The sequence below is a fragment of the Cervus canadensis genome, chromosome 21 (assembly GCF_019320065.1).
Source record: "Cervus canadensis isolate Bull #8, Minnesota chromosome 21, ASM1932006v1, whole genome shotgun sequence".
Classification (NCBI taxonomy): Eukaryota; Metazoa; Chordata; class Mammalia; order Artiodactyla; family Cervidae; genus Cervus; species Cervus canadensis.
In genome coordinates, this window is record NC_057406.1 from 14425006 (window position 1) to 14569184 (window position 144179).

At 46.4% G+C, this 144179-nt stretch overlaps 1 long non-coding RNA gene and 1 other non-coding gene across 2 annotated transcripts; one reads left to right on the forward strand and one right to left on the reverse strand.

Annotated features, from left to right (window-relative positions):
- Positions 1 to 7504: 7504 nt before the first annotated feature.
- LOC122423624 lies at positions 7505 to 95831 on the forward strand. Its single transcript, XR_006264193.1, has 3 exons — positions 7505 to 7575; positions 12908 to 12990; positions 95672 to 95831. It is a non-coding gene; the product is annotated as an uncharacterized LOC122423624 (long non-coding RNA).
- Positions 95832 to 134667: 38836 nt separating this feature from the next.
- TRNAG-CCC lies at positions 134668 to 134740 on the reverse strand. Its single transcript has one exon. It is a non-coding gene; the product is annotated as a tRNA-Gly (tRNA).
- Positions 134741 to 144179: the final 9439 nt, after the last annotated feature.

The window sequence follows — 144179 nt, forward strand, 5'->3', positions numbered from 1 at the left end:
AGAAAAAAGAACGGTGATTGCCAGGGACTGGGGACTGGGGGGAAAGAGCGTTGTTGTTTAATGGGTAGAGACTTTCATTTTGCAAGATGGAAAGAGTTCTGAAAACTGATTGCACAATATGGATTGAATGTATGTAACAGTACTGCCCAGCAAGGTGGTTAACAGGTTAAAAATAAAAACAGTGGTAGCTCTGATGGAGATAAGAACTATAGACTTACTCCGTAGGGGACATCAGTTTAGGATATGTTCCCGGGAGTAGAAGGTAGAAAAGACAGGAGGTTCCTAGGCTCTGAGGGCAGTCAGATGAGGCTCCACGGGATGGGAGAGCAGATACTCCTTGTCAGTCTCACTGGCTTCACTATCCAGCCTGCGGCATTCACATCCTTGGAGGGGGCTTAAGACGACTGGACTTCCACGTGAGTGGTAGAAGTGCGGTCCTGGAGACAAGGGTATGAGTGAGATGAAGCTTGGAGAGAATAGCCCTTAATCTCTCTTAACCTGACTTAGCATTTGAAGAGCATGGATCTTATTTTTCTAGCTTGAGCTAGTAGAGGACAGGCATTGAGCTTCATGTCTCCCTATACTTCTTTTAGCCCTTTTATTCTGACTAGGGCATTTTGATAGGCTGCCAACACTGAGTTCAAGCATACAGTGGGCTTTGGGCTTTACAGTCTAGAAGCTCTTGCATGTGTGTTAAGTCATAAGTTGTCTGACTCTTTTGCCACCCCATAGATTATAGCCTGACAGGTTCCTCTGTCCATGGGATTCTCCAGGCAATAATACCGGAGTGAGTTGCCATGTCCTCCTCCAGTGGATTTTCCAGACCCAGGGATTGAACCCACATCTCTCATGTCTCCTGCATTGGCAGGTGGATTCTTTACCACTAGCACCACCTTCTAAGCCCAGAAGCCCCTTAGACAACATCTTAGCCCTGATTTCCTAGAGAGAAGAGCCTGAATCAAAAATAAATCAAGCTAATCTAATTGGGAGGCATGAATGACAGAAAGGGTTGTAAGACAGCGAGGGAAGTCAGAGAAAACGTGAGGGTGTGGTATCATGCTGGCTATGACCGGGTACCCAGAACAGTCCATCCAGAAGAAGGAAGGAGGGAAAGGCATTCACCAGCTCCTGGGTCCCATTGGTCAAAGGTTCACCCGATGTGCTTTAGCTCCCTTGAGCTTTCAGGTTGACTCTGGGTGGTTACCTGTCAGATTCTTCCTGTTTCAATGGGAAACCCTAAGGTGGGAGCAGAGAAGACAGAACAGGGGCGTGAGGTCAGGGCTCTTCCGTTGTGTTTGCAGGGAATCAGCTACATTTTCAGCAGAAGAGGCAGACAAGGGATAGGGACACAGGTGAGACTGGGAGGATCTGGGTGGCTCTACAAATAAAAGTGACTGATTCTATAGAGGAAAACTGAGACGTTCCACTGTGACATCTCTTTCTTGTTTTTTTTTTTTTTAATGTAACCCTATCGCCTTCCCTGATGGCTCAGTGGGTAAAGAATCTGCCTGCAATGCACGAGACGTGGGTTTGATTCCTGGGTTGGGAAGATCTCCTGGAGGAAGGCACGGCAACTTACTCCAGTATACTTGCCTAGAGAATCCCATGGACTGAGGAGCCTGGCGGGCTATAGTCCATGGGGTCACAAAGAGTTGGACGTGACTGAGCACATGTGTAGGCAACACTACTATATCAGAATACATAAACTGTATTCTGCAACTCAGCTGCCCCTACTTTTTTAATAATTAAATTTTTTTCATTTATTTTATTTCTGGTTGTGTTGGGTCTTCATTGCTGCATGCAGGCTTTCTCTGGTTAATTGGGTAACTGGGGGCTACTCTCTAGTTGCGGTGCTCAGGCTTCTAATTGCAGTGACTTCTTTTGTTGCAGAGCATGGGTTCTAAATCACAGGCTTAGAACTTGTAGCACATGGGTTTAGTTCCTCTGCGGCATGTGGGATCTTCCTGGACTAGGGATCAAACCTGTGTCTTCTGCACTGGAAGGCAGATTCTTAACCACTGAGGCACCAGGGAAGCCCTGTCCCTACTTAAAAAAAAAAAAACAAAAACTTCTTAATTATCTTTTGTTGTTGTTGAGTTGCCTAGTCGGTCCAACTCTTTGCGACCCCATGGACTGCAGCACGCCGGGCTTCCCTGTCCTTCACCATTTCCCAAGCTTTGCCCAAGTTCATGTTCATTGCATTGGTGATGCTATCCATCTATCTCATCCTCTGATGCCCTCTTCTCCTTCTGCCCTCGATCTTTCCCAGCATCAGAGATTTTCCCAATGAGTCACCTGTTTGCATCAAAGGACCAAAATACTGAAACTTCAGCTTCAGTATCAGTCGTTCCAGTGAATACTCAGGGTTGATCTCCCTTAAGAATGACTGGTTGGATCTCCTTGCTGTCCAAGGGACTTTCAGGAGTCTTCTCCAGCACCACAGTTCGAAGGCATCAATTCTTTGGCTTTCTGCCTTCTTTATGGTCCAACTCTCGCAACTGTGTGTGACCATTGGGAAGACTGTAGCCTTGACTATACAGACCTAATTATCTTTATTTAAGAGTTTTTCCTCTGTCTCCTAGAGCCGTCAAGTGTTTATGATATCCCTACATTACCTACCTTCTAACTCTAACTTTGTTGTGAATCCTCCATCCAGTTGAGTAGAGTCTGGATTGGAAATGCTCTGAATCTTTGTTTCTAAGGTAAACCTATGTTCTCACAACCTTTTCCTGATACTTGCTCCACTGTGAGCCTCCTGTCACTGGATTTGGGCTCCAGAATTCCCTGTGTCTGTTATGGGTGAACCCAATAAAAGACCACCTCTGCTATTGTTTATTCTCTGTTCTGCTTGAATTTGAGCTGTTTTCAGAGTTTCCACTCTCTAATAGATTGGTTTTAGGAAATTTTGTTTTCCAATTCTTAAGATGTTTGGAGAGTTTGCTCTTCAAACACCCCTGGCAACCTAGCTTTTCCCCTGATGGTTCAAGCATGTCAGTCCTACTTTCTTACACACTTAACCACCCTTCCAATGGTTGTCCTTGATAACTATTTCTCTTTTATCATGTTTCTTTCCTAGCACATGGGTGACCCCAAAGATGGTAGGAGCTGTTGGCATTGCTTAGTCACTATTTCTTATTTGCAGTATTCAGAGGACCTATACCCAGTTGCTCATGTGTTTTGAGCATTTTCCAGAGGACTGAACTGGGAATCATGCCTAGGTCAATCAAAAGTGTTCAAGAATGTATACATGTGTAAGTGGGTGGTGCATCTGTATATGTCTGAGTGTTGTAGTGCCTGCCTGGATGCCAAAACTATGTGCAAATGGTTCTGGGATTATCAATTTAGCCTGAAAATGAAGACTGTCTAACCCTGGGTTCCATTTATTTAGTACAGTCATCTCTCAGTACATTCAGGGGGCTAGTTGCAGGACCCCCACAGATCCCAAAGTCCATGGATGCTCAAGTCCGAGTGTAAAATGGCTTAGTATTTGTATATAACAGATGCACATCCTCCTGTGCACCTTAAATCATCTCTAGATTTCTTATAGTAACTAACACAATGCTAATATAGTGTAAATGTTATGTGAATAGTTGCCAGTGCATGACACAATCAAGTTTTGCTTTTTGGAACTTTCTGGAGTTTTTAAAAAATGTTTTTTTATCTGCGGTTGGCTGAATCCATGAATGTGGATTGGACATGGAAGCCTGACTATAATTGCGATACTGTTGTTTAGTCGCTCAGTCCTGTCTGACTCTTTGCAATCCCGTGGACTGTATCCTGCCAGGCTCCTCCGTCCATGGGGATTCTCCAGGCAAGAATACTGGAGTGAGTTTCCATGCCTTCCTCCAGGGGATCTTCCCGACCCAGGGATCAAACCTGCATCCATGTGGAAGCTGGAGCTGAAATACCAGTCCCACCCCCCAGCCAAAGTGAAATGAATTAAGCCACTTCTCTCTGCTGCTCTGTGCCCAGCACTGGCTCCACCTCCCATCTGGACAGTGTCCATCTCCCCGCTGGCCAGAGCAGGAGAGTTCTTCCAGCTTATAAGGATCAAGAGAGCCTAGGGTAGGACATTAAATTTCCAGACTGAGGCCTCTGGAATCTCCCCTGCAGCCCATTCTCTGAATAGAACCATTTCATTGGCAGGAGACAAGAGAGCAGCCAGGGGTTACTGGCTGGAAGCCTCTTGGTGATGCCAAAGGTCCCAAGCTTCAGAGGAGTTTCTGACAGTGTTCTAAGAGTCCACTCCTGCCATCTCTGAAATCTGGGACTCGGAAGGGGTCCCCAGGGTCATCTGCCCCCTCATTCCTCCTCCAACCTGCCTCAGAGGGACATTAGTTATTTAGTGTTAGATGCTCAGTAGTGTCCCACTCTTGGCGACCCCATGGACTGTAGCTGGCCAGGTTCCTTGTCCATGGAATTCTCCAGGCGAGAATACTGGAGTGGGTAGCCATTTCCTCCTCCAGGGGGTCTTCCTGACCCAGAACCTGGGTCTCCTGCATTCCAGGCAGATTCTTTACCATCTTAACCACCAGGGATGTCAGATGGCTGAGTGTCTCTTATTCCCCTTGATATTCTGAGAAGATATTCTAAACTTCTCCCCTAATCCATTTTTGGCCTTTTCCATTAGGCAATTCTTTTTCATGTCAAACTGGCTTTTAGCAGTCACATGATTTTAAAGCATGTGGTTGCATTCATGCAACCTATCAGAGACAAGATCAGGAAAGCTTCCAGGAAGATACATTTCCTCCTGCCCCATTTAGCAGGGCTATTCTGGTCTGGGAGTAGGGGGAGGCGAGGATTCTATCATTGAACCACCAATGTCTTGAAGGCTATTCTAGTCTGAGCTGGTAATTGCAAAGCAATGAACTCTGAAAGTAAATAGCCAGAGTCCTCATTCAATGGAAATGTTTTTCCTTTAAGTTTACTCCAAAAACCACTACAATACTGTAAAGTAATTAGCCTCCAATTAAAATAAATAAATGGATTGAAAACAATTACTCCTCAAGGGCTTCCCTGGCAGCTCAGATGGTAAAGATGCAATGTAGGAAACCTGGGTTTGATCCCTGGATTAGGAAGATCCCTGGAGGAAGTCATGGTAACCCATTTCCGTATTCTTGCCTAGAGAATTCCATGGACAGAGGAGCCTGGTGGGCTCTAGTCCTTGGGGTCGCAAAGACTCAGACATGACTGAAGAGACTCAGCACACACATGCATGACCAAGTAGGTGCTTCCCCAATGGCTCATGGGGGAAAATCCACCTGCAATGCAGGAGACAGAGGAGACGTGTGTTCAGTTCCTGGGTGGGGAAGATCCCCTGGAGAAGGAAATGACAACCCACTCCAGAGAATTCTTACCCAGAGAATCCTATTGACAGAGGAGCCTGGTGGGCTATAATCCAAAGGGTCTCAAAGAATCGGACACGACTGAGCAACTGAGCATGCACATACATGACCAAGCTTGCCTCCCAAGCATAATGACCAGTCAAGTGAGACTTGGCTCCAAACCCCATGGGTCTGAGCCTTTTTCCCATCACAATAGGATTAGAATGTGCTTAGCTTCTGTTACCACTATTGGAACCAGATTTGCTTTCTCACCACTGAATCCCTTTTAAGAATGGCCAAGGGCCTGTGGGATTTATCATTTATCACTTCTTTCAAGGGTTTTGACTCTGATCTGGGGATAATTCGGTGTGTTTGAAAGAGGAATAAGCCTTTTGTCTAATCCAGGGAACAAAGTACGGAATCCAGCAGCCGGAAGTCCAGGGTTTATTTTTCTTAGGCAAACCCGTGAATTTATCATCACTTCAAGGGAGGAACAAAGACGGGGATTCAGGAAGCTGGTTCCAGCTGTCAGCCACTCATTTTTAAGAATTAAAAAAGAAGAACAAACGACCACCAGGCTGATGAAGTCCTGGTGAGCCAGATCCTGTCCCAGCAGACAAGAGGAGACAGGCGTCCCTCATCTTGGGCTGGTGTTGTGAGTTTCCTGCCCGGGTCCCAGCTCCCAGAACCATGGCCTGGACTGGACCTCCTACCTTAATGAGCTCTTGATGTTCTGCAAGGACTTAATATAGCACCAGAAAGGGAGGACAGGCTGTCAGACATCTGATTGCCCTTCTGAGGAGGTTTGAGGAGCTTAAGACGAATCAATGAAAAATATGTGCATTTCAGCTCCATTCAGAAGCCGTGTGGATTTACCCCCAGTCAAAAAAACTATGGGCTTTTCTTGAACTTTAACGGGTAGATGGCAGTATCTGAAGTTGAGCTCTAGCCAGGATGATATTTTATCATTTCCATGATTACTGATTTTCATAAATGTAATGTCCCCTATGTGTTTCTGGCTTATGCTAATGACATAATGTGCCAAAGTGCTATGCATTTTAACCCATTGTTTCAAATGCTGCTGCTGCTGCTAAGTCGCTTCAGTCGTGTGCAACTCTGTGCGACCCCATAGACGGCAGCCCACCAGGCTCCTCCGTCCCTGGGATTCTCCAGGCAAGAACACTAGAGTGGGTTGCCATTGCCTTCTCCCATTGTTTCAAATATTATTGGTTTAAAATACCTATTCTAGGGCTCCCCAGGTGGCGAAATGTAAAAGAATTCACCTGTCAATGCAGGAGACACAAGAGACATGGGTTCAATCCCTGGGAAGATCCCTTGGAGGGAGAAAATGACAACCCACTCCAGTATTCTTGCCTACAGAATCCCATGGACAGAGGAGCCTGGCGGGCTACAGTTCATGGGGTCTCAAAAGAGTCTGATATGACTAAAGTGACTAAACACAGACACATATATAGAGCAACCCCTGAAGAAGTTATTAACTTGGCAGCTTCCAGGCAGGCAGGGAAAATCCTTAAGAATCTTTGAGTCTATCAAGAAAGCTTCTTGGAGTACCATTGCATTACACACCTCAGGGACATCATGCAGATAGAATGAAGTGAAGTTGTGCAACATGGTGGCCTTGGCCTCCCAGTATGTGTGGGACTTCAAAAGCCACTTGAGCAATGGAAGAGAGAGAGAAAAAAAAGATGGAAAGAAAGCGAGATCATCTGGGGTATGTATACTTGTGCAGGTAACTCACAAATGAATGAGGCAGGGTTGTCTATTGATAAAGGAAAAAGTACCTTGTCTCAACTCACTTTGGTCAGAACTTTTGCAGAGTTCCAGGACCAGATTTCTGTGAAACTGTTTCAGTCTGCAACTAGGACCAAAGAGGAGAAGGTGGAGAAACGGGAACTGCTTTCCTCGGAGTAACAGAGGCCAAAAGTATGACTCAACAACGTGATCAAACCCAGGAAAGGTCATTTTCCAGACTCTGGTGACCAGCTGTCCTTTAACTCCCATGACTGCAAAACAAGGTTTTAACTCATGGCAATTTGTGACTCATTTTAGAAAGCTGTTCTGCCTGGTTGACCCCATACCAGTGTATTTATACCCAAGTTAGCTCCTTAAAAGGATTGGAGGAGGCAGCATTTGAATTTTTTCAACAAGCATGCAGCTAAAGAACACTGAATCCAGACTACCAGATTGCTGACCATAGACTTGTTGAAGAGGAAGGAGCTTTGGGTAGCAGGTATGTCCTATCTATCCACTGTATAGATGCAAACTCAGAGCTTAAGAGGTAAAATAACCACACTGAAATCACGTAATGAATTGGCTTTACTCTATTTTCTTCCCAGAGAGAAAGCCCAAATCATTCCAGGATTCTCTATTTGATATCCATGAACCCCTAAGAGGTCCCCAAATCCCCTTGAATGTGTGTATAAAATTTCACATGTCTCTGAAAGTCTGCTACTAAGTGGTTTAGACCAGGGCATCTGTACTGGGTATTAACATATCCCAACGCCTCCATACTGGTTCCAAATCCTACTAATGCCCCACAATCCCAGCTGTTCTCTAGCTGGCCTCTCTCTAGGAACCCTCCAGATGTCCGCGTAATGTGGCAAAAAGTTAGTGTCTGGCTCCACCGGGGCCCTTTAGGACCCTTCCCTCTGCGAAGTGGGACCTTGCTCCATGTTTAGCATTTTAAAAAATGACCATGGTGTGTGCGCGCATGTGTGTGCTCCCATGTATGCACTTTTCTGCAATGAGGCCATGTAGAAGCTTCAGTTAGTTTTCTCAAGAGGTCTTTGAACCCCCAAAGATGGGGACCCATGGTGCCAAGACTACAATTTCATTATGACTCTGGCTCTGTTCCCAGTGCCTCATAGCAGACTCAGGTCTTTGAATTTGCATGTAGCATGCCTTGCCAAAGTTTCCAAAAAGGGTCCGGCATGTCAAGAGTTCAAAAATAGTATGTACACAAGTCGCTATTCCTGTGGTCTTCTCCCGCTGGGACTGATGGGGAAGTGTAAGGAGTCCTGGGTTACCAGTGAAATGTATTTGATCATATTTTTTTCCAGTAAACATTTATTTGCAGCTGAGAGAAGCCCTTTTCGGCTATAGCAAGACCATGTGCCTGTCCGGGACATGGACATGGACAGGGTATCATAACAAATACCCTGCATCAGGCATCTGCATCAGATGCCTGTCTCCTATTTGGAGAAACATCAGTGCAATCAGGAGCCCAGTTGAACACAATTAAATATATATTTAGCACATTTGGGGGGTGTCAGAATGGAGAGGCTTGAAGAATCAATAGTCATAGATATGTTTTATTCTCCTGCTGTGTCAAGTCTTTGGTTAGACTCTAAGAATGAGCTCTGGAATCAGAACTGAACAGATTTAAAATGCATCTGGGCTGAATTCCTTATTTAAGAACAGGGAAACTGCGTAGGTTTCCCTGGTGACTCAGACAGTAAAGAATCTGCCTGCGATGCAGGAGACACAGGTTCGATCCCTGGGTCAGGAAGATCCTCTAGAGAAGGAAATGGCAACCCACTCTAGTATTCTTGCCTGGAGAATTCCATGGACAGAGGAGACTGACGGACTTCAGTCCATGGGGTTGCAGAGTAGGACACGACTGAGCAATGAACACATGCAGACTGTCTAGTGTTCTTTGTCTGGAATTTTGGGACATTAAAGAGACTTAGAGGTGAGTTCCCTGGAGGTCCAGTGGTTAGGACTTGGTGCTTTTGCTTCCGAAGGCCCAGGGTTCAATCCCTGGTCAGGGAACTAAGATCCTGCAAGCTGAGTGGCATGGTCAAATAAAAAAGAGAGAGTGAGAGAGAATTAGAGGTTATTTGGTCCCAACTTCTCCTTACATAGATGAGAAAACATATTTGCCAAGGCAAGCATGGCATATCGGCTGAAAAATCAAAGAAAGAATTGAAGCTTAGTTCTTTTGATTCTCTGAGTAGTTCTCTTTGTCACACCCTAATGGGATCTTGTCCTGCTTGGGGGGTAATGGGGCCAGAAATTGGAGAGCCATGGACACCCAGAGATGAGGGCAGAGAAAGGACTGAAAACAGTACATTTCCTTGATCCGTCTCAAAGTTTTGCCCAAGACTGGTCCCATCTGAGTCCCAACCCAATGGATAACAGACTTGGGTAGACACCTGAGTTTCAGTGAATCCCAGTGCTATTCTCAATCCTAAGCTAATACTTACTTACCTCTCAAGTTGTCATAATAGGGAATGGAATTCTTTGTAAAGCATCTCCCCTTATGCCTGGTATGGAGTATGGATGCAGCTAACCTCTGTCCCCATGATCTTGCATATTCCCTTTCCTCTTTTTTTTTTTTTATTTTTTTAATATTAGTTCCTTGACTGGGGATGGAACCCATGCCTCCTGCATTGGGAGTGCAGAGTCTTAACCACTGGGCCACCAGGGAAGCCCCTCCCTTCCCTCTTGATGTGTCAAAGTTAAGTCTATTTCTTCAACAAATAAAAGCAGAGGAGTACACTTTAGCAAGGACATCCCTAGAAAATTGGAATTGTTGGCTTTGAACTCAGTAAAGGTTTGCAAAAAATGTTGTCATCGTTAAACTTCCCAAAGTAAAATCCTAGGAAGAGAAGCTTTTTGAAGTCACTTTATCATCTCCCATCAAAACGTATTTCCTTTTCATTTACAAACTTCATTTCTAGGAAAGTATCCTGAGGAAATAGGGCCTCCCCAGTGGCTCAGCAGGTAAAGAATCCGCCTGTAACGCAGGAGACCCAGGACATACGAGTTCGATCCCTGGGTCAGGAAGATCCCCTGGAGGAGAAAATGGCAACCCCCTCCAGTATTCTAGTCTGGGAAATCCCATGGATAGAGAAGCCAGGCAGGCTAAACACAGCCCATGGGGTCACAAAGAGTCAGACATAGCTGAGCACAAGCCCGGATGGATCCTGAGGAGATAACCATTGTTGTTTATGAAAGAAAACCAAAACCATCCAGCAATTGGACTGGCACCAATTTCACAACAGATTGGTGACGTCAAATACGGTGACCCATATAGAACAATACTGCACAGCCTCTTCAAACTGGGTTATTGAGAAATGTTTATAGATAAGTTGCAATGATTAAAAGAATGGATGCTATAGAACAGTATATGTTGTATGATGCCAAAAAATATTTTATCTATACTTGCAAATGACATCTATGCATAGATTGAAGTCACAAAGAAGACAAGCCACATCATCAACAGCAAACTGTCTTGGGTTCTGTGGATTGTAGGTGATCAGCTGTCCCCCGTGTGCTGTTAGATGTGCGGCAGAGGCCAGGCTCTGGTTAGTCACAGTATGTCATTTTATTCATAAGTATATTAAAAAGCAGAGACATCACTTTGCCAACAAAAGTCCGTATAGTCAAAGTTATGATTTTTTTCCAGCAGTCACGTACAGATGTGAGTGTTGGAGCATAAAGAAGGCTGAGTGCTAAAGAATTGCTGCTTTCAAAGTGTGGTGCTGGAGAAGACTCTTGAGAGTCCCTTGGACAGCAAGGAGATCAAACCAGTTAGTTCCAGAGGAAATCAACCCTGAATATTCATCAGAAGGACTGATGCTGAAGCTGAAGCTCCAATACTTTGGCCTGCTATGTGAAAAGCCAATTCATTGGAAAAGACACTGATGCTGGGAAAAATTGAGGGCAAGAGAAGGGTGACAGAGGATGAGGTGCTTAGATAGCATCACTGACTCAATGGACATGAGCTTGAACAAACTCTGGGAGATAGTGAAGGACAGGGAAGCCTGGCATGCTGCAGTCCATGGGGTCACAAAGCTTAGCGACTGAACAGCAACAGCATCACAGGACAATGACATTTCCTAGCCTCCTTGCTTATAGGTTAGCCATGAGAGTAACTCTGGACAATGGAATGTAGGAAAAATGATGTAGACCTGTCTTTTTTTTTTTTAATTAATTAATTTATTTATTTTTGTCATACATTGATATGAATCAGCCATAAATTAGAAAACCCCACCCCACCCAACCCAGTTCGTTGGCTGGTCGATGATGCAACAGGTCCAGCTAAACACTCAGGGGCCCTGGGGACAGCATTCCCTCAAGATGGGAGCATCCTGGATCCCTGAGTCACTGCCTGAAGGGGAGTCACCAAAGAAAGCCATCCACCAGGAACGTCTTTGTTCAACTTGGTGTGAAGTTGAAAAAATGAGAAATACATTTTTTACTCTGTTAATCCACTGTGATTTTGAGGTTGTTACAGGAGCTAATGACAATTACCCTGACTTAGCACATGTTTTTTCACTTTTCTACATTAAATATATGTCTTTTGAAATTAGCAAACAAGCTATTAAAAGAATGTAACTGCCCATCCCTCTCTTTGTGCATGACACCTGCTGCTTTAAAGCATTCAGGAAAATCTGCATTTTTTTGTTTTTTTAATATTGGCTGTGCTGGGTCTTCGTTGTGGCATGTAGGCTTTTCATTGTGGTGCGTGTGGGGGCTTCTTCTTTAGTTACAGTGCACAGACTTCTCCAGTTGTGGAGCACAGGCTCCAGAGCATGCAAGCTCAGTAGTTGTGGTGCAATTGGGCTTAGTTGCCCTTCAACATGTGGAATCTTAGTTTCTTGACCAGGGGTCGAACCTGTGTCCCCTTCATTGGAAGGCCAATTCTTAACCACAGGATCACCAGGAAAGTCCCAAGATCTGCCTCTTTGGAAGGGATAAACAACTTCCCACCCTCTCATGCCCCACTCAAATACACTGCCCTGGAAATATTTTGGCAAATTGGTCATTCTTTTGCATTTTACAGTTATACCTTATTTGAAGACTTAAACTGTTTTTACCAGAAACTTGGGTGAAGGACAGGACTGCAAAGCCCCTGACAGCCTATTCAAGGAAATCAGACACTGGCTTGGGTCCTGTGTTTGGCCTGGGGCCCAGCATATGGTTTTGGAAAAGAGGTATTTGCTGTGGCTGGTTCTCAATCAGCAGTTCATTCAAGCTTTGTGAGTCACTCGATGTGAACATGAAAGTGGCCACTATGGAACAACTGGGCCAGTAAGAGGTGAGGCTGGGGTGGGAGGCAGGTGGCCCTCACCTGTGCTTGGCCTGCCTGTCCTCCAGGAAGAGTCACAGTCTCCAGGCTCTTCCTTTGCTATTTGCAATGCACACACCTGAGAATGGACTTGGGTTCATTGAGACCGAAGTCTTCTTTCAGAGTCAGGGCAGGATGCTGGCTGCTCCATTCATGCCCTGGAGTCAGTATAGGTCCCACCTCTCAGATGGACATTGTCACTTGAGGACCCCGGTCTCCTTGACTCCCCACCCCTTTGCTTCACCCTTCTGCCTTCAAGGGTCCCAGAGGCCATGCCAAATCTGGTTGATCCTGCCTTTCTCTCTCTCTCTCAACCTCTCTCTCTTCTTTCTATATGCACACATAGACACACACAGACACACAGACACACACACAGAGTTTAAGCCTCCACTTAAGATCACCAGTCCACCAGAACAAGTTCTTATTTTAAGTGTACACTTGCTACTCCCTCTGTTTCTTGTAACTGTACCTGTGGCTGCTTTTTCAGAAATTCTGCCTGTGTTCATGACCAAGTGACTTCAAAGATGCTGAGGAGTTTGGCGACAAGTCCTTTTGTGTGGCTTCCACCAGGTAAGATTTTATCTGAAGAGACTTTTCACCAAAGACTCCCATTCAAAGGGGCAGAAGAGAGCCTGTGTGGTGTAGAATCTGAGTTTGGATGGATGAGAGATGGAAAAGTGCTCATGTGTCTGAGCAGTGAGTTCCTTGGTGAGCCATGTTGGCTACTAGGCTCTGCTCTTGGGAACAGGGAGATCCCTTCTCTTCCATGGACCCATCTTAGGAAGTTAATGGGAAAGGCATCCCTTTGGGGGGTCCACACCAGTTCAGCAGCCTCTTTCTAGGTGGTGCTAGTCACTCAAGGGTTTCCTTTTGGACTTAGAAAGCTCAGCTGTTTGTTGGTGGGCTGTCATCAGAGCTGAGTCTTTCCAGGTCTTGAATCGGCTTCCTTTCTTCTTCATCCTCTTCATTCTCAGCAGGTAGTCACCACCCAATGGCAAAGACAACTCCAAACCTCTCCAGGGACTCTGGTCCTCAGCTTTCATGACCCAAGGGAAGATTGTTCCCTGCTCTTTTTCCAAAGTCTACCCACCTGACCACAGAGAAGGTTCTGATTGTCCCTCTTTGGGTTACGTGCCCATTTCTGGGAGTTCACTCTGGCCCACGAGCTGAAGTATTGCAACAGGCAGGTCTGGGTCACCACGCACCCCTTTGGCAGAGAGCAGGATGGGTTTCCCAAGTGGCTTAGTAGTAGTAAGTAAGGAACCCTCCTGCCAGTGTAGGAGACACAGGTTTGATCCCTGGATTGGGAAGATCCCCTGGAGAAGGGAATGGCTACCCGCTCCAGTATTCTTGCCTGGGAAATCCTAGGACAAAGCAGCCTGGTGGGCTTGTCCATGGGGTTGCAAAGAGTTGGACCCGTCTTAATGACTTAACAACAACAACAACAAAGGATGGGTGGATGGGTGTTGGGCCACCCTACCTGAACCACTTATAATAGATTCTCACAGAAAAGAAGGTTTCTGTCACAGGAGAGCAATGAAAGAGTTCTGGGAAGGCAACCACAATACTCACATTTTGTGTGTTAAACACAAGTAAACGTTGTGGACGTGGACGTTTCAGAAAATTCTGTGACATGTGGGATTGCCATTTGAGTTACAAATCTATGGAAAATACTTATTATTTTTATGAAACTACTCTTTCAAATGCTGTAGGTCTTAATCTCACTTTCTTCTTTGTTTCTCCCCTTAGCAAAAATTCCACAGATGTTTGTATTCAGGCTTAAATTTCATTCATTCTGATGTGCTCCGTCATGCCGCCTGGGAATGAGACTCTCTTTCTTATGTGCTTTTCTGTGATTTGGCAAAATCTAGGAATAAGTGTCTTGCTTTTCTCTTTCTTGCTATGGGAGAGTTGAAAGAAGTAGCCTTTGTCCAAAAAATTACTTTTTCTCTTTTATTTTTAAAAAGGACATAAAAGAACATCAACTTGGCCCAAGAATCCAGAGTCATCTCTATTCCCTTTTCTTATTGCTTTCTTTCTCTCTCTCATATTTCCAAATCTAATTGTTTTCTGGTGCCATTTTCAACTAATTCCTCCTGTTTTCTTCCTGGCTTCAGAGAAGACCAAAGCCTAGGTCAAGGGCAAGTAAAATCAGGGCTCTCCACTCACATCCTCATCCTCCCAACATCAAGACCCTCTTTATTCTCTGTACAGTTGACTCAGGGCCCTGGTAGGACTGTTCTCAGGTGGAACTGCCACCTACGGAATGCCCAACTTCATGGGCATCATAAGAATGCATGTGTAAGCTAGAATATAGTGCATGTATGTGTGTGTGGTGGGGGGAATCAATTCTGTTGGGAAAAGAGAATAAAACTAGAAAACGCCAGGACACTCCATCTGTGCCTTGCACAGTGACCCCAAAGAAATGCCACAAACTACCAGCAACGAGTTTATCCCCAAGGCTCCTGGTTTTCTGCTCCACTAGTCCTTGGGAACACCTAATTTTGGCAAATTTTTCACTTCTTTATGATCAGAGATTCTAGACCAATGCTTGCTTAATTACTACCCATTTAGAGTACTAAGTATCCCACAAATGGCCTCACTGAAGCCTTTTAAGCATCTAATGGATTACATATTACCTTCATTTTATCAGAATGTAGAATAAGGCTTAAAAGAAGTTGTGTTACTTAAGCTCATACATCTAGTACATTGCAAAACTAGGTTTATTCCACTAGAGAGATAGGCAGAGACAGAAATACAGAGAGACTGGAAGAAATTGCTTCACACAGTTGTGGGGTCGGCAAGTTTGAAATTTCACTTTTGATTTTATGGCCTTCAGCTGATTGTAAATATTCATCACATCGATAAGATACCTTCATGGCAACATCTACTGTTTGACCAAACAGTTGAGCAACACAGCCCAGCCAAGTTGACCCATAAAATCACACACTTCTTCCCATCACACACTTCTCCCTCAGAGGGGATGTGCCCTAGGTAGCATAGTTACAAAGTGCATGCATATTATTTAGCCTGCTTTGAATTTAAAAGATGAAAAATCAGCTTTAAGGTGAGTTAAACCTCTGAAATGTTGACTTTTTGTTACTATGGCATAGCTTATTCTATACTGTGCAACTTAGATTCTCTTGGTTACAAGTAACAGAATACTTACACTATTTAAAAAAACCTGAAAGTCCACATGAGGCATCAATGATGATTTCAAGGACCTAGGTTTTCTCTTACTTCCGGCAGAGCGGTGTAGTAACTACTGAGAAACTGTTCATACTGTCAGTTTTGTGTGCTTCTCTTTGTGGGTATGAGGTGGCTGACAGCGGCAATCAGCAGTGTGGGCAGAAAAATATTCTCTGCAGACTGACTTAATCATTCTCAAGCTTGAGTACATATCACAATCACCCAGGGGTATTTGGAAACATGACCAATGCCCAAGCCGTAGCTCGGAGTGATTAAATCAGAATCTCTGGGGGATGGGAACAAGCATCGCCAAGCTTCCCAGGTGAGTCTGATGAATGGCCAGTAGTGAGAACCACAGGCCTAAACAGACCAGTCAGAACCTCCCTCTGGAACCTCGCTGAGAAGGTAAAGGGGAAACAACAAAGAGTCAATATATAGGAAACAGAGTATCTCTCTCTCTACTGTAAGTTTGAGGTTAAAATTGCAATGCTCCTGGCAGAGAACACTTGGTGATTTAAATATTTGTGCTGGACCAGGAGCGGTGGGATGGGGTGGGAGTGGGGTGAGGTTGAAGAGAGAGGGGATATGTGTACTTAAAGTTGATTCACTTTGTTCAGCAGCAGAAACGAGCAGAGCATTGTAAAGAACGATGTGTCTGTCTGACTGTATGGGTTTCATCTTCTTGAAAGCATGACCATACCATTCAGCTATATACCCCCAACTCCTATTAAGTGTCTGGAACATAATTAATGCTTAAATATTTTCTTGAATGAATGAATAGCAGCAAGTTGATCAGCCATTCAACTATGTGTATATAAATTCCGTGTTGGCAAAATAACCTGATGAATGTTTTATAGTCTGGAAAAAAATCATTTTTTTAACTTCAAAAATCACTTGTTTCCCAATCTAAGAATCTCATACTGTCGGGATGCTCCACTTTTTACTCAGGGCATCCTGGGAAACCTTGTAACAAAATGCATTAATATAAAGCATACCCCACTTTTCCCGTCTGAAAAATGTTGCAATTTAGGAGATTACATTCCCAACTAAATACTGGGCTTTAGATCAGAGCTAATGATTGACCACATGTCTTATAAGACATCATACAATAACAGCAAATGAATAGAATGATTGGAAACAGCAAAGGTATGTTTTCAATTGTATTGAATGGGTTTAAACTACGCTACAAAGAGTCACGCTTTTATAAAGGGTATGGTCATTTTATTTACTTTATTGGAACTCAGGGAACTTGTTTGAAGATGGTTGACAATGGTCCAGCGCGATACATCTAAAGTGTTTTGGCTGATGGCTTTTATTCCCCGTATATTTTTGTTTGAAGTGAGCAGATGCATTCAAAACTCTTCCACTGATTCTATAGCTGCTTCAAGCTTTGAAAAGGTTTTCAATGTGTGAACTTGCTACTGCTGAAGTTGCTGGTAATGATGATGGTGGTGATGGTAAAGATTTCTATTCTCACTGAAAATAACTTTCAAAACTAGAGGGGTGGGCTGAGGGGAGGGGAGGGAGGCTCAAGAGGGAGGGAATATATGCATAATTATGACTGACTCGAGTTGTCATATGGCAGAATCCAACACAACATCGTAAAGCAATTTTCCTCCAATTAAAAAAAAAAAAAGACACAAAAAACTAAGGATTAACTAACTCCCTCCCTGCCACTCTCTCTGACCTCGAGGGGGTGGCATGCCCCTGACTGCTATTGTGACACTGAAATTCCTTTGGGAACAATTACAGGTCATTTGCAGAGATTTTCAAAGAGGAACTTCAAAAAACACTCCCTGAGAGTTGTCAGGACCCACGCAGGCTGCCAGCCAGGTCTGATCGCCCATGACAACCTTCCTTTAGGTATGGACATTAGACAACTCTTTTTCCTCAAGGAAAAGCATTTTATTTTAAATATAGCAGTGTGTGCATGTCAATCACAACTCCCAAGGATATTGAGTAGTTTTGAATGGGTGGACCAGAGCATTCTTAGGGTGTACGGAAAGATTACTGAGGGTAGAAGAATGAGAAAGTGGGATTGTCCATTACTCATTCCCTTTTTATAGCTCCATAATCAAAATTTACATGCTTCAATATTCAGACAGGTCAGTGATACACTCCCCTTTCCCGTCTCTCTGTCCCTAGACACAGAAAATACAGGAAGTACTCAGCATCGATCCATCGATCCAACAGCTAATGAGTTATTGGCTTAGCCTGTTCCTTATACTTCTGTTAAAAAATTCAATTGAGTATATTTTAAAGATCTCATTGGCTTTATTCAACAATTCATTAATCAGATAGCATCCAATCAAGCAGATAAAAGGAGCTCCAAGAAAATGAAAGATGTTTATGGGCAGAAATAAGTAGGAACGAGGGTATTCGAGGCAAAACAGTAGGTTGGTCATTGCAAGGTTTCTTTCCTTGAGCGGATGCGAGGAGTCAGTCCAACAGATTATCTAGTAACACTGATCAGGGCTTCCCTGGTGGCTCAGTGGTAAAGAGTCCACCTGCCAAAGCAGGAATCACAGTTTCGATCCCTGGGTGGGGAAGATCCCCTGGAGGAGGAAATGGCAACCCACTCCAGTATTCTTGCCTGGAGCATCCCATGGACAGAGGATCCTGGCCAGCTACAGTCCATGGGGTCACAAAAGAGTTGGACACGACTGAACGACTAAACAACAACCAGCCTATATAATAACTGAACAAGAATGATTACAACTCACTTTTCAGATGAGGGACTGCAGAGGTTATAGGCCCTGTCTGGCATCATATGAATAAAAAATAGATCTTCTGAGAAAAATTCCTTCCTTTTCTACCACCCCACCACATCCTTCATGCAACACTATATCCCTACTATACTTCAAAGTACCTCTTGAAAAATCAAAGTTAATTCAATTAAGTTCAAGACAATTTTAGAGTGAAGGACATTTTGTTTGACTATGGCAATAATTTGCAAATGGATATTTAGTTGTGGTTTGTAGGTTAACTCTTCTTTTAATCGTATTACTCAATTGATCTTTAAAATTATTGCTGGGGTAAAATATAGTAGTATCCATTTTCTGAAGAAAGAAAAGAAGCTAGCGTTTATTAAATACCTGCAATGTGGCAGGTCTTTTTAGCCTATCTATTTCATTTAACCTTCAAAATAACCTTGTGAGGTAGCTTCCAAGCCTTCATTTTACTGTTGATAAATAATATACATTATCAGTATCATTTATTGACCACTCATATGTCATCTGATGTATTCATTATAACAATCTTATCAGGTTGGTTGCATAAGTAAAAATTAAACCATAGGAGCATTAAAACACATTCCAAAGGTCATAGCATTAAGATTTGAACTTATGTTCAAAGATCATATTCTTAACAACTTTTGGTGGTTCAGAGTAGCCAAGACTATTGTTTGTTGGTCAAAATGATGGTGTCCATCATGTGTGGGACTTTGTACTCAGGATGGGGAAGAGTGAAAAATCTCTGGTCCTGGGTGTCTTACTGTCTAATAGTGACACAGGGTCCAGGGGACAGGTGCCAGTCGAGTCTGGAGATCAGGGACAAGGAGATCTTGCCAATGGCTGGGAGTGTAAGAAGAAACTCTTTCCCATGGACATAGTGGAGCCAGGATAAGAAGTCGTGAAGGTGAGCATCCTGTTCACCCACAACCCCCTAATTTATCTCCACTCTTCCAATCAGGGTAAACTTGCCATTTTGAAGAAAAGAAAAAATAAATAAAAAGAGTTTCTCCTCCAGCATCTGTATAACTTGTTCCAAAATGAACTCTTGTCAAGGCTTTGAGAAGTTAAAGATGATGACATGTATGACAACCCAAAGGGCTTTTCAGCTACACTTGGAGCTGAGTCAGGAAATCAACCCTGAATATTCATTGGAAGGTCTGATGCTGAAACTGAAGATACAATACTTTGGCCACCTGATGCGAAGAAGAGCCAACTCATTGGAAAGATTGAAGGCAAAAGGAGAAGAGGGTGCAGAGAATGAGATGGTTGGATGGCATCACCATCTCAATGGACATGAATCTGAGCAAACTCTGGGAGATAGTGAAGGACAAGGAAGCCTGGTGTGCTGCAGTCCATGGGGTTGGAAAGAGTCAGACACAATTTAGTAACTGAACAAGGCTCATTAGAGCAAGAGGCAATAGAAACATGTGATGCTCCTTCACCTCTCTCCTGCATCCTTGCCCACGAGAATGACCTTATTGGAATGGACAGGATGGGAGGACGTGGAAGCTTCAGGAGATGTGAGGATCCAAACAGGATGGGAGGTGGGGTGGACCTCAACCTCCAAGTCAATATTGATTGACTTGGTTGTCAAAAGTGAAAGAAGGTGGAGGCCTGGAAGTCAGAGCAGATTCCAGAGGGGTTTTTTTTAAGATAGTCTGTGAATTTCAGGAAGGGAGTGACCTGATAACTTAGGAACCATCTGAGTGCATAAAGATGGACTGTGGAGTATGTCCAATGAGAAGCATTTCTTGCTGGGAAGTCAGGCAAATGAGATACAAATAGAATGCTTGGATTTCAGGCATTCATCTGTCAAATTTGCAGATGCTGCAAGAAGAAATTAGAATTTCTCTGTGAAAACAGACTACTTTGTAGTCTGATAAGGTCTGAAAGTCTAAAATTCTAGTATGTATGGTTAGATGACAATCCCAAGATTAGTGGTTTGTAGAAAACACTGATGTACAAAATAACTACTGTAGATGCTATTGTTTTTTCAGGCCATGACAGAGTATGGTATTGGGCTTCCCCGGTAGCTCAGCTGGTAAAGAATCTACCTGCAATGCAGGTGGATTGATTCCTGGGTTGGGAAGCTCCCCTGGAGAAGAGATAGTTTACCCACTCCAGTTTTCTCAAGCTTCCCTGGTGGCTCAGATGATAAAGAATCTGCCTGCAGTGTGGGAGACCTGGGTTTGGTCCCTGGGTTGGGAAGATCCCCTGGAGGAGGGCACGGCCACCTGCTCCAGTATTCTTGCCTGGGAAATCCCATGGACAGAGGAGCCTGGCTGGCTACAGTCCATGGGGTCACAAACAGCTGGACACGACTAGGCAACTAAGCATAGCCCAGCATAAAGTATGGTATTATGCCATAAGACAGAAAACACCACAAATGAACGACTTTTTGAGCACTGACACCTTCTATCCATGTATCTTAACCTTTTTCTTTACAAAAATCAAAATATAATCCCTCACAACCCATCTTCACCCTGTGCTTCCTTCCTCTGCTAAACCATGGTAAGCCTTTCTTTTTCTTTTTTAATGCATGATTACTCACCATTGCATTATCTTAGGCACAAGCACCCACACACTCCCCAAACTGGAGTTGCATTATGTATTCCGTCGTGCGTGTGTGTGTATGTGTGTGTATGCGTGTGTGCTTCTCTTGTGTGACTTTAAAAAAAATTTTTTTTAATTAATTTATTTTTATTTGGAGTATGATTGCTTTACAATATTGTGTAGGTTTCTGCTATGCATCAATGAGTTTTCCAATTGTTGATAAAGGAAGAAAAGTCTCGCCTTCTCATCACTCCTCAAGGCTTCTCTTTCCAGGTAGGCACGGGTAGGGTTTGACCAGAGGGACCCTTAAACTGTTGACCACTGTTCCCCTTTTGGCAGTGGAATGTTTTCTGTTGCCCAAACTTTCTTCACTGGCCCACACACGACAAAGTCTTGCATCAGGCTGAGAAGATTTTTTTCTCCAGTGGTAGACGATAGCAGTCTTGTTTGTAAATGTGGGTTTTCAAGCTTTATGGGGGAAATAATTTTTAATTTTTGTTTTTGTTTGGAATTGAGCAAATTTCCACCTCTCTTATGAGAGCTTACATAAACAAGTGGGACTGGAGGATGGTTTTTCTTTTTCAAACACAAGGGAAAGTACACCATTTGCCTCTTCTTCCAAGAATGACCACGAGTTTTCTCATGAAAAACCACAAATAAACTGTTTCCCACTCAAGAATGTACCTATGACCAGGAATGGATCGAGAACAACTTCTTACTGGATCAGTTATTTCGAAACCATAAACAACAGTTTAATCAATCATCCTCAAGCTTACAGTTCACCAGAGGTAGGGGACTTTTAAATTGGTATGTGCTCAGTTGCTAAGTCATGTCTGACTGTTTGCAATCCCATGGACTGTAGCTCGCCAGGCTCCTCTGTCCATGGGATTTCCCAGGCAAGAATACTGGAGTGGGTTGCCGTTTCCTCCTCTATTAAATTGATATAGACTATCTTATTTACAAAGAAGAAATAGAGACACAGACATAGAGAACAAATGAATGAACACCAAGGGAGGAAAGGGGAGTGGGATGAATTGGGAGATTGGGATTGATATATATATATACACTGTTGGTACTGTGTATAAAATAGATTGCTAGTGAGAACCTGCTGTGTAGCTCAGGGAACCTTATTCCGTGCTCTGTGGTGATCTAAATGGGAAGGAAATCCAAAAAAGAGGGGATATATGTACACATATAGCTGATTCACTTTGCTGCACAGAAGAAGTTAACACATTATAAAGCAACTATCCTCTCCTTTTAAAAATAAATAAGCCACAGAAACCAACACAAAACCCCCAAACCATAGCCACTGGTTCCCAAGGAAGAGGGGAATAATTAAGGGCACATGCCGCTGCTGCGAAGTCACGTCAGCCGTGTCCAACTCTGTGTGATCCCATAGACGGCAGCCCACCAGGCTCCCGTCCCTGGGATTCTCCAGGCAAGAATACTGGAGTGGGCTGCCATTTCTTTCTCCAGTGCATGAAAGTGAAAAGTGAAAGTGAAGTCGCTCAGTTGTGTCTGACTCTTCGAGACCCCATGGACTGTAGCCTACCAGGCTCCTCTGTCCTTGGAATTTTCCAGGCAAGAGTACTGGAGTGGGGTGCCATTGCCTTCTGCATAAGTGCAGATAGGCCAGAGCAAAACAAAGAAAAAGGTGTTTTCATCTCCTTTGGAAATTATACTTTTTACTGTTTAGCAAAGAAATTGAATTGCACCTGTCTTATAGTATGCCTGTTACATCCTTCTTTCACTGGACTGGTTTATATTTTTAGCTTACTTCTTCTTCCTCTCCTTTCTACCTTTTAAACAAATTTTATTAGGCCTCTAAAATTTTTATATAACCACTATTCCCAAAGCTTCGTCAGACAAACACTTCGAGTAGTTTTTAAAGTTTACAGAAATAGGGGTTTTGTTTCTGTTCAATTAAACATTTCAACATAAAATATCTCAGACTTTAGTAAGGTTTAGAGAATAGCATAAACATTCAGATACTTGGCACCTAGCTTTATAAAATCTTAACATTTAACCTTTCTTTTCAGATTTTTTTTTTTCAAGAGAGACAAGCAACTTCTAATTCTGAAAACTGGTCGTTAGAAGGACATAATTAAGTGGGATTTCTGTGTTAACTGTATTTCAGGACCACTAAACAGCCCCTGAAAATGAAAGAAAGTGTTTTATTTTGGTTTGGTTTACAAAGTAATTCAGTCTAATAAAGTGAAAGAAATGATGGAACTGGAAAATCAACATTTTGTAAAGTCTAATGAAATCAGCAATCCAGGCAACGGTCATCAAAGAAAGAAAGTAACACATGAAAGACTGATCAGGAACTCTGCAGTGGAGGGATTACTTTCCACCATCATTGTCACCATTATCAACTTCACCATCACTGAATCATGACTCATTTCCTGTGATAGTGCAATGAAATTATTCAACGTAACTTAAGAAGCTTTCTTGCTAAAAATAATTCAGTTGAACTTGAATTTAACCAAAACTTTAGAGAAAACTTCCATGTATGGATGATATAGGGGAGAAAGACTCAATTTAAATGGCACCAGAAGACAACAAACACTAATCTAGAATGTGGGATAGTCTAAAAGGCTGGTTCCAAAATTTTAACAACAACAAAAAAAGCATGAAAAAGGTGGGTTTTGGAGGGGGAGAGGAAAAGAGACTGCTCTTGATTTAAGGCAATTTTTCCCTGGGAGCTCAGATGGTAAAGAATCTGCCTGCTAGGCAGGAGATCCGGGTTCAGTCCCTGGATCAAGAAGATCTCCTGGAGAAGGAAATGGCAACCCATTCCAGTATTCTTGCCTGGAGAATTCCAGGGACAGAGGGGCCTGTGGGCTACAGTCCATGGGGTTTCAAAGAGTTCAGCACAACTGAGCAACTAACACACAACACACAAAACAAGTGCAATGCGTGATCCTCGTTGGGGTCCTGATTTGTACAGCTAGTGTATAAAGCAATGACAGACCTAGAGACTATGTTGAAAAGCAGAGACATTACTTGCCAACAAAGGTCGGTATAGTCAGGGCTGTGGTCTTCCCAGTGGTCACGTATGGTTGTGAGAGCTGGACTGTAAAGAAGTCAGAACACCGAAGAATTGATGCCTTTGAACTATGGTGCTGGAGAAGACTCCTGAAAGTCTCTTGGGCAGCAAGGAGATGGAACTAGTCAATTTTAAGGGAGATCAACCCTGAATATTCACTGGAAGTACTGATGCTGAAACAGAAGCTCCAGTATTTTGATCATCTGATGCGAACAGATGACTCATTGGAAAAATCCCTGATGCTGGGAAAGATGGAGGGCAAAAGGAGAAGAGGGCGTCAGAGGATGAGATGGCTGGACGGCATCACTGATGCAATGAACATGAACTTGGGCTAACTCCGAGAGACAGTGACAGACAGGGAGGCCTGGTATGCCCCAGTGCATGGGGGTTGCAAAGAGTCAGACATGACTGGGCGACTGAACAACAGCAAAGTGTAGAAAGGGGGCTTTCCCGACGGCTCAGCAGGTGAAAATCCACCTGCACTGCAGAAGACACAGGAGATGTGGGTTAGATCCCTGGGAAGGGAAGATTCCCTGGAGGAGGACGTGGCAACCCACTCTAGTATTCTTCACTGAAAAACCCCATGGACAGAGGCGCCTGGCAGGCTACAGTTTATGGGGTCACAAAGGAGTTGGACACAACTTAGTGACTAAGCAAGCAAATCACGGAAATCTGATATAAATGACACATCTTAGATGATAACGTTTTAGATCATTTTGTTAGATTTGATAATAGCATCAGGCTTATAAAAGGAAGCATTCAGTGTTAGAGATGATTATTGAGTTAAGGCATTTGCTCTAAAACAGCAGCAGCAACACTCACAGATTCATCTGAGGTCCCTGAGTGAACTCTCCTATGATCTCACGTTTTTCTTTCCCTCATTATCTGAATCCAATCTTTACTATTTCCACTCATACTCGTTTCTGTTACTTCATGAAGATGTATCCGTCAGTGATCCACAGTATTTGTTTTCATTTCTTTGAAACTTTCGCAAACAGTATTCTTCCTCATGTATTATTCCATAATTTATTTTTATATAACATTACCATTATGAGATATGTATTCCAAATATGTAGATGTGGCCATTCATTTCATTGCCTTATTATTTTCCATTATAAAAATATTCCACAATTTATTTAAGGACTCAACTGTTGACTGATACTAGGCTGTTTTCAATTTGCCACAATCACTAGCAAGGCAGCAGTCAGCATTCTTGTATATGCCCCATTGTTCACATTAGCTAGAATCTTCCTGGAAATAGATTTGATAAGTTGAAAGGCATCTGTGTTTTCACCTTTACCAGAAACCAATAGGTTATTCTTGAAAGATGTAACAATTTATATGTCCAACACAGCTTGTAAAAACCTGTGAAACTTAACATGTTTGCCAGCACTTGGGATGATCAGGTATTGGTAGAAAAACTTCAAATCACAATTGTTTGGAGATTTTCTCACATAGAGAGAGTGTGTGTGTGTGTGTGTTCTCTGTCACTCAGTTGTGTCCAACTCTTCACGACCCTGTGGACTGTAGTCCACCAGGTTCCTCTGTCCATGAGATTCTCCAGGCAAGAATACTGGAGTGGGTTTCTATTTCCTCCTCCAGGGGATCTTCCTCACCTGGGATCAAACTCGCATTTCCCATGTCTCCTGCAATGGCAGGCTTGCCATGTCCTTATCCAATCTCACATAGAAACTTAGGCTTTCAAATGCAATTCTCCAAAGGGAAGCATGTTGAAGACTGGAAGAAAAATACAAATTTATAAAACAAAATAAACCAACCAAGCCGAACATATCCTAACTCCCGTGCCTCGTGGCATCGTTGGACCATAGAGTCATCTTAATCCCAGCACCTTTTCAGTTCCTTAGCCTACACTGAAATCAGGCTGCAGCCAGGACCTAAAGAGCCCTTAGAGGCAGCGAGCCGGTGACCCAGGAGGGAAGCGCAGAGGTCATGGAGAGGCATGCGGACCTGGTGGCACATGTCAAGAAAGGCGTAGCTGCCCAGCTTATAAACCCTCTGCTGGTCTCTCTTCACAGCCTGGAGGAGAGAAAGCCTGGGGTAGATGCAGGTGTGACTGCTGCCTTCTGGGGTATGATTAACTATCAACCTAAGCTGCTCCGTGCTTGACAAGGCGGGCCTAGACTCATCTTATGGAGCAACAAAGGAAGCAATGAAAAGCAAACAGCTTAGGGCCCTTATTTTGAAAAAACAAATCATGAAACAGTGTTGATGTACAAAGTACAAAGAATAATACAAGTATCCACGATTGAAATGAATAAATGAAATGTTATCAACATCGTTGAAAACACCCACAATGCCTTTATCTTGAATATGGTGTTGATAATTCCCATGCATGTCATTTTATCCCTCCTTACAGGCATATGCTTCTCAGACACATAAAACAGATGTGTACACATTAAATAAACCACCGTTTACTCTGCAAATTATGCTCCAACTTGCTTTTCTCTGAACATTGTTTGTGAAAATTATCCATACCTCTAATTCTAGCTCATTCATTTTTGCTGCTGTGTAAAATTTTACTGCATGGTTATATCACAATCTAGGTGGTGCAGCGGTAAAGAATCCACCTGCCAATGCAGGAAACACAAGATATGTGGCTTCGATCTCTGGCTTGGGAAGATCCCCTGGAGTAGGAAATGGCACCCCCCTCCAGTATTCTTGTCTGGAAAATTCTGTGGACAGAGGAGCCAGGCGGATTACAGTCCATGGGGTCACAAAGAGCTGGACACAGCTGAGCAACTGTGCACACATATCACAATTTATAATTTCCTTACACATTCACTAGTTAAAGGGCATTAAGAGTGTTCTGTTTTTTGCTGTGATGATGCTGTACATGTCTTCTCATGCATGTGTACCAGTGTTTACCCTGGGGTGTAAACCTAGGAGTGGCCTTTCTGTGTGTTAGGGTATGAGAATCTTCAGCTTTCCCAAACTGCTCTTTGAATTGGTTTTCCCAACGTGCTCCCAGCAAAGTATATGACTTATAGTTGTTCTACATCTTAGCCAACACTTGGTGCTGTCCAATTTAAATTTTTCTCCCCAGTTTACTGGGCATGAGGTGGCCTTAAGTATTATTTCCAGTTTACATGTCTCAATTATTAGCAGAAATTCATGCTACTGGTTACTTGGAGTACTTGTTAAGCATCTTGCCCACTATATTTCTCTTGGATTCTCTTTTTGGAGTACATGGGTGTGAGTATGTGTGTAATTTGCAGGAATTCCTTACAACTGTGGGAAAACAAGCTCTATTCAGCCCGGAAATTGTCTGAATCTTTGCTAAGGCTGAGGAGGCTATAAATAATCTCACTTTTGTTTCTCTCCCAGCCCACCATGAAGGAAAAAAAAAGAAAGGCAGAAAGCATTTCAAAGCAGATTGTGAAGCAGTAAGAAATAGTGAGGGTGGGACGTCCCTCTTGGTCCAGTGGTAAAGAAACTGCCTGCAATGCAGGAGACACAGGTTCGATCCTGGATCGGGAAGATCCCCTGGAGAAGGGAATGGCAACCCGCTCCAGTATTCTTGCCTGGAGAATCTCATGGACAGGGGAGCCTGGCGGGCTATAGTCCACAGAGTCGCAAAGAGTCGGACATGACTGAGCAACTAACATAACATATATACTCTGTGCCAGGAATTTAGCTAGGGGATAAAGATGTGCTTTGGGGATAAAGATGGATATAAGACATACCTCTATTCTCAAGATATTTCTAATCTATTCTGTACCTTTAGTTCCTAAGGCCTCTTAAAAAGTCTAAGAATCAATATCACCCAGGTTTTAGAACCTAGATCTGCATTTTCTCTCCAGATAAGATGACTGCCATCCCGAAGAGGAATAAGAGACACTTTCTGAATCATTTCTAATTTGAGGATCGTGGGATTTAGTTGGCAAAGACAAGCTCTGAGAAGGGATAAAGCATCTAGACAGGACCAGATGTCCAAATATAAAGGAGTCACCTAGGGTCAGAGAACATGTCTCAGGAGAAAGGAAGGGGAGTAAAGGGGTGGAAAATCATCTCTTCTCAACTGGGAAGTGTGTGTACAGGGCAGAGTAGGTGAAATGGAATGTGAGCCCCAGGGATCAAAGTTCTGCCGGTGTCACCTTCCCTGCAGCAAGGGGTCACCGAGGCTGGGGGCAGTCCAGACACGTCCCTGAGAAGGAAAATGAATCAACGTGAGAAGTGCCAGGATGCTGTCCTCTGTGATGGATGCAGGCTTTGCACGCATCATGAACAAGCACGCCACAAAGGGCACAGAGACCAGGAGTCTGCAACTGAAGCAGATCTCTAAAAGCTCTTGTACAGCCAGGGTGCATCTCAGGAGCAAGAAGTGAGAACAAAAGGGGCAGCAAGCAGCCTCTGGTCACAGCCAGGGAAGTCGAAGACATTCTGTGCCTTTCTTCAGGATGGTTCAAGTGCTTCCTGCTTGGGGATGCAGAGGAGTCAGGGGTTGGCATCAGGCTTCCATGAATACGGAGCTCTGGAAATTTAGCTGCAGCTGGGAGAAGATGTCCAAGGCACAGACTAAGCAGCAGCACTGGGGTTGAGTGCAGTGGGAATCCAGGACTTAGACTCTCTTCCCAGAGGGAAGTGAGTGATGCAGGGTGGCCAAGAGGGTAGAGTAAGTAGCGCTGGCTGAACACATGGACTCAGTAGACTATAGTCAATGTGATGAGATTCCAAGAACCCAAGGAAGTTTTTATGCCTCAAATAATATCTCCCTTCCCTCAACTAGAACCTGGCATTCCTTTAAAGACTTTAATCCATAATTCAAGCCAAGCTTTATCATTAAAGTATCCCTGGGAGAGTTAAATTCATATAGGGCTAAACTATTTTTTTTTATTTTTTGGCCATGCCACGCAGCTTGCAGGATCTGAGTTTCCAGATCAGGGATGGAACAGTGAAAACGCTGGCAGTGAAAGCAGTGAGTCCTAACCACTGAACCACCGGGGCATTTTCAATTTTTCTTAGAGTAGTTTTGGAGGAAGGTACAAGAGTCTGGTGAAAGGGGAGAAGTTCACATAAAAATGGAGACAGCTAGGAAGGCAGTTTCCGCTGTTCTTGGTGGCCAGCCTGATGTTGTGGCCCATGAGGGCTGCCAAATTTGGCAAAATCCAGGACAGAGGCACCAAGAACCTCAGTTTGGTTGATCTGAAATTCACATTTAACAGAGGGTCATGTGTTTCATCCACAACCCTGGCCAGTGGGGTGAGGGTGGTGGTTTTCTCTTACGGCCCCCCTCACACCCTGCCAGTGTACATGCCTTATAGATTCTTGGAGCCTGCCTTTGCCTGGATGAGGACAGCAGGGGAGGGGGTATAGTGTGGAGAAACCAGAACCATCACACGCGGTGGGGAAGGTACGTTGTTGAGGCGTAGAAACGTCAATCCCCCCCAGGACCCAGACTATATCCCTTCTTTCCGCATCCTCGGTGACAGCAGAATGAACAGGGGTGGGTGGGAGGGAGAGGAGGCCACAGGCAAATGCCCAGCTGCAGGAGAACTGGAGGATTCTGCTCTGAGCCGAGTGCTTCCACCTTCTCTCTTCAAAAGCATTGCACAGATGAACACATCTGGTCTTGTCCGAGGAGCGGCCCAGACCCACAGCAGAGCTTCTCACACCTCTGAGCTGCTCAGATCCAGACATCCTGCTCAACTTACTTCAAAGACGAGTAGAAAAATCCATCCAAGGTCAAATCACTTGTTTTTCCAGAACAGCCTCTGATGCAACGGAGGACAGAGCCCAGCTTCTCCCTTCCCAGGCCTGGGGGGAAGGCTTCCCCTTGCTTCCCTGCCCTGTTCCCAGATCCAGCCAGGCTCCTGGAAAGTGGATGGACCGCTCATCCCTCAACTTCTCATTTCACCTGTCACAACAGGGAGACGAACGGGGCTGAGAGGGGTCCCCCAAGGAGCTCCTGTATGTGGGGCCAAGCCCAGGCCTTGCACAAACAGATTGCACCCTGGGCTTTGGATTTCAGGATGGGAAGATTACCAAGGATCTGCGACCAGGCAGCCTCCAGACTCTCCCTTCCCTTCTCTGGCTGCTCATCTTCAGAATCAAGTGGCTGCATCTCCTAGGATGCTTGGGCTGCTCTTGACTTACCTTTTGGAACCAGTGGGCAGCGAGAGAGGGGCCGCTGCGGACAGAATTGCTACTGAATTGGCATTGCACTTGGGGCTCGATCCACAGAGCCATCAGAGACCGCTCCCCTCTGCTAACTCCAGAGATGGCACGCAGAAGAATGCCACCTCCTTTTACTGCTCTCTTTCTCCCATGCTCTCTTCTTTTCATCCCACATGAATAATAGTGCATCACAGAATTTCAGGACTGGACTATGCTACGGAAGCCTTTAGACAACCGACTGCCCTCGTGTTACACAGGAGAAAACAGTCACGGCCAGGGTCACCGTGGCTCGCCCAAGGCCATACACTGGGAAGTTTCTGGATTGGTAACCGGGCACTTCTCACCTTTTGTCTCCTTTTCTCAATTCCAGGGGTTCCCAACTTCCACCATTTTTGTTGTGGCTGCAAACACCTGTGCTATCACATAATGCTTTCTCTCTAGCCAGATCCATTTTGTTCTGAAGGGTAATGAGTTTAAAAGGAAGCTTTATCACTGATGCCAATGGAAAAGCAACATCATTTGCTTTAAATATTGGAGACCAAATGGCAAATGCTGGGAAACTAACCAGATACTGTGCTCTGTGAGACTCTCATTCCAAGACCTAGTTATTTGGGGTTAAAATGGGAGCTAAGGGTTTGAGAGGAGTTCAGGTGAGCCTAGCACCTGGCTGAGACATTCTCCTTGAAGGGAAGATGAAAGCTGGATGGGGGGCAACCTTCCTGAGGACCACCCAGGCCTCTCCACACACCAGCGGTGTGTTCCTCCAACCCCTGCACTGTGTGTTCCCCACTTGAAGCCCCTGTGCTGGGTGGAACCAATTTCAGAAACGAGAGGGCTCTTGCCTGGCTGTCTTCCCTCCTCCGCCGGCTGGGGCTCCACAGATGCAGAAGTTGTTGTTGTTTAGTCACTAAGTTGTGTCTGACTCTCTCCGACCGCATGGACTATAGCCCACCAGGCTCCTCTGTCCATGGGATTCTCCAAGCAAGAATACTGCAGTGGGTCGCCATTTCCTTCTCCATGGGATCTTCCCGATCCAGGGATCAAACCCGCATCTCCTGGCTTGGTAGGCAGATTCTTTACAGCTGAGTCACCAGAGAAGACTAAGATGCAGAAGACAGATGCAATATTCCTTGCACTTTTCAGAAAGTATGGACAGTGGTCCCTGTAGAGGAAGAGATTTTTTATTACTACTAGTTTCATTGGAGTATAGTTACTTTACAACGTTGTGTTCATGTCTATTGTACAGCAAAGTGAATAAGTTATACGTGTACATGTATCTCCTCTTTTCTCGATTTCCTTGCCATTCACATCACCACAGAGCATTGAGAAGAGTTCCCTGTGCTACACAGTAGGTCCTTGTGGCTTATCTATTTTATCTATAGTGATGTGTATATGTTAATCCCAAACTCCTAGTTTATCTCCCCACCAATCCATCCCCTTCCGTAACCCCAAGTTTGTTCTCTGTGTCTGGCAAATGATTATTAATCCCCTGCTGTTACTGAGCCAGGGGTGGGGTCACAGAAATAAATAATTCATCACAAGACACCTTGTCAGCACTTAGGGGAGCTTTGTGTAGCGGAGACAAATGTCATTCATAGAAAAAGCTAACAAGGACATACATGCTGCATACGCACGGATGGCTAGTCTGCTGAATGTTCTGGAAGCCTGGAGGAGGGACTGAGACCGAGGGCCCAAAGGGGACCAGGGGAAGCTGAGTGGAGGAGGTGGGATTTTTTGCTGGGCTTCCTTCTATTGTCCTCTGGTCCTCTTCCAAGATGGACACAAAGTCTGCACTGGCGGAGGCTGGGGGTTGGCTCTCACCCCTGGGCGTGGGATGCACAGGCATTCCGGAAGCCTGTGGAGGTGGGAGGCTGACCAGGTGGACAGCGCCCCCGCGGCTGCCCCTGAGATCCTCGAAGACAGATTTACCAGTTGCCAAATTCTCCTTGTAGCCCACTCTCCTCCGCGGGGCGCTGTCCCGCAGTTCTGAGGACTGGCGGCGGGAGGCGAGGACTCAGAAGGGACTGTAGGATACCAGGGGCACATCCCCACCTCCCAGTCTCTGAGCCCAGCTTCTACATCTGCCTCCGCAGCGCTGCCGACACCGGGGTGGTTTTCATTCCCGGAAGAGCGCTCCGCTGGTCTCGTGTCTGCGGCCCCTGCCAGGCTGGCTGAGAATCAGCCGTGGGTACCAGCTCCACCACTGAACCCCGACTTCCCCCTCAGCATCCTTCTCTAGCTTTTTATGAAGATCTCCATCCCAGACAGGGAAGGAAAATGAGAGCAGGAGGCAAGAGGAGGGAGGGGGAGATATAGAGACAGAGATGGACAGAAGGAGGATAGAAAATAGTAGTAAAGTGATGGTGTGATTGTGGAGACGGAAAGTGGAAAGTCAGAGGAAGGGCAGGCAGGTTAGTGTGCTAAATGTCAAGGGAGTCCCAAGATGGTCACTTTCACCTCCAAGTCTTTCAGAGAGGCTGCGGCTGCCCTCTTCAAGCTTGATGCCATCCATCCTGATCAATAAACGTTAACCAAGGAAACGTCTCTGTGCCCAGCACTGTGTCTGGGAAACGCAGGAGGCAGAGTGCCTCTGGGCTGAGACAGGCATTGCTGCCATTGTTCAGTCGCTCAGTTGTGTCCAACTCTTTGCGACCCCATGGACTGCAGCACATCAGACATCCCTGTCCTTCGCTATCTCCCAGAGTTCGCTGAGATTCCTGTCCATTGAGTCGGTGGTGCTATCTAACCATCTCATCCTCTGCCGCCCTCTTCTCCTTTTGCCTTCAATCTTTCCCAACATCATAGGGTCTTTTCCTATGAATTAGCTTTGCACATCAAATGGCCAAAAATATTGGAACTTCAGCTTCAACATCAGTCCTTCCAATGAATATTCAGGATTGATTTCCTTTAGGATTGACTGATTTGATCTCCCTGCTGTCCAAGGGACTCTCAAGAGTCTTCTCCAGCACCACAATTTGAAAGCATCAGTTCCTTGGTGCTCAGCCTTCTTTATGGTCCAGCTCTCACACCCATACATGACTACTGGAAAAACCAAAGCTTTAATTATACGGGCTTTTGTTGGCAAACTCATTTCTTTGCTTTTTAACATGCTGTCTAGATTTGTCATAGCTTGCATAAACTCACAGAAATTCACATGAACTCCTTCTTTTAGGAAAAGAATGTAAAAATCAGACATACAGAACAAAGAAAAAATAGTATTTATTTAGAATGAGAAAAGAAATCACAACAAATTGTTTATTAAAAAAACTGGCATCTATAATAAACCTTCTGAAATCCAGAAATTAACAGTATTTTTATTAGCATTTTCCTCTATGTTCTCCTCTGTCATATCTTCATATGGTTACAATTTTGTGAAATCATTTTCTGTGGAGAGAAATGAAAGAGAATTCAGTCTTCCTCCAGTATGGTTGACTGAAATAAAAAACAAAACAAAAACAAAAACAGCTTTAATGTGCATTCAATCTCAGACCTCGCTTAGCTCCGCCTCTCACATCTCTGAAACTTCAATGTCAAGCCCTCAGTTTCCACTCGAGTCTCTGTCCTTCTGCCCACTTTACAAGCCACAGAGGCGAGTGAGACAGAAGGGTACTCTCAGGATCCAACAGGGGCATCACTCTTACATGAACATGACTTTTTTCCTTGCCCACCTTGAGTGGCTCTGAAGATAGGAGAAAGGGCAGGATCACCCTTGCACTCCTACGTGAGCCCCAGTGAAAGGAGGTGCAACTGGAGTCTGCGATCCCAAGCGAAGGAAGGGTGGGTGCTAATGAATCCCTGATTTTTCTGCTGTCTTCATCCCTTCGGCACATGTTTGTTAATTATGAAATAGTCCTGGAACCCCTATTCCATGCCAGGCACTGTGCTTGGCTGTGGGAAACAGAAGACAACACAGGAAAGACCCTCCGTCCTAGGGGTCCCCATTTTGCTCTCTATGGGTCAGATGATGGGTGCATGATGGTTTTGTCCCCCAAGCACCTCAATAGCTAGGTCCTTGCAGTCACTACCACCCTGGCCAGTGGACATGGTGGGGGGACCTTCCTTCTGTCCTTATTACGCTCCCTGCCTTTCCCCCCACCCCACCCCATAGCTCCAGTGCCCCACAGAGCAAATGGAAAAAATGCCAGGATATTTGGCCAAGTTTTCTTTCCCAGAATGAGCAGTCACCCACTGCTACAATCATTCTAATTTGGGGATCTCACATAGGTGGATCTTTTCTATTTAATATTGGGGAAATGGCACAAATTTGTATGTACCAAAGCCTAGAAAAATGAAAGTGATAGATTGAACAGTAAGCTAAATGAATCCTAGCCTGTATGATAGAGGATGGAAAATTTGGGTTCCACAAATCCTCACTCCATCGTGTTAGACTTAAGTTGGTATCACAATGTAAACGTCAACAGAAGTTTGCTTAATTCAGCATCTGTGAGTGCCCAGTCACTGGATTGTGTCAGACCCTCTGCAGCCGCATGGATTTTCACCATTAGCGCCACCTGAAAGTGAAGGTAGAAGCATTAGTCGCTCACCACTGAGTGACTGAGCACACGTATTTATTGATTCACGAGTGTTTTCCCACTTCTACCCAGCCTTCCCAACATTAACATTTTGCATAACTATGTACTGTGCTAAGTCGCTTCAGTTGGGTCTGACTCTTTGCAACCCCATGGACTGTAGCCCACCAAGCACCTCTGTCCGTGGGATTTCCCAGGCAAGAATACTGGAGTGGGTTGCCATTCCCTTCTCCATGGGATCTTCCCGACCCAGAGACCGAACCTTCATCTCCTGCATTGCAGGCAGACTCTTTATCATCTGACCACCAGGAAAGCCCTTACACAACTATAGTACAAATATCAAAACTAGGTGCCTAACACTGGTATGATCCATAGAACTTATTTGAATTTTATCAGCCAAACATATATTCATTTGGGTATATGTGTATCATTGTATGCCATTTGATCATCTTAAGCTCAGATAACTGTCATCACAGTCCAGGTATAAAACTGTGCCATCACCACAAGGCTCTCTTGAACTCTCCCTTTGCACCCACCCCCCATCCCTAACCCTTTGAAACCATTCATCTGCTGTTCATCTGTATAATTTAATTTCAGGAGTGTTGTAGAAATGGAATCATGCAATATTTACATGCTTGAGACTGCCTTTTTCCACTCAGCAAAATTTTCTTAACATCTACCCAAGTTGTTGCATGTATCAATTGTTGGTTCTTCTTCTTCTTCTTTTTTTTTTTTTTTGCTGAGTAGTATTCCACAGCATGGTTCTTCCACAGTTTGTTTAATCATTCACTCATTTACCCACTGGAGTATATCTAGGTAGTCTTTGGGTCCGCTACAAATAAAGCTGCTATAAATCATCTGTGTGGACTTCCCACGTGGCACTAGTAGTAAAGAACCCATCTACCAATGCAGGAGACGTGAGAGACTCAGGTTTGATCCCTGGGTCTGGAAGATCCCCTGGAAGAGGGCATGGCAATTCACTCCAGTATTCTTGCCTGCAGAATCCCATGGAGAGAGGAGCCTGGTGGGCTATAGTCCATAGGGTCACAAACAGGCAGACCTGACTGAAGTGACTTCACACACACACACACACACACTCACAATCATTTGTGTATGAGTTTCTGCATGAACATAAGTTTTTAATTTTGGGGGGATAAATGCCTGAGAGGACAATATCTGGGTGTTATGGTAAGTCCATTTCTAGTTTTCAGGTGAACTGGGAAGGCCCTATTTGAGAGGGACAATGATGCCAGAACAGCTCTGGACATCCGAGGCGGAGGCTGGGGGCAGAGCAGCCCTGGTGATGACAGGCATTTCCTACCAGGTGGCTGGTGCCAAAGAGGGCCCCGAGCTCACTGGGAAGGTGGGGCAGAGAAGCAGCTCAGCAGAGTTGCCCCATCCAGCCCCCAAGTATGGGGGTGAGTAATAGCATGAGCCTTAGAGCTTAGACATCCTGAGAACTGGGAGCTTCCCGGCTCTGTGCTTGAAGCACCACCATAGGTGAGCAGGACCTTGGATAATATGGCCTGAAGGTGTCATCACACACATCGCCACTGCCAATCCTATTGTTCAGAGCTTCAGAGAGACTCTCCCCTGGTCCTTAGAGGCCAGAGGATCTCAATCTTCTCTCGAAGCTTTGTCTTCTCTCTTGTGCCCTGGCTCCCTGTGTGTACCCCAGGGATCAATGCTATCAACTTTCAAGCTGCTCTTGTATCTACTTAATTCATGGATCCAACAAATGTCACACAGGCTCTACAGCGTGCCAGCCACTGTGCAAGGTCTGAAGGTTGGCAAGATGAATAAGACATGCCCGTGCTCAGTCTTTTGAGAGATATCAGTAGGTACACTGATTTGCAGATCATGAAAATATTGTTGGTAATTTCTGTTTCTTTCACTCACATATTCTCAGAGTAACATGTGGCAAAATGTTAGGACTTGAAAATATTTGATGAATGAATGCGTGCATGCTAAGTCACTCAGTCATGTCCAACTCTGAGTGACCCCATGGATTGTAGCCCTCCAGGCTCCTCTGTCCATGGCGATTCTCCAGGCAAGAATACTGGAATGGGTTGCCATGCCATCCTTCAGGGAATCTTCCCAACCCAGGGACTGAACCCAGGTTTTTTACATTAGCACCACCTGGGAAGCCCTGATGAATGAATACTTCAATGAATAAGCATTTAAAGGGTAGAAATATGTGCTCTACATATGCTCTAATATGTGGTCTACAGATCATTGAGGTATTCTGTTTTTTTAAGTTTTATTTTAAGGGACTTCCCTGGTGATCCAGTGGCTAGGTCTCCGTGCTCCCATTGCTGGGGACCTGGGTTCAATCCCTGATCGGGAAACTAGATTGCACATGCTGCAACTAAGAGTTCACATGCTGTAACTAAGACCTGGCTTAGCCAAATAAATAAGCAAATATTAATTAATTAATTAATTAAGTTTTATTTTGCAATATCTATATGTTGTAAAATGTACTGGTTTTTAGTATACAATTCAATACTTTTTAGTATATTCACAAAGTTGTGTAGCCATCACCACCATCCAATTTTAACACATTTCCATCACTCCCAAAAGAGACCTCTTGCTCATTTGCAGGCAACCCCAGTTTCCCAGTCTTCACAGCCCCCAGTCCTAGGTAACTGCTAATTTACTTCCTATGTCTATAGAGTTGCCCATCCTGGATATTTCATCCAAATGGAACCATGCAATGTGTAATGTTTGTGTCTGACATTTTTCACTGAGCTTTAATGCTTTTGAAGTTCATCTATGTTGTCAGATGGGTCAATACTTTATTCCTTTTAATTGCAGAGTGATAGCCCACTGTGTGTATAGACCACGCTTTGTTCATCAGCTGATACACATTGGAGTTGCTTCTACGCTTTGGCTATTCTGACGGGCTGGGCACATTTGTGTACAGTCTCTGTGTGGAAGTTTGCTTTCATTCCTCTTGGGTAGGCTGGCATTGCTTGGTCATACGGAATCTTTGTGAGCAAAGCTTTAAGGAGGCATCTATAGGATGGAGACAAAGCTCAGGTAGAGGCAGCCAGGGTCTATCTGAGGCACAGAAGCAGATGCTCAAGTGTGGCTCTCTGGCCCCTTCCTAAAGGAAGCAAAGCCTAGGGTTCTTGCCTTTTTTCCAGAATTTTCCTTAACCTCCATTTTTCACTTCAGTTAATTTTTCTTTTCAAGGCATATCTTGGCTTTTCTTTTTTTTTTTATAGAATCAGAGTGGTGGAGGATTTTTCCATACTTCTCTGTGCTTAAAAGAAAAAATTGGCTGTACCATGGGGCATGTGAGATCATATTTCCCTCACCAAGGATGGAACTCGAGTCCCCTGCATTGGCAGCATGGAGTCTTAGCCACTGGACCACCAGGGAAGTCCCCTCCTTTTCTATTCTTAGAATAATATTACTGTGTTTCTTTAATACTAATGGAATATATGTTTATTGTAGAAATATTAGGTTCCACAATATAGCTTTTAAGCAGAAAAGTAAGATGATCTAAAATATCACTGCCCAGATATAATAACAATTAATATTTTGGTGCATATATCCTTTCATAGATAGATCTATATAGATCACTCCCTACACAGATACATATAAATAGATAATGTTATCAATGTATAGATTTATGTTGCATATGCTATTTTGACATCTAGTTTTTCACCTCATATATCCTAGTTTTGTCTTTATATATTTTTATATATAACAATTGTATTATTTTCCTCAGTCACAGTGAGATTTAATTTAACTAAATCCTTATCATTGAGTGTGCAATTTGTTCCAAAAATTCTTTGCAGTTAAAGAATATTGTAGTGAATTCAACACAATTAATTCTATACATATTAATAAGTTTTTTTAATAGGATGTATGAAAATGTTACCTGAAAGAGTGCTTTGAGGCCTTTGGTTGATATTGACAGTTGCTCCCAGAATGTTTAATCCACCAGTCAAATATGAGAGAGTTTAGCCCCTCCATTTCCATTAAAAACTGTCACCATGAAAAACAAACCCAACATTCACCAATAGGCAGAAAATGGCATCTTTTGAAGTGTTCAATAACTAATGAGGCTGACAACTTTTCACATATTCACAGGCTATTTAAATTTCCTCTCTGGAGCCCTCGCCCTTTCTATGGAAGCATCACAGGTCTTCCTTCCCACAGCCCCGCCTGCCCCTTGCCCAGCAGACATACTCAGAAGTCGTTCCCCTCCCTTACACCTTGGGCAGCAAGTGAAGGGGTGCCAGGTGGCCCTTGCTCCACCTGCCGCCACAGTAAGACCCCTGAAGCCCACTCCCATAGCGTAGGAAGTATCTCCCGCTGCCCACTGGCTGGCTGGTACCCAGCAAGGCCGACTCCACTGACATCTAACCCACAAAGCAGTGGGATCGAGTTTTACGACAGGATGAAAGGGCAGGCTTCTGGAACCCCATGTTTTGGCATCAGTATCCTTTATCGGAAGGGCTAGGCTGTGGGCGGTGGGGCCCAGCTGTTCTTCTTTCCCCTTGGAGTCAGAGCAAAGGAAGTGAGATCAAATGATAACAGAAGGGGTGCCAGTTAGACAAAAGGAGAGACTGATTGCCAAGGAAGTCTGCTGCAGAGTGATGCACCTAAGGAAATGTTTGATGAGGGCGAGTTATCTGTGGGTTAATTGGATTCCTGCCTGGTGGTAGAGGATGGGCCTGAGCCTGAGCCTAAGGTGATAAGCTCTGGCTTAGCTCATGACCACCCCAGCTTCCTGCATGCCGGCCGCCACCTGCCAGCCTGTGCATCTTTCTTGGGACATTGAATGTAGAGTTGTAGCCTCGTTGGGTCTCTCCAGCCCATCTTAGAATAAACAATATATTTGGAGGTTTAGGCTTCTAGAATCTAAGAAACTGAACCAAAGGGGAGATATAGCATTAAAGGCAAACGCTTCATCAGATTCTGGGCTTAGGTGCTTTAAAAGTGATCTAAAAACCTTTAATGGATGTTCCAGGTGGCTCAGTGGTAAAGAATCTGCCTGCGGATGCAGGAGACACAGGAGATATGAGTTCAATCCCTGGGTTGGGAAGGTCCCCTGGAGGGGAAATGACAACACACTCCAGTATTTTTGCCTGAAAAATCCTATGGACAAAGGATAGGCCACAGTCCATGCGGTCTCAAAGACTGAGGGACTGAACACGCACATAAAATCCTTAATAGCAGATGCGGAAACTGAGGCAGAGAGACAACTAGCCAAGGTTACATGTTAACTGGCAGAGCTGGACTCATAGCCAGACATGTTTTGGCCTCAATATTCACTTCTGTTGAGCTGTATTACTGTGGAAGTAAACTTACTGCTGGAAGTGAAGGTATGTGAGTATGCATGCATGCATGCTAAGTCACTTCAGTCATGTCCGACTCTATGCAACCTCATGGACTGTAGCCCGCCAGCCTCCTCTGTCCATGGGATTATCCTGACAAGAATGCTGGAGTAGGTAGCATATCCCTTCTCCAGTGGAGCTTCCCGACTCAGGGATGGAACCCATATCTCTGAGTCTCCTGCACTGGCAGGCAAGTTCTTTACAACTAGTGCCACCTAGGAAACCCATTTAAAAGCATAAGCTCCATTTACACTGGACAGCTAGGAGACACCCACCTTGATCATCTCAGTCTTCCTAGTGCCTAAGTATATTTCTGATCCAGGTGGGGCAGGCCTGGCACGGGTCTCCTGAAGTTGGACATCTCCCCGGTCCCCTGGACTTTTGGTTTCTCAGTCCTGACTACTTTCTTTGTGTATTCTTTTACTCACATTAACATGATGACAGGTACTGTGCGAGGATGGGAAACACAGATGGGGCATAAATGACCGGAAGTCTAACTCCAACTCTACCGCTCACTAGCTGTGTGACTTGGGGCTGGTTAGTAAATATCTCTGGCCTCTATTTCTTCATCTGTAAAATAGGGACAAAAATAGTATCTCTCTTCTGTATGGGAAAGGGGGTGTGAACCTAGATATTCTCAATCTAGTGCTAGGAAGAAAAAAATAGCATCTTTCCTACACCATGGGTATAAATATCAAGTAATTAATCGATTTAAGTATTTAGAATAGGACTTGAAATAATAAGTATAAAGTAATACTAGCTTTCATTATTTAGGTGGAAATCAAGACTTGTATGTCTGGGCTTCCCAGTTGGTGCTAGTGGTAAAGAACCCACCTCCCAGTGCTGGAGATGCTAGAGACAAGGGTTCAATCCCTGGTTCGGCAGGATCCCCTGAAGGAGGGCATGGCAACCCACTCCAGTGTTCTTGCCTGGAGAATCCCATGGATAGAGGAGCCTGGAAGGTACCATCCATAGGATGGCAAAGAGTCAGACGCAACTGAAGTGACTTAACACGCACTTATGTAAGACCTGTATAAATGGGAAAAAACAAGAGTATACCTCAATTTGTCCTCCTCCCCTCCCTGTCCTCTTTCCTCCCTTCATCCATCCCTCCCTCCCCACTTCCTTCCTTCCTTTTTTTTTCTTTTTCCCCTCAATAAACATTTATTGAAAGCTCAGTACATGCCAGACTCTATGGTAGGCATTGCAATACACCCACCGACTTCATTATATTCTAACCCTGGTGACATCTGTTCTTTCCTGCTGGAGACAGACAGGACTAGTGGACCAGCATGAATCCCTAGCAGCTCTCTACTAAAATCTGAAGGCATTAAGAGAGAGGAATTAACTGGAATGCCATAAATATAAGGAATCTGAGGCACTATCTAATCTGAGCATCTTACGTCCTCACAGGTAAGGAAACTCAGCTGTTTCCTGAAGTCAGATGATGGCTGACTTCAGGGTGCCATGTAGCCAGTTAACCTGAGACTCAGGAATCAACCTGCAGTTCCAGGTACTTCATCATCTCTTTCAATAGATGCTCCTGCTTTTTCTGATCGATACCTGGACTGATGTCACGGGGAGTGAGGCTTTGATGGGCTACCAGTCTGTGTTTGCTCCATCACATGCCAGCCTTGTTTCTGCTCAGTCTTTCTTCCCTTCTCACAAACTGTGCTCACTAATCACATCACCCTGGTGGGGGACGGGGGAGTCTCATACCCAGGACCCACAAAACCCAACCCCCAGCCACCATGCCTGGCTTTCAGGTGTCCCCATGGCCTTGGAGATCCTGCTTTGCCTGGGAGTGGAGACCTCTGTCAAGTGGCCCCATGTGTCCTCTGAGATGCCGGGCACGTGGGGCTATTGAGAAAGGCAGGTCTCCTACCTTGGTCCACCCACTTGCCATGTACTTTCTCCAGGCTCCTCACTCTCCGGGGTCTGCTGACTCACAGACACACCCAGAGTCATTCTCCCGGAAACCTTTCCCAGCTCCGATGTTTGTTAGCTGAGTGACTTCAGCAGTCTGGGCCTCGCTGGGGCTTCGTGCTCATTTGCCATCACTGGTAGATGTGTCCCCATCACTCCCAGTTTTTGGACAATGAATGGCCTATATGGGAATATAATCTTAAAAAAAGACTGGCGATATATATATATAACTTATTCACTTTGTTGTACTGCAGAAGCTAATACAACCATGTAAATCAACTATATTGCAATCAGATTTTTTTTTTTGGAAAAAGGAAATAACACACAGGGGGAAGCTAATGCTAAGGTAAACAGACGGCTATGAAAGACCATGGAAGCACCAAGTCCCCAGGGCACGTCCTTAGGTGTTCTGCAGGAATAGCCCATGTCCACGTGGGGCTGAGAGAAACAGGGACTGTGAGGCCAGGGAGGGGGAGGTTGAGCACACGCAGCCCCTTCGGATCTCTATTTCATAAACAAAACCAGATCCCTTGGGGACCGCCTCTTTGCTTGAGTGGATTTGGTCCAGCAGGGAATCTGGTGGTTTTCTTGATGATGTCCTGCTCCGGCCACTGGCTCTCCTGGGGGTCCAGAGTTTCAATCCCCATGCACCCTCCAGAAACCTGACGGCTGACCCTGACCTCGAGGGGGACTGTGTTGGGCAGCACTTGGAAGCCTCGTGTTCTCCGGTGGTTCAGGGGAACCAGCAGGTAGATGAAAGAGGAGCGTTTTGTTGTTCACTTGCTCAGTCGTGCCTACTCTTTGGGACCGCATGGACTCCAGCACACCAGGCTTCCCTGTCCTTCACTATCTCCTGGAGTTTGCTCAAACTCATCCATGGAGTCAGCGATGTCATCCAACCATCTTATCCTCTGTCGTCCCCTTCTCCTCCTGCCCTCAATTCTTTGCCAGCGTCAGTGTCTTTTCCAATGAGTCAGCCCTTCACATCAGGTGGCCAAAGTATTGGAGCTTCAGCTTCAGCCATCAGTCCTTCCAGTGAATATTCAGGGTTGATTTCCTTTAGGATGGAGTGGTTTAATCTCCCTGCAGTCCAAGGGACTCTCAAGAATCTCCTCCAGCACCACAATTCAAAGGCATCAATTCTTTGGCGCTCAGCCTTCTTTACGGTCTTCAAGAGCTTTTTACTTGAGTACAGTTTAGAACTTTATTCTCCTATGAGTTTTTGCTTCTGTTCCTTTCTTCTTTGGCTTCAGGTTGCAATAAAACACAAGATTAGCTGGGATGAGTACCAGACTGGCTGTAAGTTCAGTGGGAACCGGAGATGGTAATTTAGAGCCAAGACGGAGAGGCGATGCATTAGAAAAAGGCATCTGCTGGCCTTGCAGGCTGGCTCCTCACTCATCTGAACTGGTCTTACCTCCATCTCTCCCTGCACCTCCTGCATCAGTGATGAAGGATGCATCTCCCCTAAGGATGCTGTGGTCCACAGGACAGGACTCAGTTCATTGCTCTTCCCAAGCCACCCATCAAAGCCATCATGGCTGTACCCCAACTGAACCTTTTCCAGGGACCCAGGAAAGGACTCCAAGGGTGATCTGTATTGAGAAGGGCTTGACTTCACCTATGAACACCTGCTCTCACCTCAGAGGGCAGGTCTTGGCTTCCTGAGAACCTACAGAAGCTATGGGAAGATCTCATTGAAATGGGGCTGGGAAAAATGACAGAAGGACAGTGGGTTTCCCAAAGGATGAGAGGAGAGGGGAATACTGGAGATTTAGTAGCTGTTCAATGTCCTCCCTTCCAGCTCTCATCCTTCCTCACAACTGTGAAGGATCAGTATCATTATCCTCATTTTACCGATGAAGAAACTGAGGCTCAGAGAAGTCAATGGACCTGCCCAGGACCTCACAGCTGTCAGTGGCAGAGTTTTGCCTCCAGGACTGTCTGTGGCCAAAGCATCTCTTCTTTCTGCTGTCCTGGGAGAAGGGCAGGCAGGGGTCCAGGGCTCACAGCTATCCTGGTGCTGTATATGGTACCCCAAGGTGACACCCCAACATATGCGGTGGGGCTCGGGTTGTCACCCCAAGGACTCAAGGAATGGTCTTCAAGCAAAGCCAGAGTCACACTAAGATTCTGAACCCTTTGCCCTCAAGGAAAGCACAGAATCCCAATGGCTTTTCGGAGGAGAATTCTCATAATAATGATGAAAAGATCAATACAAATGAAAACTGAAAGCCCAAAGGAAATAATGTGGAAATGATGGTTGAGAAAATGGACTTGGTGCCGATACATAGCCTGTGAGCTTTCGAAGGGCCGTTGGAGCAGAGCAAACGATTCGTGGTGTCCATCAGAAGCAAGTCAAGAGTGTGAAATGCCACTTCAGGGTGGTGGGGTGGGGAAGGGGGGCACTTCTCCTGTCCTGAAAGGCCTGGGAAGTTAAATAGTTCAGTTTCAGGGAATGCAGTGAATAGTTCTGTTCCAGGGAATCTAGCTGGAGGCAATGAATGTATTAAGAGATGACTTCTTTTCAAGCCTCAAGCCTGGAGTTGTGGAATTCTGAGAAGCACATTCGAGAGCAGATGGGGGCCGGGGGAAGATGGAATTAGCTGCCCGGTTCGTATGGAATGAAGTTGCTGTGTGTCCATCTAATGACATCAGGTGCCCAGACATGACAGCAATAAACGGAGAGGGGTATTTATGTAAACAAAAGGCATATAAATAGAAGGGAGAGAGTAAACTAAATATAAACTGTCAGTTCAAAGTCACAGGGAGAACAGCCAGTGCTATTTTCAGCGGAGGGGTGTGTAAGTGCACGCAGGGCGCTATTTATAGACCGAAGGTGGTATGTAAACTCTGACAGTGGCCAGCTGCTTTCGATGGTGGGCTGCCCAACTCAAGCCCAAGCAGCCTATTGTTTGCACATCCCCACAGGGAAGAAAGCAAGAGAGAAAGAAAGAAAGAAGACTGCTTTTCCTCTCCTGCACACACGCCTATCTGTAGCATCCCATCCTCATGTCTCTGCCGCCTTCTGCCCCATCACCTCCTGCATCCCGTGCATTCTTTAAGGCTCATTCCAGGACATCTTCAGGACCCAATGACCACCTTGGTTTTCTCTGCTCTTTAAGACAATGGACACACACACACTCTACATATTTCTCTTTGGCCACTTTCTTGTCTATCTGACTTCGCTGTGGGTATGCCGAGAGCAAGGTTGGATGTGTGTTAGTAACCTAAGTACATAGTAGGTGCTCCAATTTGACTTGTCCACTCAATCACTGACCCAAAGGATATGCGAACTTGAATTCACATGCAGGAAAGGGATTTGTCAGGCGCAGGGAGATGGAGCTGAGCCTGAGGTCTTGCTCAGAGGCAGGGGGATGACTGCAATCACCTGAAATCCCAACCGGCCCTCTCAGGACATTGCCCCTCTTTCAGGGAAAGTCTGTCTCAGTAATGATGGGAGCATGAAACAGGCCCGTGGTTCTCTGCTTCTGGGTCATTCCACATAGGGCATCCTTTTCTAGTTATCCCCAGAATGCTGAGCTGTGCGTTTGCTCCCATGAGAATTAAAGACAAGGAGGAAATTGCAGCTCTTTGGGGTCTTTGTTGTGTGTGTGTTTCCCAGAAGAGGGCAGCATCTCCCTAAGGTTTCTCTCCTCGGGTGGTCCAGCCCCTTCCAGTGATCTTAGAAGAAAGAGTGGATACAGTGGCGGCAGATAATTGTCTGGGTCCCTCCATTCAGATTCATGGAGGCAGCGGGATAGACATGGTATGTAAAGAGCCGTGTGTGTGTTGTGGGGGGGGGTGTTTGGGGGGAAGCTGGCTTGCTCACTAGAGAACAAGCTTTTCAGAACGTCACTTGTCCACAGTGCCCTGAGAACATGGTCCCATCAGAAGTCATCAGAGGGCGTTTGGAGACCTGGCAGACCCTGGGGGTGCTGGGTGAGAGTTCAAGGTTTCGGGGAAAGGGCAGTGTGGCTGAAACATTCTGCCAAGCTGTCCTCACCTGTTTGCACACCAGTAGAGCACACGCTTGCTTCTGAGGCAGAGCCTTGGCGGGCAGGAAGGTGACTCAATCTCTAAGTCTGAGAAAGCTAGTTAGAGCTAGGTTGAGCCCTGGGCTCTGCCAATATCTGGCCACTGCCCTTCCCCCCAGTTGGATGTTCAGAGTTAGTGTCGGAAGGTCATTCCCACCAACACCCGGTTCTCACCAATTAGAGCGCTTGTAGGGTCTCAGGCCATGGGCTTGTCTTCATTTTTCAGTGAAACAATCTGGAAGGCAGATGGGTGAGACCTCACCGGTGGAAATCGATGCTTGTGGACAGTTGCCTGATGCTCTGGGTCAGGTGGTGCGGGAGTCAGCGAGGCAGAGGAGGCCAGGAAGGGACCCCAGGGCAGGTTCCTGGGACTGTCTTCCTCTGCCTCACTCTTTTTCTAAAGTGAAAGTAAAAGTCAAAGTGTTAGTCGCTCAGTCGTGTCCAACTCTATGCAACCCCATGGACTTAGCCTACCAGGCTCCTCTGTCCATGGGATTCTCCGGGCAAGAATACTGGAGTGGGTAGCCATTCCCTTCTTCAAGGGATCTTTCTGACCCAGGGATCAAACCCCTATCTCCTGTATTGGGAGGCGGATTCGTTACCACCAAGCCACCAGGGAAGTCCCATTCTTTCTCTAACTCTCTCCTGAATGTCATTGGCTGCAGGTGGTATGTTTGCTGGAAACGAAAGAGCAGGCAGATAAAAGGGCCTTTCAATCTTGGGCTCTGTTTTTACTTTTTTTTTTGATGTGGACCATTTTTAGTGTGTTAGTCACTCAGTCTTGTCTAACTCTTTGGCACCCAGTGGACTGTAGCCCACCAGGTTCCTCTGTCCATAGGATTTTCCAGGCAAGAATACTGAAGTGGGTTGCCATTTCCTTCTCCAGGGGTTCTTCCCGATCCAGGGGTCGAAACCAGGCCTCCCTCATTGCAGGCAGATCCTTTACCGTCGTTACGATACTGTTTCTGTTTTATGAGGCGCATGGGATCTTAGTTCCCCCACCAGGCATCAAACTCGCATCCTCTGCATGGAGAGTAAAATCTTAACCAGTGGACCACCAGGGAAGGCCCCAGACTCTGTTGTTCTTACCCAAAGAATCTGAAGTTAGTGGAGGGAGAGGCGTCAGGCAGGTGTGAGGGTGGAGAAGGGCTGGGTGACATGATCCCTTGCGACTAATGACTCCAGCCAGTGACAGCCTCTCAAAGGAACCCAGATTCCTTAACGCTGCTCCTCCTCCCAGGGAGTTGGGGGCCGGTGTAAGACAGCCTTCAGGGTGGGAAGCGTCATTCTCCCTTGGTGAAGCCCCGCCTTTGCTTCAGCATGAGGCCAGCCTTACCGCGCGACTCCCGGGTAACACATCTGCCTGGTGTGCTGGGCAAGTGGACGATGGCAGACCTGTGCTGCCCTTCCTGCCTTGGCACCTTCTGGTGGCCTCCGTGAGTGCTGGGTGATCCACGCAGTCGCTTTCGAAGCTCACAAGGCTAGCCTGTGCAGCCAGACTGCGGCCTGATGTACATTCGCCTTCTCTGGCTCTTTCCATCGGCATTCACTCTGTCCTTCCTGGTCTTCGTGGTTTGTCAGCCCTTTAACATTGCTTTAGCTCCGCTGGTGTGTGTGTGTGAGTGTGTGTGTGTGTGTGTGTGTGCGCGCGCGCGCGCGGATGAATTATGACAGTGCAGAGCCTCTCAGCTTCTGGCACGCTGGAACCGTTCCCCGAATGTGGCTCCATTTCCAGCCGCTGTCATCACAACTCATACCAAAAGCATCTCTTGCCCCGGGGACATAATTGTGTTTTGAAAGCATTTCTGTCCTATGTAGCTCGTTCAGAAATTTGGGAGAGAGCTTCTTCCATTTCTGGTCAGTTTTTGGAGAGGGTTTTTAGCAATGCCTCTGTCCGTACAGTCTTCAGGCCCCGCCAGCCTGTGTGACTTTAAGAGAAGCTCTTACTGGCCAGACCCTGGTCCCAAGTTCCACTGCCAATCTGTCAGGCGACCTTGGCCAAGCCATTGCTGATTTTTTTTTTTAACACCTCATCTCACCAGCTTCGTATTTTATCTCTGGAAGCGGAGAGAAAACGAATGTTTTCTGCCAGTAGGCTGAGAAAAGTTGTTCTAAGTACCAACTGAACAGGATGGGAGAATCAAGGAAGCCAGCTCTCGTGGACGTTAGTGAGTCAACAGAAAAATATTGCCATTTCGGACGTCCGTCTGCCTGTGTTTAACTCTTCGTCTGGGAAAGGGGTGAAGCATGGGGAAGCGTCAGATATTGGCTAAGATGGGAAAGGAGATAAAAGCCTGGGACACTGAGGACAGGACATGCCTCTGTTTGCCCTTGTGAAGACAGACAGCTGCTGTCACAGCTGTGCCCTCCAGAGTATGCTATGGGCATCAGCCTGGCAGCAGGGTCCCTGGCCATGCCTGATATCCAGTAGGGATGCTGTAAATATTTGGGAAGTGAATGGACAAGTGACTGTCCCGGGTTTGGGCGGGTGCCACTTAGAGGGCATCTAGAGTGCAGTGGAAGAAGGGGCTTGGGTGAGAGGGACATGCCTGCGTCTGGATCATGGTGACGGTGACACTTCGCCAGAGCCCAATCCTTTGGAAAGCCCCGTGCTTAAGTCCTGTGGTGACATCCCAACTCATGATGCAGTGCCAGCCCCAGTGGCTTGGAGAGATGTGTGGACTCAGAGGCAACCAGAGAGTTCGAAGGGGCATAGCCTCGCAGGCTGGAGCTGAGCAAGTTGCAAGACTCACGTTCAAGTCAGCCCACAAACCAAGTGCCAAGGAAAAGTCTGCTTCTGACTGTCTCCTGTTGGAAATGCCTGGGGGCTTCCCCACAGTCATAAAGAATCTGCATGCCAATGCAGGAGATGTGAGTTTGAGCCCTGGGTGGGAAAGATCCCCTGGAGGAGATGACAACCCACTCCAGTATTCTTGCTTTGAAAATCTCATGGACAGAAAAGTCTGGCGGGATACAGCCCATGGGGTGGCAAAGAGTTGAACACAGCTAAGTGGCCCTCACAGTAAATTTCATGTAAGTGAAATCACACAGGGTACAACTTTCTGAAATGAGCTTCTTTCACTCACTCATCTTCAAGATCCACCCCATTTGTTGTCTGTATCCACACTTCTTTGTTCTTATTTTTATGACTGAGCAGCATTCCATTGTATGAATGGGCCACTGTTTATCCATTCACCTGTTGAAGGGCTTTGGGGTTGCTTCCTGTTTTGGGTGATTACAATTGGGAGTGGGATTGCTAAGTCATAAGATAAGTATATGTTTAACTCTATAAGTATATGTTTAACTCTATGTTTTCAAGAGAGGCTGTGCTGCTTTGTATTCCCACCAGCAGAGTATGAAAGCTCCAGTTCCTCTGGATTCTTGTCAACACTTAATATTGTCAGCATATTTTATTGAGCCATTCTAATAGGTGATCAGGGACAGCGAATGTTTTAAAAATTTCCCTTAATGGATGTGATATTGAACATCTTTTCATGTGCCTAGCTTCCATTCATACTTCCCTGTGGTGAAGTATGTGTTCAAACCTTTCCCCCATTTTTAAGTTGTTTTTTTTTTCCTTTTCACTGAATGTTGAGAGTTCTTTCCATATTCTGAATGTAAGTCCTTCGTCAGATATGCGATTTGAAAGTTGCTTCTCTTAGCTTTTCATTCCTTTTCACAGTGTCTTTCAAAGAGAAGAAGTACTTAATTTGGATCAAATCCAACTCCACAATGTTTTATTTTAGGGCTTGCTTTGTTGTTGTGTCTCAGAAATTCACGTGTGGTTGAGGAGTTGAGCTCATGCTGGCTACATGTGATATAACTTCAACTTCCGGCTGAATTGATGATAAATGAAGGAAGAAAGATGGCTCCATGACGACACAAGAAAGACCTATTTGAATGTTTCCTCTCCTCTTACAGAATGTCTTCATTTGAGAGGAGGCTCTAGAAATAAGAAAACCAGGCATGTCGACAAACTGCAAGAAATGTTGAGGGGAGAAGTGGGGGAGAAGAGAGGGAAGTTTTCAGGCTAACTGGACTCTTTATCCCCCTTGCTCATACTAGAACCTCAAGCTGCCAAATGAAGACAAGATTTGGGAGAAGAGTGAGGCAGAACACTGAGTGAAATGTAAATTGGGAAAGGAGGATTGCTGATGTATACCTGGCATTCAACACGAAACAGAGGCTCAGCTAAGTTACCAAAGGCTTTAGGTAGAAGGGTCTGTAAGCATCCACGGAGGCAGTAGACATCTTAGTTCCTGGGACTAGAAGCATTCCTAGAGATCTACTGGTCCAACCCCTTAATTTAAAAAAAAACAAAAACAAAAAAAGTAGGAAATTGAGACTCAAAGAGGAAAGTGGCTTTACCTTAGACTTGTCTAGCAGGTTAGTAGCTGAAGTGGCTCTGAGACTCAGGACTGGGACTCCCAGAATGATCTTTCACCTCCCCCTCCTATTGATGGAGACCGAGACCCAAACCGGGACAGGAACACAATCACAGCAGCACCATGATCTCTGGACCCAGATGGAGAAAGGAGAAAGCTGGTAAACACAGCCGTTCCTAATCCAAAGCTGGAAAGTTCAAATTACTTATTGATAATATAATGATTATAACCAGCGTTAACTGAGTATTAACGTGCCCGGCTCTGTTCTACACGCTTGACTGCTTTAATCCCTTCAACAATGCTATGAAGTAGGTGCCAGTGTTATTTCTAGTTTATAGATGTGAAAACAAAGGCAAAAGTGGTTGAAGTAAGCTGCCTAAGATTGCACAGTCAATAAATGGCAAAAGTGGGATTAAACCTAGGTGATCTAAGTTCAGAGCCAGCCGCATACCCGTGTGCTAGAATGTTTTGACACAAACTGAATACCAATTAAATGCCCCCGCCCTAACTTCTCACGCAAAGAAATCCAGAATTGCTAGAACCAGAGTGTGCCACCTCCAGCCACTTGGTATCTGCGCATCAGAAAACCTGAGCATCCTGTCTTTGAGGTGGGCTTCAGAACACAAAGCCTGCGTGCTGTCTTTGAAAGGAAAAATTCTAGGGGGTCTAGAAACTACTCATTCTGAAAAGAAAGCTGACTGCTGACCCCAATCACCAGCGCTCCTTTCTCCCACTTGCTCTGCTGCCGCTGGCAGTGTGCCCGGCTCTCTAAAGCATGCTCCCTCTCCATTCCTTTATAATTCTGTTCTGCTGCTGTTAGTCTTCTGGGTATTACCCGGTGCCCATAAAGCATGTGAAATTAATTTCTGCTGCCTCACTTGACATTTATATTTGAGAAGCAACTCTAGGATGGGGCAGGGAGGTTGACTGGATAAATGTTAAATTAATATCCAGTGGGGAGACGGGTACCAGTGTCTTTTGGTTACATAGGATTTGTGCTTCTTCAATTGTCTGATCCTAAGTGCCTGCCGTCAGTTGGGACCGAGGCTAACTGCCCTCTCTAGGAATCAGATGGTCTGATCAGAATCAGAGGCTTTCTTCAATGAGGTTAGACTGGGAGGGTTTTACTCCTGCTTTCTATGCCCACATCTCTGTTGAATTCTGATCAAAATGGTGAGGGAGGCTCCTTCACATTCTCTCCAACAAGACTGATGGAAGGTAAGAAGGATGGTGGTCTAAGAGAGTCATGAATTATGTCAATGTTTGCTGTGTATTATGTTGTGTTTCTCAAGTCACTGGCGTGATTTCATTTTGCAGAGATCAGTGTTGCTTTTTGAGCTCATCCTGACTGCTTGGAATGGCCACAAGAAGGTATGGGGGTGGACACATTGAAACAGTCTCCCCAGAGAATCACTCATAGCTGTGAGACGTCAGTTCCCATCGTTTCCTTACATTTGAAAGTATTTTTCCATGTGCTATTTACATAAAGAAGGCTGAGTGCCAAAGAATTGGTGCTTTTAAATTGTGGTGCTGGAGAAGACTCTTAAGAGTCTCTTACACTCCAAGGAGATCAAACCAGTCAATCCTAAAGGAAATCAACCCTGAATATTCACTGGAAGAACTGATGCTGAAGCTGAAGCTCCAACACTTTGGTCCCCTGATGTGAAGAGCTGACTCATTGGAAAAGACTGACAGTGGGAAAGACTGAATGCAAAAGGAGAAGGGGGCAACAGAGGATGAGACGACTAGATAACATTACTGACTCAATGGACATGAATTTGAGCAAATTCCAGGAGATAGTGGAGGACTGAAGAACCTGGCATGCTGCAGTCCATGGGGTCACAGAGTCTGGCCCTACCTAGGGACAGAACAACAACAGCAAATTTACATATATATTTACCAAACATTGATTGAGTCTTCTGTGTACCATCCATAGCCCAAAGCTGACAGTGGGATACAGAAGTAACAAAACAAGCAAGAGAAGTTTTCCCTCGTGAACTTCCACAGACCAGAAGTTATCTTTAATGCTTCTCATGACCATCTGGCAAGGAGGCTGGACCAATGAGTTACACTTATAGTTAAGATAAGGAAACCAAAGCTCAGAGAAGTTCAGTGTCCTACCTAGGGGCACACAGCAGCCTGTTTGCAGACTTCTCTCCTGTCTTCCACCTCCAGCGTGCCAGGATGGCTTGCCTGTGGTTCTTCTTTTCCCTTTTCCCTCCCTCATGTGGCAATGGCACCTGGCCCATCTCTCAGGCAGGAAGGCATTAAGGCTCTAGCAGGTATTTCCATGACAACAGAGGTTGTTTTGTCTTCCCCGTGTCCTCAGTACTGGGAAGTCTAGCAGGCTCCCAATAATATGTATGGAAAGGATGAGTATGTCAGAACTGGCCTCAAGACCTATGGGAGAAAGAGATCAGAAAGTAAATGCAACCATTGAGCCTTTGAATGAGGGAGAACTCTGATACTCCTGAATATCAAATGTTTGATACAAATGAATATCCAATTAGACTGTTGATATTAATGTTACGGGAGACAAGGAAGGCTTTGCCCGGGCAGGTGGGTATATGGTTTTTGCTCAAAGGCACAAAACCTGGGATGTTTACAAATCTCAGTGTCCCTCTCTATACCAGGATTGTCCTGCAAACTGAACATTCATCGTCTTATAGATTCTGGCATGCAGAGCTCTTGTCCTGCAGCCTGATGTTTTGCCCAAAGTTTTCCCTTTCATCTCAGGTTCAAAGGTTTTGTTAACAAAATAAGCCACTCATTACATACAAGTAATTATACAAATATTTATTAGGGAATCATCTAGCTTACTTTCAATATACTAATATTAGAAGAAAAGAGACATAGAAAGAGCAGAGGATACATCACCAAATTGGGTTTTGATCAACATCCAGACTCAAACAATGCTGGGAAGTTCCGTGTCACAACACATCTGGAGTCCCAGTTGGGAAGAGGTTCGGTCCACTCCATGGGTGAGACTTCAGAGATTGCAGGTGGGGGTTCCTGTTTATAATCCCAGGATGCAAACTGATATCATCATCAATCTGTGACCAGATTACAGCTCCAGTCTCGTGCTAATGCTGTTTGTTTTGTTGTGTAAAACTTGGAATGTAGTTAAACCTGGGGCTTGGTTGGCCAGCCTCCCTTCAGGGGCTCAACAATCTTGAGATTTCTCCCCCATTTTATCTATGGTGCTGCAAGTCTTGCACTCACAGCAAATAGTCACTCAGAGTCACTCCTGGTCAGGGCCGTGTCCAGGCAGGTTAGAAGCAAGGTCAGAGGCCTGCTTTGCTTTGTCACTGAAGCCTAAACAAGACTATTTAATTTCCCTAACACCTGACTTACCTTTGGCTTGTATGATCAGAGAGCTGAGGTCAAGAGTGTCACCCAGAAGCAGAGCAGAAACTGGAATCCAGACCTCCAGATTTTTAGTGAAAGGCCCCTTTTCCTTCCAGAGGAAACATTCTAGCATTTAAAAATTAAATGCTGATGGTTTGCTTGCTATTTTGTCTTAAGTTTGCCTTGTTCAGGTGCAGAGAGAAGAACAGATTTCTTTCAAAATGTAATGGAGGTCTTGATTATAAAAGAATGCTCTATAGTTTAAAGAGTTTTTCCCAGGAATTACTGAGTTTCCTAATGATTTGTTGTTGTTATTGTTTAGTCATTCAGCAGTGTCTGACTCTTTTGTGACCCCGCTAACTGTAGCCTGCCAGGATCCTCTGTCCATGGGATTTCCCAGACAAGCGTACTGGAGTAGGTTGCCATTTTCTTTGCCAAGGGATCTTCCCAAACCCACGTCTCCTGCACTGGCAGGCGGATTCTTTACCAGTGAGTCCCCAGGGGGGCCCTTCCTAGCCATACCTAGGGAAAATAAATGCTACCGAGACCATCTCTTCATCTAGCCCGTGTGTGTTTTTCCTTCCCTCTTGAAATTGTCAAACTGACATAATTAACTAAGCTGTTAGCTAAATAAATCATTGGATCCCAGCGAGAATTTTTACTGAGACATCATTGCCCCCGCACCACACTGCATGAGGGACTGTCAACACCGCATGATAGATGCATGGCAAACGATCCTGCTTACGAGATCTCTCTCTCCTTCTTCCTGAGTATCAAACATGGCTGGCAGGCTACAGAACAGATGTCATGGGGCGTATGTGAGAAACCCACCAATTCCTCAGCGTATTTTGACCCCATAAGGTTCAAGGAGCCTGAAGGTACACAAAATGCAGGTGATAGGATGGACTCAGGCCATGGTGGTCTTAAGCAGAAGTTGCTGCTATTCTCTAGTTCTTAAAAAAAAAATTTTTTTTTAATTATTTGTTTGACTGTGTGGGGTTTTAGTTGTAGCCTGTGGGACCTAACTTCCTGACCAGGGATTGAACCTGGGTCCCCTGCATTGTAAGCACAAAGTCTTAGCCTCTGGACGCCCAGGGAAGTTCCTGTAGTTCTTTTTCGTAGAGAACTGTTCTCTGAGTTGGGGCATACACTTACTAACCTCCAGAAGCCTCTGACATCCTGTCGTAGTCTGAGGTAGATGAATACATGGGCTTCCCAGATGGCTCTGTGGTAAAGAATCTACCTGCCAATGCAAAAGAGGCAAGTTCAATCCCTGGGTTGGGAAGATCCCCTGGAATAGGAAATGGCAACTCACTCCAGTATTCTTGCCTGGGAAATCCCATGGACAGAGGAGCCTGGTGGGCTACAGTCCATGGGGTCACGAAGAGTCAGACATGACTTAGTGACTAAACAACAACAAGGATGAATACACTGTTATTGCTTTATTTTTATTTTTAGGGATATTCATTTGTTAGCTCTACTTCCTCCATCTTTTGATCTATGCGGCTTGTGGCAGGGCCAGCTGGTAAATATATGGCGTGTTCATCTTCTCTTTCTATCCCAGCTTCTCTGTATTCCTGCAGAGTGAGGGATGACCAATGACTGAGGGTGTTTTGAAGAGTCTTGTTGACAAATGAAACTTTATTTGAATTTTGACAGATAAAGAAATACAAGCTGAAACATCATGGCTGGAGTGGTCAGTCTGTCGAGGAATTCAGAAGGCAAGTGCACCAGCTCCTCGGGTGATGGAAGGTTCCTCCCGCACTCTGTTTAATTAGAAGCATGGCTAAGGGCCAGAAACTTGGAAGAGAGATTATAGACTCATTAATTAGGGTCATGTTTACACCTCGATTGTCAACTGTAATCATTTGTTTAACCCGAGGTCTCCTTGGTTTACTATGATCATTATTGCTTGGCTGGAGTTTACAGTTAGGAAAGAGGAATGCCTATGTTAGCCTATATATTACAGCAGGAACCCAGCCTGAGAGTGTATTTAACTATTGTAAAGGAAGTTGCCTTTAAATCTTTGTTTTACTCCTTACTCATCTTTTATTTCAGAACTATAAACCAGGCCAAGTCGACGGATGCATTAATATTCATAGTTGCTCCAGAAGACTGATATCATCCACTTTGATTTCTTCTATGAGTTTGTTATTGTGTTTGTTCATTTTAAAAAAACTTCTTATTTCATATTGGAGTATAATTGATTAATGATGTGATAGTTTCAGGTGAGCAGCAAAGGGACTCAGCCATGCATACACATGTATCCATTCTCCCCCAAACTCCCCTCCCATCCAGGCTGCCACATAACATTGACCAGAGGTCCCTGTGCTATATAATAGATCCTTGTTGGTTATCCATTTTAAATATAACGGAGTGCATGTGTTGATCCCAAACTCTCTAACCACCCCTTCCCCTCAATCTTCCCCCACAGCAACCTTACATCCATTCCCTAAGTCTATGAGTTTCTGTAAATAAGTTCTTTTATATTATTTCTTCTTAGATTCTGCAGATAGGATAGGCGATGTCATATGATAGTTCTCCTTCTCTGTCTGACTTACTTCACTCCACCTTGAGAATATCAACAACTATCTCATACTCATAAAATGTTTCCAATTTTCCAAGGGTTTTGGGGATGCTATGAAATCTCATTTGGCCACCTACAGGAAGTCATTTGGCAGCCCGTAGAGATGCAGGGATGAGATCTGAGGAGGGGTGGTGGGCAGCATGTCCGTCTCACTCTGCTTCCTCTAGTTATCCTCCAGGCTTCTCTGCAGACGTGGTGGGTGAGAGAGAGAGAGAGAAAGAGAGAAGGTCAGCCTTTGTCTGGCTTAGGGAGATCTTGTTCCCTGGTCTTGTGATGGGTGTTGTCATATCCCAGGGGACATTACTGAGGGGGATTAAAGTTGTGTGAAGGCCACAGTAGAGGCTGAGCGCAGGGCACTAAGGAACTCCATGCATGCGTGCTCAGTCACTTCAATCATGTCCTACTCTTTGTGATCCCATGATCTGTTGCCCTCCAAGCTTTTCAGTCCATGGGGATTCTCCAGGCAGGAATACTGGAGTGGGCTGTCAGGCCCTCCTCCAGTGGATCTTCCTGACCCAGGGATCGAACCCCTGGGTCTTGTCTCCTGCCTTGGCAGACAGCTTCTTTACCACTAGTGCCACCTGGGAATCAAGGAACTCCATAGACCACTTCTAAGGTCTAAGAAGCTTCGGCTGCCAGGATCGGGGGGTTTACCTCTTTGTCTCCCCTGCTCTGAAGAAATAAAATTTGATAGTTTTCTTCCTGGGAGAATTTTCCTTTTCCACCAGCAACATGGATGGACCTAGACATTGTCATACTAAGTGAAGTCAGAGAAAGACAAAGACCATATGACATCACTTATATGTGAACCTAAAATACAGCACAAATGAACTGATCTACAAAATACAGAAACAGACTCACAGACATAGAGAAAAGACTTGTTGTTGCCAAAGACAAGAGGACAGTGGATTGAGAGTTTGTGATCAGCAGATTTATACGTGGGATGGATAAAAAACAAGATCCTACTGTATAGCACAGGGAATCGTATTCAATATCCTGTGAAAAAGCATCATAGAAAAGAATGTGAAAAAGTGTGTATACACACACACACACACACACACACACACACACACACACATATACTCTTGCTTCTGCGTAGTCACCCTGTTATGTCTGACTCTTTTGTGAAGCCATGGACTGTAGCCCTCCAGGCTCCTCTGACCATGGAATTTTTCAGGCAAGAATACTGGAGTGGGTTGTCAATTCTTCCTCCATGGAGAAACTATTAATATATTAATATGTTTTGTTGTAGCTGCTGTGTTCAGTCACTAAGTCGCGTCTGGCTTTGTGACCCAGTGGACTGCAGCACACCAAGCTTCCCTGTTCTTCACTCTCTCCCAGAGTTTGCTCAAATTCATGTTAGACACTGATGCTATCTAACCATCTCATCCTCTGCCACCCTCTTCTCCTTTTGCCTTCAATCTTTCCCAGTATCAGGGTCTTTTCATATATATATATATATATATATATATATATAATGTGTATATTAAATATATATATATATGAGTCATTTTGCTGTACAACAGAAATTAAAACATTATAAATCAACTATACTTCAATAAAATTAAGAAAAAAAGAATTTGTTATTGAACATGATAACTATGAGTCATATGTGCAAAGCGAGGAGGAGACGTCAAGAATACAGTTGGAAATACAGCTCTGGAAGTGAAGGCATGAGCTGGGCAGGACATGGGAAGGGGTCCCCAGCATACCGATGATATTTAAAGCCAGACATGGGTGATATGGCCCAGGGGTAAGCATGCAGAGTTAGCAGAGAAGAAGATCCAAGCCTAACTTGTAACATCTCCAATCTTTAAGTCAAGAGAGGAAAATACATGGTCCGGGACTTTCATTTCCTCTGCCTCAACTAGACAAACATTTATCATCAATCGTGGCCTTCTTTCCTACTGAGCCAATGTTCAGAATTTGATTTGTTCTCCACACAACACTATAGAAATCTCTGCCAAGAGATTAGTGCTGGCAAAAGACAGAAAACCTGATTGACTTCCTGGCTTTTGTTCAACGGTTACTAAATTTTTGGAGTGAGAATTTCTTTTTGACATCAAAATATTTAAACAAGCCCACATAATGGTAGTTTTGCTCTAGTTTATTCAGTCAATAGACTATACTAACTGCTCATAAAATGTCATGATAAGCCTGGGGCCATAGGTCCGCTGGTTGGGAATCATTCCTCTGGAGCAGCCGTTCTCAAAGTGTGGACCCTGACCCAGCAGTGTTAGCATCACCTGGGAACTTGTTAAAAATGAAAATTCAGGGATTTTCATGGCAGTCCAGTGGTTAAGACTCTACGGGTCCACGGCAGGGTACACAGGTTCAATCCCTGGTTGGGGAGCTAAGATTCTGCATGTCACACAGTGTGGCCAAAAAAAAAAAAAGAGGGGGGTGCTTCCCTGCTGGCTGAGTGGTGAAGAATCCACCTGCTGATGCCGGAGACAGAGGTTCAGTCCCTGATCTGGAAAGATCCCACATGCCATGGAGGAACAAAACCTGTGAGCCACAACTACTGAGTCAGTGCTCTGGAGCTCAGGAGCCACAACCACTGAAACCCACATGCCTAGAGCCTGTGATCTGCGACGAGAAGCCCGAGCATCGAAACTAGAGAGCAGTCCTCGCTTGCTGCAACTAGAGAAAATCCCTCACCGCAACAGACCCAGCACAGCCAAAAATAAATAAATAGAATTGTTTTTAAAAAAGAAGAAAAAAAGATAAAATTTGCAGACCCCAGGCCACAGTTGAATAAGAAACTCTGTATCATAAGTCCTCTGGGTATTTTGATGCAAGCTGAAGTTTGGGAATCACAGTTCTAAAGTTTTCTAGAATTAAATGATTTGTGCTGCTAACAGAGAAAGTGGGCTGACAGCTTCAGTCTGATCTTCTTAATTTCCATCAGGAACTAGGTTTAGGCTTTCAAAAATTCAACTGTAGTCTTAATTACTATTACAGCTCCTAGAAAAATCAAAGTGAAGTGAAAGTTGCACAGTCGTGTCTGACTCTTTGCAACCCCATGGACTATAAGGAAATGGCAACCCACTCCAGTATTCTTGCCTGGAGAATCCCATGGACAGAAGAGCCTGGCAGGCTATAGTCCATGGGACAGCAAAGAATTAGACATGACTTAGCAACTAAACAATAACAATAGCATGAATAAGACTACTCAACTGACAGATAGTTGTAGAATTAAAATGAGTTACTGTATGCCATGAAAAATTGATTTTAGTTTTCTCCCCTACTGTGGTGGGCTGGAAATGACTTCCCAGAAGATATTCACGGCAAATTCCCAGAATCTGTGAATGTTACCTTATTTAGAAAAAAGGGGGGGGGGCGCTTTATGCAAATGTGAATGAGTTAAGGGTCTTTAAAAAGGGAATGCATTAACATATTGGATTGTCCAAGTGGGCCCTGAATACAACCATATGTGTACTTTAAAAGGGGGCTTCCCACGTAGCGTTAGTGGTGAAGAGCCCACCTGCCAATGAAGGAGATACGAGAGACGCAGTTTCGATCCCTGGGTTGGGAAGATGCCCTGGAGGAAGGCATGGCAAGCCACTCCAGTATTCTAGCCTGGAGAATCCCGTGGACAGAGGAGCCTGGCGGGCTATAGACCATGGTGTCGCAAAGAGTCGGAAGTGACTGAAGCGATTTGAGCACGCATGCATACTTTAAAAGACACACAGGGAAGACAGATAAACGAGGAGAAGGGGACGTGAAGATGGAATCAGAGTTTGAAGTGATGTCGTGACTCGTCAGGAAAGCGGAGGGAGACGCTGATGCTGGAAGAGGCAGGATGGATTCTCCCCTGGAGCACCTGTCGGGAACACAGTTCTGAGATGTTTTGGACTTCCGGCCTCTAGAACTGTGAGTGAATGCGTTTCTGTTATTATTATTTTAAGCCACTGAGTGTGCGGCGATTTGCTCCTGCATCTTCAGAAAATGAACGCATCGCGCCTAGTGCTAAGACTCCCCTGAAGTCTCCCCATCCTCAGAGCTATCTCGGCCCACCTGTCTCTTAGCCCAGCATGTAGGGGCTGCTATGGTCTCAGGGACCACAGGAATCCAGCTCAAGGACAAACAGAGCCACGGATAGTATGTAGACCACATACTTGCCATCCTAGCTTTGGAGCTTTTTCAACTAAATTATCTGGAAGCCCCCATAACCTATCTCTTGGGTCTTCCCATGCTAAGAGAAAGCAGGTACTCAATAAATACCTACTTATTGATCATCTAGTTGACATTTTTATGTCTGTGACCATCATCATTTAATGTCTTCCAGAAAATATGGCCCGAGCTGAGTGACAGCGGGGTGCTCTGCCAAACTTTCATATCTCCATGGAGAAGGGGGGAGGGGGCCGATGGCAAATCCATCTCACCCTCTGGAAGTGCATTTGAACCACTTACGGGCTCCATCGTTTGCTTCCCAGATTTCCTGCATTTGTTTGCTACATTTTTATTCCTTGGCCTAATTTCAGAGCCAAGTTGTTGTAAAAGCGCAAGCTATCCAAATAACATTTCATAAGGCTGTGTATCAAATGCTTAAGTTGTCGTCAACATAAACAGAGCATCGTTAGAAATTCTCCCTGAACCATCGTTCTCCATCAAGGGTTTGCTTAAATTCTCCTCGCTTTCTCCTTTCCTTTTTCTGTGCCTCTAAGAAACTTCCACTTACTCTTTTCCCTCACTGAACTACTCATCGTGACCTCCCTCCTCTCAACATTATCATCCATCCAGGACAAGGAATCATCAACACAATACTATTTTCAAACCTCTCTCTTTAGCACTTTCACAGACTGAAGTAACAATTGAGGGCTGGGCAGGACAGCACAGTTAGCAAGATGGCAGGAGCTAAGAGCTCATTGTTGGCCAAATTCCCTAAGTGAGTAAATGAGTCAGCACTATTTGGTGTCCCATTCTGTGTTGAAGGAAATGGAAATTAAAAAAAAAAAAAAAAGAAAGAAAAGTAAAGCTCACTTCTACCCTGCAGAAAAATATCAATCTAATCAGAACTATAGGAGAGGCGGAGATAGTTACCTTCAGAGTTACTGTTACAATTTCTTTCTTTCTTTTTTTTTTGGCCATGTGGCATATGGGATCTTAGTTCTCTGAGCAGGGATCAAACCTGCACCCCCTGCATTGGAAGTGTGGAGTCTTAATCACTGGACCACGGAAGACCCTATTGTTAGAGTTTTTAACTGGCAAAAGTGAGCATAGCTTCAAGTTTAGGAAGCAAACACTGGCCTGGAATCCCATTGCCTGGGTTTAAATCAAACTATGTGGGACCTTGGTAAATTACTTAACCCCTTGAAGCCCCAGTTAGGAAATGAAAGTATTAGGACCTACCGTATAGAGATATTGTGAGAATAAAGTGAGATGATGAAGCAGAACACATTGTCTTAGAATGCTCTATATAAATACTCAGTGTGCTGGCGTGCTTAGTCACTCAGTTGTGTCTGACTCTTCGCAACCCTATGGACTGTAGCCCGCCAGGCTCCTCTGTCCATGGGATTTTTCAGGCAAGAATACTGGTGTGGGTTGCCATTTCTTATTCCAATAAATACTCAATAAATATCACTATTAGTGGTTAACCAATTTCCTTGTCAATCCAAATGAGTTGCAAATCTATGGAGTTAGATATCACTGATAGTAGCAATGAATGTTGATATTAACTAACCAAATATAGATGGGATGTGAGAGTTGAACTATAAAGATAGCTGAGCACTGAAGAATGGATGTTTTTGAACTGTGGTGTCAAAAGAGAAGACTCCTGAGAGTCCCTTGGACTACAAGGAGATCAAACCAGTCAATCCTAAAGGAAATCAGTCCTGAATATTCATTGGAAGGAATGATGCTGAAGCTGACGCTCCAATACTTTGGTCACCTGATGCGAAGAACTGACTCATTGGAAAAGACCCTGATGCTGGGAAAGATTGAAGGCAGGAGGAGAAGGGGATAACAGAGGATGAGATGGTTGGATGGCATCACTGACTCGATGGACATGAGTTTGAACTCACTCCGGGAGTTTGTGACGGACAGGGAAGCCTGGTGTGCTGCAGTCCATGGGGTCGCAAAGAGTCGGACACAACTGAGTGATTGAACTGAACTGAACTGAACTGAACCTGTCCCACATGGGAAACTAACTGAACAAGAATCCTATCAACTACAGCTTATCATCAATCATAGGTTTAGTTCCGAATTTACCCAGAACCTGTTCTTGCAAAAGAGACCTCAACACACTTAAAGTAGAGCTCAGGGACTTCTCTGGTGGTCCAGCGGTTAAGACTCTACTCTCCCAAAGCAGGGGACCTCGGTTCGGTCCCTGGTGAGGGAGCTAAGTCCCACATGCCGCAACTAAGATTCAGCACAGCCAAATAAATACATATTTAAAAATAAAATATGTACCACAACTTCCTTATCCATTCACATGCTGATGGACATCTATACACATGGAATATTATTCAGCTACAAAAAGGAGCACATTTGAGTCAGTTCTAATGAGGTGGATGAACCTACAGCCTATTATACTGAGCTAAGTAAGTCAAAAGAGAAAGACAAATATCGTATATTAATGCATGTACACGGAATCTAGAAAGATGGTACTGATGATCTTACATTCAGGGCAGCAAAGGAAACACAAACATAAAGAACAGACTTCTGGACTCAGTGAGAGAAGGCGAGGGTGGGATGATTTGAGATAATAGCATTGAGGCATATATATTACCATATGTAAAACAGACAGCCAGTGGGAGTTTGATGTATGATGGGAACCCAAAGCAGGTGCTCTGTGACAGCCTGGAGGGAGGCAGGAGGGGACGCTCGTATATCTGTGCTGAGTCATGTTCATGGATAGCAAAAACCATCACAATATTATAAAGAAATTATCTTCTAATTTAAATAAATTAATTAATTAATTAAAAGCGAAATAGAAGTAGAGCTCAGCCTGGGGCTTCCCTGGTGGCTCAGCTGGTAAAGAATCTGCCTGCAATGCAGGAGACCTGGGTGTGATCCCTGAGTTGGGAAGATCCCCTGGAGGAGGGCATGGCAACCCACTCCAGTATTCTTGCCTGGAGAATCCCCCTGGACAGAGGAGTCTGGTGGACGATGGTTCATAGGTTCGCAAAGAGCTGGACAGGACTGGGCAGCTAAGCACAGCAGAGTTCAGCCTCAGGTACCCATCTTCACCTTTCCATAGACGCCCCCCTCTCTTTGTTTCCACTCTGATGTACCCTCTCATGGGTCCTTTAAATCAAGGGTGCTCAAGTGAGAGGCTTTGCTCCTGAATCTGACTTGGAGAACTGGCGCTGCCAGGGAAGTTCTTGGATGGAACATGTGGGTTTGGATGACTGTACTTCCCTGGAGCGACAGAATTTGTAACTCTCATTTTTTTTTTTTCCTGAATCTAAGTGGTGTCTCCACATTTTTAAGCAAATGGAAGTTGTGATGCTGCCAAGTAACCCTCAAACTTCTCTCCCCTTGAAAAGATGCACTGCCCCAAAGGGAAGGAAGGAATTAGTCAGAAGAAATCACAGAGCAATTGATGACTGAATCAAACTGAATGAAATATTGCCTTGTGGACAATCCCCCCATCCTGGCTCAGCTGGAGATGCCCAAAGATGGGGCACATTGCAGATTTCACATTTGGCCAGAATGAACCAAAATCCAGTACTTGAGAGAGAGAGAGAGAGTGTGTGTGTGTGTGTGTGTGTGTGTAAAAGAGAGAGAGACAATATGAGCTTTTCATTTGCATATGTGGCACTGATTTTTTTTCTCCAGTGGGGAAAACACTATGCAAAACCATCAAGTAACTAACAAAGACTATCTTCATACCGGGAAAGAAAAGGCTAGATAAATATTTGCGAACTGTAAAGACTGGTCTAAATCTCTACCCACCTGAAGACAAAGGGTCAGAGAACAATGCCCCCTTCAGCTGGGGTCGTTGACCCCCACGTGCATACCATGCTTGTTTACACTACACAGAAGGAATCCGCTCACAGGATCCCGTGGAATCCTTGGAGTCCCCTCCTGTGATGTCTTTTCCCTCCCTCTAGGCAGAAGAGACTGTTTGAGGAAAGATGCAAGAAAGTACACGCCCCAAGAATGCAAGTCTTCCTCCAGGCAAATAGCTCGGGCAAACCCCAAACAGCAGGCTCTGGAGTTTGTCTTCTGCTTCTGGGGGACACGCCCCCTCCACCCCCATCTCCAGACCCCACTCCTCCTGTCTCAGTTCCCAGGGTGACCCTCAGGGTAGCGTCTGCTCTGATTCGGATTTGCTGGGCTCCACCAAGCAGGAGACACTCCCGTCATTGCTACAACAAAGGCTTTGACTCATTCCAGTGCTACGTGTGTCTGTGGGCACGCTCGCCTGTGTGTAAGTCAAGGAGGTATATTTACATCTCACTGAAGGAAATTTCAAGATGCTGTCACCAAGCCACAGTCTCCAATTTTCAACTCCAGAATCCCACCTCCTTCACCTTTTACTTATTCCTCAATGGGCCGGAACAAGGAGGCTTGGCTTCTACTTTCTCAACCATAAACCCTGTAGGTTGAAAATATTTACCAGGCTCTGTCACAGGTTGTACTTGTGAGATTTCTTCCAGGGAAGGAGATCAGTTTCCTTCCATCAGTACCTAAACCTCTCCTATAACATTGCAAAGTTGTTGTTAAGAAAAGGTAAGATCCATAAACAGAATCCTTTCCCTACTGTGGCAGGGACTCAACCAAAGTCAAGCCCACAACTCAGCTTGGTGTTTTTTTCAACCATGAAGTAGCTTTTTGGTGAATCTACTGAGTCACTTAATGTGGCTGTTTTACTCTTAATTTTTTTTTTAAATTATTTTATTTTATTTTATTTATTTGACTGTGCTGGGTCTTAACTGCAGCATGCAGGATCTAATTCCCTAACCAGGGACTGAACCCTGAGCCTCCCTGATTTGGGAGCATGGAGTCTTAACCACTAGACCACCAGGGAAGTCCCAACATGGACACTTCAACTGTGTGTGACCCCGGCTTTTTAGGGGCTTTTCTCATAGCTCAGTTGGTAAAGAATCCGCCTGCAATGCAGGAGACCCCAGTTTGATTCCTGGGTTGGGAAGATCCGCTGGAGAAGGGATAGGCTACCCACTCCAGTATTCTTGGGCTTCCCTTGTGGCTCAGCTGGTAAAGAATCCGCCTGCAATGCTGGAGACCTGGGTTCGATCCCTGGGTTGGGAAGATCCCCTGGAGAAAGGAAAGGCTACTCACTCCAGTATTCTGGCCTGGAGAATTCCATGGAGTGTATAGTCCATGGGGACACAAAGAGTCGGACATGACTGAGCGACTTTTGCTTTCACTGGCTTGTTAGACTCCGTAAAGAGGAGAATTAACTGCTATTCACTGGGGTTCACTCAGCTGGCTGGAGTGCTGGCCAGGAAGTACCAGCTTGATTAAACCCACTTCCTGGTGGCTATGATGTCATGCTAAGTTCAGCCCTTGCCTTTGTCATTGTTGTTCAGTCGCTCAGTCATGTCTGATTCCTTGGGATCTCGTGGACTGTAGCACGCCAGGCTCCTCTTTCCTCCGCTTTCTCCCAGGGTTTGCTCAAGTTCATGTCCGTTGAGTCGGTGATGTATCTAACCATCTCATCCTCTGTCGCCCTCTTCTTTCGCCTTCAATCTTTCCCAGCATCAGGGTCTTTTCCAATGAGTTGGTTCTTCCCATCAGGTGGCCAAAGTATTGGAGCTTTAGTATCAGACCTTTCCAGTGAATATTCAGGGTTGGTTTCCTTTAGGATTGATTGGTTTGATCCATTTGCTGTCCAAGGGACTCTCAAGAGTCTTCTCCAACACCACAGTTCAAAAACCCTTGCCTTAATAATTGAAAAATAGAGTAACTGGGGCTCAGAAAGTTGGCACAGATCATTCCTAGAAATGTGTCATTCCAGTTCATTAATCACACATGTTTTTCCCTCTGTGTTTATCTGGAAGGGAGGTTTCCACCCTCCCCTCTTCTGTTCTCACAGAAGAGCAGGGCCTGAGGGGTATCCTGATTTCTCCTATTTGTTGATCAGTTACATTCTCCAGATAAACCTTTGCTCAAATGCCAAGAGAAAAGAGCTTCTGAGAACAGAATATTCGTAGGCAAAAATCTCCAAAAAAAAAGAAGAGAAAAAGTCTGAGGACTTTGCTGGTGGCTCAGTGGTAAAGGATCCACCTGCCAATGAACATAGGTTCAATCCCTGGGTCGGGAAGATCCCCTGGAGAAGGAAATGGCAACCCACTCCAGTATTGCTGCCTGGAGAATCCCATGGACAGAGGAGCCTGGGGGGCCACAGCCCATGGGGTGGCAAAGAGTCGGACACGACTGAGCGACTAACGGGTTCTATTGGACTACAGCCTATTAACAATGTTGTGATAGTTTCACGTGAAGAGCGAAGGGACTCAGCCATACATATACATGTATCCATCTTCCCACAAACTCCCTTCCATCCCGTAGGAAACTTCTTGCAGCTCTGTGCAAGGCAGGAAGAGAAGACAGCGGAGCTGGACAAGGTGAGAGGGCTGGCTCTTCCTGCAGGTGTGGGGCTGGGGGTGGGGCCACACTGAAGCTTCACTTTAGAGGGGGTGGGAAAGCCCTGATAAGTAAATCCCCCCAAATCTGGGCCTGCTTATGACTCCCCCACACCCAGCAGGAATTCAAGTTACTTTTTACCCACCTGGTTAGAATCTAGGAGCAGGGTCGGGAGGGGTTGTGGTGGGGTGTGATTTTATCATTCAGCACACAGAAAACTTCCTTAAGTGTCCTCAAGATTCTCCACCTCCCAGCCCACTGAGTCTGGTGGGGAACAGGTCAAGAAAGTGATCAAGAAAGCGGTGAACACTTGAGACATCAGACTTTTGTCCCTATGACAGAGGATCTTTCAGCAGAGGGTGAGATTTCTGTTATATAGACAAGCCGGTTGTCTCCATGGAGAAGGGACAAACTGGAAACCATCAAGGAGAAATTAGAGCAACAGTACCTACAGGGAAGCCACCCCAGGTAATGGCTCAGGCTGCTGCCGCTGCTAAGTCGCTTCAGTCGTGTCCGACTCTGTGCCACCCCATAGACGGCAGCCCACCAGGCTCCTCTGTCCCTGGGATTCTCCAGGCAAGAACACTGGAGTGGGTTGCCATTTCCTTCTCCAATGCATGCATGCATGCTAAGTTGCTTCAGTTGAGTCCGACTCCCTGTGACCCCATGGACAGCAGCCCACCAGGCTCCTCTGTCCACGGGACTCTCCAGGCAAGAATACTGGAGTGGGTTGCCATTTCCTTCTTCAAATGGCTCAGGAAGGACTATTTTCCCCCTATGGACGATGGGGCTAGAAGCCCAGAGAAAGTGTTAATCAGCCATGTCTCTGCCCTCTGGTGTTGACCCAATGCTGGGTGTGGGGAGCGGTGGAGGGGGAGCAGGGGGCAGGGAAGCTTCTTTGCTGGAGTGACCCTAGGACATTCTTTGCATTGGGTAGAGAAAGGTTTGTGTTTTAAAAGCCCAAAGGAAGTGCTCTTTTCCCTTTAGATTCTGGGCCTGGGTTAACGTCAAAGCAATTTGGAGTGCCCCCATCTGCTCCCAGCAGCCCCTGATGGCCAGTAGGGACCTGGAGGTACCGGCCACTAGAGGGCGAGCTGCCCCCGTGCCGCTGGCTGGCGGAGGTGGGTGGGAGGTGGGTGGGAGGTGGGTGGAGGGGGGTGGGATGCGGGTGGGGATGAGGGTGTGGGTGGGGCGTTTGTCAGGAAACACGCAGGAGACAGAGGAGGTGGTTCCATCCAAGGTTTTCTGAACGAGGCATTAAGTCTCACAAGATGGATTTATGGCCCAGGACGGGAGTGGGCGTGGGGGCATTGGGTAGGGGGAGAGAAAGACAACAGAATTCAGGCACCCCTGGAGAACTCGCAAGGGAAGCCTGGTATACCTGTCAGAAATTCCCTTGAAGCCCCAGAATGCATGTCTTCGGCAGGATGACCTGCAGAGGACCTTGGGGCTGCTCTTTTAATGGAGCCTTCTAGAACAAGTGCGAGTCAGATAAGATCTGCTGCAGGCAGTCTCCTGTGTCCCACGGGGAACTCTGGTCCTTTCACCCACCTGGCTAGGACCTTGGAGCTGGGCAGTGGGGCGAGAAGGTTGTGGGTGTCCCACCCATGCACCAAGTCTTAGATGGAGAGCCCGGGTTTGGAGTACCGGCTGGTGGCTACACAGAGAGGAGAAAGCAGAGAAGGGTCTAAGTTGGGGCTGCCTGGCCTGCTTGTGGGGTCTTTGGGGGGAGCGGGGGTGGGAGGTGGCTGAGCTGGTGCTTCTCCCAGGCTGTCAGCAGCCTGCTGGCCCCAGGCCACCAGGAAAAGCAATATCCCTCCAATTTCTGAGGCCCCTTCTAAGTTACATGTTAGCTAGAGATGTAACTAGAAAATGACAAGAATTACTGAAGAGGGTGGGAGGGGTGGAGGAGAGAGAAATTAGGAGTTTGGGGTTAACATATACACACCATTATATATAAAACAGGTAAGTAACAAGATGAAGAACTGACTCATTGGAAAAGACCCTGATGATAGGGAAGACTGAGGGCAGGAGAAGCAGGAGACAGAGGATTTGGTGGTTGGATGGCATCACCCAATGGACATGAGTCTGAGCAAACTCTGGGAGATGATGAAGGACAGGGGAGCCTGACGTGCTGAAGTCCATGGGGGCTCAAAGAGTCAGCCACGACTTAGCAACTGAACAGCAATAAGCAGGAAGGACCAACTGTGTAGCACAGGGAACTCGACTCAATATCTTGTAGTAAGCTAAAATAGAAATGAATCTGAAGAAGAATATATGTGTGTTTTATATATATATGTATGCATGCTCAGTCACTCAGTTGTGTCCGACTCTTTCCGACCCTATGGACTATAACCTACCAGGCTCCTCTGTCCGTGGAAATTTTCAGGCAAGAATACAGGAGTGAGTTGCCATGTCCTCCTCCAGGGGATCTTCCCAACCTGGGAATCGAACCTGAGTCTCTTGCATCTCCTGCACTGGAGATAGATTCATTACCACTGAACCTCAAATTAATGATACATCAATTTTTTTTAAAAAAGAGACAAAAGTGGGGCGCAATCCCACCCCACACTACCTTCACTTCAAACTATCTTCACTGTTCACTGGAGAAAACGGGATGGGGGCATAGACACTGGCTCCCCACCTTGCCTCTGCTCTGCACCCCTGAGTTCACATGTACTTCTGGGAAAGCGCTAGTCTTCAGTAAGACCCTCTGTGGTTGCGTGGTCCCTCTGCTGCGACAGAGGCAGTGAGATTGCGTGTGTGTCGCTCGCAGAAGAGCTGTCTTGTTGACAGAACCGTCGAGCTCAGGATGAATTGCCTCTCCTCGAGGGTGCCGCCGCTGTGGTTTCCACTTCTGCCCTCAGGTTCATCGCTGGGTCTCCTGGCACTTTAGGAAATGAACTGCTATAATTCCACTCTGATCAGGCAGCCTTCCACAGCCAGCCCCTGCGGCTGCCGGCTTGTCACTCAGAGGCCAACCAGGGGCAGCTGCGGGGGCGCCTCCCCGCAGGGGCAAGGGAGGGGCTCCTGGTTGGCTGTGTCTTCAAGAAGGAAGGCTGGGAGCCTGATACCCTGGGGAGCTGGGACCAGCAGGCCGCAGGCCCCAGTGACTGTGGCTGAAGATGGAGCTGCCTGCAGCCACAGAGGGCTTGCCGAGGAGCCCTGGGGCTGTGCTGGGGTTTCTATTTCCTTGTTGGACACCTAAATGCAGTGCTCAGTCATGCCTGACTCTTTGCGACCCCATGAACTATAGTCTGCCAGGCTCCTCTGTCCGTGGAACTCTCCAGGCAAGAATACTGGAATGGGTTGCTTTTTCCTACTCTAGGAGATCTTCCTGACCCAGGGATCGAACCCATGTCTCCTGTGTCTCCAGTATTGGCAGGAGGTTTTTTTACCCACTGAGTCACTGGGGAAACCCTTGTCTTGGTTAATTACAGAAATTTATTTCAGTTTTATGGGCTTCCCAGGTGGTGCAGTGGTAAGGAACTCACCTGCCAGTGCAGGAGATGTGAAAGATGCAGGTTCAATCCCTGGGTCGGGAAGATCCCGTGGAGGAGGAAATGGTTTCTTGCCTGGGAAATCCCAAGGACAGAGGAGCCTGGTGGACTGTAGTCCATGGGATCACAAATAGTCAGACATCACTTAGCACACCACAACATTTCAGTTTTGTAACTATGAAGTCATAAGTTGGGTTTGGTAATGATAAATATTATTGTCTTCATATACTTAGGATGTAGAATCGCTATGTGGACTATTCTGTGAAGCCTGGCCACTGATCCACAGACCATTCTGGAAACTGGATTCTCTGCTTTTCCTTCCACTCACTCTGCAGATGCTGACATGCCCTATGGGGGAGTAGTGATCATTATGATTGTGATATTTTGCAGACTTATCCTAAGTATCTCTCAGGACTTCCACCATAGGTGGGCCGAGAAAACCAATGTGGGGAGGGAATGTGTGTACAGTGCCCTGGGCCCTGGGCCCAGGACCCTACAAGCTGTTTGGTAAAAATGTGAACCTTGGCATCTAAACCATCCTGCCCATGGTAGGAAGAGGTTCTGACTCATAATTCAAGACCCAGAAAGTACTCTAGATTCTAGACCAGATGCACCGGGAGTAAGTTTCTGACAAGTGTACCTGACTGGCCACTGCAACATAGAGACCCTTCTCTACACATACAGGCTTTACAGGTGACTCCGTGGTAAAAATCTCCTGCAATGCAGGAGACCCAGGTTCGATCCGTGGGTCAGGAAGATCCCCTGGAGAGGGAATGGCTACCTGCTCCAGTATTCTTACCTGGAGAATCCCAGGGACAGAGGAGCCTGGTGGGCTACAGTCCATGGTATTGCCAAGAGTCGGACACGACTGAACGACTGACACTCTACACACAAGGGGCTGTTTCTGGCATGTGGGCTGGTTTCAAGCTGTCAGGTGACCTGGGCCACGGGTCCCCTTGGCAGTTTCATGCGAAGTAATTCCAGAGTTCTCTGACAAGGCTGCAGACTCCCCATCCCACCCAAGATTCTTGCACATTATTTAAATAGGATGCAAATGCATGGTCTGCTCCGAGCCCTGGCAGCTTTCAATTCTCATATTTTCGGAATGGTGAGACCTGCCATCAGTTCATTTGAAGTTCAGTCCAAGATGCGCCTGTCCCTGACATTTGTTCATTTTTTATGCAGGTAACATTTCGGAGAATTTAAAAAGAAGGCATGGTTGTATTCCATTCCCTACCATCCTCCAAAACAATTGGAAAAAAAAAATCAGACATTTGTTGCATGCAGAAGAGCTGGGACATAACCAACTTCTTCCCACCCGCCTGAATCTCCAAGTTGGATTCTTTAAGCCCTCTCATTGGCAATCCATCTTCTATTTCCTTTCTGATATTTCGAGGGTGGGAACTGCCTCTTTGAGGAGTTAGGCTCCTAAGAACACAAGCACATCCCACCAAAGGGTGGGGCCCTGAAGTTATTGGGGTGAATAGCAGGGAGGTGGAGCCTGGCTGCTGACAAAGGGAAGGGGATACCATTCATTTATTTCCTCCTTTTGCACTGAAGGCTGAGCCCATCCACTCCCAAGCTGAGCACGTAACTGACAGAAGCCTCACCTTTGCACCTGGGATCTTGGCAGGCGGGGGTGGGGGTGGGGGCTACTTGAAAGACAAAACCACAGGAGAGGAAACAGAAAAAGATGAAGCCAAGGTGGTGTGGTGCTGTGTGGGTGGTATGCTGGCTACACAGACTCTTCATACCCCCCACCTCAGATTCAGCCCAGCCTGCATGTGTGTGTACACATACATGCACACATGTACACACAGACACAATTACACACTTCCCATCACTTTACGCCTAGTTCAGAATGAAAGAAAGGACAAGGATAAAGGGGCTAAAAGGAGAAGTGAGAAAAGCAAAAGAAAAAGATAGAGGGTGTGGCCCATGTGGAAAGCTGGTCATTGTCCCTCTGGAGCCCCCAAGTCCCTTTATTTTCCTCCCTGGGCACACGTCACCAGAAAGTTACACTCCCGGCCTCACGTGTCCCAGCTCCCTGGCCCCAGTGCAGGGACTGGGGACTCAATTCTTGCCACTGGAATGTGGGTGGAATTAGCACTTGCTTCCTTGTGCTCATTCTCAAACTCCCTGCGCCCCAGGAGGCTGAGCAAGTGGCTACTCGGCTTCAGCCTCTCAGAGCTGCAGGAGAGAAGGGCCAGAGCCCCGAGCGAGCTTGTGGTGCAGGGGAGCTGTGTTACCCACGAGGCGGTGGATGCGAGAAACAAATGACCCCGTTTCAGCTCCACGTGGTTTGGTTTCTCTGTTGTAGGGCGCAGAGCTACAGCCTGCAAAGAAGGGCAGGTGAGAGAACAACTGAGCGACTATGGAAGAAACACGTGATCAATGGGAAGGATCAGTTTCCAGGAGGGTATAGAGAAGTCCTATTTCCACAAAACTCTAGGGCCCCCAGACCATCAGGTCATCTACAGTGATTTTAAGCAAAATGATTACAAGGGCTGCCTCATTCACCTTGAAAGGTAAGGATGTCAAAACATTAGAGGTCTGGGTACTGGCCCTTAGCAAGGGTTTAATTAATCCGCTGAGATGATTCTCCAGTGGAGTAAAGACCCATTTCTGGGTGTGGCCAAGAGAGGTGAAACGACCCCCTTCTCATGACCTTGGAAAGGGGACTCCCATGCCTGCTGATCGAGCATTTGACCAGATAACTTCTGAGGTCTCATCGAACATCAGTATTCTCCAGAAAAGGTTTAAGTCAAAAAAGCTGAGTCGCTTTTCCGTGCTTTGTGCATTACTTGCATTTCACCTCACTCTTCACTTGTGCAGTGAATTCTGAATACTTATCAGCTCTTAAACCTGCTCTTTGCAAATCCCTAAGGTCTGGTTTCCACTTTCTCACCTGGTAAGTCAGGAGCTTCCCGTGAATTGTCTGTTTCCTACGAACTGTAACAAAACACTGTTTTCATGGCTTTGCCTTCCGTGGAAACCTCAGGTATGCCGCTTGACAGGTCAAGGCTAGCCGCCTCGCCTAGGCAGTCTGCTTTCAGACTTGTTGGGAGGTCCTCAGTCAGGAAAATATATTCCTTCCTGACGTAATCACAGAAGCCTGAAATTCAGCTACTCGTGTTCATTCCTTTGTATCCTCTGTAGTCTTTTCTGAGCAGTTCTTTCTAAAAATGCAATCAGCCATTGACAGGTGACAAATTAAACACGTGTCTGAGAAGCACAGGGTAAGGGGAAATGGTGACTGAGGAAGTTGCCTCTGGAAAAATAAAATGGCTTTATTTACGGTTGTCCATCACACAACTTCTTTGCGTCTGCTGCTAAAATGGTAGAGAAATGCAAGGTGGCCCCTTGGGGTCTTTACTCTCCTCACTCTTGTGCCTTCCAAGTATGTTCGTCCTGTAGACGCATACATGATAGAGGGCTGAGAGTGACTTACAGCCAAGAGAGCCAGCTGGCTACTTGGCTGGGCCAGACCTCCCTCTCCTGACCGAAACCAGCCCTGGCCTCTAGGATCCCACAAGTAATCTGGTACCTCTCGGTGTTTGGCCAGTTGGTCTGGTCACCGCTCTTGGTTCCTTTTGAGCAGGTCATCTGAGGAGAAAGGGGACGCAGGACAGGTCATGTTTGTTGGATGGAAGGGGAGGGTTGGGTGTGAGATAAGAGCCCGCCTGGTCAGTGCAGACATAGATGGAGAGCCTGAGTAACTCGCAGTGACAGAAGGTCACCAGACCATTGGCAGAGGGTGAGAAAGGGAGGCCAAGTAGAGAATAAAAGAGAAGGATGGGGGAAAAAAGCTTCTGTACCTAGTCATTATGCCAGGTGCATCAATGCAGAGAACAGGATTCAAAGTGAGAACGTGGTTATTTATACATTTTTTGTGGGGCATTTGACCTACTGCCTGGGATATTTCTGAGTCTCCAAAGCTCAAGTTTCCCTGATAAGAGACGGGGATTCGGTTTTATTCTCAGCTTCATGAGATCATATGGAACTTTGGCTTCACGTGAGTTAGGCTGCCAGCTTCCTTGAGCAGAGAAGGAGGCAGGATGTCAACTCCCAAGAAAACGAAGCACAGCTTGCCTGGTGAAGAACGGAATGCAGGAGGGGGCATGGAAATCAGAACAGAGCCCTTATCCAAAGGGAGGAAAAGAGGCTAAAGACCGCTCTGTATCTAGGCTGGCCAGAAGGAGAGAGCAACCCCTGGTGAGAGTGAGCCTGAAGGATGATGACCCAGATGTGGGTGGTAATTAATCCCATGGACTCACAAGCTTGGCTCTGAGTCTTGGTTCCCTGTGCTGGGCTCAGTCCTGAGAAGGTCAGTGTAATTCAGAAAACTGGTGGCACATTCTACCTTCTCATTTTTGATGCTCATATCTGTCTTATCATCCATCTGATTATGTACTCCTCGAAGGACATTTATATGGTCCTCAGCACTTAGTTCATTGTCTTGAATGTGGTTCATGCTCATGGCAGCAGGGTGTCGCCTATCAGGTATTGGCATTAGCTTTCATATCTCCCAGCCTTTGTGCTGTGGGAAGTGCCCCGTGGCTAACCTGATTAGTGATCTGGGAAACAGGAGAGACAGAATTAGTGTGTGACCTGCCGCTAGCTCTTCCCTTACACCCAAGAACCATGTCTCCCCAACAGTGAAGCTGTAAGATGGAGTATCACTCAGAAGGTGTGGAATTTCACTCATCCGCTGACCCACACTGGCAATGTCACCCTAGTGACAAATAGACTTTTGTTGTTTATAATGACTGGGATTTGGGAGTTCTTTGTTTCTGCAGTGAGACCTAGCTGATCCTGACTGATGCAAATTTAATAAATCTTAATCTGAAAGTGAAAGTCCGTGTGAAAGAGTCGTGTCCAGGTCTTTGTGACCCCATGGACTATACAGTCCATGCAATTCTCCAGGCCAGAATCCTGGAGTGGGTAGCCTTTGCCTTCTCCAGGGGATCTTCCCAACCCAGGGACCAAACCCAGGTCTCCCACATTGCAAGCGGATTCTTTACCAGCTGAGCCACCAGGGAAGCCCCATAAATCACAATAGAAGTCAATAAATCTTGTTCATGAATGAATGAATGAATGAATGAAATGGCTAAGCTGATGACAATAAGAGGATTGCTAATGGGGTTCCCTGCTTGGATTAACCTCTTCACAGCCAACATCTTTTTTTTTTTTTTGCTGTCAAAGTCTTTTTTAAAATTAAATTTTTTGGAGCATGGTTAGTTTTTACTGTATGGCAAAGTGAATCAGCCATATATATCTCCCCTCTTTATTGGATTTCCTTCCCTTTTAGGTTGCCACAGAGCACGGAATAGGGTTCCCTGAGCTTTACAGTAGGTTCTCATTAGTCATCTGTTTTATACACAGTATCAACAGTATATATAAGCCAATCCCAATCTCCCAATTCATCCCACTCCCCTTCCCTCCTTGGTGTCCATACATTTATTCTCTATGTCTGTGTCTCTATTTCAGCTTTGCAAATAGGATCATCTATACCATTTTTTCTGGACTCTGTATATATTCATTCATATACTGTAGTTTTCTCTTTTTGACTTGTTCAGTTGCCAAGTCATGTCTAACTCTCGGCAACGCCATGGACTGCTGCCTGCCAGGCTTCCCTGTCCTTCACTATCTCCCAGAGTTTGCTCAAACTCACATCCATTGAGTCAGTGATGCCATCCAAGCATCTCATCTTCTGTAGCCCCCCTCCTTTTCTTGCCCTCAATCTTTTCCAGCATCAGGGTCTTTTCCAAAGAGTCGGCTCTTTGCTTCACTCTTTCTTCACTCACTTCAGTATTCTGTCTTCCTTAGCTATACAGTAAAGACCATAACGTCTTCCAGGGAAAGGGCTAAATGTTGGACACAGTAAACTAGGGTAAAGTATTTTGCCGTGCTTCAGGCACTGTCCTAGAACCAGGAATATAAAATGAGCTAAACATGTTCTCCACCCTTGGCAGGTTCCCTTCTTAGTAGGGGAGGTAAAGACACAGCCAACATTGCAATGCCTGTTAGTGTAGTTGCTAAGACCAGACAGCTGCTGCTACCAATAGCAGAGGGATGGAGACCTAATTCAGGCTGGGAATTCCAGCCAGAGGAAGTGGGTAAGACAAAGACAGAGAGGAGAGAGAGTGGACATATTCAAGAAACCGAAAACAAGTTGACACAACTGGAAAACAGGATTCAGGAGAGCGGTGGTCAAAGATGATTCTGTAAGGACGTAAAGGGGCTTGTGGTACCTTACTGAGCTTGACCTGAATCAGGTAGTTAAGGGTCATAAGGTGTGTGGGGACATACCCCCACTAATCAGAGTGCTCTAAAACCTTCTGACATTCTTGTGTAGGTGATAGCCATCGAAACGTTTGACCAGACTTTACTTCCATATCAGAAAGCTCACACCAATGGTGATGCGGAGGATGGGTTGAGGTGGAGGTGGTGGTAGCCACCGCTGGTGGGCAGGCTTTCATGAGGCCCAGGTGAGTGTTGGTGGCCTGTCCTCTGACCAGCCTCCTGAGGTTCCATGCCAACAGAGGCTCCACTTCCAGATGGCCACGCTGACTTCACGGGAGCAGAATCAGCACGATATACATATACCATATACAGAATCTGGATTCTGTATATATGCAATTGTTGTTGTTCAGTTGCTCAGTTGTGTCCGACTCTTTGCCACCCCATGGACTGCAGCACATCAGGCGTCCTTGTCTTTCACCATCTTCTGGAGTTTGCTCAAACTCATGTCTGTTGAGTCAGTGATGCCACCCAACCATCTCATCCTCTGTCGTCCTCTTCTCCTGCCCTCAATTTTCCCCAGAGTCAGGGTCTTTTCTAATGAGTCAACTTTTGCATTAGGTGGCCAAAGTATTGGAGCTTCAGCTTCAACATCAGTCCTTCCAATGAATATTCAGAGTTGATTTCCTTTAGGATTAACAGATTTGATCTCATAGTGGCTTGATACATATTGTATATATGCATTAATATGCAGTGTTTTTTCCTCTAGTTCTCCAGTTCTCCGATTCTCACACTCCCAGAGCTCCTTGGTATTTCTGTCTGGGGTTAACAGAGGTCTTTTAGTGGGGCCTGGAGGGTTCCAAGACCACTAGACTGCCTGTTTCATACCAGACCCTCAAAAAAATTTGATAAGTTCTGGTATTTTCCAAACTCTTTCTTCTTTTATCTGTGCACAAGATAAAACATACCATCGTCTTCATAGAAGGCAGAATCATCTTACTGATAGAATATTGAATTTTTCTTGCAAATATTTTACCAAGACTTTTAAACTTATGCCTCTTGGGAACATAAAATAGTGTTTTTCTCTTTGTTTTATATCAGGGTAAAAGTGATTCCTTACAGCAAATTGGATATTTTTCCATCTTTTCCCTATTTTTACTGCAGAGTGAAAATAAAAATAAACCCCAGATGGATTAAATAATTAAATCACTGCCTTTTTCAGATAAATCCGCTGAGCTGGATTCTTCTTTTAATCTGTTTCATGCCCAAATTGGAGTTCTGAGTGAGTCAGGAGATTCTTTCATGGAACCAGTGAAGTGTAGGGTATGTGAGAATGTGTGTGTGTGTGTGTGTGTGTGTGTGTATGTGTATGCAGGTGGAGTGTAGAGAGGAGGGTATCAGGGTCATGAGATAAAGGTCTGGACATGTGCAGAGCTTCAGTGGGCATTTCAGGGACAGGAAATAAAATTAGAGCCAATCAGACCAGATCAGACCTCTTTCCAGGCAGGCACACACTCAGATCTGTCTACTGATGCTTGGGGGGCCTAAGGGTGGCTTTCCTCTGCTTCACAAACTTGTCTGTAGGAGAAAATTCCAGGGGAGAAAAGCTTGCATCCAGTCCCTCTGGTCAACCCTATGGCTGGGTGTTAAACAGGCCTGAGACACCCTCTCCTTCCCAAAAATGACCAATGTGACTACCTCCAGAGTTTAGTTCGGCAAATCCCCTCCTTTTCGCAGCATCACGCCCTGGCAGCCTGGCTCTGTTCTCCAGCTCTTGCCAGGGGGAGACATGGATCAAGCCCTTTGGAGAGGGAAGGCATGGGGCCAAGGCATTTACGCCCCCCGGGGCTCCCTTCTGTCACCCCTCCTGTTTTGCACAGCAACCTGGGCTCAGCGCCCGCTGCCCATGGGCATGGCCTCGGAATATGACAAGGAGGGTGGGCTGTCACTCCTTTTTGGTTTACACAAAGCCTGGAGGCTGGCGGCCCGTGGCGTCCGGGGGGATACTCGATGCTGCCGGGCTGGAGGGATGCAGGAGGTGGCGTGTGGTTTGCAGTCTCTTCCAGAAGCCCAGCCAGCAGGTCTGTGGCTCAGCCAACAGCTACATGTGGGCAAAAACCAGCAGAGAGGCAGGCGGAAGGGGGATGGGGGCGGGGGGGAGAGGCTTACAAGTCACAACCACTGACACTGGTGAGCCCTGCACATTTTTCCAAGCATGTCCGCATTTGTCATTTAATCACGTCCCCATAGCAACCCTGGGAGGCAGGCCAACGAGGTAGACGTAATTCATCTCCTTTATGGATGCTCAAAGAAACCTCAGCTGAATAAGAGGCAGAGCTGGGAGTTGAACCCTAATCTCCTGGCTCAAATTTTCATGCTCCATTATGCTAAGCTTCTGCCATCATTGCTCTGCCTCATCCTCCCATTCTCTCCCCTGCAGCCTCTATCTTTCCTGAAATGTACACTCCCCCCTGCCCCAGGATCCAGGGCTCTCACGCCTTCACTGTCCCTCCCCTGTAAATACCTGCTTGCAGGACCCATTAGAAAATCAGTAGGCTAAGCTGAGGATGGTCTGGTCCTGTTCCCCTGCTCAGAAGGATTTCCATTTTTAACTAGCGGAGTGAAAACTACATGAGGAGGATGAAATGGGGATGAGAAGCTTTCAATTTGAAACACTATGCTTTTGAGGGAATGGAGCCTTCCGGGTCCTCCCAGACCATACCTAGGTCAGTTACTTCCCTGCCAGGCCTCAGGCTGACCCAGAGGCTGGTTACAAGGACAGAAGGATGTTGGGGAACAGTTCCTCTCCCTCCCCATTGGGGTTGGAGCCAAAACACTTGGACAGGAAAGAAATGTTCCCATTGACACGCAAATTGGCCGGGATCTGGGAAGGATTGTAGCACTCCCCCATGGCTGCTGAGACATTTCTGGAAGCTTCAGCGGGTGCCTGAATCCAGAATTCCAGGCCAGGGGTACATCATGCATGCTCTGCCCTGCCCTTGGCCCTGTCTTCTTGCATCAAAGCCAGGTCCCAGAGAGAGCATCCCCAGAACCCACACTAGACAGCAGGCATGCCTCATCCCTGGGGTTGAACTCAGCTCTGCTGGGCAGTGGGGGGGTGGGGGGATGGGGTGGTGACCCTCCCTGCAGCCCAGTCACTACCCATTCCCTAGCCCTTCATTCCCTGTCCACGGCTCCCCGTCCCCACCCCACCCCAGAGATTGCAGAGGCTGTGCTACAGGCAGCCCAGAGCCCTTGCCCACCCTGGGGGATGATAGTGGGCTGGCTTTGTGCAAGTTGCCCCCTCTCATGTTATGTTGTTGTTGGTTCTGACTCTTTGCAACCCCATGGACTGAAGCCTGCCGGACTCCTCTATCCCCCACTATCTCCCAGAGTTTGCTTACACTCATGTCCATTGAATCAGTGATGCCATCCAACCATCTCATCCTTTGCTACCCCCTTCTCCTCCTGCCCTCAATTTCCCCCAGCATCAGGGTCTTTTCCAATGAGTTGGCTCTTCCCATCAAGTGGCCAAAGTACTAGAGTTTCAGCTTCAGCATCAGACCTTCCAATGAATATTCAGGGTTGATTTCCTTTAGGATTGACTGGTTTGATCTCCTTGCTGTCCAAGGGACTCTTAAGGGCCTTCTCCAGTGCCACAGTTCAAAACAGCAATTCTTCTTTTGGTTTTATGCCACATTTTAAAATGTATGGCCTTCAGCTTCTCATCAAAAGGTGCTGAACGTGAGATGAAGGAAAAACACCAATGTGGAACTCTCAGTCTGGGTGAGGGGCTGACTCTGGTCCTGCCAGGCTGTAGATTGCCCTGCTGAAGCAGGGGAGGAGCAGTAAGACTCCAAATATATTCTGGGCAGCAGCTTGCAAATGCCTCAGCATTTCCAAATGTAAGCTCTGTGGAGGGCTTGTGTTTTACGACGTGAGGCTATTTATTATAGGCTTGTGTGATGGGTCAGTAATTTCCTGCTCCAAAATAACAGAGGAGGCTTGATCCAGAACTCAGGACTGAAGCCAGAAAAAGAGTAAACAAGACTTCAGTGGGGCTACCAGCAGAGGGCTCGGTGGATGTTCTAGAGGCCCTAGAGGGTCTAGGGCCACCCTAACTCTTCAGCTTTTTTTCTTCTCAAACCTTCACCTGCCTCATCTCTCGATCTTTGACTCCTTTAAAAAAAGGAAATTGTTAACCAGCTTGAACAACAGCAATTTCCTTCTTTTATTCCAGGGCCAAATCTGCAGTTGAGTGAGTTGGACAGAAAGGCATCACAGAAAGGTCCTGGCTTAGGTGTCACCACGGCAGCTCCTTCTGGTTCTTACCAGGGATTCTACCAGTTGGGGGAAAGTAGCTTTAAGAAAAAGGTTGTTGTCCAGTCACTCAGTCATGTCCAATTCTTTGCAACCCCATGGACTGCAGCTCACCAGGCTTCCCTGTCCTTCACTATCTCCTGGAGTTTGCTCAAATTCACGTCCATTGAGTCCATGATGCCATCCAACCATCTCATCCTCTGTTGCCCCCTTCTCCTCCTGCCTCCAATCTTTCCCAGCATCAGGGTCTTTTCTAATGAGTTGGCTCTTCGAATAGGGTGACCAAACTATTGGAGCTTCAGCTTTAGCATCAGTCCTTCCAATGAATATTCAAGGTTGATTTCCTTTAGGACTGATTGGTTTGATCTCCTTGCTGTCCAAGGGATTCTCAAAAGTCTTTTCCAGCACCACAATTTGAAAGCACCAATTCTTTAGCACTCAGCCTTCTTTATGGTCCAACTCTCACATTTGTACATGACTACTGTAAAATCATAGCTTTGATGAAGGTTAAGGATAAAAGTAACTGGCATTCAATGACACTTTGCAGTGTGTGAAGCCCTGCCATGTATTTTATCCTGGAGGAATGGTCAGGACAATGTTTTAGGTCAGCTTACCGACAAGGACACGGAAGCTCAGAGAGGCTAAGTGAACTGTCCTTAATCACACAGCCTGGAGGAGTCTAGCTTCCCTCCCTACACGTTGTGGGCAGGTGGGAGACTCCAAAACTGGAGTCTGGAGGCCAGCACCAAGTCCGCAGTGAGGATGAGAAGATGGGTAGGCAGAGAGAGGTGAGTGGTCCAGGCAGTTGTGTCTCTGACGGTTTCTCCTGGGGCAGGTTTAGGTCGTTTGACATCAGCACTGGGTCTGGGTGAGAGGCCTGTTTTGTTTGTTTACACATGAATAAAATGTTGTGTGTGGCTGAGCTGGAAGATCCTGGGACACGAGTCAAGTCAGAAAGTCTGGATTGGGGGTGGGCCCTGGGGATGAGTTAACCCAAGGACCCCTCCATTACCTCTGTTGGAGTATCCAGAAATCCCTAAGCTTTTTACAGAAGAACGTTCTGGGAGTGGTCACGGGCTCATCAGTCAAACCAGTTGATCCTAAAGGAAATCAATCCTGAATATTCATTGGAAGGGCTGATGAGGAAGCTGAAGCTGGCCGCCTGATGTGAAGAGCTGACTCATTAGAAAAGACCCTGATGCTGGGAAAGATTGAGGGCAGGAGGAGAAGGGGGCAGCGGAGGATGAGATGATTGGATGGTATCATCGACTCGATAGACATGAGTGTGAGCAAACTACCGAAGACCGTGGATAGGGGAACCTGGCGAGCTGTAGTCCTTGGGGTTGCAAAGAGTTGGACATGATTAAGTGACTGAACAACAACCCTGGCTCATCACATCTAAAGGGGACAGAGAAAGGCGGCCACCAGGGCCCCTAAGTTGCTTTGATACACGAGTCCTGGCGGGAGGAGGAACCGGAGAGCTGGAAATAGCCCCGTGGGTCTCGAGGGATCAGGGGCTCCCCCGCAGGATCTCTAAATTGAGCAGCTGTGGGAGGCACAGACTCAGGTCCGGCTGGCAGGATGAGGGCCTGGGGCTGAAGGTCGGGGAGGCCCTGTTTCATTGACCAGGAGGGTCATGCTCTCTTGCATTTTTCTACAGCCCTCTGATTACCTTCTTGCCTCTAATCTTCATATCACCGGCCCTGGAGGAGGGGAGGCTGGTGACTTTCTCTAGTCCATGATAAAGTGACTGCAGGGACAAGAGATGGTGATGGTGACCCACTAACCTGGCCAGGATGCTTCCCTCTTTCCCCGACACACCTGCACGCACACACATTGGGTTAGACTGAGAAAAAGGCAAGAGAGAGCCCCCTCTTTTTCCTCTGGGGTCTCAGTGGGTTCTCAGGTCAGGGACTGTGTGAGCATCAGGCTGGAGGGTACCTTCATCTCTCACAACTCAGCTGAGAAAGACACATAGGCACATCTAATGACTTGGTAACAGTTCCAGGTGGAGATGTACACACACTTCTGTTTGTTGGCTCTGGACCATAGAGGAAACCACCCCAAGTGCGATTTAGTCATGTGTAGGACTTCAGATGAGTTTGCTGAGGGATTGTGGAACAAACTGTCCCCAGCCTGCCTTCAGATTTATTCCTCCTCCTCTTGGCTGGACTGTCCATCTCTGGAACTATTTCCCCAGAGAAACGTGTCAACCCAGAAACTTGGGATTGAAGAAATGTGAATGTCAGTCTCCTGGAACAGAGTGAAGAGTTTCTGTGATTTAATATCCAGGGTTTTCCTGGTGGCTTAGTGGTAAAGAATCCACCTGCCAATGCAGGAGATGTAGGAAAGGCGGGTTTGATCCCTGGGTCAGGAAGATGCCCTGGAGAGGAAAATGGCAACCTACTGTGGTATTCTTGAAAATTCCATGGACAGAGGAGCCTGATGGGCTACAGTCCATGGAGTCACAAAGAGTCAGAGACTATTAGAGTGACTTAGCACATAGGCACAGGGTAGTGTCAACCCAGGAAGGCTTCTCAGAAGAGTGGGCCTTCAGACCTGACTTAAAGGATGAGGAGGACTATACATCTGTCATAGGGATGGCTGTGGGAAGTTGGGTTAGGACCAGGGGAGTTGGATGTGAAGAGGAAAGCCAATGCTGTGAGGACAGAGGGAAGATGCAGGGGGAGTTAGGTTAATGTCAGGCTTAGGGGACCACATGGGGAGAGTTCCGTGCTCCCCGGGGCAGATCCTGAGAGCAGAGAGGTTGAGGATGCATTCTGTCCAAGAGAAAGTGCAACAGAGAGCTTCTCTTTGAAAATGGGGGCCCTGAAAGGCTGAGGCTTTCGCTCTGTGTGGCTGAAGGTGACCCCATGGTGCCTGCTACAACATCAATGTCCTCTAGACCAGCCTTGTGTTCTTTCCTGGGCTGTGCAGTCAGTTTCCTTTTGTTCCCACCTCACCAACGTGAAGGTAGCATTTCCTGTAGGTCTCCCTAGTGGCTCAGATAGCAAAGAATTTGCCTGCAATGCAGGAGACTCAGGTTCGATCCGTGGGTGGGGAAGATCCCCTAGAGGAGGAAATGGCAACCCACTCCAGTATTCTGGCCTGGAAAATTCCATGGACAGAGGACCCTGGCAGACTATAGTCCATGGAGTCGCAAAGAGTCAGACATGACTGAATGACTAACAGGTCCAGGTCTAGACCTGAAGGTAATTTTTGGTTCAGTCCAAGTCTTTTCCTTCTGATGAATCTAAACAGAATCTAACAGTGTCCTTGTCAGAATCAGATCCCTCCAGCCCTCACCAACACCCCCTGGTTCTGCCTACTTGGGTGGGGTTGACCAGCTGGCTTCATGTCAGCAGTTGATGCTGCTCACTGAGAGGGGAGGGCCCTCCTGCTGGTACCCCACCCCTGACAGCTGGGCAGGCCTGAGTGGCCCAACCAGTCCCTCCCCCAGCACATGCCTCCTGGAGAGACCCATCTTGCCATTCTGGGCCCCCAACCAGCTCACCAGCCCCTGTGAGGCTCCAGACCCTTGTTAGGACATTTGGCTCTTTACCTTGGAATCAGCTCAAGAGTCCACTGTGAATTTGACTACAAGGGCAGTGCTCTCTTTGTATTTCAGTGATCTTCCCCCAGATCTCTAAACACTTTTCCAGGACTCTTCACATTTTCTGAAAGTGGACCTCTGTGTTGGAGGAGGGCAGCTCTTCCTGAAGTGGACAGAAGTAGGGTCTGGAGTTTGAGTATCTTGATGATCTTGTTGATACCATAAAATATGTCAGTTGGGAGTCAGACTCATGAACACCAGCTCTGCCCTGGACTCCATCTATGGAACTCAGATCTCCATTGAGAAAGAAGCAGGACCAGGTTGAGAATGGTCTCCAACTCTGGGATTCGCAGAGCTGCAAATCAACAGGTCACATGCTGGTGGTCGAGTTCAGACAGTAGATTCTTCAGCATAAAACCCACAGTTCCCCTGTCTGTATGAGAGCAGACAAATCCTTCATTGTTTTGGTGGAAGTGAGAGAATGAAGTCAGACAAGAGAGGTGGAGAGCTTCCTTCCCACTGTATGTTTTATCCTTTCTCAGCCTCCTTCCTTATTCTCCCTCCCTCTGTCAATAAATAGCCTAGACATATAACCAGATCTCAGCACAAACTGTACCTTTGCTCATCAAGGGTGTCCTGCCAGACACCAGCCTAATGATTTTTGGACAATTAGTACCAACTGACGCCAACAGTGACCTGCCACAGACTCTGGCCCTGTCTTGCCCACTGTCTCTGTGGATCAAGGAGCATCATCCCAGCCTCAGGAAGTGTCTTTGCCAACCGCCCAGCATGAACAATCTGAGCTCCGCCCTCCCCTTGCTCCTTGCACCTCTCGACAACCACTGGCCTTGTCAGGCATGCTGAGCGGAGCCTCAGGAGCTGCCAAATGGCCTTGGCCCTGGGCCACCGATGCTCCCTGATGCAGAGGAGATGGGATTCGCAAATGTACTGAACTCAGGAGAGGGAAAAGACTGGTCTTTCAGAGCTATAGCTGACCCGGAAGTGGATCCATAAATTGTATAGTTATTGTTCAGTTACTAAGTCATGTCCAACCCTTTGTGACCCCATGGACCATAGCAGGCCAGGCTCCACTGTCCTTTACTATCTTCTGGAGTTTGCTTAAATTCATGTCCATTGAGTCAGTGATGCTATCTAACCGTCTCACCCTTTGTCACCCCCTTCTCTTCTTGCCCTCAATCTTTCCCAACATCAGGGTCTTTTCCAATGAGTTGGCTCTTTGCATCAAATGGCCAAAGTATCAAAAATCTAAAACTATAGAGCTACCATATGACCCGGCAGTCCCACTCCTGGGCATATATCTAGAGAAAATAAAAATTCAAAAAGATACATGCACCCCAGAGTTTGTTTCAACACTATTTACAATAACCAAGAAAACTAGGTGTCCATCAAAAGCAGAATGGATGAAGAAGATGTGGTATAATTGTACAATGGAATACTACTCAGCCATATCAACGAAAGAAAGAATGCCACTTGAAGCAACATGGATGGACCTAAAGAGTATCATACTAAGCCAAAGAAAGACAAATACCATATGATCTCACTTATATGTGTAATCTTAAAAAAAATTGATACAAATGAACTTATTTACAGATTACTGTACCCAGCAAGGATCTCATTCAGATATGAAGGAGAATTCAAAAGCTTTACCGACAAGCAAAAGCTGAGAGAATTCAGCACCACCAAACCAGCTCTTCAACAAATACTAAAGGATCTTCTCTAGACAGAAAACATAGAAAGGTTGTATGAACTCAAAGCCAAAACAACAAAGTAAATGGCAACGGGACCATTCCTATCAATAATTACCTTAAATGTAAAAGGGTTGAATGCCCCAACCAAAAGACAAAGACTGGCTGAATTGATACAAAAACAAGACCCCTATATATGCTGTCTACAAGAGACCCACCTCAAAACAAGGGACACATACAGACTGAAAGTGAAGGGCTGGAAAAAATATTTCATGCAAATGGAGACCAAAAGAAAGCAGGAGTCGCAATACTCATATCAGATAAAATAGACTTTAAAATAAAGGCTGTGAAAAGAGACAAAGAAGGACACTACATAATGATCAAAGGATCAGTCCAACTTATTTACAAAACAGAAATAGACTCACAGACATGGAAAACTAGCTTATGGTTACCAAAGGGGAAGAGGAGAAGGGATATTAGGTGTTTGGGATTAAAAGATACAAACAACTATATATAAAATAGACAACAAACAAGGACCTACTGTGTAGCACAAGGAATTATATTCAATATCTTGTAATAACATATGTTGCTTTTTACAATTTATTTTTAACTGGAGGATAATTGCTTTATAATATTATGTTGGTTTCTGCCATACATCAACATGAATCAGCCACAGGTATACATATGTACCCTCCCTCTAGAAACTCCCTTCCACCTCCCACCCCATACCACCCCTTTAGGTTGTCACAGAGCTCTAGTTTGAGTTCTCAGAGTCATATAGCAAATTCCCACTGTCTATTTTACATATGGTAGTGTGTCTGTTTCCATGAAACTCTCTCCATTTGGTTTATGTTGTTTTGTTGTTCAGTCGCTAAGTCATGTCCAACTCTTTGCAACCCCATGGACTGCCCCGCCAGGCTCCTCTGTCCGTAGGATTTCCCAGGCAAGAATACTGGAGTGGGTTGCCATTTCCTTCTCCAATAATAGCATAAGATGGATGAGAACATAAAAGAAAAAAGAATATATATCATTTACACATAAAACTTATACATAAAAAATTTATAAAAAAAAAAAAATTTATAAATAAAAAAGACACTACTTTGCCGACAAAGGTCCATCTAGTCAAGGCTATGGTTTTTCCAGTGGTCATGTATGGATGTGAGAGTTGGACTGTGAAGAAAGCTGAGTGCCAAAAAACTGATGCTTTTGAACTGTGGTGTTGGAGAAGACTCTTGAGAGTCCCTTGGACTGCAAGGAAATCCAACCAGTCCATCCTAAAGGAGATCAGTCCTGGGTGTTCATTGGAAGGACTGATGCTGAAGCTGAAACTCCAATACCTCGGCCACCTGATGTGAAGAGTTGACTCATTGGAAAAGACCCTGATGCTGGGAGGGATTGGGGGCAGGAGGAAAAGGGGACAACAGAGGATGAGATGGCTAGATGGCATCACTGACTTGATGGACATGAGTTTGAGTAAAGTCCGGGAGTTGGTGATGGACAGGGAGGCCTGGCGTGCTGCAATTCATGGGGTCGCAAAGAGTCGGACATGACTGAGCGACTGAGCTGAACTGAACTGAATACATAAAACTGGATCACTTTGCGGTAAACCTAAAACTAATGCAATATTGTAAATCAACTGTATTTCCATAAAAATAAAAATAAAAAAAGAAATTTGCAAAGTAGAGCCCAGGCACTCCATCCGTGAATGGGTCCAGTGGTCATATAGGCAAACATGACCTCGTCGGGTTCCTCCCGTAGGATTTGTATGTGTTGATGAGGAAGAACCACCCTTAGCATCATCGATTGGTGCTGGAGGAGGGCTGGTGACTTGTGAGTGAGCCTCAGTGGACTACTTGGGCCCAAGGAAGCTTCCCCAGACTTGTTCATCCGTGCCCACGTGGCTGGGATGGAGGAAAAGAGAGGCATAGCTGACACGCTTGTGGATTCTCAACCACTCGGACAACGCCTGTACCGTAGATTCTATGTCACTGCCCGAGTTGTGGGAGGAGATAACCCCTGCGCCTTTGACTGCCCACATCCTTGCTGGGGGCAGCTAGTGAAGGCTACAGAGCTTGAGTAAGGGCTGAAAGGACCCCGGAGAAAGGGGCTCCTCATCCCGCCCTCTCTCTCGTTTCAACTTCAGTGATTGCCAGTGAGCTCAGCTGAGAGGATGGGTATCAAAACTATCTCAGCAACAAAAAAGAGAGAGAGGGAGAGAAGACAGTACTGGTCTGTGTGACCGCACAGACTAATCTCGAAAACATTATGTTAAAGGCAAGGAACCAGACACAAAATGTTCAGCAGCTTTGTTTTATGTTAAGTTCAAGAACAGACTAAACTAATCCATGGTGACAGAAATCAGAACGGTGGGTGTCTTTGGGGGAACAGTGATTGTCCGGAAGGGGGAAAGAGGGCACTCTATGGAGTGATGGAAACGTTCCTTCTGTTGGCCTGGGTGGTAGTCACGGGAGGGCCTTAAGCTGTACACTTAGCATTTGATCATTTTAATGTTTGTTAATTGTCCCTGAATAAAGTACTGTTAGCATTACTATGGAAAGAGAGGATGAGATAAGGGAATATGGAATACAAGAGAAGCTCTCTTAGCCAATCTTACCCTCAGGCGTCACTGGCTGCCCAGAGGTATTCTCCTCTGATGCTCAGTGGCCCAGGGCCACGGGCTGCTTCCCCCCACACCTGCACACCTCTGCTGCCTCCAGGTAAACAGCTGGCCCACGAAGTGTCGGCTGTGTTTGTTATCACACTGGCTCAAGTGGTTGTACTTATTTTTACATTGAACTAATCTAATTGTGTGTGCTCAGTCATATCTGACTCTTTGTGACCCCATGAACTGTGGCCTTCCAGTCTCCTCTGGGAATCACCAGCCCCATCTAATTTGAATTCACTTTACATAAGAGTGTGAGAAGAACCAGCAGGTCTGTGAAAATGAAGTTGGATGCTCTGAAATGTCTCAATACAGGTGCGTTACTAAAAGAGTTGATGCCAATCAGATGTGAATAAGCCAAATATAAAAGTGAAACCAAAGTTATAAAAATCTAGGCTTCTGGAACCAGATTCTTCATGCATGTAAACTCTTCCATTAATACTTTGAGCAAATTGAAACTGGAAACTGTTGAGAAGGCATTAAGAGTTTGGCTTTTGCAAAAAACAAAAGAAAGGTTGGCATGGTCATCTTCAGGTCTCTATCCTCAGGGCTGTGACCTGGGTCCCTCATGTAAAAGTTGTACAATAAACACATGTGTATATTTTGAATTAAAATAAAAGGCTTATCACTTGTGTGTTTTATGCTTACTGAGTGCCCTTTTGAATGAATAGTTTTGATGATGTGACCAACAGCCTGGTCATGGATCGAGAACCAGGAGGCATCCACCCGGGGAGGTGGGGATTTGAGAGAGCAAATGCATAGTTTTATTGAATGCTGGACACCCTTAATGTTCTTTGTGCATTTAGAGGATAAGCTGATGTAGATCAGGGGAATTCATCCATGTGAATGAGTTGGCCCTGTACCACTTTGTACAACCTTATTTCTTCTTAGTGGTTTTTAAAACTTATTTTATTTTTGGGGGGCACAGCTTATGGGATGTTAGTTTCCTGGCCAGGGATTGAACCCAGGCTCTCAGCAGTGAAAGCTGAGTCCTAACCACTGGACCACCAGGGAACTCCCCTGTGCTCAATGTTTGACTGTGATGTGCAGACATCGCTCTGTCTGTTTGTGCTGCGTTTGTGTTCTGTTACACCCGATGCACTGTCTTGCCTCCTTCCCTGTGAGTCCCATGTGCCAGGCACAGCAGGGGTCAAGGACCAAGGGGACTAGTCTGTCATGTTCAGCTCTTATCCCTGAGCAGCCTGCTTGTATTTTGGAGGGGGGATGCGTCAGTGACCCAGGTCTGCTCCTTTTTTCAAAGACACTTTTTCCCCTTACACTGTTGATACCAAAACTTGCCCCCAAGATCTCTCACTATTATATTTAAAAGTCAGATTAAGCTAACAGAGAACCACCATTAACATAATCACTCACAGTCCAGGTTAGAATTTCCTGACAACTAAAATTCTTTGTTTGGACCGTGGAGATGAACCAGTAGTTTTACTCAGAAGGACAATGCTTTCATTTTACAAGTTCGTGTGAATTGCAAAGGCTTTCATTGGACTTATCATCATAGTATTTCTTTTTCCCAGAGAGCTGCTGTTGTTGTTTAGCTGCTCAGTCATGTCCAACTTTCTGCCACCGCAAGGACTGCAGCATACCAGGCTTCCCTGTCCTTCACTGTCTCCTGGAGCTTGCTCAAACTCATGTCCATAGAGTCAGTGATGCCACCCAACCATCTCATCCTCTGTCGTCCTCTTCTCCTTTTGCCTTCAATCTTTACCAGCATCAGGGTCTTTTCTGGTGAGTTAGCTCTTCGTGTCAGGTGGCCAGAGTATTGGAACTTCAACCTCAGCATCAGTCCTTCCAATGAATATTCATGGACCTTACCATATGAATTTTCTGTTCATCCATTACAGTTAGAATATATATCCTTTGCCATTGCCCTTTCCCTGGCTCTCCACCCCTCTTTGGTGGATTCACTAACAATTCTAACCTCTTTGGTATTCATTCATTCATACTCAGGCGTGTATTCCAGGGCCCATTCTGTCTCACTCAGGTTCATTCATCAAGGGGCTGCAGACTGGGCCAAGGATCTGAGTCCAAAGCACAAGAAAAACAACAACAACAACTGTATTGCTGGTCAGATTTTGACTCAGGACCAGAACTTTCTGATGGATCCTGTTGAGGCTCTCGTAGGTACCTGAGAGCATGTAGCCTGGGTGGAAAGGGTGGGGGATGGGGCAGGAAGTGTGCACACAGCTTGGCCGGGGGATCCTGGGTGGATGGCCATGCGGTCCAGGTGGTGGAGAACAGAATGCAGGTATGAGAGGGTGGGAGTGAGGAAGGAAGGACTGGATCTCACACGGCCGGCAGGTGGAAAAGGCTGATCCTGGAACAGAGACCCTTGGAGCATGCATCCTGTATTCTTTCCACTCCATCACATGACCTGAGGAGGGAGATGAAACAGAAGAGATACTTTGAGAAGAGGAGCAGTAGGAGCTGGTGATTGGCCTTGGGAGATGAGGAGGGAGAGACAGCAAAGCTGACCCTGAGAGGATGCGTTTCAGGAAAGAGATCAGGAGGGTGGAGGATAAAGCACCAGGTGGACCCACTGTAACTTTGGCAGAACTGAGATTGGGCACAAGCGTCTTTGTTCAGGGCATTTCCCGGTCTTGGTCCTGGAGGAAGGAGGCGCTTGATGTACACTAAGGATGCCAGGATGGGGGCCCACGGCAGCTGTCAAGCTGCCAGGCCCCTGCTGGGAGCTAAAGCTGTCAGGCAGAGGGGGCAGATTGGCCCTCATTCAGACGGCTTGTAATCCCCCACCACCGCCCCAGGAATCCTCTCTCCTCCTCTCTCTGGGTCACAGACCCTCCCTCCCCACCTTTGTTCAGGTCTAACCTCTGCCCATCCTCTCCCTGTTCACAGGAGCCACCTGCCTGCCCCTGTTCCCAGCTCCTTGTCTCTTGGGAGCAGAGAGTATGTGGGGTTGGCTGAGGATATAGACCTCTCCTTACCTCCTCGGCAAGGCTGCCACCCTGTTCCTGGCCCATCCTTGTCCCCATGAGAACAGTGAGACCCCTGGACCAGTGAGAAAAACAGTCTGCTCCCCCTTGGAATGAAGGATGGGCCGTTGCTCAGCCTGGGGATTCCATTAGGACATGTCATCTACGGATTTCTGAAGGCACTTTAGGCCTCCAAAGAGTCAGTTAGTGACTGAGTCATCAAATTGTGATTTCTACTAAAGGGCTCCCTTTACCCCTTCCAAGTCAATGGAACATCCCTGTGCCAAGCTCTTCCTCCTTCATCCTTCTGTAGTGGACTCTGGATATTGATGACGGGGGCCTCACCCATGCCCAGACTCACAAATAAGCTACAGCGTGCGGTACTGGACCTCTCCTGTGCCCACCACATAGCCCCTGACCAATACTGTGTACCAGCCTTGGCAATGGCGGCTGGCTTCCTGCGGGTATAGATGGATGTCCTGCATTGAACCACACTGGGACTCAGTGGCCTGTCCCATGGCTGACTCCTTCAAGCCAACACTCCACGCGAGACTTTCAATCCAGGCTCTGAAGTTCACCAACCACGACTGTAGCCACCACTTCTGGTCTATGGACCATCCCCTGGTTTGAGTGCTTTGCTGCAAGTGGCCTGTAACTGGGCCCTCTTCAGAGGATTGTCCTTGGGCCATTGGTGAGGCAGCTATTAAGGCAAGCATTGGAAAGTCCCAGAAGTCTGCCACCCATCCCAGGCCCTCCTTCCAGAGCAGCTGGTAGCTCTCTGGCCTCCAGGAGGGATGCCTTCTGAATTGCAACTTACACACCAGAGATGGCTGCAGGTTTGGACTGAAGTCGGAGCTCCACCTGCAATCACAGCCCTGCTTGGCTTTTTCTCCTCTAGCCTGCTTGTCCCACTCCCTTCTCGGTACCTCCTGGGAGCCCTTTCTTAAAGCATTTGCACACAGATTCTCCGTGCAGGGTTTGCTTCAGCAGAACCTTGGAGCAATCTTGCTGAGCACTGAGGATACAGTCACTGCAGAAGGCACAGCATGTGGCTGGGAATACACCATTCTAGAAAAGTCCATGGCATGCTGGAATGGAGCTTCAAGCTTTGAGTCTGTCTCAGTGTAGTCCCAAATACTGCATCAGGAGGCTTTGGGATCAGACACTCCTGTGTTGGTTTTTTGCTTTGTTTGGTTTTGAATTCTACCTTTGCCTCTCAAAAAGTTGGCTGTCCTTAGGCAAACTTGGCATCTCTGATCCTCAGTTTCTTCACCTGTAAAATGGATATAATACCTGGCTCATGGTTATGAGGATGATCTCATTTATGGGACAATAAATGTTAAGTTCTTGGACTGATACCAAGCCCATGTGTGTGCATGCATGCTTGCTAAGTAGCTTCAGTCATGTTCAACTCTATGTGACCCCATGGACCACAGCCTGCCAGGTTCCTCTGTCCATGGGATTCTCCAGGCAAGAATACTGGAGTGGGCTGCCATTTCCTCCTCTAGGGGATCTTCTCGACCTGCGTTTCTTACACCTCCTGCATTGACAGATGTGTTCTTTACCACTAGCGCCACCTGGGAGGCCCACACCAAGCCCATGATGAGTGTTTAATAAAGGAAACTGTTTTTAGTGGGTACAGCGAGCCTTCGCTGTGACTGGACTGCATCAATGTCACCTAGGTAATTGTAATGTCACATAGGTCATTTGTGTGTTCCTGCAGGTCCCCTCACATACAAGCCTGGTGTCACTCCGTTGGTTCTCATACTATGAAATGATCAGACTGACCACAGGAAAGGGTCTTTCTTTTCTTCTGTTTATCCTTTACTCCAAAATATTGGAGTCTGCATCCATTAACCCCAGGTTACCCTGCAAGTGCTGATTTTCCATTTGCTATTCTGAACCGAGTTTTCTTCTCTGGTTGAAATTTTTCCCTGTGAAAGGAAAACATTCCAGAGCTCCCCACCCCCACTCCCCATATCTTCGCTGCCTCAGGCTCATGAAAACCCAAATCCGGCCTTGGCTCTCTGAAAGAGAATCAGTCCCAGCCAGCCCCCCCGCCAAAGAAGTGGCCGTCATACTTGCATCCTCTTTGGAAGTAATTTGACTTAATCACATTAAAGCTAGATTGTACAATTCCCTCGGCCAAAGTTGGTTCCAAATTGGCTTTGCTATTTCCCTTTTGTCCATAGATTCGTCTCTCTCTCTTTTTTTTTTTTTTTTTTTTGGTGGTATTTGCATGGAAAATATCTAGCCATTGGTCCAACCAGATGCCACAGGGTGACACTGACACCTTCTGCCCGAAAAGCAGGTGGCTGAGTGAGATCTCACCTGTCAGTCCCAAGGGGGTCATATTGGCCTTGAGAGCGGAGAAGGGGGTCAAGGCATTTGAGGTGTGGGAAGAGGAGATACCCTCTTGTTGTCATCCTTCCCAGGGAGAGAGATGAGCATTGAGGTTAGACAGTCGTGAGCAGTCAGATTACAGAGGGCTTTGAAAGCCGAGGGAAGGACTCGTGAGTTGCAAGTCAATTTGGGGAAAAAAAAAATCCAGGGCTTTATTAAGCAAGAAGAGTTTTGTTCATGGATTTCCCTGATTCTCACACCCCATTACTAGACGAACAGAAAAGCTCAGGAAGCCTGGAGCCTGGGTATTGAGATAGCAACTCGAACTGGGGACAGTGTAGGACCTCCTTTCATAACTGACAGGAATTCTTGAGCAGGGAGGAACCAGACAGAGTGTTGAAACTGGCAAGAACATGTAGAATGGGGGAGATTTCAGTATTTCTGGCTGACATGCTCTGAAATGTCCCAACAGGTCTCGCCATGCCTGGAATCCTCTGTGGGCACGCAGAGCAAGTCCCCCTGGACCCTCTGCTGCAGGCTGTCAGAGGCGTCCTCCCCATTAAGCACCAACAGGGCAGGCTTTCTACCTCCTTCCTCTTTTTCTCCTCCTTCTTCCTCTGCTAAGGGGCCTGATCCAGAGAGCTGACACCATCCTTTTCAGCAACAGACAATTTCCACCCTAGAGAAGTCCTTCTTCATGCCTTCCTTTAATTTATTGACTCATTAAGAGAGATTTATTGAAAGTCCACCACATGTAGGGCAGTCTCCCCATGGCCTGTGCCTTTCAGACCACAGATAGCAACTCGATCCTCAGGTTGCAAAAAATATCTCTATCATGACCCACGGGCAGAGTCTAGCCCTGCCCTATGAGCAGGGCACAGGAGGGAACGGGGCCAGGTGGGGCCTGGAAGGGTTTGGACGTGGCTATTCCTGGAGGACAGAGCAGTGCGCATGTGCAAAGCACGCGGAATGTGCCGAGGCTGCCAAAATGGAAAGTGCCTGTTAATGGCACGAGTGACGCACCGCAGCTCACGCACTGACACACGGAACCCTGGGCTTTCTGCAGAACACAGCCTGAATGTTAATGCTGCCAGAAGCCTCCTGCCTGGCCCTGTGCGTCCACCTCTCCTGGTTGCTTGCTCGTGTGATCCTGCAAACATCTCAACCCCAGATCTTCCACCCATCCCGAAGCACTGGCATGGAATGTGAGAAAAAGTCACCTGTCTAAGCATCCTTCTTTAGTTGTTTTTCTTTTTTTTTTTAATTCGAGGATAATTGCTTTACAATATTGTGTTGGTCTCTACCATACACCAGCATGAATCAGCCATAGATATACATATGCCAGGCTTCCCAGGTGGTGTTAGTGGTAAAGAAACTGCCCACCAGAGCAGGAGATGTAAGAGATGAGGGTTCGATCCCTGGGTCAGGAAGATCCTCTGGAGAAGGGCATGGCAACTCACTTCAGTATTCTTGCCTGAAGAATCCCATGCACAGAGGAGCCTGGCAGGCTATACAGTCACAAAGAGGTGTACTTGACTGAATCAATTTAGCACACATGCACACTAGTTCTAAAGACTGTTTATCCATTTGCTTGGCAGGGACTGTCCTGGGACACTGTCATCTTAAGAGGGTTGAGGAGTGTCCAAGTGTGTGCTCCCAGCAAGGTCAACGTCTGAACCTGAAGATCAAATCTTCAGGAGGAATTCCAGTCTGGAGTTAAAGGAAATACTGAGCAGGTATGGTAGCCTGGCTGGTCCCCCTGAGGAAAACTTGTAGGAAATTTCCTGCAACCTCCTAAGGATGATGCATCAACCACCATGGTAACAGCCACGGATCCCCACACTTCAGGGAATTTGAAGCAATTTTACCCCCATCCCTGTCTCTGATCTCAGAGATTTGTCTCGGAACTCTTTCATTCATGTCTCCTGAGCTTGTCATCCCAGGTCCTAACAATGGACCATAGAGAGAAGGATACAGGGGTGGGATGGAGTGGGAGGCAGGAAGAGGTTCAAGAGGGAGGGGACATAAGTCTACCTACAGCTGGTTCATGTTGATGGATGGCAGAAACCAACACAAGATTATGAAGTAAGCATCCTCCAATTAAAAATAAATAAATTCGTCACTCAGAGTTTAAAATGAAGAAAACAGAGAGGCTCAAAAAATTTTTTTTCTCTACCCATGCAGAGCTGAGAGAGCAGCCAAGCTAGGGTTCAAATCCGATCCGTTTGCCCCCACTGACCCTGCTTCTGCTGCAGCCCTCAGAGGGCTTCGTCACCAGCCCCCACCATGCCCCGGGGGCCTGCTGCCCTGCCCACTGGGGATTGCTCTCTCCCCAAGCTACAGTGAGAGCAGGGCCAAATATCAGGGCTCAGGGGACATTTAGCAGGAAGCGTGTTTGGAAGAAGCTACGAACAGCCTCTTGGCTGCCCAGAGACGAGACCTAAATGAGAGGAAGTTGGAGCAGACTCCCCTTTCAGAGCTCATCCCCTTCCAGCCATTCCTCGGGAAACTCTGTCTCAGATAGATGGGCTTGCTGGCTCCCCAAAGACATGGGTGCCAAGGACTGACTCTGGACAGGAAGCTTTGTGGATGCGAAGGGCTGGGACTCAGAAACCAGGATGGCCTGCAGGTGGATAAGGAGAGGCACCAGGAAGGGATTTTGTGAGCAACTGAGTCAAGGAATAAGGAAGGGATGAGCAGACGTCCATTATATACTTAAGACTTGTCAGACGTGGCGGTGGTGCTGCAGCCATACAGTTTATCTTCATCCTGACACCCGCGGTGGGAAGTCAGTACCATCATGCACATTTCTCAAAGGAGGAAGTGGGGGACCGCAGACTTAAGGTGCTTTGTCCAGGTCAGCCAGCAAGTCAGGAGCAGCCGTCCCAGGACCTTGCTCTCTACCCCTCCCACCCTGTCGTACTCTTGGAAGGATCCTGGCCCCTGGTTCCCCAGAGGTACCACCCAGCTCTGGCACACCTAAGTAGAGGTCAGCTCCTCCCATGTTATTCTCTGGCAATCTGTACATGGCTTAGTGTGAATGGCTTGGTCATACTCACTCCAGCGGGCAGTTTGGGCAGGAGAGGGAGAGGGCGTGGAGCCTCCCTGGAGTCTTAAGGCAGAAAGCATTGAGGAAAGAGAAGCTGGGTATCGTGGGCCAGTTCTAAGGTTCTCTAGTCCAGGCTTCTGTGCCCTGCCTTCCCCTTGGTTAGAGTGGAATTGCTCCCCTTTGCTCAGGTTTTTGCATCTATTTATTCAGAGGGCGTTGTTTCTGTGGGCTGTGGCCAGTGCAGTTCTTCCAGGGGTCACAGGCTCCTTAGAGGCGGGGCCGCGTGGTGATGAGAACTCCCCAAACCGGTGGCCCTGGGTGTCTACCTAATCCCTGGTCCTCATGGTGTTCCCAGGCCCTGCCCAGTTGCGTGTGGACAGATGCGGGCTACCTGATGCAAGCTGCTTCTGCGCGTCTCCCGGGGACTGGCTGGTGAGGTGTTCTGGGCAACTCAGCTGCTCAGGGGTTTAGACCTTGCCCCATGGGGACGAGGCCTGCTGGACCACACAAAAAGCCTGATGCGCAGAGCTGCCCTGCCCTGCCCTTTCGAGATGCAGCTAAGCCCAAGAGGCGGGAGTCAGCTCGTCAGGTCAGGGGTGATGCTGACGCCCTAGGGCAACTAAGAATGTGCTGCCTGCACCCAGGTGATAGAGGCAAGTGGCAACATGCCTCTGGGGAGAGTGGCCCTTCACGGGCTGGGCAGATGCTTTGCTGCAATTCTTAATCATTTCTTTAAAAAAGAAAAGAAAAACAAAACACTTTCCAGCCAGGAGAAGGTCAAGTTCAGCATCCTCTTTTAAGGGTTTGGTTAGGGCTGAGCACTTCCCAGGTGTCTCAGATGGTGAAGTGTCTGCCTGCAATGTGGGAGACCTGGGTTCAATCCCTGGGTTGGGAAGATCCCCTGGAGAAGGAAAAGGCACCCCACTCCAGTACTCTTGCCTGGAAAATTCCATGGACCGAAGAGCCTGGTAGGCTACAGTCCGTGAGGTCACAAACAGCTGGACACGACTGAGCGACTTCACTTTCTTTCTTTCTTTCGGGCTGGGCATTGTTCCTTTTTAAAGGTGTGGGCTCTTATCCAGGAAAGAACCAAGTGAAAGGAAAGCATTAGTCACTCAGTCATGTCCAACTCTTTGCGACCCTATCAACTGCAGCCCGCCAGGCTCCTCTGTCCATAGGACTCCGGGCAAGAATATTGGAGTGGGTTGCCATTTCCTTCTCCAGGGGAATCCAACCAACCCAGGGATTGAATCCAGGTCTCCTGCATTGCAGGCAGATTCTTTACTGTCTGAGCCATCAGGGAAGCCCTAGTGAAAGGAAGGGAGTGTCATTTCAGTGAAACAGGCCTCCCCAAATGTTTGGGGAGATGCGGACACTGGGTGGGATGGCCCTGGTGCCATGTCACCTGTGACCTCACAGGTGTTCAGAGAGGGCAGGCATGTCGGTCCCATCACAGCGATGGGGATTGTCCGTGCTGGGTCATGACTCCTAATGCCTTCTAGAAAGCAGAGAGCTGTGGACTAGAGCCCAAATTCATTCCCTGACTTCACTTCTAACATCCCAGGTCGCCTGCGGAGGCCCTTTCTCTAAGCTTCAGTTTCCTCCTCTGCAAGGTGGAAGCAGGGAGCCGTGCCCAGCTTGCTCCTGGGCTGTTTGGGGACATCACTGGGAGCCAGGAATGTGTCCACGGCAGAAGGCTGCAGACCCAGGCTGGCTGCCCGGGGCTGGGCTGGCTGCCTGTGATGGACACTCCCCAGACGCTCTCCCTTGGGCACCTGCCCTGCAAGCCTCCGTCCTCCCCAGTCTCCATGTTCCCTGAACAATGAAGAAGATGCTGCCTGTCTCCTCCGTGGAAGTCCACTGCTTCCTTCTCCAGTCACCTCACCATCACAGGACTTCATTCTTGCCCAGCTAGTCTGCGAACCCCTCCCTGATCCTGAGCCTCAGGGTCCCATCATGGGGCCACACTGTCTGCAGACCTGAGTACAGACGCCGGGTGTGGCCACACTCAGCCCATCGACCTGGCCGTCCTGTTCTCCCTGTCCCTGCTCAGGTCAAGAAGCGCTGCTCCCCGCCCCTCCCCTCCCCACGTCCAGGCTTTTGGGTCCGTCACCTCTGCCTGCAGTGACCTGTCCTCGTGGCCCCTAGACTTCACCTCCCCCTCCATCCGTGCCCTCCCTAAAGTCCCATCTCAGATCCTGTCTCCACCCTGGAACTTTCTCCCTGAGCTTCTGGCAGCCTCTCTTCTCTGAGCCCCTGTGTCTCCCTGGGTCCATGGATGTTCTTACAATTTGGAGTAAATCGGGGCCAGTTTCTCTGTGGGCTCTGAGCACAGTGAGGGTTCATCTGGTGGGGGTCTTTTCTCCCTGGTGTTTGGTGCAGGGCCGGCCAAGGGTGCCGGGTAGTGTTTGTGGAAGGGATGAGTAACTAGGTGGTGGGAGGCAGATAGAAGTCCTGTGGGTCTAAGGCTACAAAGGTTTGGCAACATCTCCCTTGTGGCTCTGCTGGTAAAGAATCCGCCTGTCATGAGGGTGACCTGGGTTCGATCCCTGGGTTGGGAAGATCCCCTGGAGAAGGGAAAGGTTACCCACTCCAGTATTCTGGCCTAGAGAATTCCATGGGGTCGCAAAGAGTCGGATACAATTGAGCAACTTTCACTTTCCAAGAAAGAGAACATGACATTTTGAGTTCAGAGTTAGAGACGTGGCCCGAGAAAGGTCTGGGAGGTCGAGGGGCCTGGAGAGGAAGCCTCCCCAGCTCCAGGGTCAGGTCCCCTCTGAGTGTGGGTGGGAGTCACAAGGGCCGGACCCCTGGCCTCTCCACACCACAGAGGCAGCACCCGGGGTGGGGGTGTGGGGGGCGGTCCTTGGAGACTGGCAAGTGGGAATGGAGGGAGGGTGGAGTGGGAGCACCCAGGTGGAAATGGGACAGAACCCAGAGGCTGGATCCCCAAGGGAGACCCCCTTTCCTCTCTAATCCTGCCTTCATCAGTCTACCCCCAGAGTGTCTGCCTAAGTGTCTTCATCAAAGCTTGTAAGTTCCACCCTCCATTTGGCAAGTTCTCTCCCCACCCCCTGCTCCGTAGCCCCTTTCCCTTCCTCCCCTCCTCCTTCCCTCGCCGCCTCCAAAATCAATTTTCAGCTCGAGCAGCAGGTACCGCGCCATCTGGGGCCGCTGGCAGCCTCCGCAGGCTGTAAGCAGCTCAGTCTGTGTCCTTTAAGCCAGCCCCTGAATTTCTCTGCCATCCCCAGCCTGGTATTCCCCCCTCTTTCCTCCTTCAAGGAGGAGGGGAGGGTGGGATCCAGACCCTCGCGCTCTTCTTCTGAGGGGTCCCCCTCCCCCTCTCCATCCATCCCCGCAGTGAGCCCCTACGTGGGGTTTCAGGGTCTGAGCCGCGCTGGCCCGACCGTCAGACAGAAGCCACGGCCACTTCCCTACCTGCGGGGAAGGAAGGATGCGTTAATTGGCAGGAAGAGCACGGAGTGGGGGCCGGTGGAGCCGCGCCAGGTTCGCGGAGGTGCACGGTCCTCACCCCGGCCACAGTGGAAGCTGAGAGACGTCAGCCTGGTGACCACGCCTGAGAGGCTCGGTGCGGTGATCTCTCTGTTTGGGGGTAAGAAGGGGAAAGTAGAAACCTCCTTCTCTTCCTCCCGCTTTACGGAAGGCCCTGGCCCTCCAGAGGCCCGGGGCAGGACTACTCTGCGGAGCCAGGAGTAGGGCTCGAGTATTTTCCGTGTGTTTGCTTTGGAGATGGGGATGAAGCAACCACCCCCGTCCACATCTCAGCTCTACCACCAGGGTACGTTTTCACCCTTCACCTGCCTTCCTGAAGCATTTCTTCACCTTCTGGTTAGATAAGAGCCTTTTTAGGTGACTTCTTCCTTGCAGACACCACACACACACACACCCATCCCTTCACAGGGCCTCTCCTATTGTTCTTTATCTCCCGTATCCTTAGCCTGCCAGGCACCACCTGTTTCCCTCCGGCCACCAGTTGACTCCAAAAACACCCAGGAGAAAGAGGATCTCGAGAAAGCAGAGGTAAAGGAATCTTAGGTAGATGGTGTTAGCTTCTGGAACATTCCCCAAGTGACTGAAAGAGTCAAGACCTGAACTCAGATCTCCTGAAGGAAGGAGTGACTTCCTCCCCAATCCTGGGGTGGCCAGGAGCCTGCTCCAAGAGAGCCTGGTCGGAGCAGCAGGGCCATGAATAAGGCCCTGGCACCCTGGCTTCCTGCCTCGTCTCTATGACCTTGGGTGATGACACGCCCTGGGTGCTCTAGCTGCCTGCCCCCGTGCAGGACAGTTTGGCCTTGACAGTTAAGTTGTCTTGTGTCCTCAGCCTGGAGCAGAGTGCCAGCCCCAACACAGGAGCCCCCTAAATATCCGATGAAGGAGGCACTTTTGGTTGGAAACTCTGGGAAGGCAGAGATACACCTCCCCCAGCACCTACCAGATAGCAGGAGGTCAGTACAGATGAATTTGCGCAAGTTACTTAAGTTACTTCTCACGTGGTTACAGAAAACCAGTGGGATGCATTTGGAGCAGTGTCCTATTTCACAAATCACCACCAGGTACTATGGGGGCGTGCAGGGGGACTCAGTGCCGGGCAGCCTCGGAGGACCCATGCTGAGGCTGCAGGGGTAGGGGCCATCGGGTTGGTTCCCTCCTACCCTACTCTGCTCTCCACCCTCATGTCCGTCTCTGCAGGAGACCCTGAGCAGACGGTGCTGAGCTCTTCCCCACGTGGCCTTGAGCACCAGGACTTGCAGCATCTAGCCCGGGGTGGGAATTCCTTTTGAGGGGAACAGTCCTCCATCTCTGGGCAGCACTGCAGAGGGATGGTAGAGTGAGTGACCTCCGGATGCCCCTCAGCTTGTCAGGACGATCCTGACATTCCTGCAGGGCAAGGTGGGCTGGATTAGGAATCGACACCAGTGAGAGCCAAAAATTCCTAGGGCGACTGAAAGAACGGTCACAGAGGTCAGTTCAGGGAAGCCCAGGGGTCTTTTGAGCAAGTTTATGAGGGGACAGCACCTCCCCCTGGGAGAGGGAGGGAGGCAGGGATGGATTCACAGGGTCCAGGCTCCAGGCAGTGAGCGTACCCAGCACTTTTCACAGGTCCTGCGGGTTTCTCTTGTATTAGTGTCTCTTCTTTTCTTACTAAAACAGTTGAGCTACTTTCTACTCAGCATGACGCTTCTCCTAAAGAGGAATTGGACACTTTACCTAAAGGTTGCTGAAGAACCTGCCCCAGGAAGATGCATTCATCACGCCTTGGGGCCTTGGAGCCGCACCACCACCCCCCTTCCCTGCAAAGAGTCCTGCAGTCCTGGGGTTATGACTGCCCCAGGCCAAGCAGCCATGGATCCCAGCACCGATGCCCTTTTAACATCTCACCCACCCTGAGTGTCAGAGGCATCTCATGAGACTTTCTAGGCTGGCAGGTGGCCCTTGGACATCCAGCGGCCATGTGCTGGTCCCAGAGAAGTCAGCAGTGACTGTAAGCCCTCATCCACCCTAGTACCCTGCCTGCTAAGGCTGGAGCTGATGTGACTTCATGCCCTCTGGATGCCTTGACCAAAGCCACCTGGAACTCAGAAGGGCAAGATGGAGTCAGAGTGAAAGAGGGCTCCAGGCCCACAGTCCAATGCAGGGATGGGATGTGATGGTGAAGATTCAGCAGCCTCAAGAGGCTGAGCCTGGCGAGACCCCAGGGAATGACAGGTGCAGTGGGAGAACTGGGCCAGACAAGTTCCAGAGGCCATGCGCATGGTGTCTGGAGTCAGAGGGAGCTGGCTGTGGATTCCTGCTCTTCCGCATATGCATTGTATGATCCTGGACGGGCTGTTTTAGCTTCAGAGAGCGTCCATGGGCCTGCCTCGTGGGAGGACCGTGGGTATTAGCTATAATGTTTGTAAGCACTCAGAAAAGCTGGCTAGCTATTATCATTTTTATCCTATGCCATGTGTAGAGATAAACATGGTCCAAATAGAGCAGGAATTGCAAAGGCAGTTTTTGGCCTAGCAGGATTTTCTAAAGAAAATCTTGTGTGTATGTATGTATTTGCATGTGTGTGTGTGTGTGTGTGTGTGTGTATTTATATGTAGGCTTCCCTAGTGGCTCAGTGGTAAAGAAGCTGCCTGCTAATGCAGGAGACGGAGCCACAGGAGACGTGGGTTCCATCCCTGGCTCAGGAAGATCCCCTGGAGGAAATGGCAACCCACTCCAGTATTCTTGCCTGGGAAATCCTATGGACAGAAGAGCCTGGCGGGCTACAGTCCATGGGGTTGTGGAGTCCATGCGGTCGCAAAGAGTCAGACATGACTTAGCAACTAAACGAAAACAACTTGGTGTATATATACACATACATAAGTACATATATAGACAAAATAAATACATATATTTTGTGTATGTAGTGTATGTAAGTGTGTCTGTGTAGAGAGAGCAGTAGTATGGGGGAAATATTACATGGCAAAAATCAAGAAGGTAAGGAATTCCCTGGTGGCCCAGTGGTTAAGGCTCTGTCCTTCCACTGCAAGGGAGAATGGGTTCAATCCCTGGCCTGGGAACTAAGATTCCACAGGCTGCACAACACAGCCAAAATTTAACAAAGGTTTACAAAAATCAAGAAGGTAAAAAGGCTGGAAGAAAAATTGTTACGCCCGATGTCCGAATCCCCGAGCGGGAAGAGAGAAGGCCTCCAAGACAATGCAACTCGCTAAAAGGGAAGTTTATTGCTGACTCGAGTCAGGGTTCCTGCCTCATCCAACGCAGCGGTGTGGGGTCAGAGAGCCCCGAGCCCAAGCTGTTACACAAATTTATAGGGTGAGCACATGCCGTTGGTAGTTGGTTTAAGCAGATTGGTTACAAGTTTGCAAAGCAATTTCATTGGTCAAAACTTTCACGCGCGTGGGACTTTCCCGGGGGTTTCCGCCCCGTTCCTAATTTCCTAATTGGCAAACAGCGGTCAGTGTTAAGCGAAAACTGGATTGGTTGTATCCAGGTGGCCTGATAATCTTACCACCCAGAAGTAGGAAGGCCTACTCCTAATCTAAGCTGCCTGCCATGGCGTTACTTCTGCTCGCCTCACAAAAGTCTCCTGCTCTAGCTGACGCAGCATGACGCTTCTCTGGAGAAGCGTCCTGCGTGTGCTTCCTCACTGCCTCTCTGGAGAACATCTGGCTAACCACATGCTGTCTTTCTCGGTTCCCCATTAGGTTCAGTAAGGATAATAGTATCCCCCTTGTCTCTTGTGCAGAGAAATTTTTGTGAAGGGTGAACACCGTAAGTTAAAGTGCTCTAAAAACAAAGTGCTCTACCAATATTAATACAAGGGAATGTGATGTGTTTGCATCTAAATAAAGCTCTGGAAACAAATTCCCCGCAAGGTGAGGACCAAAGGAATGCTGCACCTTGGTTTCTGTTCCTCTCTCTCTGCTCTCAGTAGCCCATCATTCCGACCCCCTCTGCCTTCGCTCCTGCTGGAGTCTTCTTGGTTGTATGGGTGTCTCAGCAGTGTGACTACACAAGCCACAAGCTTTGGGGGAAATTAGAAGACAACACATATTGGGAAAGCATCTTGAAAACCTGTTTTAAACATGGGGCTTCCTGGGTAGCCCAGAGGGTAAGGAATCCACCTGCAATGCAGGAGATCTGAGTCTGATCCCTGGGTGGGGAATATCCCCTGGAGAAGGGAATGGCAACCCACTCCAGCACTCTTGCCTGGAGAATCCCACGGACAGAGGGGATGGTGGGCTTATAGTCCATAGGGTCACAGAGTCAGACACGACTGAACGACTGAACAACAACAACAGAAGACACAAATGTAATGATCATTTGTTGGGGGGGAATGGAATGGCAGTTTGATTCATGTTTCCCCTGGAAGTTACAGGGCCAAGAAGCACTCTGGCCTTGAACTCAACTCACAGGGAAGTAGCCGTTGAGAGTGGGATGAGACAGTTGAACGAAGTCTGTACACAGAGGATCCTGCAAAGTTAAAGAATCTCACTGAACAAACAAAAAGGTGGCGGGTTCAGATGGTATGGCGTGGGAACAGCAAGAGAAGAGCAAGAAACATCTTCCCCGTAAACAATGCAAGCTTTCCACGTCTTGGCTGTTAATTACACGAAGAGACCAAGAGACTTGTAAGCCCATCTGCTGCCTGGGGAGGATTCCATACGGCTGAAATCTGATTCTAGATCTTGGAGGGTGGGTTAAGTAGCTGCAGCCAGGCAGGAACGCCGGGAACAAGACAATAGGAAGGTGCATTTGTATCGTTAGTAGCCATTTGCAAAGCACTTATTGCATACATTACCCCGAATCATCCTTATACCCGTGTGAAGCAGGTATCAGGTTCTTATTTTTCAAATGAAGAAACTGAAACTTTGGGAGGTTGAGTAATTCGTGCAAACTCACACAATTCATAAACAACTGCCCCCCACCCCCACCCCCTTAAGGTTTTCTGACTGCAAATTCTTTGCTTCTTCCAAATTTGGAGAAAATCTCATGTTATAAAACTTATTGGATTTATTGGGGAGGGGTGGAATCAAGCCCTCATAGCTTCTTGGGAAAGAGGGATATTGGGCTTCTTATTGCACCGCCAGTCAGCTTTATTGTCTACAAGTGTGAGAACCCTCTGACAATGTTTTAAAATGGAATGCTCATGATCTAGGAAGATTGCAACACAAATTACCAAGACGCATAGAATTAGCTGGGGCTTCCCTGGTGGCTCAGCGGTAAAGAATCCCCCTGCAATGCAGGAGATGCAGGTTCGATCTCTGGGTCAGGAAGAGCCCCCTGGAGAAGGAACTGGCAACCCTCTCCAGTATTCTTGCCTGGGAAATCCCATGGACAGGGGAGCCTGGTGGGCTACAGTCCATGGGGTTGCAAAAGAGTCGGACACGGCTTAGTGATTAAACAATAAACAAACTGCAATAGAATTAGCCCATGAATTTAAAGTGGCAGGGGCATTCTTGCCTCTGATTCTCAGGGTGTACCACCAGGGCCATCCAGACAAGGAGTATGCACATAGTTTGACCAGAATCTTGGAGTTTTAGAGGAAACCTAGAGCCTGTGTGCAAATGCAGGGTCTGTTTCAGGGTAGGGACACTGGGCCAGAGGAGGTCCCCAGTCACTGTCCAAGGTGTCTAAACAGGATATTGTCTGCGGACATGACGTCACAGCTCCTTACCATTGATGTGTGTTTGAAGGAAGGCAGGCATGGCCTCTGCTGGAAGGACACCTTCTGTGTCCTGGGAAATATGAAGGAGGAGAGGTTTGGCTGAATGTCAAGTGCAAGTTGGGAGGACAAGGCCACCCTCAGCCTTCTCTCCTGTGCCTCCTCTGTACAGCCTCGTGGACCAATTTTGGGAAGAGTTGATTATGGTTTGTTTCTTTAAGCAAGAGGAATGGCCTAAAATACTCCAATGTTATGGGATTTTCTTATACCTGTTTCTCCCTAGACATAGGGGACACTGTTGGAATCAGGATGAATTCAGGCAGTGAGGATGTTCCCTTCTAGGAGCCTCTAGCATATTGACTGTATTCAGTGAACTTATTCTGTTCCTGTGACTCTTTTCTTCCCTAACTGAGGGGTTTTATCCTTGACTTCTTGGGAGACATCTGAAAAATCCCTCAAACCTTCTGGTCTTGATTCCAAAAGGTCTAGTGAATGACAGGGGCTTCCCAGGGGGCGTTAGTGGTAAGAATCAGCCTGCTAATGCAGGAGACGCAACAGGCACGGGTTCGATCCCTGGGTCAGGAAGATCCCCTGGAGAAGGGAATGGCAACCCACTCCAGTATTCTTGCCTGGGAAATTCCATGGACAGAGGAGCCTGGCTGTCTACAGTCCATAGGGTTGCAAAACCGTCAGACATGACTGAGTGAGTACTGAGAGAATGACAGTCATCGCTACTTCTTCACTGAGCTTCCATGAGGACTAACAAAACATCGAACAACTGTTTAAAATGGGCTCTTCTAATTAATGGAAAAGATCAGTGAGGTATATCATCCCAAAAATGTCTCCTCTAGGAGCAATTAAAGAGACAGCAAGTCAACATGGCACGTGCCCTTCTCTTTTCAGTTTGGAGCTGGACATAGTATGGGACCCAAAAGATATAGAAGACATAGTTTTTGTCCCCAAAATGTACAATCAAGCTGTGAAAATAATAACTCAAGTGCCTGCTACAAGGAACAGAACTCATTGTATTCCGTGTGTGTGTGCGTGTGTGTGTGTGTTTGGCTTAAACAACAGAAATTTATATTCTCGTGGCGTGGAAAACAGGAGGGTTGATTTCTATTGAGGTCTCTCTTCTTAGAGGTGGCAGTCATCTCCTTGTGTCTTCACGTGGTCTTTCTTCTATGCATGTGTGTTTTAAATTCTTTTTCAAAAAAGTTTAAATTTCTTTGCTTTTAATTGGAAGACAATTGCTTTCTAATATTATGTCAGTTTCTGCCATACATTAACATGAGTCAGTCATAGGTGTACATATGTCCCCTCCCTCTTGAAGCTCCCTCCTGCCTCCCACCCCATCCTAATCCTCTCTATTGTCACAGGGCACCTAATTTGAGCTCCCTGCAACATACAGAAAATTCTCACTAGCTATCTGTTTTACATATGTATATGTTTCTATGCTACTGTCTCAATTCATCCCAACCTCTCTGTCCCCGCACTGTGTCCAGAAAGCTGTTCTCTTTGTCGGCGTGTCCATTGCTACCCTGCATATAGGTTCATGAGTCTGAGCAAGCTCCCGGAGTTGGTGATGGACAGGGAAGCCTGGCGTGCTGCAGTCCATGGGGTCACAAAGAGTCAGACACGACTGAGCGACTGAACTGAACTAAGTACATCAGTACCATCTTTCTAGGTTCCTTATATATGTGTTAATGTACGATACTTGCTTTTCTCTGACTTACTTCATTCTGTTTTCTTTTTAACCAAACATTTACACATCTAGTAAGATGTTATCTCGAAATAAATGTCTCGTACAGTTATTTACTCAAACCAATGGTGCTTCTGTGGCTCTAAACATTTCTGGTGTTCTCTTTAGTTCGCCCATGAATGAGTTTGAAAGGGAGAGTGGACATCCACCTCTCTGTGAAAAGAATCTTTGCCCCAGGTCTTCCACTGCACAGAACATGGGCTGCGGGTGGGGGTGAGATCCTTGAGCCCAGGTTATCAGCTTCTGGCTTCTGAAAGAAACACCTGGTTGCTTGGAGGTATCAGGTGATCTGGGGAGAGGAAATACAAAATGGGAAGGATTGGTTACAGGAGACAATGCGAGCAGAGGATCAAAGGGCCTGGGAGGCACCAGCAAGCCTGGGAGCAGGTGACACTCAGTGACACACACCGGGTGTCGCTTTCTAGCGCAGATTCCCGATTAGCGGAAGGAGGCAGAAAACATTTGGTAAAAGGTGAGGCTTGCTTTCTGTGAGACCTCTGAACCCATCAGCTCTGCGATTTGTGCTTCCAAAAGGTGTGGTGCCAGAGTTTTGTACAGATGGACAAATCCCCAGCTAAGATCTAAAAAACAAGGTGGCCACTGTTTATTTTTCTGATGATTTTCAATCCCTACCCCTTTATATTTCCAAGAAAGGCTGATCTTGAAAATTTTATCTGGTCACATTTCAAGAAAGTCTAGGCAACTCTTAATTCTCACTTTGGAGAAAAGCCTGGTTGAATATTAAGGCCAGGCTGATTCACTTGCCTTTTATTCCATTCAGTGTTATGTATATTTATTGAACAACCACCCTGCCAAGGGGCAGACATGCACCACGTAGGAAGCCATCAGGAATCATGCGAGACCCCCTCCTCTCAAAGATCTCACTCTCTAACTGTGGAGACAAAACCAACAGCCCTGCGATAACCATTGTACAAGGTAGAATGGGTTAAACGTAGGTGGGAGGGTCACAGAGCTGTGGTGTTTGAGACTGGGAAGGACCATATATGCATGGGGGGCCGCCAGGAGCATTGAGGTTACCAAGTGGGGAGAGTTTGAAAGGTGAGCAGAATTTTCCTGGTCACAGAGGGCCATGGTGGCATCTCAGGAGGTGGGGGGTAGGCTTGGGGTGAAGCTGACATAGGCAGTTTATAAGTCTGGGAAGAAGAGTAGGAAAGAATGGGCTTGGAAGGGTAGATTGGGTATGGATTTTGGAGCCTTTAAATGCCAGCTTCTGGTGTTGTTAACAGGCAATGGGGGATCATGGGAAGCTCCTGAGCAGAAGAGTGATATGACCACTGATAGGTTTGAGGAGGGTGTTCTGCGAGCAGCAAATAGGATGGGCTAGGGGATAAGAAGAAGCAAATAAAGAAGGTCATTGCCATACCCTGGCGAGGGGAGGGGTGAATGAGATGGCTGCAGGCTTAGAGGGGAGGTGATGTGATGAGGGGGCAGAGAAGTGATGTCCCCTCTGTGCGTCACCTTCAGTGGAATCCCTGAGCTTCAGTAGCTCCTGATGCAATGATCTGCAGAGCCACTTACAGTAGCCCCTGGTGCGATGCTTTCAAGAGCCATGTAGAATGGACTCTGCAGCTGCCTTCTGTCTCTGACTCTCTGCTTCAGTGACTGAGCTGGTAAAAACCACGCAATGCCTGAATCTTGGAGACCCTTAAGCTTCCTCAGCTGGGATCCTCTCAGACCAGACCTGTCTGGTTACTTAAAGTGGGTGTCATGCCAGTCTGAAAGCCGGAAGTCCTGTTTTCTAAAATATCAAAGGTGCCCTTTCCTTGAGAGCACAGGACAATATGCCAGGAAAGATGTCAGAGGTCTGAGCTCAGAGACTAGAGCCAGGGGTTGAGATGTAAGGAAGGGAGGGGGAGGTAAGGAAAAATAGAAGAAGAATTTCTAGAAGAAACACCTGTCATGGCTTAAAAAGATGGTCGGGTCCTTCAAGAACTAGGTCCCAGACCACTGAGAAGTATGGAAACAATCTAGGACCCATTGCAACCGAGATTACTGCACATGCCAATCAACTTCCTCTGTCGGATAGCTCCCCAGTGATGGACACACATGATGAGACTATTCCACATGGGAAACGGTGTGTGTATGTGTGTGTGTCTGTGCTTTTAATTGTCTCTCCAGAGTGCACGGGATCAATAATTTCAGGGCATGGGCTTAGTTGCCCCATAGTATGAGAAATCTTAGTTCCCCAACCAGGGATCAGCTCAGCATCCCCTGCATTGACAAGCAGATTCTTAACCACTGGACCACCAGGGAAGTCCTGAATGTGCCATGACTAAGATCCGATGCAGCCAAATAAATAAAATAAAATAAATCGTCTCCCCAGTTTGTTGTGACTTCATTCCCCAATCCTGATTACACAGGGTCAAGGAAGCCTGTTGGAGTCTATCCCAGGAAAGGCTCCTTCCAGCTATTCCTGGGAGAGTAAAACTGCTTCAGCTCCAAGTCGGTGACACAGGGTCTGCACATCTCCAGGGACTTATTCACTATATCTGGGGCTCCCCTAGTGTCTTAGAAGAATATGCCCCCAGGTTTGATCCCTGGGTCAGGAAGATCCCCTGGAGAAAGAAATGGCTATCCACTCCAGTGTTCTTTTCTGGAGAATCCCATGGTCAGAGGAGCCTGGTGGGCTACAGTCCATGGGGTCGTAAAAAGTCAGCGACTAACACTTTTCTCCTCCAACGTGCAGATCAAGGGTTCTTCTAAAGCGTGAATCATACGATCACGGAAAAGATAGATTTATTTAATGCACTGGATTTTTTTTTCTTTGTGAGAAATGAACATCTCTGTGCCTAATGCCTGGGCTTTAAGAGTTTAGAAAAAATGGTGCTAACTGCTACATCAGCCAAGCCTGTCATCTGAGGCTTATCACTCTTAAGAACATTTATTTCTCACTTATGTCACAGTCTGATAACTGATGGGTCAAGAGGCTTCTCCATCTTGTAGCTACTCCATCTGGTACGTGTGACATCTAAAGCACACACACACACACACACACACACACAAAAGAAAGAAAAGCAAAAAAAAAATAAATAAAATGATATCTTCTATGGAAGTAGGAGCGACAGGATTTGCAGGACGTTTCTAAGGGTCAGTCTCAACAGGCTTGTATCACTGCCCACATTTCATCAGCCAGAAGCCAGTTGTCCGAGGCATCAACCCAACACCAGGGAGCCTGGGAGATGTGGAGGAATACATCTTTTGTTGCTGCAGAGCTTTTGCTCAAGGGCTTCTTGGTGGGGAGATGATACCCAGGTGAGGAAAAGCTCATATTCTCATTGAACTGAGTTAAGAAAATGAATGTGAATGACTTATTCACTGAATGGAGCGACTTCCCTGGTGGTCCAGTGGTTAGGACTCCATGCTTTCACTGCCAAGGGCAAGAGAAAAAAAAAAAAACCTGAATGGGACTTCTCCGGTGGTCCAGTGGTTAAGGATCCACCTGTCAATGCAGGTCTAGGAAGATTCCATATGCCTCAGGGCAACTAAGTCTTCGAGCTTCAATGACCGAGCCAGCAGCACCCCAGAGCCCACGCTCTGCAACAAGAGAAGCCATTGCAATGAGAAGCCCTCAGTCCCCGCAACTAGAAAAAAGCCCGTGCTAACGACGAAGGCCCAGCACAGCCAAAAATTAATTAATTAATTTAAAAAAGACTGAATGAAAGAAATATATTTGCTAGCCCTGGATGTGGAATGAAGCTTAGAATTCTCACCAGGGATCTGTGCTCTTGACTTTGGCCAGAGGGGCGGGGAAGCCGAGAGAGAGCCTGGAACAATGGGAGGTGAGGAATGTTGGGGCAGCTGAAACGTTGCCTCATGGGCTCCCCAGATGCCAGGGCTACATCACTGGCTTCCAGAACACCCTGTGACCTCACTGGATTCCAGGCTCTATATCTGGTCACCACCAGTGCCTATGACTGTAAATAATTGAAAGGAATATAATAGGGTGAGAATTAGTGTTGCCTCCCTTTTCGCCTTTCATAAAATCTTTTTATATCGGAGGGGTCTGGCCCCAGCCACTCCTTGCTCTATAATTAGTCCTGGGAGTTGTGAGGGCTGTGATTCCGTTAATGACATTTCATGGTTCAGTCTTGGGGTCCCTCAGGCACTTTCATCTTTGCTGGAGCAGGTGAACCAGAGTAATGTGCATTAATGACATGTAGGTGTCTCAGGGGGTCCCTAAATGTTACAGATGAGCAAGAGAGAACCCCCCCAAGCCTGGTGTGCCAATCAGAGGGTCCCACCTAGCCTCCCAGCTTCCCAAACAGCTGAGAATGGTCTGGGTATCATCGGTTACGACTGGGAGGTTTCCAGTGCCCTGTCATTTCACCCTTCCATCCCTGCAGACTTGGCCAGCATTCTGTACCAGGTCTCTGGACACAAAGTATTCTCTGCTTGAGAATCCACCACAATTCCTCTTATTTATTCATTTATTTATTTATCCCAGGCAGCATGTGGGATCTTAGTTCTCTGACCAAGAATTGAACCCAAACCCCCTGCACTGGAAGCACGGAGTCTTAACCACTGCACCATCCAGGATAAGCAGCGTAGGGTGTGGGAAATCTTCAGAGGCACTTATGAAGACTCTGAAGCTCAGTGGCATGAGCTCATACCCAGTGCATGAGCCCTGGGTACACAGTTGGATGTGTAGTAGGCAACATCACTAGTGAAAATGAGTTGGAGTGGCTTTCCAGAACACCTTTGGAAACTAAGGTCCAAAGACATTTTGTTTTTGTTGTTGCTGTTTGGTGGCCAAGCTGTGTCTGACTCTTTGGCAGTCACATGGGCTGTAGCCCACCAGACTCCTCTGTCCTTGGAATTTCCCAGACAAGAATACTGGAGTGGGTTGCCATTTCCTACTCTGGGGGATTCCCAATACAGGGATCCAACCTGTGTCTCCTGCCTTGGTGAATGGCAGAATTCTTTACTGCTGAGCCACCCAGGAAGTACATTAAGTGATTTGCAAAATTGCTCTTTCTTGTCCATCTTCGTACCCAGCCACCCTTGCCCCTCCCTCCCTGGGATTTAGATCCTTTATCTTGGGTGCCACACTGGTGCATAGCTCCCTGACTTTTCACTTTCTTTTCCCTTTGATGGAATGCCCTTCCCAGGCTTGTCCTACAGAATGTCTACTCACCCCTAAGGCCCTGTGCAACTATTTCTCTTCTTCGAATTCTCCTTGACCACTGTCTTTTCTAGTCTGAGTCGACTACTGCTTCCTTAATGCTATTATTGCTTCTTCTGCTTAGCCTTGCTACAGCAACCATTACTGCAAGATCTAACAGTGATTAAACTCTCTTTCTCCCCCAAGCCATGAGCTTGAGTGAATGAAAGCTGCCTTCTTCATCTCTGTATCAGCAGAGCAGAGATGCTTTAGGCTCATGGTAAAGACTTAACACATGTTTTCTGAGTGAATAAATGCATTAAAAATGTTTATCCTTTCCCTAGGCACAAAGATAACTATAAGACTGAGAAAGCCAACAAATGCAGAATGCCTGGGATGCTTTAAAATCCCACAGGGGCACTAATCAAATAGTATTTTGAGACTTCAAGCCTCCATTTGTCTTGATCTCCCAGGAAAGATGATGAGGACAGGCAATTGCAGTTCTGTGCAAGGCCTTCTCTGTTGTCTTCTGCTGTCTGCCCTGGATCAGAAGATGGGGCAAGAGTTGTATTGCCAGGGTATTAGCAGGGCTGCTGTAAAGTAATACCATCTCCACGGCGGAGAAGTCCTGTGGCCAGAGTGAGCCACACTCCACCTCGTCATTCAGCTATTGTGCTTGGATATTAATAGCCCTGGGCAGTGTAGTCTGTGTGGGCAAGTGCTGCTTTTTCTGAGCTGTGTAAGCCCCCATCTCCCAGAGACAAAGTGCTCCACAAATAACCACAGCGTGTTCTGAATTCCTCTGGGCAGGGAGCCCCGGGGATCACTACACAGGGCAAGAGGAGTTGGGCTCATGGCAGAGCCCCCAACCCCAACAGCTCCTGGCAGCCCAGAACCCAGGGTTGGGGGTTGGAGTAGAAAGAACCTGGGTAGGCAGAGAAGGTCAGCACTCCTGGATTTAAGTTCTGGTTCTCAAGGGAATCAACTGGAAGACGTTCAACAAATCGCTGAGACTTTGTGCAATTCAGTTTCTTCTTCATCTGTACTACAGTTCTGCCTGTTTCATGACATCGTGATGAACACATGGAGGGATACTTGGGAAGGGCATTTACTGCTTATGAAGTAATGCAACAACATGAGGGAAAGCGGTGGTGATGAGGAAGGGGAGGATGGTGGTGACAGCAACCACCTATTAAGAGAGCATATCCTAGGGAAAGTCAGCGGGGTCATCTCCATGGTGATGACGTCTGGACATCAGTGACGAATAAGGGCTTAGGAGCTGGGTCTGCACCCTTGGCTCTCTCCCACCCGCTAAGCAGCCAAGCATCAGGCTTCCCTGAGCTCCCTGAACCCACATACACTTGGCAATTGACTTTTTCTGGCAAATCCTTCTCTTCCCCTCTGTGCACAGCACTTTTAACTAGAAAAGTCCTTCTTTTTCTCCATCAACTAATTAAAAAGAAATTTAGGAATAATATTTTCATTAAATAGGCTTCCCAGGTGGCTCTGTGGTAAAGAATCCATCTACCGATGCAGGAGACTTGGGTTCAATCGCTGGATCAGGAAGATCACCTAGAGAAGGAAATGACAGCCCACTCCAATATTCTTGCCTGGGAAATTCCATGGACAGAGGATCCTGGTGGGCTACAGTCCATCGGGTCGCAAGAAGTCAGACACGACTTGGCAACTAATCAGCAACAACAACAGTTTTAACGGATCACTCATGCTCGCTGTTACCCTCTCTGTGCCTAATGGGCCAGCTGACATTTGTCCTACTTTGCGGGTGTGTGACCTTGGGCAAGAGGCTTCATCTCAGAGTGCCTCGGTTTCCTCATCTGTGAAAGAAGTGAAAGTGTTAGTTGTTCAGTCATGTCTGACTCTTTGTGACTCCACGGACTGTAGCCCAGCAGGTTCCTCTGTCCACAGGATTCTCCAGGCAAGAATACTGGAGTGGGTTGCCATTTCTTCGTCCAGAGATCTTCCCAGCCCAGGGGGATCATCAAACTCCCATCTCCTGCATTAGCAGGTGGGTTCTTTACCGATGAGCCACCAGAGAAGCCCCACCCTTCATGTTACCACAAGCCAAATGGGAATGAAAATGAGGAAGAATCCGTCCAAATGAATCGTCCTGTGAAATACAGCGAAAGGTACTCACTCCTGCTCTGATGTCTGTGTCAGTAAAGTAAGTAGCGAGGATAACTATTGGAGTCTAGACAACACAAGACAAGGGCTAGCTTATCCTGATTCTCCGGGATATTTAATTCTAAAGCAAGAAAGCATCTTTGGGGGGCCACCCCCTCCCCAGTCTCTTATGGCGAGGCTTTCCTATTTCAGGATCAAAGCAGGAGTCCGGTGGAGGAGAGAACGAGCCGATGCATTTAACAATGAGTAGTTCTCTTCTGTCATTGTAGACACTCCCAATTCCCATAGAGGGGTGAGCTCCACTCCACTGAGAAAACAATCTGATAAGTGCGCAGGGCAAATAGCAGGACATTCCCTCTGCTGATAGAATCAGGTGGACTCTACTGATGTATTCAGAACTTCCTTTTCAAAAGTTGCTTCTTGATGTGGGTAATTTGAGACAAAGGATAAACCAAAGACAAATTGTATTAGCTTTGGGAAGCTGTATTCTTCTTACCTTTTTTTGTGTATCTGCTTGCTCCTTTTACTTTGGGAGGAGTGATTGAAATTTTTTTTTCTTGTATGTTGATCTGTGGTTTTTCAATGCAGAATTAAGGGCAGGTAACACAGGTGGGGCTCAAAGCCTCTTTGGAGGAGCGACAGTTGGATTACCTGTGCGTGAGTGGTGAGGGGGAGCTGACAGCCTCCGTGCCAGGCTGGGTTGTGGTGGGTACAGAGCAACGCCTGCATCTCTAGAGGAATGGCTTCCCCATATCATCTCTGGATTCAACTGTTTGACGATACCAGACCCTTGCCATATTTTTCGTGGTTAAAGGAACAGAGGGTGACATAATAATAACCATGGCTGCATGGGGTCATTTTTGTTTACATTGAAAGCGGCCATTCATGTTCCGACACCCAGAATCATAAGTGATTTTTTGACAAATACCAGAAGAAATCCCAGAATGACCTCTGATTTTTGTACGCAGAGCAGTGTTCTCAAAGACACACCATGAATTTACCATACAATTTCCACCTTAACAAAACAAAAGCAAAGGACATAATTAGTATTATCTCTATTTTGAAGGCAGGCAAATCAAAGTCCCTAAGAAACAGAAATAGAACTGTATTCTCTACCATCTGTGTCCACCCTTTCAGGTTCTAGGTTCCAGTTAAAGGATAAACTGTAACAAGAAGGAGGTAAGCCCCATCACTCAGAAGACTAAAGCAAGATTATTTTGTTGTTGTTGCTATTGTTACTTTAAGTTAAAGAATCTGCCTGCAATGCAGGAGGCCCCAGTTTGATCCCTGGGTGGGGAAGATTCTCTGGAGAAAGGAATGGCTACCCACTCCAGTATTCTTGTCTGGAGAATTCCATGGACAGAGGAGCCTGGAAGGTTACAGTCCATGGGGTCACAAACAGTTGGGCATGACTGAGTGACTGACACTTTTTCACTTTCTGTTGTTACTTTAAATAATGTGACTGTCAGGAGGGAGAATGTCCGTCTCTCTAGGTTAGGTGAGGTTGTGTCCAGCAGTGGGTGGCAGGCAAGGATGCAGTTGAATGACCTCTGCAAACCCTGGGATTCTGTTACACAACTATTCAGAATACAGTCATTCAAACCTCGTGACCACAGTCCCTCAGAACACTGACCATTATTGTGAAGAATCTGTGGTCATGCCTGTAGTCTTGTTTAGAAGGGGGCCAAGCAAAGTGATGGATTGTTATCATTATCAGTAGCACTATTTGCAATTAGTAGTAATTGCATACGCATCTTTGGAGACCCTTTGGAGGTAATTCAATCACACCACTTAAGAATTCATCCTTTCTGTTCTCCTCTCTCTTTTTCCCCTCCATCCTCACCTCATGCCTGGAAAGGAAAGAGAAAGCGATTAATATTCATCAGGTCATTATGTTTCATTGAGATTTATGAAATGAATTGTTCAACGATTCGGTTACATGTTATCTCTTCAGCATTTTTGAGATTCAGTGGTAGGCAGACGTTTAACTCTTAGGGTTCCAGAGTAATTATCAGGCATCAGTATCCTATTTCTTGGACTACGTACACTAGGTCTTTAATAAGGAACCATTAGCTGGGAGGACATGCGGATCCTTTATTCCAGAAGAGCAAAATGAAACTCCCCTAGGCTCATAGGATGCATAGGATGGACCAGATCTCAAATCCTGAACTCTGAGTCCCTAAACCAATGTTTTTCCTGGAAAATCTGACTGCTCTTGCAAGATAATTTTCAAAGTCATCCTCAGCACATCAGCAGAATCCTTCAAATTGCCCCCTTCTGTCATAACAGAAGTTACAGCAGAATGTATATATATAACGACATATATATACATGCAGCTCCAGGATAAGCTGGTTGGATGGCATCATCGACTCAATGGACATGAGCTTGAGCAAAGTCTGGGAGATAGTGAAGGACAAGGAAGCCCGGCGTGCTGCAGTCCATGGGGTTGCGGAGTCAACACGACTTAGCAACTGAACAACAGCAACAAATACATTGTTCAGTTCAGTTCAGTTCAGTCCCTCAGTCGTGTCCGACTCTTTGCGACCCCATGGACTGCAGCACACCAGGCCTCCTTGTCCAACACCAACTCCCGGAGTTTACTCAAACTCGTGTCCATTGAGTCAGTGATGCCATCCAACCATCTTGTCCTCTGTCTTCCCCTTCTCCTCCTGCCTTCAATCTTTCCCAGCATCAGGATCTTTTCAAATGAGTCAGCTCTTCACATCAGGTAGCCAAAGTATTGGAGTTTCAGCTTCAGCATCAGTCCTTCCAATGAGTATTCAGGACTGATTTCCTTTAGGATGGACTGGTTGGATCTCTTTACTGTCCAAGGGACTCTCGAGAGTCTTCTCCAACACCACAGTACAAAAGCATCAATTCTTCGGCACTCAGCTTTCTTTATAGTCCAACTCTCACATCCATACATGACTACTAGAAAAACCATAGCTTTGAAATGTTCCTATTAGTCAATATTCCTATTAGACATGTTCTACTTTGAGGAGCAAGTTCTCCCTTACTTATTCATTAACAAGTACTTATTGAGTACTTTTGGTTTGCTTCATTCTGGAAACACCTTTAGCATGCACCTGAAGCAGTAGTCATTATGCTGGATCCTAGGACTCTGAAGGCAATAAGTCTCTATTAACGTCACAAATCCAAGAAGGAGTCCAAGACAAGCACACAGGTATGAACAAAGTCAAGTGCAGTAAGTGTGGATGTTCCTGAAGATGTTTTTTGTTGTTTAATCACGAAGTCGTGTCCAACTCTTTTGCAACCCCATGGACTGCAGCCCGCCAGGCTCCTCTATGGGATTTCCCAGGTAAGAATCCTGGAGTGGGTTGCCATTTCCTCCTCCAGGGTATCTTCCCAAAGCAGAGCTCAAACACACGTCTCCTGCAGGTCCCACATTGGCAGACAGATTCTTTATTACTCTGCTTCTAAAAAGGTGACACTGGAGACAGCTGGATGTCCCTAAGTAGACAGTTCACATCATTCAAGTGCAAACATTAATGAATACCAGCTATGTCCTGGGAACAGTGCTTACAGGTATGATGATAAAGACAGTCTTTGTTGTTACCCACACATCTCTACCTGCTTGGAAAGCAGACAGATCAAGTGGGAGGGTGATACAAGATTCATTTGTATATTCAACTACAAATGAAAGTCGTGGTCCCTATTACCAGGAAGTCTATAATCTGGTCAAAGAGATGCATAAACAAACAAAAAAAATGTAAGAAAAGGATAAAATCATTATTGTGTGTGTGCATGGTAAGTTGCTTCAGTTGTGTCCAACTGTTTGTGACCTCAAGGACTATAGCCCACCAGGCTCCTCTGTCCATGGGATTCTCTAGGCAAGAATGCTGGAGTGGATTGCTGTGGCCTCCTCCAGGGGATCTTTCCCACCCAGGGATCAAACCCATGTCTCTTATGTCTCCTGCATTGGCATCTGGGTTCTCTACCACTAGCTCCACCTGGGAAGCCCCTAAATCCAGTTGATAATGCAGGGACCTGATGAGTAAATTTCTTTTCTGCCAAATTAACTCCTAATCTGACACTTTTTGTGACAAGGGGTGTAGACATTGTGGGGGGAGGGCAAGGATGCACTGGTACTGCCGGCTTGTGCTGGTCCATGAGGGCCAGTGGTTTGCATTTGTCCCAAAGTCTCCATTCAGTGGCTTGAAACTCTTCCTCCAGACACTGCATGCAGTGGTGGTTCAAGATCACCCATGGTAGGAGCATTGACACTACAGAAATCAGCAAATGCTATACATCAGAGTTTCCCCTGCAGCCCCCACCCCGGCAATGAGTCAATTGTTAAAATTTACCGTCACATTGCTAGTACATCCATTCAGTAAAGTGTAACGGGGAATTGGGGTTCTTCCCAGTAATTCCAAACTGGTCTATGTCTAGCGTGAAAAACCTATTTGTTAAGAAATTCAAAACACCCTAGGACTTCCCTGGTGATCCAGTGGCTAAGATTCTACCCTCCCAATGCAGGGGGCCCAGGTTCCATCCCTGATCAGGGAACTAGATCGCACATACCCCGACTGAAGATCCCGTGTGCCACGACTAAGACCTGGCACAGCAAAATAAATATTTTCTAAAAAGAAATTCAAACACCTGGATTTAATGTGCCCATTAACCAGCCCTCAAAACACTCACACTCATTTGTTGGCAATTACATTAGAAGACAAGGGTGTGATGATTGCCATTAATATAGTGCCATAAAGACAAGCTCTTCACTAGCTGAAGATGCTCTCCAGACATTCTGCATGCAGTTAGGGTAATTGCCTAACTTGTTATGGGGTGCAGAAGCTAAGCCTTTATAACTGCTGGAAAATGAACATCTACCTAATGACTCAATTACTTAAGCAGCAGCTATAAAAATAAAAACATAATAAACCTGTTTAATCATCTCTGATCACTAAGCATTCAAATGATTGTAAATCAAGGTAAAATGATCTAACATTTTTTTTAAATTTATTTATTTATTTATTTTTTCAGTGGGTTTTGTCATACATTGACATGAATCAGCAATAGATTTACACGTATTCCCCATCCCGATCCCCCCTCCCACCTCCCTCTCCACCCGATTTCTCTGGGTCTTCCCAGTGCACCAGGCCCCAGCACTTGTCTCATGCATCCCACCTGGGCTGGTGACCTGTTTCACCATAGATAATATACATGCTGTTCTTTCGCAACATCCCACCCTCACCTTCTCCCACAGAGTTCAAAAGTCTGTTCTGTACTTCTGTGTCTCTTTTTCTGTTTTGCATATAGGGTTGTCATTACCATCTTTCTAAATTCCATATATATGTGTTGGTATGCTGTAATGTTCTTTATCTTTCTGGCTTACTTCACTCTGTATAATGGGCTCCAGTTTCATCCATCTCATTAGAACTGGTTCAAATGAATTCTTTTTAACGGCTGAGTAATATTCCATGGTGTATATGTACCACAGCTTCCTTATCCATTCATCTGCTGATGGGCCTCTAGGTTGCTTCCATGTCCTGGCTATTATAAACAGTGCTGCGATGAACATTGGGGTGCACGTGTCTCTTTCAGATCTGGTTTCCTCAGTGTGTATGCCCAGAAGTGGGATTGCTGGGTCATATGGCAGTTCTATTTCCAGTTTTTTAAGAAATCTCCACACTGTTCTCCATAGCGGCTGTGCTAGTTTGCATTCCCACCAACAGTGTAAGAGGGTTCCCTTTTCTCCACACCCTCTCCAGCATTTATTGCTTGTAGACTTTTGGATATCAGCCATCCTGACTGGCGTGTAATGGTACCTCATTGTGGTTTTGATTTGCATTTCTCTAATAATGAGTGATGTTGAGCATCTTTTCATGTGTTTGTTAGCCATCTGTATGTCTTCTTTGGAGAAATGTCTGTTTAGTTCTTTGGCCCATTTTTTGATTGGGTCATTTATTTTTCTGGAGTTGAGCTTCAGGAGTTGCTTGTATATTTTTGAGATTAATCCTTTGTCTGTTTCTTCATTTGCTATTATTTTCTCCCAATCTGAGGGCTGTCTTTTCACCTTACTTATAGTTTCCTTTGTAGTGCAAAAGCTTTTAAGTTTCATTAGGTCTCATTTGTTTAGTTTTGCTTTTATTTCCAATATTCTAGGAGGTGGGTCATAGAGGATCTTGCTGTGATTCATGTCGGAGAGTGTTTTGCCTATATTCTCCTCTAGGAGTTTTATAGTTTCTGGTTTTACATTAGATCTTTAATCCATTTTGAGTTTATTTTTGTGTATGATGTTAGAAAGTGTTCTAGTTTCATTCTTTTACAAGTGGTTGACCAGCTTTCCCAGCACCACTTGTTAAAGAGGTTGTCTTTTTTCCATTGTATATCCTTGCTTCCTTTGTCAAAGATAAGGTGTCCATAAGTTCATGGATTTATCTCTGGGCTTTCTATTCTGTTCCATTGATCTATATTTCTGTCTTTGTGCCAGTACCATACTGTCTTGATGACTGTGGCTTTGTAGTAGAGTCTGAAGTCAGGCAGGTTGATTCCTCCAGTTCCATTCTTCTTTCTCAAGATTACTTTGGCTATTCGAGGTTTTTTGTATTTCCATACAAATTGTGAAATTCTTTGGTCTAGTTCTGTGACAAATACCGTTGGTAGCTTGATAGGGATTGCATTGAATCTATAGATTGCTTTGGGTAGAATAGCCATTTTGACAATATTGATTCTTCCAATCCATGAGCATGGTATGTTTCTCCATCTGTTTGTGTCCTCTTTGATTTCTTTCATCAGTGTTTTATAGTTTTCTATGTATAGGTCTTTTGTTTCTTTAGGTAGATATATTCCTAAGTATTTTATTCTTTTTGTTGCAATGGTGAATGGTATTGTTTCCTTAATTTCTCTCTCTGTTTTTTCATTGTTAGTATGTAGGAATGCAAGGGATTTTTGTGTGTTAATTTTATATCCTGCAACTTTACTATATTCATTGATTAGCTCTAGTAATTTTCTGGAAGAGTCTTTAGGGTTTTCTATGTAGAGGATCATGTCATGATCTAACATTTATATAGATGTGAACATCAAGGTGCAAGCTGTATTTCCCCCCACGTAACATTATCTATGAATAACTAATCCTATTTACTAATATTATTGAATGTTTATTGGGTCAAGCAATCTTGTGAGTATTTTAGGTGTATGAACTAATCTAGTCTTGAAAAACAACCTTAGGAGGAAATTACTATTCTTTTTATTCCAATTGTGCCAAGAAAAGAACTGAGGTCCCAAGAGATCAAGTAATTTACTCAGGACCTCCAGATAGTAAGTCTGGGGTCTTCCTTGGTGGCTCAGATGGTAAAGAATCTGCCTGTAAAGCAGGAGACAATCCCTGGAGAAGGCTATCCACTCCAGGATTCTTGCCTGGAGAATTCCATGAATAGAGAAGCCTGGCAGGCTATGTAGTCCATGGGATCGAAAAGAGCTGGACACGACTGAGTGACTAACACTTTTACTCTCTCCAGATAGTCAATGTCAGAACCAGGACAGAAGCCAGGGTGTCTGGCCCCAGAATGTGTACCAGACAACTCCACTTCTCAGATGCTTTTCCCTGAAGCAGACAAGAGGCCAAATATCATCTCTATTATTATGACACAGCTGATACTGAAGAAGTTAAGTCTGCAGTCGGGAGTACTTCTTAACAGTAGAACAGAGGATAAGCCCTGTTACCCAGACACAGGCAGGGCTGGAATCACTCAAGGGACATTCACCCGCGGGGTCATGCCAGCCCAAAGCTGGCCCTGAGAGTGGACCCTTCCTCAAATCTTGTACCCTGATCCTGGCTCCAACTCTGAGCCACCATAGGGCTATAGCCCTCTTTGTTTTCATACCAGAAGTGCTGAAAAAGAAGTATTCAGAAGAAAGGGAACCATAAGTTTGTTTTCTGTCTGTGAGTCTGCTTCCGTTTTGTAAATAAGTTCATTTGTATCAGATTCCACAACATGTGATATCATATATTTGTCTTTGTCCAACTTACTTCACTTAGTATGATCATCTCTAGGTTGGTTACTTCCAGGTCTTGACTATTGTGAATAGTGTTGTGATGCATGTATCTTTGCAAATAGAACTGGGAAGCATGTATTTTTGTGAATCAGAGTTTTCTCCAGGTATATGCCAGGGGTGGGACTGCTGGATCATATGGTTACCAAAAGGGAAGGGGATGGGGAGGGAACAATTCACAGCTAGGGTTAGCAGATTAACACTATATAAAATAGATAAGCAACAAGCCCCTACTGTGTAGCACAGGGAACTATATTCACTATCTTGTAATAATCCATAACGGAAAGGAAAATAAAAAAGAATATATATATATATATATATATATATATATATATATATGTTTGTATATATAATTGAATCATTTTACTAAACATCTAAAGCCAAAAAGACATTATAAACCAGCTATACTTCAACTTTAAAAGAAGCCAGAGGGAGAAAGAAGGAGTAACCAATCGTCTGGAAAATCCACAGGCCACACCTTTGTGGGCCAGCTTTATCCACAGATCCTAGGGACAGACAGGAGGTTGGTAAGGCTTCTTTTGCTCCTGCTTCCAAGTTCTTCAGCAACTCAGGCTATTTTTTTCCTTTAATTTTTCCAAATGTATTGAGATGTTCATTTGTATAAGATTTACATATAACATGGCATTAATTCAAGGCATACAACACAATGATCTGATATATGTATATGTTACAAAACACCTACTCCCATAAATTTAGTTAACATCCATCACCACACACAGTTACAATTTTTTTCTTGTGATGAGTACTATTAAGATTTAATTTCTTGGGACTTGCCTGGCTGTTCAGTGGTTGACTTTGCCTTCCAAAGCAGGGAGTGCAGGTTCAATCCCTGATCGGAGAGCTAAGATCTCACGTGCTTTGAGGGCAAAACAAAACAAAACATAAAACAGAAGCAATATTGTAATAAATTCAATAGACTTCAAAAATGGTCCACATTGAAAAGAATCTTTAAAAAATTACCAAGAAAAGGATTTAGTCTCTTAACAACTTTCAAATATGTAATACAGTATTATTAACCATAGTCCCCATGCTGTTAAAAAAAATTCTAACAAAGGTCCATCTAGTTAAAGTTGTGGTTTTTCCAGTAGTAATGTACATATTTGAGGTTGGACCATAAAGAAGGCTGGGAGCTGAAGAATTGATGCTTTCAGATTGTGTTTTTGGACAAGACTCTTGAGAGTCCCTTGGACAACAAGGAGGTCAAACTATAGTCACTCCTAAAGGAAATCAACCCTGAATATTCACTGGAAAGACTGATGGTGAAGCTGAAGCTCCAATACATTGGCCACTTGGTACAAAGAAGCTGGCTCATTAGAAAAGACCCTGATGCTGGGAAAGATTGAAGGCAGGAGGAGAAGGGGACGACAGAGGATGAGATGGTTGGATGGCATCACCAACTCAATGGACACGAATTTGAATGAACTCTGGGAGATAGTGGAGGACAGAGGAGCCTGGTGTGCTACAGTCCACGGGGTTGCAAAGAGTCGGACATGACCGAGTAACTGAACAACAACCATAATGTACATCACATCTCCAGGACTTACTCATCTTATAACTGGAAGTTTGCACCTTATGGCCACCTGCACCCGTTTCTCCCCATCCTGCACTCCCCACCTCTTGCAACTGTCAATCTGTCCTGTTCTTCTATGAGTTTGTTTGGTTTTTAGATTCCATGTATAAATGAGATCAAATAGTATTTGTCTTTTCCTTTCTAGTTCATTTCACTTAGCATAATGCCCTCAAGTCCCACCCCTACTAATGTCTCCTGTTGCAACCCAAGAGCTTCTTTCCCTCATTTCAGCTCCAACAACATCTTGACCAGTCTTATTCCCATGGACCCAAAGGTGGAGCTACTTCTTGGCCTCCTCCCACTTCAGTTCAGTTCAGTTCAGCCACTCAGTCATGTCTGACTCCTTGCAACCCCTTGAACTGCAGCACACCAGGCCTCTGTCCATCACCAACTCCCAGAGTCTACCCAAACCCCTGTCCATTGAGTCAGTGATGCCATCCAACCATCTCATCCTCTGTCGTCCCCTTTTCCTCCTGCCTTCAATCTTTCCCAGCATCAGGGTCTTTTCAAATGAGTCAGCTCTTCACATCAGGTGGCCAACGGATTGGAGTTTCAGTTTCAGCATCAGTCCTTCCAATGAACACCCAGTACTGATCTCCTTTAGGATGGACTGGTTGGATCTCCTTGCAGTCCAAGGGACTCTCGAGAGTCTTCTCCAACACCACAGTTCAAAAGCATCAATTCTTCGGCACTCAGCTTTCTTTATAGTCCAACTCTTACATCTATACGTGACTACTGGAAAAACCATAGCCTTGACTAGAGGGACATGTGTTGGCAAAGTAATGTCTTCCCACTTAGGTCTTTACAAATCGTTTCTATGACTTTTCTCAATATTCCTCATTTGCCATCCATACAAAGAAATCCTCTGTATGATGCTATGACGATAAGTGAAATGAAGACACCTACTAACCCAGATGGCTTTAGGATCAGGAGCCATTGAGATGCACAGCATCCATCATAGGGCTTCAAACTCCAACTCATATCCTGCCTCTCAGAGAGACTGACTATCTGAATTCAAAAACCTCCTCAGGCCATTTTCAGTGGGTCAGAGAAGAATTTGAAATCAAGCTGTGTGAGGACTGGGCCCCTTTTGAAGGCTCTGAGTCTGCCCCTCACCTCTCTCCTGGCTTTTGGTTCTTGATGGCCATCCTTGGTGTTCCTGGGCCCAGGGGAGACCAGCTGATGGCAATGGGTGCTGATGATGGGATCCGGGCAAACCAAAGATGTAGAGAGATACAGGGATGAACAAGATGAGCGAAACCTGTCTATTGATCTCACAGAGAAAGAATAAAAAAGAATACAGGCATTCTTAAAATTTTTTATTTATTTTTTAATTGAAGGATAATTGCTTTACAGGATATTGTTGTTTTGTGTCAAACCTCAAATGAATCAGCCATAGGTACACATATATCCCCTCCCTTTTGAGCCTCCCTCCCCTCTCCCTCCCCATCCCACCCTTCTAGGTTGATACAGAGCCCCTGTTTGAGTTTCCTGAGACATAACAGCAAATTCCCTTTGGCTATCTATTTTACACATGGTAATGTAAGTTTCCAAGTTACTTTCTCCATACATCTCACCCTCTCCTCCCCTCTCCCCATGTCCATAAGTCTATTCTATGTCTGTTTCTCCATTGCTGCCCTGCAAATAAATTCTTCAGTACCATTTTTTCTTGATTCCGTATATATGCGTTGCTGCTGCTGCTGCTAAGTTGCTTCAGTCATGTCTGACTCTATGCGACCCCATAGATGGCAGCCCACCAGGCTCCCCCATCCCTGGGATTCTCCAAGCATGAGTACTGGAGTGGGATGCCATTGCCTTCTCCAAATATGCGTTAGTATACAATATTTATCATTCTCTTTCTGACTTACTTCACTCTGTATGCTAGGTTTTAGGTTCTCTACCTCATTAGAACTGACTCAAATGTGTTCCTTTTTATGGCTGAGTAATATTCCATTGGAACACAGGCATTTTGAAGACTCAGTTTCACTCTATATACCTCTCAGAGAAGCCTTGCATTTGTAAGGAGGATGGGGGCATTCTCAGCTTGAGAAAGCATCTGAATCCCAATCCCCATGCTTTTCCGTTGGTCTTAATGGTCAGGCTGGATGCCTGCTGTCCCACATCACAGGTCCCCATTTCCATTTTTCTTCAAGGATGCTGCAAAGTGCTGCTTCATCTTAGTAGGGCTATATTTCAGAGGGTCCCTTTCCCCACTCACACTCTGAGCTACTTCCCTCTGCTCCATCGCTGCTCCTCAAGCCTTGACCAATGGGCCACATCCTCAAGCAGCTATAGGGCCTCCATGTGACTCATGAAGGAGGCTACTCCTTCCTGTTTGGTCTTTGTCTTACCCCAAGCCGAGCTGGCAGAGTGACTAAATCCAGCAGATTTCCCCGAGACAGTAATGCTTTAAGGTGACTTCTGCATGCCCTTGCCTTTGCATTTTAATCGGCACTCTAATGTTGAATTAAAATGGAATTCCTATGGAAATGTACAATGTCTAAATCAATACTTGCTGATTAGTGTCAGCAGGATGAATCTCAAAAGATATAATAGCAATGGTGGGGCCCCAACCAGAGTGGATGAAGCAGCCCGTGTCCATTAACTCAAGCCTGACTCATGCTAAACGACAATAAAATATCTAGGAAATTCTGGCCAGAGCCACTTTAAAGCCCACAAAATGTAGCTTAATTAGCACTATAATGACAAATGCAGGAAGAATTCATTATGCCCCAAGACGCCCCACAGAGTCCAATTGTACAAACTCTTCCTTTGTCATCCATTCAACGCCTCGAAGGCCATGGGTAGCTTGCATGCCTCGGCCCTTCTGCTCATCACGTGCTGAGCTCAGGCAGATGTCACGTGGGCATGTGGGCATCAGAGGATGAGTTGCAACCTCCCTCCTGTCTCTGTTCTTCCGTGCAGTGTTCATTTTCCTCCTTTCCCTTTGCATGCCTCTCCATCAGTGTGTCTCTCCACCCGGTTGTCTGTCTGTGCATCATAAGTATCATGGTCATGAGCACACACTCTTATGTCAGGAGCTGAGTTTCATGTTATTGCAATCTCTTTCTCCCCATGTGACTTTGGGAAGATTACTACCTATCTCAGTTTCCCCACATGAAAATTGGGATAATGATGCCCACTTATGGGGTAGGAATACATATAAAAAAAAATTATGAAAGAACTTTCAAGGGTGTCTGCACCAAGGAGCATGAAGTAAATGTGAGCTATTATTATTTTCTTCTTTTTTTTTTTTAAATCGACTCCAGCAACAATACAATGAAAAAAAAAAAAAATAGACATGTGGACAACCCTGCCCTGTCAACACCTCCTTGCTCAGAAGCAAGCAAAGCACAGGAAGTTACAGACGGAATGACCTTTAATAGAGACCATTTCATTCACTCCCCACCCCCCGGCCCCCGCTCACTGATAGATGAAGGATCCAAGGTCCAGAGAGAGAAAGTGACTTCCAAAGGTCAACCAGGTGGTTCTGTTCCATTCAAACATTTATTAAGTGCCTACTGTGTCCAGACTGTTGTGTCAGATACTAGACTCCAATGATGAATTAGTTCCTGTTCTTAAGGAATCTACCATATTGTACAGGAGCAAACTCATCCACCAAACATGTAGATATAATTTGGCAACGGAAGTGATGAGAGAGAGAAAGAGAGAGATGCAGATTTTAAGAGGTTATGGGAGCCGAGGGGGAACACTGGGTCCTCCTGCAGAGTTAGAGGAGGCTTCTCAGAAGAACCGATGCTTGAATTTGGTTCTGAAGGAGAATGAGTTAGCCAGGCAGTGAAAGAAAGGCAGGACATTCTGTGCGTGTGCAGAAGCACAGGTGTGCAAGAACAGGGAGTGGATGGGGACCACAGCAGTTGGTCAATACGGGAACATACAGAGCAAAAACAGGCAGTTGCCTTGGTAAAGAGACTGGAATGATTTCTGCAGGATAATAGGGAGCTTCTGAAGGATTAAGCAGGGGAATAATATGTTTACACGTAGACAGAACATTCTGTTTTCATTTGGAGAGTGGATTCTGATGGACTAATATAGAAGCGAGGATTTCAAAAGGCTGAGTAAGAGCTAATAGGATCTGAACTAGGGCAGCAGAAGTAGAGAGGGGAGGGACAGATTGGAAAAGGAATTAAGAGGTCAAGTCAGCTGGACTTGGTGACTGCTCAGATGTGGGGGATGAAAAAGAAAGGCGAGTATAGAATGATGTCAAGTTTTTCACGTGGCTGTCAAGATGGGTGACAGATTATGAAATAAGAAAGTGAGACTATACGAAGGAGGAGAAATAAGATGAGAAAGGATAATTGGCCAAGACTTGTAGGCAGTTGGAGGGCAAGCATGGCTCTCAAGGAAGAGAGTGGGGCAGAAGATAGGATTGTGGTGGTCTTTAAGCCACAGAGAGTGCTTAAAGCAATGAGTTATGTGACCATTCAAAGAACATTTATTGGAAGAACAGGAGTAGGTCAAGGTCTTATTCTTGGGAACAGCGGATTTAAGGGGAAGGCTGAGGTGTCTTCCGTGAGGAAGTCACGGAAGGATCATTGAAGAGGTGCAAGCTGAAACAAAAGAGATGCCAAGGGAGTCAGGAGTTCATGACCACAATGTTAGAGGAGAAGGGAAGTCTGACGACACAGAGCTAGAAAGCATTTGTGGGTATGACATCAACCCCCCATGCATGCTGACCTTGGCTAGAGTGGTCAGAAGCAGAGCAGAGAGGGAGCCCAGACAGAAAGGGGCTGAGGAGTGATGGCTTTATGAAGTGGTACAGACAATGAATTGTAGACATCTATTTCAAGAGCACAAGACTTTTTCAGGAAAATGAAAGACAGGTTGGCTAGAGGAGGATTTAAAGTCAGGAGAGAGGTTTTATGGGGGAAAGAAAGACTTGGGCATGTCTATCAGCAGACAGCAAAGAGCCAGGAAACAAAAGAGGTTGAAGATGCAACAGAGAAAAGAGGCAGTTGTTGATGCAAAGTCTTAGGAAAGTGAGAAGGGGTGATCAGGGACCACAAGGAACTGGAGACACCTTGTCCTCTGACCTGGGAGGAAAGGAGTTGACCATGGAGGAAAGGCTGACAAGCTGACAAGTTTGACTTCATGATGGTAGAGAAGGTCGGGAGCTGGAGTACTTTACCCTGCATGGTCTTGTTTTTTGAGGAAGAAGAATCAAGTTTGAGATGCTGTGAGTTTAGAGTGGGGCTCAGTTATGGATGTGAAAAGAGGAAATGCCAGGTAGAAAAGGACTTTCAAGCAGCGCAGTTCAGCTGAGATTAGTGGCTGAGCAGGGATTCAAGTTTAGGTCTACAGATCCTTGTGGGATGATAGCTCTCTTGGAACATTTATCTAGAGTCTTGGTGACATTATCATGCTGCTGGTCTCCAGTTCCTGTAGTTCTCATCGGATTCCCAAACAAGTCATTCTGTATCTGCACAGCTTAGGAGAAGTTCCCAGAATTAGTTCTGCTTGGTTCCTTGTATGGACTTGGGTCTACGTTAAGAAGAGATATTTACAACCCTGTTTATAATATAGATATTGAGTCTGAGAGACAGGAGTCCTCTGTAGCCTCTGTGTCCAAAGTCAAAATAATCAGATCACTTAACATAGCTGCTGCTCTTAATCCCATAATAAATCCAAACTTCTTCCCATCTTCCTCCTTTCCCTCCCTTGCCACAGAATAGACAGCACTATGGAAAACCAGGGGCCTTGTTTTGGTTCTCAGTAATCTGGAAGAATAGTGCACTTCAGGGACCAAAGCCTAATAGCTGACTTCTTAGAAATAACCGCAAAGGGTAAGGACAACTCAATTCATCTGTAACCAGAGAGCCGTAATTGGTGAACTTTCCCAAAGCCAAGAGTCAGCTGGTGGTCTGCTTTCTTCCTGTGGGTTGTGATCCTGGGACCCTGATAATTCCCCTCCCGTCCAGGCTACCACATAACATCGACATCTTCACGTGGTAAAAGCTATCATTGCTGCCATGTCCTACCATTAACAAGAAACATTTTGCTCATTATTGGTCATTTGTGAGTGTTTCTTAAATTTCAATGATTTCTGTGTCACTTTTACTATTTAACCCACTATGCTTGTATAAGATATTTTATACACTACTAAACAATAACAAATTGCTTGCCCTAAATTTATATTTAAATATTTTTCTTAGTAAAATCAAAGAATTTTGCATCATGTCTTTGTAATTCCTAAACACAGGGCATGTTTTTTGCCTAATTGTGGCGATGATATTTAGTATACTGACTTCAAATATAGTAGTGTTTTTGGACATCAAATCGTGGGTCCTTTAAAAACAAACAAAAAAAAATCTAATAACTTTCCTGGTGGTCCAGTGGTTAGGAATCTGCTTTCCAATGCAGGGGACTTGGGTTCGATTCCTGGTCAGGAACTAAGATCACACATATCATTGGGCAACTAAGTGCATGGGCCACAACTAGAGAAAGCCCATACCACAGAGACCCAGTACAGCACTCTCCCCCCATCCAAAAAAAAAAAAACCAAACCTAGCCATCTCCTTCAATGTGGAATGACCCAGCAACTAGGGAGTTGTCAGGCTTTATGGAGGGCATTGCTGCATGGAGATAGTCTGGAGGTGGTTGCTTTCTTAGCAGCCTTGGGAAGATGCTGACAGGAGTGTTCTGTATCTTTGGGAGGTGCCTTAGGAAGGCCAAGCTCTCAGATTCCATGATGGGAGAAGGCATGAGGAGTGACTGAGCGTACCTGAGAGGCGATGCCATAGAAATTCTAAAAGACTCAAGGGCCCTCTAGATCAGATGAGAACCCGAAATCCCATCTTACCTCCCCCTCTATATCTAGGCAAGATCTAACAAAGGCATCCTACAGATGTTAATTGCTGACACTATACCAACTTTCCAAAGCACATGACAATACTCTTTGGCAATCCCTCTAGGCAATCAAAATTTCACTTGCTTTTCCTTCTCATCTCTTCCAAAACAATAAGCAGGCTTTTTGTATCAGCTCCCATTTATCTGTGCTATTGCAGAGAAAGACTGGTACATATAATCCCAAAGAGCTAAGACCCAAGAATTATTTCTGTCTGGCTCAGGAATGCATACGTGCTACAGTGAATAGGGCCTTGTAGAGCCAGATGACTTAGGGCTAAGTCATGGTTAGTTGTTGAGTGAGGCTATAGTGTTAGTCACTCAGTCATGTCCAACTCTTTGTGATCCCATGGACTGTAGCCCACCAGGCTTCTCTGTTCATGGAATTCTCCAGGCAAGAATACTGAAGTGGGTAGCCATTCTCTTCTCCAGGGGATCTTCCCAACTCAGGGATAGAACCCAGGTCTCCTGCATTGCAGGCAGATTCTTTAACTTCTGAGCCACCAGGGAAGCCTTGAGTAAGCCTATGTGAAGTTGTTCGGTCATGTCCAACTCTTTGCAATCCCATGGACTGTAGCCTACCAGGCTCCTCCATCCATGGAATTTTCCAAGCAAGAGTACTGGAGTGGGTTACCATTTCCTTCTCCAGGGGATCTTCCCAACTCAGGGATAGAACCCAGGTCTTGCGCATTGCAGGCAGACGCTGAGCTTCCAGGAAGCCTGAGTAAGACTATAACCACCAGAAAATCATTTCCACTTTTCTGAATTTAGTTCCTTCGTCTGTAACATAAGAATAATAATGCCTTGTCTCTGGGGTTTCCACAGCTCCAAACAGATAATACAAAAAGGCTTTATAAGCTATGAAATACTCATCAAACATACACGTTTGCATTTGAAAGCTGCACATCAGGTGCGTGTAGAATTGAACACTGAATGGAAGAGCCCAGGAAAGTCTTCCCTCAGCTCTTCAGTCAGAACCCACTGGTGAGCTCCTAGACCAGCCTCACTGGACAAAAAGCAGGACTTGGGCCACCAACCCCCCCCCCCCCTTGTCATTAACACACTATCTGGTGGGTTCTGACATCAAAACCATACTTCAGAGGAGCTTGGGGTGTTCCTAACTAAGGGGAAAAGGGAGGCCCTAAGACTTCTCTTGTCTCCACTCTGGGCCACAAGCTGCAGCTTCTGAGAGGAGTAAACAAGCCAACCATGGCTCCTCCCACCCCTCAGGCTGGAAGTAAGATTTCCAGAAGATAAGCTGTAAAGTGAGTAATGAAAGGCCCACTGTTTCCCTGGGAACTGGGGGATCACTTTGTTTCCTGCACTCAGTGGAGAGAGAGACCTGATTTTAGCCCCCTGGAGCCACATAATGTAAATAAAGCATTACAATGTTTGGGATTATAGGGCCCTGCATGATATTTTTTATTGGAGTGGAACGGCTTTACAATGTTGTGCGGGTGTCTGCTGTCCAGCAACATGAATCAGCTCGAAGTATACACAGATCCCCTCCTTCTTGAGCTCCCCCTTCCCAACCCACCCCTCCAGGTCATCACAGAGCACCAAGCTGAGCTCCCAGTACTAAGTAGCAGTAGCAGCTTCCTACTGCCTACCTGTTTTACACATGGCACTGTTTCCTGATGGCTCAGGTAAAGAATCTGCTTGCAATGTAGGAGACACAGCAGATTCAGATTGGATCCCTGGGTCGGGAAGATCCCCTGGAGAGGGTATGACAACCCACTCTAGTATTCTTGCCTGGAGAATCCCCAAGGACAGAGGAGCCTGGCGGGCTACAGTCCAAAGGAGTCACAAGTCAGACACGACTGAACACCCAAGCACAGCACAGCCATCTCTCCGTTTGTCCCACTCTCTCCTTCTCCTGCTGTGTCCACATTACCATTTCCTTAGCAGCCCAATCAGCTCACACAATTTGTTTTTTCATGACTCGGAGTCAGCTGGCCATGATACCCCCAAGTAAAGCACAGCAAGCCTGCCCTCCCCACCCCACCCCACCCCCACCCGACCCAAGTCAGTCTCACAATGAACACCCTAGATGGCCATACTTAACTGACCAGAGATGACATGGGAAGAGAAGTGTCCTCACACCTCAGCCCTAGGTGGACCCTCTGCACTCCAGCAGAAAACCAGGGTGGAGCTGTGGACCCGCAGGAGGCCTGGGTCTACCGTGATTGCTTCTGAAACTCTGTGCCTGCATACATGTGCCATCCATCAACCATGCAAGGGCCATCGTGAGATTCTCTGGCACAGAGGTACGTAAGGCATGGCTCCATGTCTTCCATTGTTGCATAGTTCCCATGCCAACAGGGAGGGATAGCAAGCATATCTTTTCAAAAGTGTGATGAAGTGTGATCCACCAAGTCACACCCTCTCCCGTGGGCACCATATACACACTCATGCATCCTAAATGTGTGTATGCATGCATACACACATACATGTGTGTATGTGTGCATGTGAGCATCCGGGCACATGAGCAAATGTGTGTTTAGACTACAGCTTTCCCAGCCAATAGAAAAAGAGTGCACATTTTGGGAAAGTCGAATCAAATAATCAAATAAGACTATTAAGTTGATCCTGACCAGACTCTCGGGATTAAATAAGAGTAGACACATGTCAGTTGGCTCCAGTTTCTTTATGGAAAGAAGCCAATTAGGGAAATAGATTTGCTAATGACAACAAGATGGTGTGTGCTATCAGACAACTGTACTGAAAGCTTCTCAGATCTCTGCTTCTCCTTCATTTACTTGGCTGCACCAGGTCTTAGCTATGGCATGTGGGATCTTTGATCTTTATTTCAGCATGCAGGATCTTTTTTTAGTTGTGTGTAGAATCTAGTTGCAGTATGTGGGATCTAGTTTCCTGACCAGGGATCAAACCTGGGCCCCCTGCATTGGGAGTGCAGAATCTTAGCCACTGGACCACCAAGGAAATTCTTCTGCTTTCTAAAGGGAAAAAAGGCCACCTTCTCTTGGGCAGTAGCTGAAGGAAGAGATAAGTAGAAAGAGGCAGTTCTGGTTTCCAGAGAAAAACTCTCTGCTACCAAATATCTGTGTTACTTTAGGCAAGTCACCTCCCCTTCCCTGGGTCTGAATAAAGCTGGGGCATAGAATTGAATGACAGCAAAAGCCTTCCTCCTCTCCTCTTACGTTCTACCCTCCTCCTTCAAATGCTTAGTCCCTGACTTCGTAACTCTCTCAGCTTGGGAAAGCCCTCCTCACTAAGAGAAATCCTTGCTTATTGGTTCTTGAAGGAGGGTGCTGGGGATCCACAAGGCACAGAGGTGAACTGGTCCAGGGGAATTTTCCTATAGCCAATGGGAGAATCTACCTTCAAGCTACCCGCCTTTTAAGAGGTTATCAGAAATAGGTGAGGAGTGCAGACCTGGGAAACTAAATGATACCCAGGACTTTAGCATTTAATTAATAACAATGCACCTTAGTCCTTGGGTCAATTGGCTAGATATTATGCTTGTTGGTCAGCAGACAGAGACAAACAGTTCAACAACGTGACATATACAGACCTCTTATTACAACCCGTTTTACAGAGGAGGAAATTCCAGCTCAAGACAAGGGAAATGGTTTTCCAAAGCCAGCATGTATCTGTGGAGTGAACTCAATTAGAACCCAGGGTGAATGGCAAGAGGATCCTGTGAGTGTGCCTGGATGGACGGCATACTCAGTAGGTGTTGGCTACTCTTTCTAAATGCCCCTGGTGGCCTGGGTTATACCAACAGCCAGAGAGTTGAAAAGAGTTTTGACAAAAGAAGCAAGTACTTGGCCTTGGCCTCTTGGAGCTTGTTAATCTTCTTTATGCTCTAGATGACAGAAAGCTATTCGCCACTCTATCCCAACCAGGGACTTAAATGCGCAAAGACAGAAGGGCATAAGCCAGGTCAGGGGGTGGTGACTTGCAGTGATTTGTCACTGCTGTTCAGTCACTAAGTCGTGTCCAACTCTTTGAAACCCCATGGACTGTAGCACACCAGGCTTCCCTGTCCTTCACTATCTCCCAGAATTTGCTCAAATTCATGTCTATTGAGTCAGTGGTGCCATCCAACCATCTCATCCTCTGTCACCCAGTCCTTCCAATGAATATTCAGGGTTGATTTCCTTTAGGATTGACTGGTTTGATCTCCCTGAAGTCCAAGGGACTCTTTGAGAGTCTTCTTCAGCACCACAATTCAAAACCATCAATTTTTCAGCACTCAGCCTTCTTTACAGTCCAACTCTCACATCCATACATGGCTACTGGAAAAACCATAGCTTTGACCATATGGACCTTTGTTGGCAAAGTAATGTCTCTGTTTTTTAACATGCTGTCTAGGTTTGTTATAGCTCTTCATCCAAGGAACAAGTGTCTTTTAATTTCATGACTTCAGTCATGCAGTGATTGTCGCCTGACTTTTTACAAAATCCATCCATGATCCACCACCTTGAGGAACGGGTAATGGGATCTGAGTTTGCCCACAGGGAAACTAAGTCTCAAAGGTCTTCTGTGATCTGAACAGTAGGTCTCACATCACCCAGCTGGTCAGTAAGCAGACATGGATACAGAGACCAGCTCATCTACCTGAGTGAGAAGGAACGTGCCAGTGGAAACAGATACCTCTAGGGTAAGCCCAGCAATCAGTTCAGTTCAGTCGCTCAGTCATGTCCAACTCTTTGCAACCCCATGGGCTGCATCATGCCAGGTTTCCCTGTCCATCACCAACTCCTGGAGCTTGCTCATACTCATGTCCATTGAGTCAGTGATGCCATCCAACCATCTCATCCTCTGTCATCCCCTTCTCCTGCCTTCCATCTTTCCCAGCATCAGAGTCTTCTCGAATGAGTCAGTTCTTCGCATCAGGTGGCCAAAGTATTGGATTTTCAGTTTCAGCATCAGTCCTTCCAATGAATATTCAGGACTGATTTCCTTTAGGATTGACTGGTTGGATCTCCTTGCAGTCCAAGGGACTCTTAAGAGGCTTCTCCAACACCACAGTTCAAAAGCACCAATTCTTTGGTGCTCAGTTTTCTTTATAGTCCAACTCTCACATCCATACTTGACTACTGGAAAAACCATAGCTTCGACTAGATGGACCTTTATCAGCAAAGTAATGTCTCTCTTTTTTAACATGCTGTCAAGTTTGGTCATAGCTTTTCTTCCTAGGATCAGTTGTCTTTTAATTTCGTGCCTGAAGTCACCATCTGCGGTGATTTTGGAGCACAGAACAATAAAGTCAGTCACTGTTTCCATTGTTTTTCCATCTATTTGCCATGAAGTAATGGGACTGGATGCCATGATCTTAGTTTTCTGAATGTTGAGTTTTAAGCCAGCTTTTCCCCTCTCTTCTTTCACTTTCATCAAGAGGCTCTTTAGTTCTTCTTCACTTTCTGCCATAAGGGTGGTATCATCTGCATATCTGAAGTTATTGATATTTTTCCCAGCAATCTTAAGCCAGTTTGTGCTTCATCTAGCCTGGCATTTAGCATGATATACTCTGTATATAAGTTAAATAAGTAGGGTGACAATATACAGCTTTGATGTACTCCTTTTCTGATTTGGAACCAGTCTGTTGTTCCATGTCCAGTTCTAACTGTTGCTTCTTGACCTGACCCCTCTAGGGTAGGTTTGGCCCACCTCTGGGAGGGCTTGGTTAAGGGAGGCTGAGGGTAGCTGAGGATACCTTTTTGAGCGTAACAGAGGGGCAGCTGTGTCCTGGAGCCGTGCCTTTGAGCCGGGCCGTGAACGTCTGTCTGGAGCAGGGATTAATCTGGCCTTCGGACACATAGTTGGCAACCATTGAGGACTGTCTTAGCAAACATGTTGACCTGATGCTTCAGTGTGTTCTCATCTGTATAAATCTCAGGTCACTCAGATATTTCTCCATCTTTTTAAAATGCATTCTGACCCATATATCTTCTGTGCTCAGTCTGCAGACCTCAGCTCACACACAAGCCCAGACCTCCTGGGAGACATGAAGCCTGACTTCGGGTCAATCACAGCCCTGGACACAGGGAAGAGACGTCGGACTTTGAACTAAGAAAACTCAGTGATGAAAACAACAAGTCAAATCACCTGGAGGCATTTTTTTTTTCATTCTGTTGAAGAATTATTGGCAAAATTTTTCTGAATATTGAGATGAGTTAATATATGTCAGGCAGTGTGAAAATTGTTCAGTCGTGTCTGACTCTTTGCGATCCCACGGACTGCAACCTGCCAGGCTCCACTGTCCATGGAATTCTCCAGGCAAGAATACTGGAGTGGGTTGCCATTTCCTTCTCCAATATGTCAGGCAAGTTTTCCCTAAAAAAAAAAGTTTAATGTTTTTAATCTATCTCAGCACTTCTGTGTAACAATATAGAAAGAGGATGGGCTTAGGAACGTCATAAATTCAAGACAAGTGTAAAAACATGAAGCCATATGTTTAAAGCGCATTTTGAAGCACTTACCAGTACTCTTCACACAATCATAACAGCTCACGTTTTCGAGAACCTACCATGTGTGAGACTCTTAATTTAAACATTTCTACTCACACTGCTTCTCACAGCAACCCTATGAAGTAGGTGTGTGTTATTACAACTTCTGCGGTAAAATGTGGACACTGAGCACTTCCCCGGCAGTCCTGGTTAAGACTCTGTGTTTCCACTGCAGGGTGTGTGGGTTCAATTCCTGATGGGGATACTAAGATCCCACATGCCATGGTGAGTGAATTAGAAACCAAAGTTGAAAACAATAAAACATGGACACCAAGCCACCGACACTTTAAGGAACTTGTGAAAGAATTCACAAGTGAAAGTCGCTCAGCCGTGTCTGACTGTATGCAACCCCATGGACTGTAGCCCACCAGGATCCTCTGTTTAAGGGATTCCCCTGGCAAGAATACTGGAGTGGGATGCCACTTCCTCCTCCAAGGGATCTTCCTGACCCAGAGATCAAACCTGGGTCTCCCTCATTGCAGGCAAATTCTTTACCATCTGAGCCACAAGGGAAGCCCAACACTGCATTGGCCAGGAATCGAAACCGGGACAGCTGCTTGGAAGGCAGCTATGCTCACCACTATACCACCAACACAACTCTGCAAGAATTCACAAGAAAGTCCGAATTCAAACCTACGGCCTAGGGCGTGGATGCCGGAACAACCACCCTGGGAAAAGTGTCATATTATTCCCACTCTACAGAGGAGAAAAATGAGCCCAAGAAGGCAAAGCAACTTTACCAAGCCTGCCTAGCCAGTTAGTGGGGTTGAAGGAGTGTTCTTTTCCAAGAGGTGGGCTTTGGGGGAAGGACTGCAGGAGGGTGGCAGGGGCCAGCCCTTGCTCTGTGCGGAGGGTTGTGAAGTCAGCTGGCAGCCAGGCGTCTCGGGTGGGATTGTCCTTCGCCCCCGCCATGGGGAGCTGGCCTCGGGCGGGCGGTTTGAGGTAGACAGGCAAGAAACAAAGAGTATCAAGGGGGAAAATCGGGCTGCCTTTGTCTTCAGTTGGCAGCTGGCAAAGCCCTGACCTTTAAGACTTCAAAGGAAGTGCCTGCCCCCGTCATCACCCACAGACTGCATTTTGGACACTGGAAAATGTTGATCGCCACTCTTGGGCTCTGCCCTGGTCCTGTAGGAATAACAACCTCGACCACTGTTTACTGAGCCCAGGTATGTGCCAGATGCTACGCTCACCCTTATGGGACTCTGAGTCCTGTATCGCTTCTCTGAAGCGGGCAGCACTGGTGCTATCTCCCTTTAGTTGATCAAGAGATGGAGAATCAGAGAGGTGAGGTGACTTGCCCAGGGTCATCCAGCTAGTAAGCTCAGAGCCAGAATATTCTCACTGTGCCATCTTGATTCTCAGAAATCAAGTCTGAGATGAAGCTTCCATTCTGCCTCCCTAGCTGGTCTACTCATGGTCTTCCTGATTCCAAGGTGGCAATTCCTTTCTTCCAGTACTCAGGATAAAAATCGTGACCTTGACCTCTCTGTCTCTCACACTGTCTGCATCCAATCCCATTGGCTCTACCTTCCAAATAGACTCAGATTATGATATACCTCACCTCTCCCACTGCCACCAACCTGATCAAAGCCAGCCTCGCCCCCTGGAAGTTCTGAAAAAGTTTCTATCCAGTCTCCACGCATCTACCATTGCTCCCAAGAGCCCATTCCCAATGCTGCCCTCAGCACGACACTGTTAACCCAGATACCTGGTCAGGAGGCCACCTCCCATGATGTCAGCTTTCTCTGGAAGGAAAGTCAAGGTCCTTGCAACGGTCCTCACAGCCCATGAAGAGTCTGCATTCCCCAAGACCCTGGTCGTCATCTATTTCATTGGTTACTACACTTCCCTCTTGGGACCTGTCTCCAGCTGTGCCCTTTGCCCTCAGTTCTTCTTGCCCAGATGGCGATAAACATCACTCCCCCACCTGCTCAGTAAATAGTGGTTGAGGTTATTATTCCTACAGGATCAGGACATAGCCAAAGAGTAGCAATTAACATTTTCCAGTCCCCAGTGTTTTTACACAAAGGCCACCCTCTTGGTAAGGCCTTCTGACTCCTTCCACTTGGAATTAAGCATCCGCTCTGAAAGTCCCAGTCTCCCCAGGCGGCTGTGTGTCTCCCAGACTGTTCAGCACTTATCATCAGGTAACGTATTGTATATTTCATTATCTGTCTTACTTGGTCTGTAGACAGGAAATACTCCACAAAAGCCTCTCCCAGTAGAATGTCAGTGTCACAGGGGAAGAAGTTTTTGTCTGTTTGATTCACTATTGTATTCCCAGCATGGAGAACAATTCCTGGTACTTTGTAGGCACTCAAAAAATAGGAGGTATGAATGAATGAATGGAAAAAAAGGCCTTTTTCTACCTTAGAAGGAGAAGAGACTTAAGGGGAAAAAAAAAGCCTATCTATGCAGGGCTGTCCTTAGATGGCTTCCCAGGTGGCACAGTGGTTAAAAACCTGCCTGCCAATGCAGGAGACACTGGTTTGATCTCTGGGTCAGGAAGGTCCCCTGGAGAAGGGCATGGCAACCCACTCCAGTATTCTTGCCTGGGAAATCCCATGGACAGAGGAGCCTGGTGGGGCTACAGTCCACGGGGTCACAACGAGTCAGAGATGACTGAGTGACTAAACACGCACATCCTTAAACAGGGTCTCCCAAACCTGATTACACAGATTCCGCTCTGACTTATTGACTAGCTTCCAGGTCTGGGAGGCCTGAGACAGAGGGCAAGCTAGAGGTTCTGAGACTTACATATAGATTCTGGACATGGGCAAGAAGGAGGACGCCCTCACACAGGTGCCAGCAGAGGCCAGGCCAGTTGATCTCAAAACCCTCCCCTTGTCCCCTGGTGGCAGATCAGAAGGAACAAGGTACAAGAAGGCACAACAAGATTGTTTCTTCCTGCCAGTTGCAGGTCCTAAAACTGTAGCCAGGAGACCTGCATTTGGGTCTGGGTACTTGAACCCCTTGGACTGCAAGTGTTGCAGGAAGCAGGACCCCTTCCTGGGCCCAAAACTGGGCTCTTGTCTAACACTCGGAAATGAATGGTCCAAGGAGACACATGTGCCAATGAAGGAAGAGATTTTATTGGGAAAGGGCACCCGGGTGGAGAGCAGGAGGGTCAGGGAACCCAGGAGAACAGCTCTGCCACATGGCTTGCAGTCTCAGGTTTTACAGTGATGGGATTAGTTTCCGGGTTGTCTTCAGCCAATCATTCTGACTCAGAGTCCTTCCTGGTGGTGTACACCTTGTTCAGCCAAGATGGATGCCAGAGAGAAGGATTCTGGGAGGTGGTCAGACATGTGGTGTCTCCTTTTGACCTTTCTGAACTCTTCCGGTTGGTGGTGGCTTATTAGTTCCATGTTCCTTAGCAGGACCTCCTGTCGTAAAACAACCCATGCAAATAGTTACTATGGTGCCTGGCCAGGGTGGACGGTTTCAGTCACTGTGCTTCCCCTAACAACCGGAGATCCAACCAGTCCATCCTAAAGAAAATCAGTCCTGAATATTCATTGGAAGGACTGATGCTGAAGCTGAAACTTCAATACTTTGGCTATGTGATGGGAAGAACTGTCTCATTGGAAAAGACCCTGATGCTGGGAAAGACTGAAGGCAGGAGGAGAAGGGGGTGACAGAAGATGAGATGGTTGGATGGCATTACCTACTCAGCGGACATGAGTTTGAGCAAGCTCCAGGAGTTGGTGATGGACAGGGAAGCCTGGCGTGGTGCAGTCCATGGGGTCACAAAGAATCAGACACGACTGAGCGACTGAACTGAACTTGCCAGGTATCTTTAGGGAGAGCATCTCTCCTCTCCGAGTCTTGATTAACTGCTTAAGACATGGAGGCTCACCATACATGCCCTCATCAGCTGGCTCACAAGTTCTTTGTAAGCTATCAAGTTATGTTTAAACACGAAGGACTTTTAAATTCTTTTTTTTTTTTGGATGTGCCCTGCAGTTCTTGGGGCCTTAATTCCCCAACCAGGGCCGAACCCGTACCCCAGAAGTGGAAGCATGGACTCCTAATTGCTGGACTGCCAGGGAATTCCCTAGGCTTCTAACAAAAGATCTTGCTGCCTAGATTGTTGCAAGGATGATACTGTGACATTTCAGAGGGGAAGGAAGGATCAGCGAGCTGGCTGCGTTTTCCCCATCACCTGGTGCCAGGTGTGGGAGCAGGGTGGGAGAATGAGTACAGCTACAGGAAAATAGCTGTTTGGGGCCTGCTTTCCCTCCCACCCTGGCATGGGGTCACTGTATACTCAGTGGAGACAGTAATGATCTCCGGTTCATCATAAAGGTCATAAAATAGATTCACAGCCCTTAACAATTCAGCTGGAATCACCAGGCACAGCCTGAGGCAGGGCTGCCTTTGTGTGAATGACATCTCTCATTTATTCATCAGCTCCCCTAGGGAAGGCGCGCTGACTGGATGTTTGGCCCTGATGGGGGACAATGCGGCAAGTATTTATAGCTCTGCCTTCACACCTGCAGGGCCGGGATTCTGCGCATGCGCAGAACATAGACCGGCCTCAAGCCGTCTTCCCTTCTCGCATCAGTTTAAGGAGAAGGATGCCTATTGAGCTTTCGACCGAGGTTTCTGCCGGAATGGGTGGAAGGGCTGGCTCCAGGTGGAAGGGAGGAGGTTAAGCCCTGTCCAGAAAGAGTAAAAAAGTGGACAGGGGCTTGGCTTATGCTGGTCTGAATTCTTAGTCACATGACCTTCAGCAAGCCTACGAAACTCAATTTCTCCTCCAGAAAAGCTGAGATAATAATAATAATACCTACCACGCATGGCTTTTGAGAGTCTTAAATATGAAAACTATGTGAAACAACTGGCACATGTAAGTAAGTAGATAAACAGTCACTGTTTGTCGTTGTTGAGTCTTGTTGCAGTGAAAATGCACCCCCACGGGGAACAGCGAGACAGTCTGTGATACTGCACTGAATTAAACATCACCAGGTGCCAACCTGAGCGCATGACAGGCGCCCTTCGCCCCCGGGGCTCGGGGGAGGGGGCAGGACAATAGGATGTCTGTCTGAATTCACAGAAGCCCCACCCCAACCCGCCACCCACTGCGGAGCTGCTCTGTCTGGGCAACGGAAAACTCCATCTCTGCATGTGCCTGCCCATTTGTGCATCCTCTCAGCCTGTTTAGGGATTGGAGGAGATTTCCCTACAATTTAATTCACATTTATTACGTCCTTAGGAGGTAGGCCTATAGTAGGCTAACGAGGATACAAAATAGGTAAAACCCAGGTCTGCCTTAAAAAAGCAATAGGATGGCTGTGTGTGTGTAGATATAAATTCATATATATATATATGTTTACGTATATATATATGTTTAGGGCTTCCCTGGTGGCTCAGACCAGAAAGAATCTGCCTGCAGTACAGAAGACTCAGATTCGATCCCTAGGTTGGGAAGATCCCCTGGAAAAGGGAATGGCCACCCACTCCAGTATTCTTGCCTGGAGAATTCCATGGACAGAGGGCCACAGTCTGGGGGTTGCAAAGAGTTGGACATGACTAAACGACTAACACACATACATACGTAAACTCAGTGTTTTAAAGCAGCATGAAATTTGGGAAATCAGGTCTCCCTGGTGGAGAGGGCATTTGCAGATGGCCTTGGTGGGGCAGTTCTGACTTGCACATGGGATGAATACAGACTCCCTCTGGCTAAAAGAGACAGGCCCCTCAGCTTTTCCCACAACATGTGTGTTGTGTTCAGTCCCTCAGTTGTGCCTGATTCTTTTATGACTCCATGGACTATAACTTGCCAGGCTCCTCTATCCACTGGGTTTTCCAGGCAAGAATGCTGGAATGGGTTGCCATGCCCTCCTCCAGGGAATCTTCCCAACCCAGCGATCAAACCTGCATTTCTTGCTGCATCTCCT